General features: G+C 43.5%; 2 protein-coding genes and 1 pseudogene across 11 annotated transcripts; 1 reads left to right on the top strand and 2 right to left on the bottom strand.

Moving 5' to 3' along the window:
• Positions 1 to 46,442: 46,442 nt before the first annotated feature.
• LOC147203361 (uncharacterized) lies at positions 46,443 to 47,485 on the bottom strand (annotated as a pseudogene).
• Positions 47,486 to 66,598: 19,113 nt separating this feature from the next.
• tshz1 (teashirt zinc finger homeobox 1) lies at positions 66,599 to 109,770 on the bottom strand. The gene is made up of 3 exons (XM_086112869.1): positions 109,024 to 109,770; positions 108,291 to 108,830; positions 66,599 to 71,367 (listed from the first exon to the last, which is right to left on the bottom strand). The coding sequence occupies exons 2-3, from the start codon at positions 108,328 to 108,330 to the stop codon at positions 67,799 to 67,801; spliced, it is 3,609 nt and encodes a 1,202-aa protein (XP_085968995.1). The 5' UTR covers positions 108,331 to 108,830; positions 109,024 to 109,770; the 3' UTR covers positions 66,599 to 67,798.
• Positions 109,771 to 109,939: 169 nt separating this feature from the next.
• Positions 109,940 to 137,997, top strand: LOC147203359 (prostaglandin reductase 3-like). Of its 10 annotated transcripts, none has more exons than XR_015101116.1 (6): positions 110,467 to 110,611; positions 126,640 to 126,670; positions 126,756 to 126,841; positions 135,678 to 135,991; positions 136,083 to 136,652; positions 137,552 to 137,997. XR_015101116.1 is itself a non-coding variant. In XM_086112870.1 (2 exons), the coding sequence occupies exons 1-2, from the start codon at positions 110,322 to 110,324 to the stop codon at positions 113,352 to 113,354; spliced, it is 1,221 nt and encodes a 406-aa protein (XP_085968996.1). In that variant the 5' UTR covers positions 109,940 to 110,321; the 3' UTR covers positions 113,355 to 113,474. The 10 variants fall into 10 exon arrangements, 1 of the variants encoding a protein (XP_085968996.1); XR_015101115.1 differs by having other exon boundaries at positions 126,640 to 126,841; positions 135,678 to 135,744; positions 135,837 to 135,991; XR_015101114.1 differs by having other exon boundaries at positions 126,640 to 126,841.
• Positions 137,998 to 144,179: the final 6,182 nt, after the last annotated feature.

The following is a 144,179-nucleotide window of genomic DNA, read 5'->3' as shown; positions in this document are numbered from 1 at the left end:
TTAACACAGTGCTGCATTTTTGCCTGCCTACTAATGGCAAGTTAAAAAAAAAAAGTGGGTGGGGGGTGGTGATACAGAATATAGTGGGTGTCATCTACACAACACCCTGACAAATGCCACACTGAGGCTTTCACACATTAACTTTTATTGCATATACTTTTAGTTTTTGACTAAGTGTTGAGAAACACATCCACAGATGGTGAGTATCTCTCACTCATCACTGTGTGGGATTGATGGTGTTGAAACAGACCTTTCTCTTTGTCTCGCACATGGCGCAAGTACTGCTGCTATTCCCACAGTGCACTATATGCAGGCCATTGAGATAAATGGCATGCATACAAGAAAGGAGAGAAAAAGAATAATAGGACGCAAAATGTGTCTTTGCCCTGAAAAAGACTTTGCCAGTTTTCTTTGTCCACACATTTACAATGCTTCAAGCTTGTCAGAAGTGTTCAGTCACTCCCACTCATTACCTTGAAATCCTTTCTGTCACCACCCCCCCCAAAAAAAAAAACCAAACCTTTTTTTAATCATTTGCTAATCATAGAAACACCGAAGAGCATATTTCATAGCTTCACTTTGAATTCCAAAGCATTGATACTGAATTGCATATATTATTGTCTCCATTCTTGGCTTTCTGTTTCCCGATCACCTAATTAGGAGCCATTTTGATGGCAAGCGGCTGGTTGCTGGAGTGATGCGAAAGGAAAGTAGCTTTTGCATACATTAGTGGTGGAACAAGGCCAAAATGCTAGATTTCTCCTGGTGACACCAACAGGGTGACTTCATTATCATGACAACAAACAAGCAAAATGAGCAAAAATAAGTGTCACAGCAGCAAAAATGTGCTGGTAGCTGGTTAAATCCGCCCCCATAATGCCAGTACCTTTTTCAATGTGTTAATAAAGACAGCTGGTAGTTTCAAATTGCGATTTAATGGTTTTGCTTCTTTTTACAGAGAAGAACGAGGATCAGCAAGCAAATTTCACCCCCACAAACACACGTGCATGCTGATCATGGAGTTAGCCAATATGTACTGCCAGAAGAAATCGTTTCTTTTCCACCCATCACCATGACTCCCATCAGTCATCATGATGTGGCGGCTGAAGCTCCTTCATAGCCCTAAGAGAGACGATGAGGAAGAGGATGATGCAGAGGGATGAGGGCCAAAGCCAGAGCTCTTTGTCAGGTGACAAAAGCTTTCCAACACTACAATAGCTATCAATCATTCTCCAAGACTGTCGGATTATCTGGATCGCGATACGGCAGCATTGGTTTGTGGAGCAAAGATGTGTTTTGGGGGAGTAGTGTAGGTTTGAGTGGGTGTACATGGTTACAACCAGCTCTGCTTGCAGCAGCAGATTACAATCATTCTGCTTACATGCGAAACAATTCTGATAGGAAGACAAGAGTTTTCACTTATAGGTCAGAGTCATGCTTCTCTATGTGTACACGACTTGTGGACTGTCATTCAGGATTGATGGGCAATCTTCATAATCTCGTTTTTCACTGCAGAACAGTTCTGCTAATCCATGACTTCATATGAGGAGCAATTTTCAAATTTTAAGGAGCAATTTTTTTGCAGGTTAGTCCATTCAGCTTTGCCCTGCCTTCTCTCTCATTAGGGGTCCGTTAGCGGAAGGTTTCTAGCAGGACAAAGGGTAAAGCATTTCAGGAAACGTTCGTTTACTCGACTGTCCGTCGAGCCACAAGCAATTCATTCTGAGCAGCTAATCGGATGCATTCCACTCTGTCTTCCACACCTTTCCCCTTTGTTTGGATGCCACAATCTACAGGACGTAAATGTAAATGCATGAAATAGAAAATCGCTAGCGATTCCAGTAAAACTCATGCCAATAAAGGCATTTACATGTCACCATTTTGGATCCAATGAGAGTAAATAGTGGTGCGGACACAGTTATTCCGTAGTGTCGAGTAAGACTTGCTTGAGTTTGCACTACTGTGGGTGTCCGTATGGCTTCCAGGTTCAGGGTACCGGAACTTCCGTTGTTCTGAATCGATCGCTAATGTAATATTGTAGTTGAAATTTTAATGCATAGGTTTTTATTCCGACAAAAGTCCGTAGGTGGGAATACTACAGTCTTTTTCCATCCCTCATTTTCCTCTCTCTCTCTCTCTCTTTCCATCCGTCATTTTCCCCTCTCTCTCTGTCTCTCTCTCTCTCATATATATAGGTATATATATATATTTTTTTCTTATATACACACTGAATAAGGGCGGCATGGATGGTAGGTTAATGGAACACTCTAAATTGTCCCTACGACTGTGGGTGGTTGAGTGGTTGTTTGTCATTGTTTACCCAGCGATTGGCTAGCAACCAGTTCAGGGTCTACCCCGCCTACTGCCCAAAGACAGCTGGAATAGGCTCCAGCACACCCACAACCCTCGTAAGGATAAGTGGCTCAGATAATGGATGGATGGATGGATTATTCGACTACCCAATTATTTGGTAGAATTTTCAGTAGGATCTGAATATCAAAATATTTGATAGCTGCAGTCCTATTTTCGACTAGTGAGGATTGTATTGAACATATGATTGCAAAGACAGTTTTTGACTTGACTTCCCCCTTAATGACTTCATCATTGAATGACTTCATTCAGCAAATTAAGAGTAACTGTGCAAAAAAGTAACTTGCCAAAGTTCGCTGCTGGCTTACTGGTGTGGCGTAATTGGCGTAAAACCACTGATACACACGTATAGGTGATGAGAGCGACTTGCACCATGTTAACACATGTGCACCCAGCACAGAAAAAACTTTCTGGGTAAGTCTCTGTGGTTCAATTAGCAGAAAAAAAATCTCAATGTTGCGATTAAATGTGTTTTGATGCGGCGCAAAATGCCCGTGACCCTTGTGAGGAGAAGTAGCTCAATCTATCTATCTATCTATGCATACAATCATTCATTTTCCGATCCGCTTTATCCTCACAAGGGATGCGGGAGTGCTGGAGCCTATCCCAGCTGTTTTAGGGCAGTGGGTGGGGGACACCCTGAACCGGTTGCCAGCCAATCGCAGGGCACACAGAGACGAACAACCATTCGCACTCACACTCACACCTAGGCACAATTTAGAGTGTTCAATCAGCCTGCCGTGCATGTTTTTGGAATGTGGGAGGAAACCGGAGTCCCCGGAGAAAACGCACACAGGCCCGGAGAGATCATGCAAACTCCACACAGGAAAGCCGGAGCCGGGATCGAACCCACGATCTCTGCACTGTGAGGTTGACGCGCTAACCACTGGACCACTAGGCCGCCTCTATCCATCCATCCATCTATAAATTCACGGCACGGTGACCGACTGGTTAACACATCCCTCTCATAGTTATGAGATCATGATTCAAATATAGGGGTACAGCCTTCCTGAGTGGAATTTGCATGTTTTTCCCATGTCTTTCTTCGGTGATTCCTGTTTTCCTCCAATATTCCAAAAATATGCAGTGTAGGTTAGTTGAAGACTTGGAGACTCTAAATTGTCCGTCGGTGTGAATCGGACTGTGAATAGTCACCCTTTGATTGGCTGGTGACCAGTTCAGGGTGTACTCTGCCTCTCACCTAAAATCACTTGAGTAGCCTCCATCATACATGTGACCCCATGCAGTGAGGATAAGTGGTCCAGAAAATATATGAATGGGTGGGTATAGTGTTCACTTTAAACTTCAGTTTCTCTGGGCTGAGGCCTGGTTACACACTTGAGCTCAATAGGTTTTCTTAAACACATCAGCTTAGATAGAGCAGGATTCAAATGTTGAGGACAGGTCAAGCAGGCAGCCAGTTATCCTTTTTTTGATTTGTTATTTCCCAAATGGTTTTGTGCATAGAGGGAACATTGGTGTTTTTTTGTGAGCCAGTTCAGTTAATAGGCAAGAAAGCACATTGGCAATGACCTCTAGATACATCTCATTGAGGTCAAGGTTCAGGGTGAGCACAATGTAAAATGATGCAACTGGATGGAGACTAAGAGGAGGGGAGGGCTCCTGGCAAAAATCAATGTTTGGCCGGTGGTTGTTCTCCTTCTCAATCAGCCACCATGACAGCTGCTCCAGATGGCCACTGGGCAAGATGGCTGTCAGGCCATCAGTATCATCATTACCCATAAGGCTCTGCCCAGTCAAAAGTTCAAGTTGTAGACCTCGCAGATTTGTCAGCCTGAAAAACCCGGGAAGCAACACATATTCTCTAATATTGTCATTATATGTGACATCTACATAATATAAATTTTGTGCTGGGTAAAAAAAAAAAAGTCGACCAACTTGACGGTCGAACACAAAAACTGGTCGACATTGAAAAGGGTTCGATTCCAGGCCCCGGCCCCCTTGCGTGGAGGTTTTATGTTCCCCTGTGCCTGTGTGGGTTTTCTCTGGGTAATCCGATTTTCAACCCCACATTTAAAAAAATATCGTTGTCCCGAGGTGTGATTGTGAGCGCGAATGGTTGTTTGTCTAGATGGGTGCCTACTGCCCAAAGTTAGCAGGGGACAATGTAAAATCCACGTTTATTCAAAATAACCAGAAAACAGACAAACGTCAGCAAATCTAAGAGATTAGGTAACAAAGGTTGCAGATTGAACAATTGCACAGCAATCAACGAAACGTGTATGTGTTCTTTGAAAAATAATCTTTCAAACTAGATCTATAGTTCGTGATACACAAATGAACAAATGCCCATACAATTAATAGTCGTTCCTAAATATCATCTTTATGTATTTTTAATGCTTTAAAAGCTTAGTGAAAACACAAATGACCTTTATCCTGTAGAACAGTGAGTGATATTAAGCCGATTACGTCATAACAATGAACAGACTCCTAAAATACATTTTGGTAAAATGCAATTTAACAGCCTTTTAATGATACTTAATTTCAACAAAATGGTCGGAACGCACTTTAGTGTATTTCATTTTATTTTCCTCCCACTCTGTCCCTTGGTTCAGTCACAATTGTATGTCTGATGACGGGTGTTCCCAAGAATCTTCTTTTCACGTCCTTGTTCGCCCTGTTATTGCACCAGTGAATAGTGCATACTGTTTACCATTATGAAGCGGTTGGAGAAACGAAGGAATAAATCAATAGATGAATGAAAATAGCTCTCTACAAACACACGATCTCCTCAGAGTTCGCTTTTGCTCACCGGCCCGGAAGTGTTTGTTTGCCCTAAATTATGGCCATCGTCATCGATTGGTGACGTTTTATGACGTCACGTGAATACTATCTAAAAGTAATGCACATGCAATTACTCGAGTAATCAATTTAATGTCTGATAGGTTAATAGATTCTAATCGGATTAGTTTCGCGATAGACGTACTGTATGTTAATTACGGTTTACGGCAACATTGAATAGTAAAAGCCTGCCAGCACATACAAGAGGTAGAGAAATGCTTACGTCATCACTAAAATACATTTTCTTTCATGTTGGTGTTACAAAGGCAGAAGCAGGTGTTTTGTTTGAACTTCTCTTAGTCATCTATCACTGGGGGAGCTCGGACACAAAAAACTCAGGCAGCAGGACAAGCCTTCAAGGAACAATCATCTGATGGTGTGCATGGCCGGCGGCATCTTTCTGACCCTTTGAAGAGTAGGGCACCCCTGTGACCTCTGCAGATACATCGCTTATCAATCTGAGGCTGCTGGGTCACCACAGGGGCAGGGGGTCATACAGGAGACTTTTGAATGACATGTATGTGGTTTTCTGATAATGTTGCTGTGGAATGAGGTGAGAAAGTACGATTAAAACACTTAATTCCCATGCCTCCATTCCTCAGTTTAGTGATGATCTGGATGCACATTTTAAGTATACATTGTATTTCAACCAGTCCTCATTTATGGGGAAGTAACATGAAAATAGTTTTAATTGGCGGTACATGATAAAAGTCTCTTTGGAGTCCGACATGACCTTAAATGGAATCAAGGTACATTTCTACTATTCAATAAAGTTTAGATAATTGTCACTTATTTTTTCATGTCACAAGACAAACAAAAAAAAAAACAGACGCTGAAGCAAGCTTTTGGAAAGTCTTCACCTTGGAGTTTTCCAAACGCAAGACTTTGAAAGATAAAACCGTTTACATGTGAACGAAAGAACAAAGGACCCAAATGCTTAGAAATAATTGTGAAAACGAGTTGTGAAAATATTTGTGTACGTTTGGAAAGCCTTATATTCAAATGAAATAGCCATGTTCTTACAATGTGCTTAGATGTTCCTCTTGTCCAGATGACAATGTTGCGCGTGTAATAAATACTGATGCAAACATAGGGAACGGGAGCACTGTGTTAATGCATTTCCGCCCATCCATTTCCGATACAACTTATCTGTTTCAGAGTCAGAAAGCTCGAACCTATTCCAGTTGGCTTTGGGGAAAATGCAGTTGCCACTCTGGAATGGTCAGCAGTCAATCTCAAGACACATATTAAGACAGACAACCTCGCAGACATTCACACAGTTTCTGATTTGAAACTGAGACAAAGAAGAATGCACAGAAGTCAGGCAAGTATAAACTGTTGCACCATCAGTGACTTCCATGCATTTCCTAATGTGTTACCTGACTGTTAAAAGTGATAAACTCCCATCAAAAGATGAAGAACAAAAATTCTGCAGCAATTACTAAGGCCTCTAATTTTGTGTAGCACAAACCTGTGCGGAGGCGCGTTAAGACCAGATGTTGGTCATTTCACAGCGGCACACAAACTGGAGTATTTAAACAAAAAGGTGGTTTGTGCCATTGTGACCGTGGACAGCCGACTTCCTTCACCGCCTATCAAAGCTGCTTTATCAGGACAGGACGTAGTGAGCCATGCATGACCGGAGCATTGTCACTGCTCTTGGCCAGTGTGACAACAGACAACATATGCAGGTAACCTCTGGTGACTTACACATGTCCACAGACATCATGTAGCTACCACCACCCCCAATTGCTTGTGTGGGAATAGCTGCAGTGGTATAAACTACAACAACAACAATAAGAGCAACAATAACAGCAACAATAATGATAATAATAATAATAATAATAATAATGTGCTCAATGAATTGATCTTTACAGTGATTCAGAGGATTTGACGCTAATGATGACATCCACGCATATGTCCGCAGATGCTCAGAGTTTATCTTCCTGTGCGGCAATTAAATTGACCAAAATCGTACTACACCAGCTGCACTAGGATTTAGACATGGTCTGAGCAGGCATAACTTTACGCTGATGTTCTGCCAAATAAATTGCCGTTGTATCTTGAAAGACACACTCTAGCGACGCTGGCACAGACCGGTCTGTCAAATCGGCAAACAGGTGCACTAAAAGCCTTACACCTGCATGAAAATCAGCATTTCTGTATGCACCAGAAATACAGCCCAAAGTTGCAAGTGAGAACTTCCTATTGAGCCCAAATAGTGGAGACAGGTTTTACCTGCGTCACAACCATGACTGATTGTTAGCACAGTTCAGCCATGAAGCAATATAGATGATTGTCAGTGGCAGCATCTGTTTTCCCATTTGCAAGCTTGACTTCCCCCAAAAAAAATAATGGTTAACATGTCAGCCAAGCTGTTCTGATGTTTCCGGTTCAAATCTCAGATCCGGCCATCCATTTGTGGGTTTTTTTTTTCATATTCTCTCCCCGTGAGAGTGGTTTTTCCTCTATTTCCTCACACGTCCCAAAATATGCATGTGAGGTTGACTTGAAATGTCCGTAGGTGTGAATGTCACAAGCCGTGTATTCATTGACACTATTTTGTCATTCCGATTGAAATCAATCTGATTGAAGATCTCTGGTCCACTGTTTACATGTGACATGATCTGTTCCAATGCGGCGGTTTACATGTGCCACTCCATTTAATCAGAAAAGCCATTTTGCTGCCACATGGCATGATCAAACATCATGTGATTCATCGAGATGGAAGTCAGTCTGTTTAGCACAGTAACTGCAACTGTTTTTACCCCTTTATAGAAGCCAGGGTATGATAAAAACCATTTTTGAGTGTTTTAAAACTTCTCCTGTCGCAGACCATCTCTGGTTGGAAGCTGCCATTTTAATGTGCGTAAACAACGACGTCACTCCGCATTTACAGTTGGTCAAGACAGAGCACGCTCAGACCGGATGCAGACTGGCTATTCTAATTGAACAATTGAACCGTGTACAGAACATCTGTTGGGACTGGCAAAAGGAATAAACAACGCGTGCAAATACAAATGAAATGTCATTTGGTTTCTGCCCGTTTATTCCAAATGAAGTGTTAATATGGACAATTTTCACTCGATCATTCGGTTTCATTCTAATCCAAGTGTAAGGCTCCATTTATATTCAGCCAGCGTGATTGCTTTTTTGTCAACATGTGACCTGCAAATGGCTGATGACTAGTCCGGAGTCTGGCTTAAAGTCATCGGGGATAGATTTCGTCTCACCCGAGACATTAATAGGATGAGCATTCTAGAAGGTAGAAAATTCATCCAAATTTAAATTCAGAGGTTTCTTTGTTGTGCCGCAATGGATGATGTTATGATTGCTGTCTGTTTCCTGAACTGCATGGTTGAACAGACATGTCAAAGATGGTATAGACCCACACATTGAAATGCCAAAACACTTGTCGTAAAGGAGGGAATGTAGTTGGACCATACAATATTTTGTGAAGGCCACACAAGGCCTGAGCAACAGATGCATTCATCCAAGCTTTTGAAAATACAAAATGGATATACATAATCATTCTGACCACAAGATACACTCAGAAACACGACACTGGATATACAGTAAGTGGTAAAATCCAGTGGCATCCAGAGAATTTGAATAAATGTATTGCGATTTAGCTTATACTATGACCATACCACTAAAAATTACAGCCACTATAATAATATTTGTGAAATTATATAACTGACAGTTCAGATCCAAACAAAAAAAATATTTTTGTGAAGAATACCAACCGAAATTTTATAGGGGTGCCGAGTTAACTGTGCAATATTCAATTTTATGTACTGCTTGTCCTCATGAAAAAGCCTATCCTAGATGGCTTTGGACTCGACGGCTAGTCGTCAGCGAATCACAAATTATCTGTGATTATTATCATTGATTTTCAAATGCCTGATGTGAAATTGACACCAACCCACATTGTGTACGACAATGTGGAAACTTACATGCCACATGACTAAAATTCCTCAGACATCACATTGAATTGATGACAGGATTTAATTGAATACCATTGGAGACGCAAGCTGTTTAACAATAAAACAAAATCATTTTACAATAGAATCCAGCTCAAATGAGCGTTGATACTCAGTATTGAAAAAATAAAAGAGGCCACGATAAAACAAAAAAACCCTAAAGGCTATTGAACATGCTTCTCTTCGACAGCTGAGAGAATCTGCCTAGCCAGCTAGGAAAACAAGCAAGGGGCAAGCAGATGGAGGGGCTGTGGTATTATTGTCCTCTTTGCGATGTTGGAATGGTGGGAGGGAGCATGTGCTGCGTTATTGAAATTGCAGTCCTGAAGCACTCTGCTGTACTTCTCATTAACCAGCACAACGTTTGCCGCTTTTCCTCTTTATTAGTAAAACAACATTCCCCTTATTTGCCTCTTTTCTGCAGACTTAAAGAATGTCCTAATTTAATCAACACGGGCAAACACAATAACAAAAAAATATCATTAACAATAGCACCAAGGCGATATATTTCATGGCAAAGAGAACACAGCTGAAAAGAGAATGTGGCTTTAATGTGTGTGTGTGTGTGTGTGTGCGTGTGTGTGTGTGTGTGTGTGTGTGTGTGTGTGTGTGTGTGTGTGTGTGTGTGTGTGCGCGCGCATGCCTGATAAAGAATATGTTAAGATTAATTCATCATGTTTAATGATTTTGAAGTATCGACTACCGGTAATAGCTGATGAACAAGCAATAATGTTGATTGTACTCAAAGCAAACACAGTGAGTATCACATGACCCTGAAAGAACAAGAACAGGCAAGCTCAGTGCATGTTGTAAAACTGACCTGACTCACCCCAAATATCATGACAACACTTATGCCTACACACACATACGCTTGCAGACATCAGTTTCTTTTCTTTTTTTTTGGGAGAGGGGGGGGGGGGGTGATTGACCTCAAGCTCACCCCATCATAGTCCATCTGACCTCTTTTTCCCCCATGACCTCTGGATAACCCTGCAGACAACCCATGACAGAAGCCTCTTTTGCACACAGACAACCCAACATTCTGTAAATATTCCATGTGACCAATATCTCGCACTATATCCCTCAAAGTGAACTCTTGCCAGACATTGTCAAGTTAGATAATGTGGTATGTTCTAATGTTAAAACATGAAAATTTACATTACTTTAGGTAGGTGTAAGACTGTTAAATAGGAGGTTGTAATATTGACTGAAGGGGTGAAAAGATGTCATTGTTTTGACTAAATCAAATTCATTAGTTGAGGATTTGTTTGTATGGGTAACAGATGCCAGGCTACAAAAATAAATGCAGTAACGTATTGTTTTGGCATTATCATCTCTTCCTTTGTGTATTGGAATCCAAACAAATTGTGCATAATAACATATGTATATGTGCTGAATATAATGTATATCAGGGCATAAAACAATTTAAAAATGTATCACACTTTGATAGTTAGACTGAGGGGGAGGGGGGGCGGGAACGTGTGAAATTTCTTATATGCCCCTCCGTGACCTTACCGTAGTGGAGGGGTTTGTGTGTGGGTTGCCAATGATCCTAGGAGCTAAGTTGCCTGGGGCTGCATGCCCCTGGCAGGGTCACCAATGGCAAACAGGTCCGAGGTGAGAGACCAGACAAAGAGCGGGTTAAAGGACCCCTTATGATGTCTAAAATATATGGCCCTTGGTTTCCCTTGCCCAGACGTGGGTCAGCCAGACTTAGCCTTAAGAAGCAACGTGGGTCTCCCCACCTATGGGAGGGGCCAAAGGGGTTGGGTGCAAAGTGACCTGGGTGGTGGCCAAAGGTGGAGAACTCGGCGGTCCGATCCTCAGCGACAGGATAAAGCTAGCTTTAAGGATGTGGAATGTCACCTCTCTTGCAGGGAAGGAGGCTGAGGTGGTGTGCGAGGCAGAGAATTTCCAACTAGATATAGTTGGACTTGGCTCCACATATGCGGGAGACACCATGCCTCCCAGCTGGCCTGGGAACGCCTTGGGATCACTCCAGAAAAGTTGGAAGATGTGGCTGGGGAGAGGGAAGTCTGGGGTTCCCTGCTAAAGCTGTTGTCCCCGCAGCTCCGGATAAGCGAGAGAACATTTTTCTTGCATGGAAATGTGAATTGAATACAACAAAGTATAGCTTTTGAAGATTTTCTCACCCCAATAATAATAATAATAATCCATCCATCCATCCATCCATCTTCTACCGCTTATTCGGGGCCGGGTCGCGGGGGCAACAGCTTTAGCAGGGAAGCCCAGACTTCCCTCTCCCCAGCTACTTCTTCCAGCTCTCCCCGGGGGATCCCGAGGCGTTCCCAGGCCAGCTGGGTGACATAGTCACTCCAGCGTGTCCTGGGTCTTCCTCGGGGTCTCCTCCCGGTGGGACATGCCTCACCAGGGAGGCGTTCAGGAGGCATCCGAATCAGATGCCCAAGCCACCTCATCTGGCTCCTCTCGATGTGGAGGAGAAGCGGCTCGACTCTGAGCCCCTCCCGGATGACCGAGATTCTCACCTTATCTCTAAGGGAGAGCCCGGACACCCTGCGGAGAAAACTCATTTCGGCCGCTTGTATCCGGGATCTCGTTCTTTCGGTCACGACCCATAGCTCGTGACCATAGATGAGGGTTGGAACGTAGATCGACCGGTAAATTGAGAGCTTCGCCCTTTGGCTCAGCTCCTTCTTCACCACGACAGACCGATACAACATCCGCATCACAGCAGACGCTGCACCGATCCGCCTGTCGATCTCTCGCTCCCTCCTGCCCTCACTCGTGAACAAGACCCCAAGATACTTAAACTCCTCCACTTGGGGCAAGATCTCTCCCCCGACCCGGAGGGGGCACTCCACCCTTTTCCGACTGAGGACCATGGTTTCAGATTTGGAGGTGCTGATTTTCATCCCAACCGCTTCACACTCGGCTGCGAAACGCTCCAGTGAGAGTTGGAGAGCCCTGTTTGAAGGGGCCAACAGCACCACATCATCTGCAAAAAGCAGGGATGCAATACTGGGGCCACCAAAACGGACGCCCTCAACGCTTCGGCTGCGCCTAGAAATTCTGTCCATAAAGATTATGAACAGAATCGGCGACAAAGGGCAGCCTTGGCGGAGTCCTACCCCCACTGGAAACGATTCCGACTTACTGCCGGCAATGCGAACCAAACTCTGACATCGGTGGTATAGTGACCGAATAGCCCGTATCAGGGGGTTCGGTACCCCATACCCACGAAGCACCCCCCACAGAACTCCCCGAGGGACACGGTCAAACGCCTTCTCCAAGTCCACAAAACACATGTAGACTGGTTGGGCGAATTCCCACATACCCTCGAGGACCCTGCTAAGGGTGTAGAGGTGGTCCACTGTTCCACGGCCGGGACGAAAACCACACTGCTCCTCCTCAATCTGAGGCTCGACTTCCTGACGGACCCTCCTCTCCAGCACCCCTGAATAGACCTTACCAGGGAGGCTGAGGAGTGTGATCCCTCTGTAGTTGGAACACACCCTCCGGTCCCCCTTTTTAAAAAGAGGGACTACCACCCCGGTCTGCCAATCCAGAGGCACTCTCCCCGCTGACCACGCGATGTTGCAGAGGCGTGTCAACCAGGACAGCCCCACAACATCCAGAGCCTTGAGGAACTCCGGGCGGATCTCATCCACCCCTGGGGCCTTGCCACCGAGGAGCTTTTTAACCACATCGGTGACTTCAACCACAGAGATAGGAGAGCCCACCTCAGGGTCCTCAGACTCTGCTTCCTCCAAGGAAGACGTGTTGGTGGAGTTGAGGAGGTCTTCGAAGTACTCTGCCCACCGGTTCACAACGTCCCGAGTCGAAGTCAGCAGTGCCCCATCCCCACTGTACACAGTGTTAGTGGTGCACTGCTCCCCCTCCTGAGACGTCGGATGGTGGACCAGAATTTCCTCGAAGCCGTCCGGAAGTCGGCTTCCATGGCCTCACCGAACTCTTCCCACGCTCGGGTTTTTGCCTCGGCGACCACCGAAGCTGCGTTCCGCTTGGCCAGTCGATACCCGTCAGCTGCCTCTGGGGTCCCACAGGCCATAAAGGCTCGATAGGACTCCTTCTTCAGCTTGACGGCATCCCTTACTGCTGGTGTCCACCAGCGAGTACGAGGGTTGCCGCCACGACAGGCACCAACCACCTTACGGCCACAACTCAGATTGGCCGCCTCAACAATAGAGGCACGGAACATGGTCCACTCGGACTCAATGTCCCCCGTCTCCCCCGGAACATGAGAAAAGCTCTGTCGGAGGTGGGAGTTGAAACTCCTTCTGACAGGGGATTCCGCCAGACGCTCCCAACAAACCCTCACATTACGTTTGGGTCTGCCAGGACGGACCGGCATCTTCCCCCACCATCGGAGCCTACTCACCACCAGGTGGTGATCAGTTGACAGCTCCGCCCCTCTCTTCACCCGAGTGTCCAAAACATGCGGCCGCAAATCCGATGATACAACCACAAGGTCGATCATCGAACTACGGCCCAGGGTGTCCTGGTGCCAAGTGCACACATGGACACCCTTATGTTTGAACAAGGTGTTCGTTATGGACAGTCCGTGGCGAGCACAGACGTCCAATAACAAAACACCACTCGAGTTCTGATCGGGGGGGCCGTTCCTCCCAATCACGCCCCTCCAGGTCTCACTGTCATTGCCCACGTGAGCATTGAAGTCCCCCAGCAGAACAAGGGAGTCCCCAGCAGGAGTACTCTCCAGCACACCCTCCAAGGACTCCAAAAAGGGTGGGTATGCTGAGCTGCTGTTTGGTGCATATGCACAAACAACAGTCAGGACCCGTCCTCCCACCCGAAGGCGGAGGGAAGCAACCCTCTCGTCTACCGGTGTGAACCCCAATGTACAGGCACTGAGCCGGGGGGCAATGAGCATGCCCACACCTGCTCTGCGCCTCTCACCATGAGCAACTCCAGAGGGGAAGAGAGTCCAACCCCTCTCGAGAGAACTAGTACCAGAACCCAGGCTGTGTGTGGAGGCAAGTCCGACTATATCCAGTCGGAACTTCTCTACCTCACACACCAGCTCGGGCTCCTTCCCTGCCAGAGAGGTGACATTCCATGTCCCAAGAGCTAGCTTCTGCAGCCGAGGATCGGACCGCCAGGGTCCCCGCCTTTGGCTGCCGCCCAGCTCGCATTGCACCCGACCCCTTTGACCCCTCCCACGGGTGGTGAGACCATGAGAAGGGGGACCCACGGTGCCTCTTCGGGCTGAGCCCGGCCGGGCCCCATGGGTGTAGGCCCGGCCACCAGGCGCTCGCCAACGAGCCCCACCTCCAGGCCTGGCTCCAGAGGGGGGCCCCGGTGACCCGCGTCCGGGCAAGGGAAACTGAGTGCCATCGATTTTATCTATCATAAGGGGCTTTGTGAGCCGTGCTTTGTCTGGTCCCTCACCTAGGACCTGTTTGCCATGGGTGACCCTGCCAGGGGCATAAAGCCCCAGACAACTTAGCTCCTAGGATCATTGGGACACACAAACCCCTCCACCACGGTAAGGTGACGGCTCACGGAGAGGAATAATAATAATAAATATTATAATTCATGGTCAAGGTGTCGTCTGCCTTCCGCCCAAAGTCAGCTGGGATAGGTTCCAGCAACTCCCCACGACGCTGTTCGGGATAAGTGGTGGTGAAAATGGATGGATGGATGGATGCTATTATTATTTCATTGTCCTTAAACAGAGAATACAGTAGCTGTGGCCTTGTTCCTCAAGAATATTGCACATAAACCAACGAATGTCAAGTCGTAGCGAAAAGACAACATGCATAATTCAAGACTTTATTAAAAATCTTGTTTGCCAGTCAGGTGTAACATGCTCGTTAATAATCAGAAGGCGGGGAAACATTGCAAAATTTGTGCACAATGCAACAGCTCCATCATATTTGAAATGCAAACTGGCTCTTGTGGTGGGAGACTGGTGGGAGCTGGAGGTGCACTGCAATGGCTTCTGGGAGTAGAAAACAAACAGTGCTGTCAAAACAAATGCTTTAATGCCTGCGGAGGCTGTCCTGCACTCTGCAGTTAGCGAGGCTGGTCCATATACCACCCTGCCTAATGGGCTAATATGGATGAGGGCTTTTTCTTCCTGGTGGTTTTGTGAGCCCAACTTTACATCAAAGACCCTTGAGTAATTGCTGATAAGGGGTTAATAAAACATTAATGCTTTTGGTAATTAACTACAACTCGGAGATACAGTACACCCCCTTTGCCAACACCTCTCTCTCTCACCCCGAGCCATATCTTGTCTTCATCTTTTCATGTCACATTGTGCTGCTTCGTGCCATCTCGCCTTTTTTTTCTGAGGTTGAAGAGAAATCATTAAACGAGAGCATAGGATGGGCCAGAAGGGAACAAACACAGGCCTAGCTTTGTTTATCCTGCTCTAGAGAAAGACGGGGTAGCGGGTTTTTAATTAAAGGCCTCTGAATATTAATTTGGAAGGGTGATGGAGGCTCCAGCAAGGTCAAGATAAAGAAACAAGAGCTTCATCACACTGACTTTTACAAGAACTGAGCCTGCAGAAAACAAAACATACTCATTAATTGTCGCGCGCAGGCCAGAAGGAGGTTCAGGCGAAAGTAATGTTGCATCATCAAAATGGGAATTATTGTTGTTTTCTTTTACCTGAGACAAGTAGAAGAAAAACATTTCCCGGCTTCAGTGCCTTATGTGTTGTTGCTTGGGCTCTTTCATGTTATGTAACTGCCCAAAAAACTGAAACTAATTAATATTTGAATGGAGCAAGTGGCAAAACAAAACACACAGATACAATCTGTCAAGATTTATTGTCAAGTCCCTACCTATTGAAAGTATCACTAAACTGCAAAAAAAAAAAAAAAAAACTAACATTCCTCAAAACTTCAAAGATCGAAAACACTGTAAAATTGATTGGAATCAAAGGTACACCACCTTTGTGTTGGTATTTAACATGAATATAGGTCATGTGAAATGTTATATGTACGTACAGTATTATATACAAACTTCTAAAGGTGCCAGATTGGCCACACAGTCGGTACGTGCGCACCAATTTATACCTAATCTGTCATCATCAAATCAATAATTCTATAATCATATTCAAATAATCACATTTAAAAAGTATAGCAGCTGATGTCAGGAGGTGATCATGATTTTTCCCCCCTTTTCCTGATTATTTTGTAAACAAAATCATCAAAATGACATCAAATAACCAAATGGCTGTCATATTTAAAGCAAAAAACTAAAGGAAATACCTCACAGAAAAAAAAAATCATATTTTTGAATGAAGGAAGAAGGCGTAAAAATTGATTGAACCTCATGTTTTGTATAGAATAGCCAACAAACACTTACTGAAATATTTTTTCCCTTTAAGTGGATAAAAATAGGAAATGAGAAACTATTACAAGTTCCTTCACGGGATTCTCAGCAATGTCCAACATCTTGGAAAACGAACTGTTGACTGTGCCATTGCTAGATGATGGGATTTAGTGGCTATGTAGCTGTTAATATCGTTTGATATCCTTGAAAGGATGTGGAAAAGGACACAGTAAGGCACATCGCACAAAGACACAAATCAAAACCCACAAGAAAGAGCTTGTTCTATTGGCAAGACACACAGAGACACGCAGCCATGCAACTCCACACAGTGACTTAGACAGTGGGAATGTGTGGTTAATATTTAACAAACAGGAACAGAAATAGATGGTTTGTGTGTTCAGTTTCAGCAGAGCGGCCTCTGTGGTGCATGAAACATTTAACACACCGCAAAGAGTAAATCATTGGAAATCGGAAGCAAAATTTTCGGAGGAAAGGCTGAAAAAAAAAAAAGATGCATAAATGCAATCGGCTATATATATATATATATGTATATATTTGGTTCGTTTTGACACACACTAATACATGGCACTGTTTTGAAACTGAAAAAGAAGTTGCTCCCTTTCTTATGAGAAAAAAAAAACTGTTGTTTTCAAAATGTAAAATCACGATTTTCATTCCAAAGACTGTGTTAACTTTAAGGGAGAAGGATCAAAACGTGAGGGAAGCAATGTTGTGCTGTTTTTCGCTTTTCTCTGCCTTCTCGACCCGGCACATGTGCTACCTGTGCCGATGATAAATCTCTTCTTTTTCATAATCTATGTGATTCAAAATGTGATATATGTGAGCATGAACTTTGAATTATGGTCGCAACAGAGCATCGTAAATCTCTCCTCCCAAACTCCAACTGAGTATACAATCTTACACTCTTTGGTTCGGTCCACTCATAAATCTCTCCAAACTGGAGCAGAGGTGCACACTGTTTCTTTCCAAGACGCTTTCTCACAAAAGTTGCAGACTGCAGGTTAGACTGAACAACGCTTGGAAGGCCTGCCAACATTGGGAAGCAAGCGCGCACGTGAAAGCAACAAAGTAATGGGATCTGAAGAGGATATTTTTCTTTCGATCAGCCGGAAGCAACCAGTAGAGAGAAATATGTGTACCTTCAGAATAAATTCAGTAACTAGGAATGTTTCATTTTGTCTCCCAAAAAGAAGAAATCATTGAATGTAAAATAAATTACATGTAAATATGAACTATAAAATGAACCCATTTTGTGTAAAAACAATCAAATGCCCCTAACAGAGGTTCACGATAAAGCATGTCGTGGCTTTTTCAGGTGACTGAAAGCAGAATTGAGAGGAATCACAGTGTCAGCACAAATAACCAAAATGGTGAGAGGACAAAGCCTCATGTGCTAATGTGACCCTGCCAATACCACTGCCGCGACCCGCAATAATTTGCAAGTTAGCATGAGGTACATCAGCAACACTCTCAAAGACAAATATTATTTGGCAACGAGTGACATCTATGAGGCAGGTGACTGTGACAGAAACACTTCGCGGTAAACTGTGGTCATGGATTCAGTTCAGACAAACCAAATTGTAAGAATTTAGCATTTCGCAATAGGCATGTTCTTTTCTTGGTATGCATCATTTTTGCATCAGTAAATAGAACTGATGTGACGTGTCAAAAAGCTCCAGTTTTGTCATATCTATCAATACATGATTTAATTGATCACGCTTTTTTTTTTGTCCATCTTCCTTTTAACGGCAGTGTACCAACAATGTTGCATACAGTATGTAATTGTGATAATGGCCAAGTCAGCAAGAGACTGAACGTCTGCCTCACTGTTCTGAAGGTGAAGGGTTCAAATTGTGGCTCTGGGCCTTCTTCTCTGGAGTTTTCATGTTCTCACCTTGCTTGCGTGGGTTTTCTCTGCTTACTTCGGCTTCCTCTCAAATTCTAAAGACATATGCATGTTGGCGTAATTCAAGTCTCAATATTGTCCATCGAAAATTAAATGTAAGATTTCATGTTCTGTATGTGCCCTGCAATAGGCTGGCAACCTCTAGTCCGAAGCCATCTGGGAAAGGCTCCGGCTACAGACACACGGTGTAAGAAAATGGATGGCTTATACGGTGCTGCACGTTAACATAACTGTACCTGTAAAGAAGAACAAAAAACAAGACGAGTCCCGTGGAGTTGAGTAAAACACAAACACACATCTGCATTTGAGAATCCCTCATTTCTTGAATGACAACAAATGTGATGCGTGTCTTCCTGTGACTTCCAAGTCATGGCTGTGACCTGAGAAAGCAGCCATATGTTAGCGAAAACCAATGACAGAAAAAAAGGTGCAATCATCATCTATAAACAAATCATGCTTCAACTATTCCATTTTTAAAATTTCATTCTGTCATTTATGTACTCATTCATATTCCATCATGTGAGGTATACTGTGTAGTCATTGCCACATCAATGTAATGTCCCAGAAAGTAAATCAGCCCCGCTCTTTTCTACTTTGTTCCCCCAAATTGCAAATGGTGATTTTTTTTTTTTCATATCAGACAGAGCCACAGCTTGCGATCATTGAACTGATGCACCTGACATGGTTCATTATGATTGTCATTTCCACTTCTGTTCCTAGTGGTGCCACTGCAGCCATTTGCTGTGGCACTGCATAGAGTAATTAGTGTGAGTGTGTTGCTGTGGATATACGGGATGCAGCCTTGTCGCCTCCATTTCGACTGACATTCATCGCTCATCAGTCCACTCACAAATGATGATGATCAACATACGGCGCATCATCGCCGCTAATGAGATGCGCGTTGAAATTCAAGCGTAAAAAATAGAGGAACACAGCCAAAAAGAACTCGGGTAAAAAAAAGGAAAAAAAAAACTAAACAGGAAGGTACCTTCAGACAGCGCTCATTTTTCAATCTAATAGCATTAACTAAGATTCATTAACCACCGGCCATCTTTGTCTTGCACAAATGTTCAATGGGTGTGTTCTCTGGTTATTTTCCATATCTTGTGTAGAAATTGATAATACATTCAATAAATGTACTTGATTTGTTTTACTGAGCATTATTTTTTGTTTAAAAAAAAACCCATCTCTAATGTTATACCATGCTACAAATACAGTCACCAATGACTTGCTCCTGGAAATGTGGCCAAGCGTGTGTGCGCGTGTGTGTGTGTGTGTGTGTGGGTGTGGGTGTTGCCTGTGCAGACGGGGTGCTCATCATCTCCTGGAAGGATTGATATGAACATTCTGTCACTCATGGACGGCACAGATGGCTAATTTCCGGAAAATAGCAGATTTGAGCCAGGTTTTAAAGAGAAAAAAATAGAAATGGCTTTTTGAGGTGTGTGTGTGTGTGTGTGTGTGTGTGTGTGTGTGTGTGTGTGTGTGTGTGTGTGTGTGTGTGTGTGTGTGTGTGTGTGTGTGTGTGTGTGTGTGTGTGTGCATGAGTGTGTGTTTTAAGTCTGCGTGTTTGAGAGTGCCCATAATGTAGCCAGGGTTCAGTCAGGCTTGACCACTGACAGATAAAAGCTTTGTGTTGTTCAGCTGCCAGCCCAACATGGCTGCCTGTCAGAGTGGGGGAGCATTGCGAGTGGATGCGAATGCGTGTGTATGTGTATGATTATGCAGTGAAACCTCCAATGTGATCTACGTGCCCACAGTTGTGGAGCTCTTCCAGAGTACTAACATTTTGACAAAAAAAAAAAAAATGGCAGTACACAGCAAATCTCACTTCACTAACTGTTTAACTTGAGGTTTTTAACCAACAAACATTGGCCAAGGTTGTGGAAAACAGATTCTGGAGGATCTAATGACCACCTCTAAGCACCAGGCTATAGGCCAGAAGCTTGGGAAGACAGAAGCCTCCCATTTGAGTCATCTGGTATAACTCAATTGAAATTTGGAGGTATGCTTCTGTGATGACCAACAGTAGGGGACCCTATTTTCATGGAGAGCGCAAGTCTAGTGCAATGTGCACTCTAATTGCACACATGGGTCGAGTTTTCTTTCTTTTAGCATTTTGCTAGACTTTGCACAGGTTGAATTGGGCATGCATGACTTTCGCGCTGTTATGCGGCATTGTGGGATGGAACGAGCTGACTCCCGGCCAATCGAAGCGTACTCCCTTCATTCCCACTACAATCAGGGCGGTGGAAGCACACCAGTGCTCGATATTGCGGGAGCAGAAACTCACTCGCTGGGTCAGAGAGATGAGATTGGCGCGCTCAGAGTGTGTTTTGACAGATAAAGTGCAAGAGCTCCTTTGCGGATTGTCGTCGTCCACATATGTGACATGGGCAATTGAAGACACAGCCTTGCACCCCGGATCGTGAATTTGAAGACTTCTCTCACAGCCATTTGCTGAGCGCCGAAACTGTCTGCCTGCACCTCCAAGAAATACACCAAAATCATTGCGTACGGACTTGTTGTTTTAGGTAGATGTTGTTTTTAGGTAGTCTAAAATCTAGTCTACTTTTTGTCACCCAAGTGATGATGAGGTGCACCATGGGGGGTCGGAAGTAATGCCCAGTGAGGCGTAGCGCGTCGACCTAATTCGCAAACAAACCGAACTAGATCATTGCCTTGGTACGAAAATTAAGATGCAACCGTTTTTAGGCAGAGCACAGACCACTTTCTGTTACCAAATTGTCAGATGAGTCGGGGGCAAGGCAACTCCGTGTGCTGGAACGCCCAGAGAGGCGTGACACGGCCTCAACCACAGTAGACTAAACTTGGGTTGGCACAAAAATGAAGGTAAGCCCGTTTTTAGGCCGAGCGCATGGGTACAAGTCAAATAAAATATGTGTGAGGCTACGTGGGCTTAAAGATGAAAATGTGTTCACATGTCACATGAAGGACCTGTTGAACGACACGAAAAACATATAGCGTCTTGTCCTTGCCTTTGTCAACATGGAACCTCACCGAGCAGACAAAGGCACTTCTTCGAGGACGGCTCATCAGTCGCCTTTGCAACTCGGCAGATTCACTCCATAAATCCTAATTATACCCCGCCAAGGCCCCCACCCTTTCCTGCGCATGCAAATAAATGGTCAGAAAGTGTAAAACATCTGCTGCCCGTATCATCTCAGTGACTCTGAAGGAAAATCATCCTTGTCAGGTTTGTGTTATAAAGTCAAGCGAGTCAAGAGACTTCAACTCTTCTGAAAGTTAAGCTCTTCATCCCACGTTTGTACTAACAGGTCAGTGATGCTGAAGATAATTTTTTTTTGTTTGTTTATGTTCTTGTTTGTTTGTTTTTTGCCATACTTGACCACACAAATTGGGAGCACAAAATTATAAAAGTTAAAAATAATAATACAGCAAGCTGTATAATAGTCCACATTGGAGTGGTCATGATTTGAAAAGTCATTATTTGAAAAACTAGCTGTTGCACTCCTCATTTCAAGGAGACATATTACCGGTAGCGTCCTGGTAGTCCAGTGGTTAGCACGTCGACTTCACAGTGCAGAGGTACCAGGTTCAATTCCAGCTCTGGCCTCCCTGTGTGGAGTTTGCATGTTCTCCCGGGGCCTGCGTGGGTTTTCTCCGGGTACTCCGGTTTCCTCCCACATTCCAAAAACATGCATGGCAGGCTGATTGAACGCTCCAAATTAACCCTAGGTGTGAGTGTGAGCGCAGATGGGTGTTTGTCTCTGTGTGCCCTGCGATTGGCTGGCAACCGATTCAGGGTGTCCCCCGCCTACTACCCGAAGACAGCTGGGATAGGCGCCAGCACCCCACGCGACCCTAGTGAGGATGAAGCGGTTCGGAAAATGAATGAATGAATATTCCCGGTATGCATTTTTTCAGAATTTTTAAAACAGCTCCCACATGTCATAATAACATTTCTGTGACATGCTTTAAATCAAAAGACACGAACGCTAAAGAATTAAGTACGATTTTTGCTTTCTTTTTTAGCTTTGCTGAAATCAGTCTCTGTGGAGGGCACCGTCTTGTCTCATGCACAGAGCCAATGTTCAGCTCTCATCCGTGGGTGTGCCAACACGTGTGGCCTTGCATTACAATATCGACCAGGGGTGGAGCTCGGGGCCTGGGACACGACAATTACTTGGCTACTTCCGCAGAAGTGGTCACGGGAGTTTAGAAAAAAAGCAAGCACCCATTAGGATAGTAAAAGCATCGATTTTCACGGATGGAGGTGGCACTTCATCACCAAGTTGGCAAATTACACTTGCCAATTAGTGCAGTGGAACTCCACATGTAGCGCATGCAGCAGACATCGCCCGACACAAATACCCGTGCTCCACAATACATGATGCTGACAACCCATGCTAGTGTGTGATGCATTGAAATTACAGACCGATGGATGAGTGACATGCTCCAATCTGCTCCACTCACAAAGTGATCTCAAGTAATCACAGAGCATTTTCCGACAAACAAAGAATCTCCAGTACGGCGAGTTTTTCAAATCTGCTACCGTAAACATCTTGTCTCAGATGCTATAAAATGAACAGTGTGCTTGTCCTGATCTATCATCATTGAACATTTGAACAGTTGAATCAACCGATAGAATTGTGACCATCTTGTAAAGATTTACATCCAAAATCAACATGGTTGAATATGGAAAATTAACAGTTGTTTGAAGGTTGCCGGTTTATATTCGGGGGCCAACTTTTCAGACATGCGTACAAGGCATGTCATAGATCTTCAACACCTTTTCGTGTCAAAATGGGATTGGAGTGAGAGGAGGGTGGTGTTTTGCAAAGTGTGATGAGTTGTTGAAAATAACAGATGGTGTAAGACATAAAAGGTGGATGGAAAATGCTTCAGCAGAATGTTTGCTCTTATAAGTGGCACCAAAAATCCAATGGTGTGAAAAGAGAACAAGCCAGAACACAAGGTTAAAAAAAGAAAATAGTGCTGTTAAATGGATGTTTTTTCCTCTGGTAAAATGACACAAGAAAGAGGTGAGAACATGTATTTAGACTCGATTAAAATGAAACAAGCGTACTAACCAGACCCTGTTGGTATTGATAGCGCATTGTTGTTTACTCGTGTTAAAATCCAGATGGCCCTTCAGTATGTGATGTGGGGGTAAGGGCAGTTTGGCAGCAGGTTCACGCTAGTTTACTTTTGTGTGTGTTTGTCCACGCAAGCGTCTGGTATTTTCTTCACCCTCGTCCTTTTCTGCCTGTCTCCTCGCCTCGTTCTCCCTCTCGCTCCTCAGCAGCAAGCCCGTCTCGCTGCAGACAGGAGGTCAGGTCACGCCACTCCGTCCTGCGTGCTGTGAGTGCTGGGTCACCAGCCAGATAACACCACCAACTGTTCAATATTTGAAGAAATCAAGCATTCCGTTGGTTTGGAATTTCATTATTTGTTTGTATGCGGTCCACCTCCTCTGAGAGGTCTTTTGTGAGCAAAACCAGTGCAGCTCCAGGGGAGAAGGTAAAAATGAATAAATAAATAAACTAGATAACAAAAGAGTAAAAGCTCTTTTGTTTTGCCGTCTGCTTGGTATGAGAACTGTGTAGAACACACTTCACAGTTTGCATCAGGAATATGCACGTTATACCGTAATGCCCGGGTATTTTATCCCAACTTCAAAATCTTTTTTTTTTCCACTGCAATCATGTATTATATGCTTCCCAATTCACTCAATCATTTATCTGCATGTTAATTTCACAGATCGCTTGTGATTTCTTATGATCAGACAGATACAGTGTGTGTGTGTGTGTATATATATATATATATATATATATATATATATATATATCCAGTATATATATATATATATATATATATATATATATATATGTATATGTATTTATTTGTTTATTTTTGACCTTGCAAACAGATTCGCCGGTCACCATTTGAGCCTTTGCCAGAACAGTAACAGTCATCGCTTCCTGTTGTGAGACAGAGCAATCTCGTGTGATCTCACAAAACATCAGAATATCCCAGATATGCGCCGATGTTTAGTAAGTGGTGACATCATTGTAAAATGGTGACAAGGAGATCAAGATTTGCTTTGGAAAATACTTCTTGCTGTCTGGCGAACCCAGTCTAATGCAAAGCACGTTATCGATTACGGCCATTTCCTTACTCCTCACCTCAACTTGCTTTTTCTGACAAATCCATTGGGAAGACCGTCATGATTCTTGGTGAGCAGCAAAGATTATCTATCCATCCTTTTTTGATCCGCCTTATCCTCACAAGGGTCGCGGGGCGTCCTGGAGCCTATCCCAGCTGTCTTCGGGCAGTCGGCGGGGGACACCCTGAACCAGCCAATCGCAGGGCACACAGAGACGAACAACCATTCACGCTGACACCCACACCAAGGTACAATTTAGAGTGTTCCATTAACCTGCCATGCATGTTTTTGGAATGTGGGAGGAAGCCGGAGTACCCACGCAGGCACGGGGAGAACATGCAAACTCCACACAGGGAGGCCGGAGCTGGAATTGAATCCTGTACCTCTGCACTGCGAGGTCGACGCGTTAACCACTCGACCACCGGGCTGCCCAGGAAAGATTATATTCCCATTAATAAATTTGTAACATTAGACATTAAATATCATATTGGAATGATGGTCCAAAGTTCAGTGGGAAGCTTGGATGATGAAAAGCATTTTCCAAAACTGTTTTCATGCGACAATTGTAGCATAAGACTACAACAAAAGCAACCATTGCTGAGGTTTGCCAGTGGAACCTGACAGCAGGGGTGTCAAAAATCTGCACCGCTTGGTGATGAAGAGCACACACAGCTCAAACTCATCAACGAATTTTCCTCATTATGGAAGTGAGACTGACAGCAACAATGATAAACGGGGCTGAAAGAGATAGCGATCAATGAATGACATTCCTGAGGGTGTAGGTAGCCACGTTTCGCATTGTTTAAAAAATATGCAGTATATATATATATATATATATATATATACAGGTATATATATTTACGGACACCTATGGTAAAAAATATATGTGTGCCCGATCTCTTTAAAAATATTTGATGTTATAATGTGGAGACCTGTGTCGGTTAAAGCAAAGTGGGCAATATATATCTGTCAGCTGTTGTCGCTTCTAATCAGTTGCGTTTTTTTAGCCAAGAAATTACGGTACTCCTTTTTCACAACAGTGAGGAGACTGGTAAAGTTCTATATAATGCGTGTGTGTAATACTCCCCTTTTTTTAAATATCTTTTTTGGAATTTGTTCATAATTAATATTTACAACTACATTCTAAACACAATCTCTAGTCAAGTCAAGTCAACTGTATTTATAGAGCACTTTCAAACAGCCATCGCTGCATACAAAGTGCTGCACATGGAGCAATTTAACATGCACAATAAACAGTAAGACAAATCGGTAATAAAGGCGGTAGAAAGCACCAAACAGTAAAACCAAGAACAAATCTAAGTCATGCTGAGTCGAATGCCAAAGAATACAAGTGAGTTTTGAGGAGGGTTTTGAAGATGGGCAGCGAGGAGGCTTGCCGAATGTTCATTCCAGAGAGAGGGACCAGCAACAGAAAAGGCTCGAGCCCCTCTGAGCCTCAGTTTAGTTCTTGGTACTTCTAATAATATCTGGTCCACAGACCTGAGGCGTCGGGCAGGTGTGTAGGGGCGGATCTACAATCATATGCACCACAAACACAGTGTTTATAGATTAATTCAATTTAAAAATATGTCTGCATTCATAATATTGACTCATTGGCGACACAGCCAACGAAGGTAAAGATACCGTGGTAAAAATGCTTTAACCACTCAAGCAACGCAATGACAATGATTTTTGCAAGTAAATAATGAAATGTAAATTTAAAAAAAAATCACACAAAAATGAGAAAAAAGACTTCAAAATAATTTAAATTGTACAGTACTCCTTTTGCCTTTTTGAGGGGCTTTTTCTTTCAAAAGAAAGAAGGAGGAGAGTATGAGAAGGCAAGATAAAAGAAGATCAGAAGTTGTGGGAAAATATTCCCATTCAAAACACGAAGGGCATTGCATAAAGGCACACCATCAAGTCACATAGATGATTGGGCTGATTTTGAGTAGGATTTCTTCCTTCTCAGTAAGGTTTCTAACACAATTATCCAAAGCCTGTTTAAGTTGTATTGCAACAACTAATGGGGCAAAATATCCCAAATACAAGGTGAAACAAAAATGTTCGCTTAAATCCAAGTAGTTGCTCATTAAAACATCCATCCATCCATTATTTGAACCACTTTATCCTCACAAGGGTCGGTGGCGTGCTGGAGCCTCTCCCGGCTGACTTCAGGCAGTAGGCGGTATGCTCTGAAGTGCTTTCCAGCACACATAGACAACCAACCATCCACACTCCCAATCAAACGTAAGGACAATTTATTGTTATCACCATGCATGTTTTTGCAACATGGGAGGAAAACGAAGTACCCAGAGAAAACCCACACATGCATGGGGAAAACATGCAAACTTCAAACAGGAAGGCCGGAGTCGTAATCGAACCCTGCACCTCTGCACTGTGAGGCCGACATGCTAATGTGTCAACCACCGTGCCGCCTCATTATAACATGGTAAAGATAAATTCTACATGTGCATTCTATGGCCCCTCTTCATAGAGAGGCACCAGTGCACTCAGTGTAAACTCAGGGCCAAGTCTACTCTGTCATGTTTGGGATGCATTGCGCCTCTCTGGGCATTCCGAGGCACAGAGCTGCCGTGCCCCTGACGCATCAGACAATTTGGTCACCGAAAGTTGACTGTGCTCGGTTTGAAAATTGGTCCAGTTTCATTTTCCTGCCGCGGCATATTTTGGAATTTGGTAGACCGTGCTGTGCATCGCTTGCCATCAGTCTGGCAGACTGCTGGCATTTTCTATTATGTGCCCCCAGCGCATCTGACATTTTGGAAAAAAAAAAGTTGACTAAATTTCAAGCAACCTAAAAGCAGGTCTCAATGGCGGCTTTGGAGGTGCAATATGATTTTGGTGTATTTGATCAAGGTGCAGGCAGACAGATTTGGTGCTCAGTGGATGTGTCCGGTGGATGTCATCGTATTTCACTCATAAGTATGACACTCCCTCTGACTCATTGTAGAAAACAAATCGTTGCATGAATTATAATCATTGTTATCTTAAAATAATTCATTAATATCACCCCCTGACTGCACAGCACAATTACCGGGCAAGGCAGGGGTCGTCTCACACATGAACCCATCTCATGCACAGACCACAGAAAGTCTATTTCAGCAATGTCAAGCATGTGTGCACTTCGACTGCCCTGAATTTAATCCCACAATGGGCAGAAAAGTGCAAATGCCCCCTTTTGCCCAATTCCACCAGTGCAAAGTCTACGAAAATAGCAAAACAAAGAAAAGTCCACCCATGCGCACAGTTCAACTGCATTTTACACTAAACCTGCGCTCGGCACAAAAATAGTGCCCTACATGTTTGTCACAGTGTGTTTCATTTCCCATTCATCTTTGCACAACACGTTTAACATTTTGTGGCAAAGCTGATTTCCGTTGCATTACTTGGAATCAGTGTGCAGTGTTGTTTTATGTTTATGGGAAGGGCTTACAGCTCATTTGGGATGATCTCACATCACCTGCACAGGTTCTCTGCCAATCTTACTAAATCTTCCTCCCTCTAATGTTCTCTCAAGACACCAGTATACTTGAGGGGTTTAAGGTAATTGCACTCAGGGCTTCATTTTAGCGCCACTCTTTTCACATGTGGAATCATTATCAAGCCTAACAATTACAGACTGCTCGAGTAATTGATCGGAAACTGTCTCTGTGAGGTTAAAAGGTATTAAATATCACCACTTTCTTAATTTACAGCGCCTGTCAAAAAAAAAAAAGTCAGAGATAGAGGAGTGAAAATAAGTCTTCAGCCCACTCCCTCTCCTGCCTTCAATAATGACCCCCAATTAGAGTTCTTCTCTGTTACTCGGCACTGCTCTAATGCAGGTCCATTGGCCTTGTGTCTTATTTTGTGGACACAGAATCATTGAGATTTTAATTTCGTGCGTGTGTTTGTCCCTAAATGCTTTTAAGTGCTTCTTTTTGTGGCATGTGTTTGTGCAGCACGTCAATCTTCATGCAGTTATTTGTGTGCCAAATTTATTTTTCCACATTTGCCAAACCACCAGTTCTAATGACTTGCCACTGGTAATTATTGCCCACTTGAGCACTGACCCCAAAAGATAGGGATGGGGTCAGAGTACGTTACTTTGTGCCTTTCTATGAGGAACAGAAATGATCACAAAGTATAAAACAAACACAAGATGTTCGTTGTGGTCTAAGTGGTCCATCATGTACACTCATCTCTTTCTGTGTGCTTTTTTTTTTAAACACTATTTGGATTTGGATGTTATTTGAAGATAAAGCAATTAAATAATCTGAGATTCTGTGTTGTGAATATTTACTCAAATGGAAACAACTAGGAACCATATTTGGTGGCTCACATTTAAATGTAAATCTGCAGCACATGCCTCACCTGCTATGTGCTATTATGAATTTTTTGGGGAGAAAAATATTTTGAAAAAGTTAAAATAATCCACTATTTTAAGAGTATCAACTTCTAGTAAAACATCCACAGTTTTGTTTACTTACATTCTGCAATAATATTTTGTCACTCTGTATTTTTTCACATTTACAGAAAATATGTCAAATTTAAAAGGATTTTGAGGGAAAAAGATGCAAACCTCTACAGTACAGTTATTCAAACCCCTACATTGCTACCCAATACTGTAGACAAAAGCAAGTTACCATGTACATGAAGGTGACGATATCAATATCAATTGACTTCAAACACCTTTTAGGACAGACAATTGCAATTGTCCTTTTCTTGCTGAGGGGTAGGCAACACTGGAAGGTACTTTGAATGCTTGGTGCTCTATTTTCGTATCCTGATTCTTATGCAGTCAAAAGCCTCGCAGTGCCAGGTTGGGAATTTGGCAGACCGTTTTGCGCCACGGTGGGCTTTCTGGCCGAGCGAGGGTGTGACCTTTGGCATGGAGCCTGCATAGCAGACAATTGGCTGGTAGAAAGTCATCAAGCTATACACCTGCTGGGACTGTGTTGAAGTCAGTGGGTAGACTGGGCTAATGGGATTTTGGTGAATTAAATTGGGGCACAAGCAGACAGATTCTGACCCTGGCGGACATGTGGAGGCATATCATCATATTTCATTCAAAAAATATGACAAACCCTCTGAATCACTGTAGATGATCGCAGATCATCATTGTAGCTTTTAAATCATACCACTGGCTGGGACAGGAGTTGGAGGGTGGCGAGGTAGGGGGGGGGGGGGGGGGTCACGAATAATCAGTGGTGGGGATAGATACATGAAGTCTGAGATCACTTTTAAGTCACCGGCGGTGATCAGCAACAGAGGGAAGAAATTTCATCTGTGCTGTATGTGTACAGCACAGATGAATGTATGTTACACATACAGCACATTTGACAATATAGTTGTATCCAATCCAATCCAACTCCTTTAATGTGGCTGCCCACTTACGTTGTTTGTTTCCACACCGGCCAAGCACAGTGACAATGATTAGGTCACGCAAAGGATCGCTGTTAATCTTTTTAACCCACAGAGATGATCCATGTGATATTTTAATTATATTTGAAGGGAATGAAAGGAGCCACTTTAATTATCTAGGAACGGAGTGACTTTAAAATAAATAAATAGAATGCCTCTGCCCCTCCACACAGATTTAGACCGCTCACCGTTCTGGAATTGCACTGGCTACAAAAATAGAGCCCTTGGAGGTCAACTACAAGTAGCGCCTTTGTATGTTTTTTTGGCAATAATGCTCAACAACAATGATAGGCAGACGAGGTGAGGTTGAGCGGGGGTGATGCAAGGGAGACAACGCAGAGATACTCGGATAGAGGCTAACAGCAGGGGACAGCAGGGCTAGCAGGGTGAGCGACGCTCGGTGCTTCTCAAATCAGGTCCATTTTTTTCATTAGCTCATATCCTTGCCAGGCTTTACAGCTGGCTGATCAGCAATCAGCAGCCGTTTGTTTCAATCAGGCCGCACCTTCACGACTACGACAGGGCCAGATTACAGAGAGCGAGAACAAGGAAGGGATGAAGAGAGGAGGAGAATTGGTGTCGACGATGTGATTGGGGGAGGTTGTCGTTATCTCACCGTCACCAAGATTAAGGGGGTGAAACAGGGGACATTCAAATAGAAAATTTACAACATGGATGGAAAACAGAAGGGTTTGGAAAAGAGTGTGAAGTGTTGTGAAAATAAGAAAACGCTCTCTGTGATCGGAGAAACAATGCACTGAGAGTCATTTTATGTTTCCTCGAGTGCAGGGGTGGCCAACCAGTCAGACACGAAGAGCAATTTTTTTTACTGTGTTACTGCAAAGAGCTGCATCATACACTTCCTCACGTGCGTGTGTATGCGCACGTGTGCGCGCACACACACACACACACACTTTTTTGGCCAAAGATCGACTTTTGAAGCGACCAACTTCCCACGAACGACCCGATCGCGCATGTGCAAGCTCACACACACACACACACACACACACACACACACGCACGCACGCACACACACACACGTGCTGACACGCACGCGGGTGCCCACCAGGGCACTCGCGCATATATGCACGCACACCACGATGAGCAACAGTCGGAACGGGCCGAAAATGAACGAAAGCTCAAGATACAAACAAACAAATCTTTTTTTTCACACCCATTTCCTCCTCCCACCCCTTGCGGTCGACTTGGGACCAGTTCGCTGGCTCCCGGTCAATTCTGATCGACGTATTGGGCCCCCCTGCCTTAAAATCAGAGCTAATTCGCTGACTAGCTTAGCGCCGTTGTTTGCGCATGAGCAGTGATTCACTCATTTGGTTGCCCTCTCTGTCAATCAAGTAACGGGACTGATGATAGGCTGATGTAGTACGTTCTATGTAGTTAGCGCCTTCGTTTGAATGCCATCGCAACTGCAGAGGCGTTTTCAATGCTTGTCGTGTGAAAGCCCGGGAGCTGCATTGAACCAGCCAACGAGCCGCATGCGGCTCGCGAGCCGTGGGTTGGCCACCACTGCTCTAGTGTGCCGAAAGAAGGACAAAGTGAATAACGGCTCATCTGCGAAATATCTTTTGATGATAACAAAACATGTACATTGGTTGCACATGATTGAAATGTGGTAAACGCAAGTCATTTTCCTGTGGATTCCTAAAAAAATAAATAAATAAATAAATGGGAAAAAAAATACGTTTAGAGAGGAGCTTTGACTATGTGAATAATGTCTCCTTCGTATGCCGCATGACCAAGTGACATACAGAAAATTTTGATTTCTATCTCTCGTCCAGTCAGTGCTGAAAGAATGGAGTGAAAAAAAAATGAGCGTGAGGGATGATTTAGAAGAGGGGGGGGGGGGGGGGGGGCGGTGCAAGTACCATGCCCAGGGAGGCCTTGTGCCTACTGAGCGTGCCCAAAGAGTATCGGAGGCGGAGGCGTGTTGGATATATAAGCAAAGCATTTATCCTGCCACGGCTCCTGAAAGATTAGCTGCTGCAATGGTGATTTATACGGACACATGGCTATCCTTTACCAACTATTCTCTCTGTTCTATCTACCTCACACTGCCGCCTTCCCTTCCATTTCTGTCCCTTGCCTTTGGTCCCTGTGGACTGTGTCTGTCGGGGGGACATGATGCCCAGTTAGCCTGGAGCTATGATCTTTGATCATAGTAACTACTGACTCTGTCAGCTCCATTTCTTTTCTGTTCAGATGCATTATAAATAAGGCTGCTGTGGCTTAGATGTGTGGCGGTAAGAGGAACAATATGGAGATGGATTAAAAACAGTTCTAATGAATGAATGAATAAATAAATATATATATATATTAACCTCTGACACTTAGTTTGGACGTATTTACCTATTTGACAAACTGGTGGTCGCAATAAAAATATGTCACTATGAGCGATGTATGTACCCCCCCCCCCACCCTCCCGCTTCAATGCTAGTTAATAGTTCTCATAGTTCGCTTGCCTGACTCCTGTCTAGATAACATGGGTTCAGTTCCCACTCTCAGACAGTGTGAATCAGTCAATGCAAATATAAGTCCGAACATTTACAGGTATATACGTTTCTATATGTAGCCTGTGATTGACAGGAGACCAGTACAGGGTGCAGTCTACATTTCTCCCGATGTCAGCTTGGCATAAACAGCAGCTCGCTACAACCCTGAACAGCATAAGTGTCATTCAATATGGATGGTTGGTTGATAAAATCAACTAAAAGTAAAATGTTTAGACAACTGAAGCGAAATAAAATCAATCAACTTTTTACCTGGAGCTGTCTGTCATTCAACTGAGGTGCATTCAAATAAAAAATTCAAACTCAGTGGTGTGTAACACTTGTTAAATATTTTTCCTGTTAAATGTTCAAAATGTATTTTTTAATCTTATCAACAGCATTGTCATTAGTGCCCTTACAATAATATTAATTTAACGTTGTTTGGCTGTCAATAATTATTTCACTGCTTTTTACTAATATTTTAAGTTTTTACCGTGGTTTCCTTTTTGGGGGTTTTGTTTTAAAGTTACATGAAATAATTGTCCTGTTTTGTCAGCTGCAACTGGTTGAAAACACATTTCTTATGACAGCTAAATATTTTGCAAACATATCGTGAGTTACTGTCCATCTTTAAATCATACAAAACTACGGTACGCCAATTGCGACAACTATACTCTACATCAGCAAATCTGGTCACTCTATTTTGCACCAAAAAAGGGTGCCACCAAATCTTGTGCTGATGACAGTTTTTTAAAAGTCATTACAAAAATGAGTGTACAGTGATCCCTCGCTACTTCGCGGTTCGTTTATCGCGGGTTGAGTGCATCGTGGATTTTTTCAAACATATTAACAATAAACATACATATATAAATATACAAACAAATATATTAATAATAAACATTTTTTTACATATACATGGAGTACAGTACTGTATATGTTGCTCTATGTGACTTGCTGTTGTTTTGCAGCTTCTCGCGGACCGTTTGCGGACGTGATAAAAAAACTTTTTTTTTTACCTGTTTATGTTAATTGGACGCTACTTCGCGGATTTTCGTTTATCGCGGGTGGTTTTGGTCCTGCATTAACCGCGATAAATGAGGGATTACTGTAGAGCCCTGCAGTATGAATACGTCAATGCCACTTTATTTATTTATATTTATTTATTTAGATGGAGGGCGGCCCAGTGGCCTAGTGGTGAGCAACCTCACAGTGCAGGGGTCGTGGGTTCGATCCCGGCTCCGGCCTTCCTGTGTGGAGTTTGCATGTTCTCCCCGTGCCTGTGTGTGTTTTCTCCGGGTACTCCGGTTTCCTCCCACATTCCAAAAACATGCATGGCGGGCTGATTGAACACTCCAAATTGTCCCTGGGTGTGAGTGGGAGATGGTTATTCGTCTCTGTAGCCCTGCGATTGGCCGGCAACCGGTTCAGGGTGTCCCCCGCCTACTGCCCGAAGACAGATGGGATAGGCTCCAGCACCTCCCGCGACACTTGTGGGGATAAAGTGGATGGGAAAATGGATGGATATTTAGATGCAGCTGACCTCCAAAATGACAGCGGTACCCAATCTGAATGAGATGGGTGTTATGTTTATTTTTGGTTACATTCGAGCCTTGCCCACGTTGAGCCGAGCCACGCCCACTCTGTCAAGGACGTGGTGGTGGAGGACCCCAAAAATGCAGGCAAGAGGGAGGAGCAGGGTGAACTTGTATTCAACAAAAATACAAACAGGAGCTGCGATTGGCTGGCGACTGATTCAGGGTGTCCCCCGCCTACTGCCCGGAGGTGGCTGGGATGGGCTCCAGCACCCCCCGCGACCCTAGTGAGGATCAAGCGGTTCGGAAAATGGATGGATGGATGGATGGATACAAACAGGAGTACACTGGAAAATTACTAACTCTCAGTGCTCAAACAAAGTCCTGGAAATCACAAGAAGCCAAAGTAACAAATGAAACCTGTGGCAAAACGTGACAGGAACAGGGCACACACACACTCACATACTCACAACTCACAATGACCCAACCAAGACTGACAGAACTCACGGAACTAAATACAAGCAAAGTGACGAGACAAGGAGAAACACCTGGACAAGACAAAGGGTTGAAGGAGCTGATTGGTGAAACACAAGGGACACTGATGACGAGAACAGGTGGCGACAAAAAGGGCACATGAGGAAACAAAACCAAATGTAACCAGACAGAAACATAACAATGGGAGTCGTTTCCACTGAGACATGACATGCATTTATTTATTTTCACTCTGGGCCAGGACTGGGATGGGACTTTGTCTATGGGAGTTGGTTGGGACAGGAGTGAAACTCCACTCCTGTGTCACCCTCGAGCACAAACATGGATTGACCGAAAGATTAAACCTTAAAAGTGGCACAATTGCCACAAAGAAACCGCTAGCTAAATGAGGGCATATTAGCATGAATTCAAGCTCAATATGTCAGACGCATTTTGTTGTATAAAAAATAAACTGATTTGTCACACACACACAATACCATGTGCATGGATGAATAGTACTTCAATCCTGGATAAAGCTTGCCACTTGATTCTGGATGGAGGACATCAGGCTCAAACTATACACTGTATTCTCCCATCATTATTACTGTTTACTGTCTGGTTTGATGGGTGGGGCGCATTTGCCGGCTTTAGGATGACATCATGAAAGGGGCGCCACACAGGGAGAGGCGGGGTTTTAGTGAGCCAGGTGTCTTAAAATAAAAATGGCCTACAAAGTAATTCATATTTCATCAGAAATTAGATTGCCATTGTGCCAAAGATAATTTATAATCAAATGTATACTTATAGTTAACTGTGGAAGGCTTAAAAATGGTGTGACACAGACCCTCGGAGGCTAATGCTAACACAATGTTAAAGACGGGCTAATAATGTGCATGATTTCATCCTTAAAAATGCAGGGGGGTTTTCACCACTTTTAAATGTCAGGCTGCTAATTTAATCGAAAATACACCACACTGCCTGGCTCATCATTTTTTAAAATCGGACTCTAATTTCGGTGCCTAACTAGCCATTAACCTTACGTCACTGCAATTGATGCATCTTCAAGCAAATATCAGATGTTGACAATCACTTCCATCACAAAGTCATGGGTAGTGACTCTTGACAGTGAACTTTCTACCCTGGTGCTGGCTTCTTTGTACTCACAGGTAACATTCCAGGATCTATTTTTGTAGACAGCGCTTACGCATAAAAAGTTGTGCACCCTGACGCTTGTGCCGGCGCAAGCCTCCTTGTTTGGGCAGATAGATTCTGCGCTCCCCGGACATGTGTGGTGAATGTCATTGTGTTTCATTGATTAATACGACAACAGTGTGCACCGAACCATCTGAATCAATTCATTGAATGCGTTCTTGTTTTATCATCTATATTGCAATTCTTAAAATCATCCCAATGGCCGCGGATGCGGTGAGTAGGGCTTTTCACATACAAACACCAACGATCCGGGTGGAAGGCGGTCTCCAAGTGCTCATTTCACAATTCTGTGATCTCCCTTGCTAACTTCAACATAAATCACCCGCCAGATCTCTGTTTGCGGGTTCTAAACCATGTGCAGTTTCTCTTTCAACCATGTCAGGGATGAACAACATGAGAGTAGTTGGTTCGATTGGCAGCGTATTAAGTCAGTTGTGTTCACGCCCCCAATCACTTAAAATGCACTTTTTTTTTCAATCGGCCACACTGCTATGTCTGCGAAAATTGCAAAAAGGTCTTTGTCACCTCAATGCACATTTAGACCGGTCCTAGTGCTAGACATGCTTTGGGGCAAGTACATTTGATAATTAGCTTTCATGAAGGACAGAGACCCAGGAAAATACAGCTTTGATGTGAAAGTTGATAATGACCAGTGATGCGAATGAAATCTTCCTAAATACTGTGTTACTCCAATATGACTTTTTGGGGTCATAGGTTATCTAACACACTACTATTTGCAGACCAGTAGGTTACTCATCCATTTTTTAAAATCTAAATATGACCGTTTTTAAAACTAATGACATGAATATTCATATTAAGAAAAGCTTCTTCTTCAATGAAAGTTCATTTATAAGATTGCAAAAGAAAATCGGATACCAAGAGCAAAAACATCCACAACAAAACGGGTTCATTTCACTAGACTTGGGAGCTAAAACGTGACTCAATAGTAGTGTTAGAGGTACACTGGGCTGCGAGGAGAGACAGAAGCGGGAAAGAAATCTAAAATTAGGCAGCCAAATGGTTACTAAGTTTGTTGAATGATTGATGACAACACCATGGCATCAATCAGAGGTCTCAAGTTTCATTAAAGTCCAGTGTGAGTGTGTGTGACAGCTAACGTTAGCCTCTGTTGCTGTCTGTCACTTCAAGTGTGTTCCAAGCAGGAATACAGTACGGCTTTTATGCTATGTGTGACGCAGAGACAGTCGACAATGGGACAGAAACTGTCCACTTTTAATACTGTTAGAGCAATAAACTTCCACAGTCATAAGTCGTAAGTAAAACTTTGAATTTAATTCACCTCCCAAAACATGCGGTTACATGTATTTGAATTGAATGGGTACAAATTAAATAAATGAAAAAAGAATTAAAAAATATAATCATTACAAACAGGACACAGACTACATGAGAAAAACAAAACAGAAATGAGAAAATAGTATTATTATATTACTATTGACAAAACCGTTTGTCGTTTTTATGTTGAGGCAGTTTTTGCAACTGCTGAATGTAACGGATAAAGTAACTTGTAACCTAACTCCGTTATTTTCAATATCTAGTAAAACGGTAACGTAACTAAGTAACTTTTTCAAGTGAACTGTCGCAACACTGCTGATGACTCATGCCAAATGAACCAAAAAAAAAAACCCAGATAAAAATGTGAACTCGCCCAACAAGAGCTAAAAGTATGATCCAATTGGAAGTCTGCTGTGAGACTTGAAGTACAAGGTGAGACATTCTTGAAGCAGTTTTGCAGAGGAGACAAATCTGACATGCTCATAAAATCCATCCAAAAATGGATGCTTTCAGAACTTTGTAATTTTTTACAACCCACTGTAAAAAAAGCTCATTATTTGGAAGGAATCTTTTTTTTTTTTTAAGTCAGGTTCCCACAGGGTTACCACTTGTACAGTACTCTATAAGCCATTTTTGGCACTCAACAGAGCATCCTATCTTGTGTTTTAAACACACATGGTTACAAACACCTTATTATATTTGAATACATTAAGGTATGTCTTTCGATTACAACAAACAAAAAGAAACGTCGGTACACCCAGGCAATGTGAACACGTCCATTGAATCAGTGACAGGGAGGCAGGAAGCGCATGTAATGAAAATGTGAAGTGGCATAATTAATGAGACGATTCAATGTGTGTCGATGTCCCGTTGATAATCCACGAGTACAATCACCAATACAGATTTATGCTCCGGTGCTAAATTGTCTCATGTTGTACACGGCGCTTTAACCTCCTTTTGCTGGTTGAAGATAGTGAGATGTGAACTCCCCCCCCCCCCCCCCCCCCCCGAAACACACTCATTTACACATATCACGTCTGTAATTGGAAATAGTCAAACAAATACAGTGTGACAGCCAAAATCAGCAGACAAGTTGGGACATTATGCTAATTATGATGTGTCATTAAATCTTTAAAGGAACGGCTGGCGGCTCAGAGTGCGGACGGCTGTCGGTGAAAGCTATATCAGCGCTAGACCAATTCATTAGATACCCTGCGACATAGGCGCAAACCCCTCCCCCGACGTGGTTTCCCTCTTTAACATCTCACCCTTTGACACCAGCCCCCTTAAGCCCCGTAATTGTCTAGTCTGACCCAGTTAGGCGAGCACACCATTGCTTTGACATATCATCAAAGGGCTCACCTCAACACGCCATGACAGAGAAAGACTGCCGAGTGCTACTAATGACGACAAACATACCACCGGCAGATAAACTGGCTTGCTATTCTATCATTACTGTCTCAGTCAACGAAAAACTGTATAACATACATAACATATAAAAGCGTGTTTTAATGTTCATAAAATCAGGGAGTTCTTTTTTTGGCTTGCACCCTTCTCATCATGGTCAGTTTGGGTTGCTCAGGTCCTTCATAAAAAACTCTGGTTTACATGATAGCAGTGTAAGTAGATGTGACCCTTTTTTTCCAGTTAAACAGTTAAATAATAATCAAAACATGAAATTCCATTCACAGTCTGCAATGTAAATGGTTTGTAATGACATTTCTTTTTTCTATTGCAAGATTTTTTTTTCATCTAACTCAGACTGCATTCTCGTAAGAACAGGACGCATGTGGATGTTGATGTTTTTGTTTGTAGTTATGGAATATTTGTCTGAATGTGAGCAGAGTCCCGTACAACTTAGAACTAATCTTGTTCTCTCAACTCAACTCAACTCAAATGTATTTATGGAGCACTTTCAAACAGCCATCGCTGCACACAAAGTGCTGTACATGGAGCAACGAACATATACAACAGTAGGTCAAGTATTGTCAAGAAACATCAGCGAGGCCCCAATTGCAACCTCATATGTCACTGCATTTACACTGCCTCTGCCATATTTCACACAGGTTGTGGTATGCTTTGGATCATAAGTATCCCGTACATGTTCTAAACCTTTCATCTCCCTTTAGTCTGCCGAAAGTATTTATTTCTTTTCCATGTTCGTCAATGTACATGTATACATTGTATGCATTTACATTCATGAAGGCAAGCCATTTTAAGGTGTAAATTTTGACAGTATAAGCCAAGTTTCTCCAGAATATTCCTCATGTCTGTTCATGATGTATGGTTGTGTTTTTTTCCTCCTCACCTTTGGCAGAGCTAATATTGTGATTTGAATTCTCTTCCGTCTTTTAGGTCTTTTGATGTTGTTGATCTTATCGTGGGGCATTTGGGGGGGGGGGGGTTCAAAAATGTACCAAACTTTGCCACATGAAAGATTTTGAGATTCATTGACAGTAGTTTTCCCAGCCGCGTGATGGCCTCCTTCAGTTCCACTGAGATCCTCTTGGAGTTTATATTCGTCCAGTCAAACAGCTGCCAAATGCCAATTCAATACCTTTTTTTCTGCTGAGCTTGATTTCATTTGAATTTTTGTCTTGTGTTGCCCATCAACCAGAACAATTGGGGCATTTTTTTAATGTAATTCTAAAATGGTAGTTATTGTATTTTTAGTCAAGCCTATTAAACCGGTATACCCTTCAATTTCTGAGTTAAAAAGGACCAAACAAAAAAAAAAGACCCACTACAGTTTATTTGGCTTATTTTTAACCCACTCGTCTTAAAAGGATGATGCACACTCACTGTATATTCCTCATCTGTATGTATACAATTAATACACAACTTCACTTTATTGAACATGAAAATCACAAGGGCAAAAGTATCTGTCTGCAGGTTACACCTCTTTCTAAGGTTTTGAAGACATAAATGTTTAGTGTGCGGATGTGTGTTTGCGCGTGCGTGTGTGCAGATACATCGATCAATCTGTAAATCATGTCAATTTCGCACAAATATGAAAAAGCTCTAAAAGTCACAACTGAATGAGATTGGACTGAAGTCAAATCCAAAAAGATGATCCATCAAGCTGATAATAGGAAGACTGTTTGCTGTTTGTTTGGTGTGGATGGCGGATGAAGCCCAAAACTAGGGTTAAATGCGCAGGCCGCGTGGTTATCGCTGTAGTTAGCAACAGCCACAGACTGAGCTCATTTGCATGAGGAGATAATGCTGGCATTGTTGTACGAGTGTTGCTGCTAATTAGAGGTTGTGCAAAAACTGTTATGATGAATTAAACCCTTCGTCATTAACACCGGGAAAACTCACAAATGATTGGATGCCAGTGGGGGTTGGGGAGAGGGGGAGCAAAAACAGGAGCTTGAAAGATTTATTTACAGGGTGTCATGTTGACTGACAACCTCGCCGCCAAAAGGGTGTTGAAGGGAGGGGCAGCTTTCGCTTACAAATGCTATCGACGCCGAAAAAGCCCCACAATGACAAGACTCGGGTGCGTGGTTGTGCGTATGCATTGAGTCAACCCGGATGCTAAACGTGCACACTTCTGAGCGATGTGTACCGTAAATGTGTTTCTTCCGCATCGGCACATACGTGTGTTTGCGTTATCTAAAGTGGCTAATTAAACAGCAGCGTAGAATTGTCATTTAGTTTTAATTATGTGCCATCAAAGACGAGAACAGCCGCCTCGCTCCCTCGCTCTCTGTGAACTGGTCCTTCAAAAATATCAATGACGAAAACCCTAATGTGTTATATGGTTGAGTTTGGAATTACGCAATCTGATGAGGCAAGGGGAGGGTGTTGAGCGGGGGTACAAAGGGAGCCGGTGCTAATTAAAGTCAGCTCTCTGTCAGTTCTAGTGGATAAACACTTGAAGAAGCTTTGCAGATAGACGAGAGATGCCTTTGTGTCAGAGAAAGCTCTCTTACGTGGAAACACACTCTGCAAAGGGTGACAGTCCCTGGGGAAAAGCGTCTGATGAGGACCTTGTCTCCATTTTGAAAAAAGACAGAATGGGCCTCATTAAGATCCAAAGTCATATAGATATGCCCTTTGTCTAGTTTTATACAGTAGCTGGCAACAAAACAAAACAAAACAAAAAAGAAATGACAGTGGTAAGAAGAAAAATCGATCGCATTCGAAGCTAACTCTGTATCATTTGGATTTTTGGAGTGAAGCAAAAAGGATTGCTTTCATTAGTCGGAGTGTGTCGCAGCCAAATGACTTCAAGAATTAGAACTCATTTTATCACCTAAAATGAATGTGTTGAACGTGGACTCTTCAAAGCAAAACAACCTCTTTCACGTCACTCGGTTCTGTTCCCAGACGTCTGCCTTACTTTGAAGATGATAACCGTGGAACTTCCTGGTCATGAGAAGCAGTCCATGCTTACGTTCTAGTCCATGTTAAAAGTTCAAATGAGCGGCTGCTGTGGCTACAAGGGTGCAGTGCCTGTAGGCAAAGTTGACCCTGTTGTCCTCCTGCAACTGTCTGCTATGACTCGGCAATCCTTGCTTCAGGCTATGAACATACAATGGGGGAGGATGGGTGTTTGCCTGGGGGGTATGTGGAGGTGGCAGGCCGCACGCGGTAAATAGTTTCTTTGCTATTTTTATATGAGTCGATTCTCTGAAGTGTAACATTTTACAGGGTGTTTAATCCCAGTCAAACAAGGGGTTAATAGGGAAGGTGGAACAGGGTGAAAGATTAGGGTGCGGGGGGGGGGGGGGGGTGCAATTGTTTTCACGGTTTTCCCTGAAGCACTGAGGGTTCTGTGAGTGAATGATTTCTTAAAAAAATGATCATCCATTTTGTGTACGTTCTTTCCTTGGAGGGGGGACCATTGGGATAGCATAGGCTGATCATCACCACCAAAAAAAGAAAACCCAACAAAAATGTTATTTTGGCCATTCGCTGCTATGACACGATGATTATGGTGTTTTAAAGACTTAAAATACAACCTTCTGCAAGTAACGGCAAAATCATTGTTGTCTTCACACAAAAGTGATCGTCGTCAAAAGTGGAGGACGAGCAGCACGTGCACTGGGAGCGTGTCGCCCTCAAACAATGACAGAACAAAGGACCGTTCAAGATAACTTAATAAAGTGTACATATTAAGTGTGGTGTACATGTAACTTTTACATTTCAAAACCGCCGAGAGTTCTCCTCTAAACGTGTCCATCGACAGCGTTAAGTGTTCAATCTAACTAACCCACGTGTTTTTGAACCTTCTTATGACACTGCAAAAATGGTGTAGACCAGGGGTGCCCAAACTTTTTGGACCGAAGATCGACTTTTCGATCAACCGACCTCCTGCGATCAGCCCGTTACCAAGCACGCACATACACACGCACGCCATGATGAGCAACAGCCTGACACGGAGGCATGCGATGCACTTTTGCAGCCTGTTAACTATTGTAGCTCACACGTACCGTTTTAAAGTGCTTCCCTGGGCCCTCCTAGATTCCTATTCTTTGCCCGTGCCCTCGGTGAATTGTACACGAAACAAACTCTGAATGAGAATAACGATAAAAGATATCGTGCAACAGCTCTGATCACAAGATGCAATTGCAGACTGCTGAGCGCTAACAACTTCCGGTGACGCAGGTCACGCGCCACCATAAATTCAAGATTTACCTGCTTCATTTTATTTTTTAAATACTTTTTGTGAAAATGAGACTGATAGGATGATGAGGGTGCAGTGTACATTAACACAAAAATATATTACGAACATGCACAAAGACACACAAATGATTGTTTGTTTGTTTTTTTCTTCTCTATACATCTCGCGATCGACTTGGGACCAGTCTGCGATCTACAGGTTGATCGCGATCGACGTAATGGGCACCCCTGGTGTAGACTCTCAGTGGTACAGCAGGTCATTCACAGCGACCCATTTCCAATGCACACTTGATCTAAACATGTAGTCCTTGCCTAATCCGGTAATGACCATGTAGTTCTTGCCATCAGGTAAGACTTTGCACTGTTCCCTCCCAAATATATCAGGCGAGTACAATGACATGGGATCTTGTGGTCCGATGTAACACTCATCGTGAATCTACTCTCGGCTGTACAATGCAGCCTGTTCAAGATTAAAGAAGTTTTTGTCATTTCAGCCTGATACAAATACAAGTGTGCAACACATTTCTAGCGAGGGCTGCCCCAATTATATGTTCGTAAAACTTCACTCCCCCATGTTATCAGATACTGCTGGCCTTTTACTAGCTTTGAGCTCAGCAACTGGCACGCTGAGCGCTTCCCGGCTAACGGTGAGGTGCAACACGGGTTTGAACCTCGAGTTGGTGGACGGGTGCATGAACACGTGCCCCTTTTTTTACTTGGAGCACCTGCCCCTCCAAAGGTCACTGCACGCCCCTGCATAGAAGAATATTAATTAATGACCAAAAATTACGGTAGACTTTTAATGCATTGTTTTTATTTGTTTCCGTGCTGGTCTGTTGAAATATGTCCCACGTACCACCAATCTGTGGGGGGAAAAAAAGCTTGACGATCATTGCACTCAACTGAAAAAACATCAAAAATGTCATCAATTATCTGTCTTTGACTCAAATTTTTTATCACATTCTAGTCAACGAAAAAGACTTTTGAGTCGGTGGACCCCAACTGTACACCGATTGCTGTCCCAGTGTCGATTTCATACAAAAGAGTCTCCGGATGGGATGCGCTATTTGCTGGATGAACTGAGAGTTGAGCCTCAGCTAACTAAAAGTGCTGAAATTAGGTCTATAAGAATGATATGAGACATTTGTGTTTGAAATGCTTTACAGGTCTTAACACAGTGAATACATGAAACAAATCTTCCAATTACCCACTTGCATCAAAACTCTTCCTACTTGCCGCACTGTGAATTCATGACATGTTTCATAATCACGCTGCACCAATTTATTCAGTAGCGTTTCCATGTTGTGCAGTCTGTGTCCAGTGCCCAGGGCTACATGATGTTTCCCGTAGGCTACTTGACTTCAGTTTACTGTGGTTTGTTATTGAAACGTGCATTGACACCACAAACGCTACAGTTTGCCTCCCTCATACGTACATCTGATCCTGATTGGCTCAGGTGTTGACATATTTCAAGAAGATAAGTGCATAAAGAAGCCTTTGTGTTTCTCCTCAAGAATTTCTCCAAAAAAAAGCTCTAAAATACATTTATTAATTCATCTTGTTAAAAAACAAAGACCTGAAACAACATTACCCTTGGGGTGGCCCGGTAGTCGAGTGGTTAGCACATTGACTTCACAGTGCAGCAGTACCGGGTTCAATTCCAGCTCCGGCCTTCCTGTGTGGAGTTTGCATGTTCTCCCCGTACTTGCGTGGGTTTTCTCCGGGTCCTCTGGTTTCCTCCCACATTTCAAAAACATGCATGACATGCTGATTGAACACTCCAAATTGTCCCTGGGTGTGAGTCTCTGTGTGCCCTGCGGTTGGCTGGCAACCGGTTCAGGGTATCCCCCGCCTACTGCCCGGAGACAGTTGGAATAGGCTCCAGCAGCCACCGCGACCCTAGTGAGGATAAAGCAGTTCGGAAAACGAATGAATGAATGAACATTAGCCTTGATTCTCTGCATTCTCATGTTATTTTGTATCATAAAAAGGACAATCATTCAAATTCTGACATGTTGGTAAGAACTACAGATATGAACTATCAGTGTCAGGTCATATACAGTAAATATTCTCTAGGACGGACTCGTGTTTGCGCTGTCCAATTTGTCCTGATAACAGAAATTCCTCATTTGGGAAATGAGCATGGTACATGTCCTTTATGAACCTGCAAGTATGTTGACAAAATGCACGTGTAACAACACAATCAATAAATTACAAAAATATATTGTCCAAAAACTGTTTATATAACAAAAACTGCAATACAGGTGTATCCCAAAAAAAATCACAACAGTAAAATACGTACAGTATTTTAATGTTTATTTTTTGTCTGTCTTGGGAAAAAAATGTGTATTTTGGATTGTTTTGTTGGATGCATTCTTTGGTTTATGACAATGTTTGCCTGCGTGTCATACAGTTTTCTTGCTAGTTGCAAGTAACTGTCCCGTTGATCACCGATGTCTGGTAATTCTTGTGCATACTGAAGGATTTTTGTTGCCATTTGCATTGCTTCCTTGCTGGATGGTGGCTTGTCATCAGGAGTTGAATCGATGCCTTGTTGTTGAAAGTTTCGTAGATTTGCGTCTTTCCGACTCCAAGTGTCTGTTGGATCTTTTTAACTTTGTGTCCAGCCTCGCTCAAACGGATGCATTTCACTCGCTCCGCTCCAGTCGTTACAGTTCTTCTACGTTTCGATGCGGTGATCTACACGACGTAAGTGAATAAAGTTAAAATCTTTCGCAATTACAGTAAAATGCACGCCAATAAAAAGTCGCTTACACGTCTTCGTTTCGAATCTGATGAATGAAAACGGCGAAGCGAACACGTTTCTTCGGTCATGTCGAGTGGGTGCTGCTTTCAAGCTTGTGCCGCGTTCTCCAGGACGTAAGGGAATAAAGTTAAAATCATTCACAATTACAGTAAAATGCACGGCAATAAAAACTCACTTACACGTCGTCGTTTAGAATCTGATGATCGAAAAACGCGAAGTGAAAACTTGTTTCAGCGTTGTGTCTTTTCCGTCGCATCGGGTGGGCGTTGCGTGTATTTAAGCTCCCGCGGCATTATACCTCCATCCGGGTTACGGGTAGTGGAATTTCCGCTTACGCAAGTTCCGGTAACACGTAATATCGTAGTCAAAATGTTAATGCATAGGTTTTTATTCCGGGTGAAGGATATTCCTTTCCATAGAATTCCGGGGATGGGACTATTTACTGTATTCAGATTCTGAACCGAACCGAATAATGTTTTAGGATTCCAGAAATGCAGGCTCATACAAAGTGTGCTAACAACAATATTGATTTACAGCAAAGCACACTGACAAAGTACAAAGAGAAATTGGTGGTCACAAGGAGCCAGGAAACAATGCATAAACAAAAGCGCTTGCAAAAAGCCAAGGCACTCGGGAACACCAAGAATAAACAAACAAAATGTCAAGAAGCCAATAACGCAAAGCCAAAGATCATGAGCAATAAGATAAAATAAAAATACTTACAAACTACAATCTATGACAAAACAAGAGCGACAATTGAGAAGGTCTAGAAAACATCACTTGAAGCACTACAGAGAGCAAGGTCAATAATCAGACAAGAGACTCGGCAGCTTGGCAGTCCTGAAATACTTAGCAAGGTTTGATTGGGAAACACAAAACATGTGTGCCTGCTGGAGGGAAACCCCCTTCAGTCCAGCTGGGGCTGAAAACAAAACAAACAGAAAGACATGACAAGGATAAGCGGCTCGATTAATGGATGGATGGATAATGTTAGGGTTTGGTTGTGACCCCAATAGCACGACAACAGGCAGGTATCGTTGAAGCCAACACTTGGCATAGTTTATTGAAGAGTCTTCACAAAGTCACTCAGGGAGAAGCACGAAGAGTCCACAAGGAAATATCCACACAAGAAACAAGAAGCTGCGAGATGGCAACAGAGTCCACTGGCGTGGTGACGGCACGAACTTGAACTGAGGAATGGTCTGTGAGTCAATTTGTACCAGTCTAAACGAGCATATAGGCAACAGGTGGGTGATGAGCTGACGAGTCTCAGGTGTGAGGTGCAGAGCACCCTGGCTGAGGAGGCTGCCTGGCTGGCCCCTCCCTAACAGTACCCCCTCCCCTACGGGAGCCACCCGGCGACCTGCCAGGCCTGCCGGGATGGGCGCGATGAAACTCAGTGATCAGGGCAGGGTCCATAATGAGCCGGGAAGAGACCCAGCTCCGATCCTCCACGCCGTAGCCCTCCCAGTCAACCAGATACTGGAATCCGCGCCCCCGGCGCCGGACATCCAGCAGTTCACGGACCTTCCACTGGGGGTGCCCGTCCACAAACTCGGGGGGAGGGGGGGTCGGAGGCAACAGGGGGCCGACAGAGAGGTTTAACCTGAGACACATGAAAAACAGGATGGATCTTCATAGAGGGAGGGAGCTTCAGACGCACTGCTGCAGGACCGAGCACCTTCTGGATCACATAGGGCCCAACAAACCGGGGAGTGAGTTTCTTGTAACCCGACTGAAGAGGAAAATCCTTGGATGACAGCCACACCTTCTGCCCAGGTCAGTAAGCCGGTGCTGAACGACGACGACGGTTGGCTCCACGACTGGCACGTTCCGTCGCACGGAGCAGAGCGGATTGGGTGACCTCCCAGACACGGTGACAGCGATCCAGGTGGTTCTGCACCGAAGGAACTGCCACTTCAGACTCCTGTGCAGAGAAGATGGGTGGCTGGTACCCCTGAGATACCTCGAAGGGTGAGAAGCCGATGGTGGAGCAGACCAGGGAGATGATAGCATATTCAACCCAGGGAAGAAACCGGCTCCAGGAGGCAGGCTTCTTCGCGGCCACACAACGAAGGGCGGACTGCACGCTCTGGTTCATCCTCTCAGTCTGTCCGTTAGTCTGGGGATGATATCCTGAGGAGAGACCAACAGAAGCGCCTAACCCCTTGCAAAATGCCTGCCATATACGGGAGACGAATTGGGGTCCTCGATCCAAGACAACATCCTTGGGAAGACCATGCAGGCGGAACACATGGGCCATGAGGAGCTCAGCAGTCTCGGAGGCCGACGGTAGTTTAGGCAGGGCCACCAGGTGAACTCCCTTGCTGAAACGGTCCACCACCGTTAGGATCACAGTGTTACCTTCAGAAGGGGGAAGTCCAGACAAAGTCCACTGCCACATGGGACCAGGGCCGACTGGGCGTAGGAAGTGGCTGCAGCAGACCTGCAGGTGCCTGGTGGGAAGCCTTGCTGCGAGCGCAGACAGTGCAGGCCGTGACAAATCCCTGCACGTCTCTCCTCATGGTGGGCCACCAGAACCTCCGAGCCAGGAAGGTGTAGGTACGATGGACACCTGGGTGGCAAGCAAACCGGCTAGCATGGCCCCACTGGAGTACCCGAGAGCGAACAATGTTCGGAACAAACAGACGGCAAGGAGGGGCGTTACTTGGAGCAGGATGAGAGGGTAAAGCACGCTTGACAGCAGCCTCCAGGTGCATAGTTACCATGCCTATCACCCTTGTCTCAGGGAGGATGGAGAGGGGTTCCTCTGTAGCAGGCTCCTGTGGGTGTTGTTGCGAAAGGGCGTCTGCCTTAGAGTTGCGAGAACCAGGACGATAGGTAAGTGTAAAGTCGAACCGACTGAGGAAGTTGGCCCACCGCGCTTGTCGACCGTTGAGGCGCTTGGTAGCCCGGATAAATGTCAGGTTCTTATGGTCCGTCCAGATGGTAAATGGCTGCTCTGCTCCCTCCAGCCAGTGGCGCCACTCCCCCAAAGCAGCCACCACCGCCAGCAGCTCACGGTCCCCAATGTCGTAGTTCACCTCAGCAGGAAGGAACCGGCGGGAGTAGAACGCACAGGGGTGAACCTTTGGTATGTCTCCGACCGTTGAGAGAGCACAGCGACTACCCCGGTGTCGGAGACATCCACAATGAACTGTCTCTTGGGGACAGGATGGAGAAGAACGGGGGCACTGGTGAACCTCTCCTTGAGCAACTGGAAGGCGGAGCGAGCTGTAGGGGACCAAACAAACGGTTGGGACCGGGAGGTTAAACTGGTGAGGGGTTCGGCCAAGCTGCTGTAGTGACTGATAAACCTCCTGTAGAAATTAGCAAACCCTAGGAAGCTCTGTAGTTCCTTCCGAGATGTGGGATCAGGCCAGTCCACTACCGCCTGGATCTTACGAGGATCTGCTCGCGTCTTGCCACCTTCCAGGATGAAACCAAGGTACTCAATAGAGTCTGAATGGAACTGGCATTTCTCAGCCTTGACAAAGAGCCGGTTACAAAGGAGTCGCTTGAGAACCTGCCGCACGTGTTGCACATGCTCCTCTAGAGACCTGGAGAAGATGAGAATGTCATCAAGGTAGACCACAACAAACCGAACAGATGAGAGATCGGGAGGGGGGGACACAGGGGGTCTGGTGGAGCAAGGTACTATTCGCGGCTCGTAGGCAATGGGCATGACAGGAGGGGCTCCATTCCAGAATAGTCCCGGAGGACCAAGCAATGTGTGGCTCATGTTGTATGAACCAGGAGCGGCCCAAAATCACAGGGACTAAGGGAGATTCAATTATGAAAAACCACCGTGTCTCCACATGGTTACCGGCTATGGAGAGAGAAACTGGGCAGGTGCGTTGAGTGACGCTGGAGAGACGATGTTCATCGAGCGCGAAAGCCTCCAGGGGTCTCTCCAATGTTTCTACCGGAATGGAGGCCTGAGCAACAAATTCAGAGTCCAGAAAACATTCATCAGCACCTGAATCAAGGAGAGCCCCTACCGTGAGTTGCTGGTCAGCCCAGGCCAGAGTGATTCGGTGAGGCAGGACGACGGGAACAAGATAGACGGCTCACCAGGATCTCCCGGGGTCCTAGTGAGCCTGATCTTTGGGCCGGTTGGGGCAGCCTCTGATTAGATGTCCCCTTTGACCACAGTAGAGGCAGAGGCCGGCTTGGAACCGGGCCTCACGTTCAGTTGGGGTGAGACGCGTGCGTCCGAGCTGCATGGGTTCCTCCGCTGCTGTGGCCTGGGATGTAGCGGGGTATGTCAGAGTGGTAGTGGAGAGGAGAGGGGTGGCTGTCATGTGGTTTCTTGGTGTCTGAGGAATGACCAGAGATCTACTCCATGCTCGATCACGCCTTCTCTCTCGGAGCCGTCTATCGATACGGATTGAGAGGTCGATCAGTTCATCGAGGGAGGCAGGCTCCTCCCGGGTGGCCAGCTGGTCCTTAACGGCGTCGCTGAGGCCATTCCGGAAGGTTATACGTAGTGACTGGTCGTTCCAGCCCCGCTCCGCAGCAGCCAGCCTAAACTCCACTGAGTAGTCAGCGACACTGCCACTGCCCTGCTGGATACTACTCAGCCGAGTGCCAGGCTCCTGACCGCGGATGGGGTGGTGGAACACCTTCCTTAATTCTGTTACAAAGTCTTTGTAGGCATGACAGAAGCTGGCCCCCATGGACCAGGAAGCGGTGACCCACTGTGCTGCTCGACCCTTGAGCAGATTTATCATGTAAGCAATGCGTGTAGAGTCAGTTGCGAACATGCTGGGTTGGTGGGCAAAAACCAGCTCACACTGCATGATGAATGTGGCAGGTCTCGAAGTTGCCATCAAATGGCCGTGGAGCGGAGAGAGAGGGCTCAGGGGGAACCGGGTTGGTTTTTATGGCGTTAATAGGGGCTTGGACCACTGGAGTTATTGCGGCTGAAACATGGGGAGTAGGCGAGGCCTGCAGTCGGTTGGTGAGTGCTGATGTCAAGGCCTGTAATTGCAGCAGAACCTCCGCCTGTTGTCTCGCCAACGCCGTCTGCTGGTCAGCCAAGGGCTGCACCACAGGCTGAAGGGGCTGGATCTGAGCGACGGAAGTGTCCCGTAATTGCTGGGTGTGGGTAGCGGTCAGGTGAACCTGGTTGGCGAATTGATCTGGTCTCGATCAATTCGAGACCAGACTTGTCTGTGTCGGCTGGGGTCGTCATGGCAAGTTCGTACTGGTAGGGTTTGGATGTGACCCCAATAGCACGACAACAGGCAGGTATCGTTGAAGCCAACACTTGGCATAGTTTATTGAAGAGTCTTCACAAAGTCACTCAGGGAGAAGCACGAAGAGTCCACAAGGAAATGTCCACACAAGGAACAAGAAGCTGCAGGAGATGGCAACAGAGTCCACTGGCGTGGTGACGGAGGAATGGTCTGTGAGTCAATTTGTACCAGTCTAAACGAGCAGATCGGCAACAGGTGGGTGATGAGCTGACGAGTCTCAGGTGTGAGGTGCAGAGTACCCTGGCTGAGGAGGCTGCCTGGCTGGCCCCTCCCTAACAGATAATTTGTTAAAGTGAGTTGTGGTTCTGTCTTGTCAGTCCTGTTTATTGTGACTGCATTTATGAATAAAATGATACAAAGGAAATGTACACTTGGACACATTTTCATCTCTGAATTCATTAAAGAGCAGTACTTGTCATGTGTAAAGTCAACAGGTATTGTTCTGGTTACTGGTTTTGTTTGTTTGTTTTTTTGTAGTTACAAGATTATGGAAGCAATCCAAAACAGATATACATGGTGTTATGTTCCGAGTGGGGTTTTTTGGTTTTTATTTATTTAATTTTTTTTGCAGTTTTCCAGATGTGGGCAATTTACAAAGTCTGTCATTTGTCATCCATCAGCGGCCTGGGCACCCTTCTGTCATCGTCAGTCCGTCATTTTTTCCAAGCCGAACTAAACTGTAATCATCAGTCCGTCATGATATTTTAGATACGCTTTAGTCATTGCTTCCGTCAGTGAATTTAAACAGTCCGCGGTCTGTCTAACTTGAGTCCACTACCACCCCCCAAAAAACCCATCATAAGATAAAATAAGATAAGAAAACCTTTATTTGTCTCACAAAGGAGAAATTCCCAATTTACAGCAGCAAAATGATGAAAGGGAGAAAGTACAAGAACAAAACGTATATCAATAAATATAAAATATAAATACACACATATTAAAAATGGGTGAGTGGGGTTGAGTCCAGGTTTTCAGGTATGTCTATTCAATAGCCTGACAGCAGTCGCCAGGAACAAGCGGCGGTATCTCTCCTTCTTGCGGCGCGGGTGTATCAGTCTCTGGCTGTCATAGTCATAGTCCAACAGATGAAAATTCCAATGAGATTAAAATGGTAAATGGAGTTCACTCTATGTCAGAGCTTTACTCGCACATGAACTCGCAGACATTTATTTGCCAATTTTTTTTAACTGTTGGTACAAGCCGGAGCAGGCTGATGTCTTGCCATTTTAATTTCCCCAAACATCTAATTGTTTTCTTTTAAAGTTTCAAACGGCTCTGCATATTGGCCAAGTATCTCGCAGGCCTACTGCTATCAATAAATACTCATCACCGTTATGTGCTTCTCCTACACCTTTTCTACAAGGCATTATTGCAAAGCATTCCCTCATCCTGTAATTTAAAAATATGATGTACATTGATTACGTACTACAGCGAGGAGCAACCCTGTAGTTGGGTTATGTTCATTAGTATTGGGGTTATAGAAGTTTCAACATTCTGAGAGGCTATGAAGGTGATTGGATGAACAAGTTGGGGCTGTGGTGCCTGTGGAACTGAGAAGTGAGGGAACAAGCTCATGTATGGAAGCCTGCGCAGTGAGTTGACGACTGAAAAAATATCTACTAAGAATGATATGATCGATTAACTGCTGTCGACTTGACTATCATGACCTCAGTGTCAACAATGAAAATATCGGAACTCGTTCAACCCCTGGTACAACTTAGCCTGCTGGCCAATGAATGGGAAACCCATACATATATGGTGCTTCCATATGCTGCCAACCCATTTTATAAATACTGTATTCGGTAGTGGTTCTTCACAATGACTATTATAAGAGCCATTTACAGTATGTTTTAATTACGGTGGTGGACCTTTCTCATATTCTGGTTGATATCACTGATTAAGAATGATATAAAGTCATTAATTTTCTGATCATCACAAAGAGCAGAATGTACATCATTTTTATTTCACTCTCAAACTCGGTATGTAACATAGTAGTGGCTTTGAAAAGGTAGCAAACGTAGAAACAAAAGGTAGTTTGTGATGGGTTTTTGGAACGACAACACATTTCTCTTTGAGTGACAGCCAGCAGTATTTTCAAGGCTTTGCTTACTCGTGGAGCCTGGGCGACAAACCGCACATCACAAGGCGGCCAAGATGGCATCCATCGCACAGCCCCGCGATTGATCTCACCACCATCGGCCGCCAATCAGACTCATCAAATAGCCGCCTTCTGCTGGGTGACAGCAGTCACGGCCAAAAAAGTTAACTGTCCCTGCTCCGGCCTGGATTAAAATAGTACAATGGCTTTTTCACAGTAACTCATCTTTGTTTATGGTCAGACAGTTTGCAACGAAAAGGACTCTCTTCAGGATCCGCCTAAGCCACTGTCAGCATGATACAGATGCAATGTTTCTTTTTCTTTCTTTTAAACTAGAGTTAGTTTCCATCCACCATACTGCAGTAAATTATTGTGTGCAAGTGTTAAGAAAACATTTCTTACTTAATTGGGAATATTGAATAGCAGATAATTAGATATTTGATGTGACGCGTGGCGTCTAATGGGCTTGATGCAGTGGTCTCATATTGTTCCCGTAGCGAGAGGGATTTTTGATATGTTGTCAGGTCCCAGTGTAAAAATAACTGAAGTGACAGCAGTGACTCGGTTGTCAGTGTTGCCGAGGCTGTTGCGGATTTTCACAGCCGTGGGTCCTGCGTACCCATGTGAATGTGTGTGTTCCCGCATACGTGTGTGTTAGCTTGGCGAGTGTGATTGTGCATTAGTGTGCTTTTGCGAATGTGTGTTTGTGTACTGCAATGGTGCGGGTGACAGTGCTGATCGCTGTGTGATGACAGCCTATCATTGTCGCTGTGCAAGAGTGAGAGTGGCAGGGGGGCCTTTTTGGCATGTGTTTTTTACACGCCTTCCTCTGTGTCTATGGAACTCGAGCTTGGCTTAACAAAGGATAGGCAGGGTAGTGGTGCGGGGTGTGTGTGTGTGTGTGTGAGCGTGCAATTTCATTTCAGGGGACCACTGCTCTTCTATAGGAACAGCGAATTGCTGCAAATGAATGCACTGGTCTGCATTAAAATGTTGCATAAACAAAGTGGTGAACATTTTCAGGGACAAATATCTCATTAATTTTTGTCTTTACACTACCGTTTTTTTGGACTTTTTTTTGTAAGTGCAAGACAAATGTTTTTCTGGGACGAAAATTAGATTTTTGTACAGTTTTAAGACATTTTATTTTCTGCACTATAAGGCACTTCGGAGTATAAGGACCACCTTCAATGAATGGCCTATTTTAAAAAAATTTTCATATATAAAGCGCACCGCATCATAAGGCGCATTGAATAGAATCAACAATTGTGGCTGAGGTCACTTAAGGGAATGCAACATAAGTCATGAATGCATGAAGTGTGAGAATTGAGCCAATCAAAAAAGCGAAAAAATGAAAAACAAACGTATCTGAAGTTGTTTTATGTCTCAAAGTAGGTTTTCCTGATGCCAAGAAGAATTTGCTAAGGCAAGTATTTATATGGACAGTGTGACCATTTTACAACACTGAAACATTCGTCTAACATTGGAGCATATCCATTTTATTTTTATTTTTTTAAATTTCGTCTGCATGTCTCTTCTTTGTTGTGGAGCGATCACATGTGATCATCTTTATGTGTCTGGTGCTCCGGGTTGAGATCATTATCAGAGCACATCGTAGCTTGACAATAACACCTAAAAACCTGCCAAATGTACGTGAGGTGAATTTCATCAGTGGCGTATAAATCCGTCATTCTCACAAGCTACTAATTTTAGAATTCATTGTAGTTTTTCTCAGCAGCATCTTTAAAACCAAACCGTTTGCACTGTGAGACACCAACTCCCATGAAGACTGTCTGCATGCAGTATTTGCTCATGGGTCCATTCTGCAATTCTTTCGCTGGTGTCGCCGCTGAGACAAACTTATCAGCGCAAAAAGACATCGTGTCGCTTTGCTGGTTGGGACAAGCCATTCAAAAGAAACGGGTTAGGACTGTGACATGTCCCTTGATCAACAACTGTGCACTCGATGGTCAGATGATGGGTTCTCATCAATGTGTGCCCGTCTAATGTTGCAGTGAAGCCAGCAGAGCTGATCCCTGAATATGGTTGTGTGTGTGTGTGTGTGTGTGTGTGTGTGTGTGTGTGTGTGTGTGTGTGTGTGTGTGTGTGTGTGTGGATGTGGATGTGGATGTGCAAGTAATTAACATGTTAGGTGTAATAAAAGCGAATAGTGTGTGTTTTGATTCAGGTAAAGTCTGGAGGTATTTGGTGATAAAATCATAATAATAAACGCTAACTAATCCAAAAGAAATGCTAGCTAATAAACAAACCTCCAGGCTCTAAGTTTGCCAGAAAACTTGATTAGTCTTGACATGAGTCCATTTGTGTTTTGTCCATGTAGGATGAGGTAAAACATGTAAAAAGTGGTTCAAGTGCTTGTGAAAACTCAAGCAGGCCTGATATTTTACTTTATATTGAGGTCGGAAGATAAAAAAGTTGTTTAAAGAAGCATACTTGAAATAAAAGAATACTTGAAAATGACTTGTAGTGTTAAATTTTTATTTAGTCGTGATTTGAGTGTGCAAAAGAGTAATTTACATTTAAAAAGGTTGCAGATCCATCCATTTTATGATCTGCTTATCCTCACAAGGATCGCAGGGCATGCTGCAGACTATCCCAGCTGTCTTCGGACAGGCAGGGGACACCCTGAACCGGTGGCCAGCCAATCACAGGGCACACACAGATGAACAATAATCCACGCTCACACTCACACCTAGGGAGTATTTAGAGTGTTCCATTCACCTGCCATGCATGTTTTTGGAATGTGGGAGGAAACCAAAATACCCGGAGAAACCCCATGCAGGCCCGGGGAGAACATTATAAATATGTCAACCGCGTGTAACAATCGCTCTGAATCACTGTTGGGAAAAATAATTATAATCATTATTATCTTTGAAATTGTTTTAATGGCAGCGTCCGAACCCCGCAGCACAACTATGGGTGGTGGGTCACCCACAGATGCACGATCAGGGATGAAATGTGGTCTCCAAGTGCCAATTCACAGCAGGCAATTTCACATCGTCTGCAAGAAGAGATCTTCTTGTAGTTTCTTTTACAGTTCATGCACTTTGCATGCGTCAATCTTCTGCATGACCCCCGATCTGCGTCTTTCTGCGCCAAATTTCAATGGAATGAGCTGCAAGACACATTGACTGGATGAGAGTGCCTTCCCTCCCGCAGTGGTAGACAACGGCACAACCACCCTCTTCTATCAGCACTCGGCAAGCGAAACACTAAAAGAAAGAAAACTCCACCCATGTGCACCGCTAGACTGCGCTTTGTGCTAGACTTGTGCCGGCACCAAAATAGGGCCCCTTTTGCTGAATTTAAAAGCAATGAGCCGTTTTGATTGGCCAGGAGTTGTCTGCATTCCCTCTCACAATGGAGCACGACCCTCTTCTATCTGTGCTTCAGCATTTGCTTTGTCACGGTTTTCTGCCATCGGGCTCCATCGTCGTCGGAAGGAAGTGTTTTGACCTGTTTTACTACTTTCTTAATTCCAGTAACATGATAACAAGGGGGAATGAGCCACTTTTGATCTACAAAGTTTTGTTCATGCAAAAATAATGACCACTGAACAAGGGACACAGTGAATATCAAATTTGCAAATAGAAGATCACAGAAAAATAACAGAAGTTGATGTTAACTCGAGATTACCATATCAATTGAAATAAACCAGGAGACTCATTTTTTTCGTCTTTAAAACACATTTTCCGAACCACGCTCGATATTATAGATTTTGAGTGTTTTCTGACTGTATCTGGTTTATTTGATTAATTGACTGAATTTATCCGAATATGGTGAACAGCTTCAAAAGACTTTAAAAAAATCACTTGATCAATCACAACATAAACATTTGTCATCCCTGCGTGTTTATTCAGGAGATGAACGGCAACATGCAATTCCCAAAAACCTCATAACGCATTCTTTCTCATTGTCCTTTTCAATCACCATTTGATAGCAAAAGATGGAGTGGAAATGAACATCATATTTCCATCAACCACCGAGTCCCATAATAATAGTGGACAAGTGAGCTCCAGGCCTGTAGGACCTCCGTATCTTTACCCATGCCTGCCCTGGATGCGGTCTGCCTTGAAAAAAGGCCTGAGGGCCCTCACTCTACCTCAGAGTGATGTCTAATCTGGTTACCTCGGCAACAGTAGGGATTAGGAGAATGATGAGGGAGGGGCTTTTCTAACGAGCCTGGTCATATGCATAATTCATGTAAACGAGCAAAGGAAGGAGGGGCGCAGAAGTCGCTGACGGTTGATGAGCTTTTCTCCAATAGATGAGAGAGCCACGCAAACATGTGCATGATTCACAACTATCACTAAAACCGAACCATAGCCACTTCTCATTCCAATGTTAATTACTTATCCAGACACACCCACATCCATTTTACCATTTCCAATTAATCGTTGACTTTATGGCCATGCATTTCCGCACAGGTTTTATCCCTTAAAGGTGCATTCAAAGAAAACATTACAGACACGTGCTTGCATTTATTGCAAAATGTTTTGTTGAATCAGTGGAGCAAAAATACCGCGAAGCTGATGAGAGGTGGTGGCAGCGACGTGTTAATGCAGCATGGGAGAACAATCGTGCAATAAAAAGACAGTGGGTCAACTCAATCGTATTAGGCACTCGCTCATGAGCAGATGTCTTCAATCCCAAGATTAGAGCGGCAATTTTCACCGTGACTCAACTTGGATTTCACAAAAGCGTGAATAAACTGACTGTCTGTTATAGTGTATTTGGAGTCACTTGCTTTTGTAGCTTCTCAGCGGACATGACAAACGTGTCGCCTCTTCAGTGTCTGCAACACCAAGACGCTGCGAGCGACCCGGCTAAACATCCACATACTCGCATATCCTGCCACCTCTTCAGCCTCACCCTCCTCCTCCTCATTCCCCCCACCCCGCACCCCACGCATAATCACCCCCACCCTGCCTCCCCTGCCAGAGCACCCATGTCCAAACCCAACACAACAGATCAACAACTCGGCATGCAGATCATGTCACGGATAAATTATGCGCAGTGTGTCAGCCTCATACGTGGGCTCTCGGCTGGCTGTCCGTGACATGTGTCAGGGTGCCCCTGCGTCTCTGTCGCGCGACGCTAATGACGTGATGCTGGGTTAGCCTCCACTACACCCCGCCCCGTCTCCCCGCCTGCCCCAGCAACCCCATCGCCCACTCCTCTAACACCCTCTACCCATCAGCAGGCGACAAGACAGCGTGTCACCTCCAGAGAGGTCGGAATGGAAAAAAAATAGATATTTTATAGGAGTCAAGATGGACAGCAATAATAGTTAGTCCGGTAAGCTTCTGGTGTGTAGTACCACTGAGTTTTTTGGGGTTTTTTTATTACACACATACACCAACCATTTTCTAACGTCTTAAATATTTGTCACATAAAGCATCCCATTTTAGACCTTTTAAAAACAATTTACTTGGCTCTCCTCCTTCCATCGCTATCCCCTGCCCTTAAAATAAAAATCGCCCCGTCCACACCCCCCAAAAGATGGTGCGTTTTTTTTATTTTTATTTTTTTTCATGTAGTCTTTGTATGCAAATCCTGTCTGACTTGTCTGAATTATGTGTGTCTGTCCGGGAGCCTCTGTGATTCGGAGTGACTGAGGATTGCACACACGGTGATTGCATCCACTGGGCCTACTCTGAGCCTTGCATAAGTAATTGAGATGTCAGTATGTGTTCTCATATTCCCGCAACAAAACTGTAGGAAAACATGCACTGTTGAAGGTCATTTGAATAATTCCTTAATGGAAGGCAGGCTTTGTTTTTCTGAATGCATGAAAAAGCAAATGTCAATGATCAAAATCAAGCTGTGTCATATCTCATAGAGGCAGCACTGATTCCTGGAGCACTTCACCCTCCATCTCCTTCTCTTTTGCTCTGAAAAGATAGATAAGGGAGAAGTGTCTTTGTGCATATCAAGCACAAACACAAGCCACTATTTCTCTAGGGCCTTTTTGAAACACAAATTGGTTTGGAGACATTTTCCATGTTGACCTCTTTGATTTGAAATAGGAAATGACAGGGAAATGGTAGCTCTCATCCTCAAATATAATCCTGAGAGGTCACTGAAGGAATAGCACATACGGTATACGTGCTGAATAATACAAAAGCTTGTAAATCTTAAAAAAAAAAAGATGATCGTCATGATAGACGTCTCATCGTTATGGATTTATTTTGCGCCAAATGTCGCGAACGCGGCACACTCGACTTAACACCATGTTTGTCCACACTTGGATGGCAATACGCAGATAAATTCTCACCCACAACCTGATCAGAAGTAACACCTCTTAAATGATCTCCGACATCCACGGCCTCATTCCGTTAAACACATTAGTCTCCTTGGACAAGTCTGTCAAAACAACCCTCCCACTCAAATAACACACCATCATGAAAAACTGCAGCCTGTCCATCAAAGAAAATAAAACTTATTTTTCATCACACAGGCTGCTGTTATTGTTACATCAGCCTTAGCATCCCATGATTAGGTGATGGTTATTATTATTCAAATAAACTGTCCAACATGAATCCAATTGCTTAGCTCTTGCGGTTGTATTAATTGCTGTACATTGTATGTAAGCAAATTCACTGGACATTTTGTTCTGGAACATTTTGTTCTGGAACAAAATGTGATGCATTATTATTCTTATTGGAATTGCTGAATGTCAGCAGAACATTAGTGACCTAGAGAAAGACAGAAGAGCAGAGGTGTAGAGTAAACCAATATGGGATCCGGGTAGCATTACTGTAAAAGATACTCCTACAAAGAATTATTTCAGAAGAGTAAGCACGTTTTCAGCGGGGAAAAAAGAAAAACAACAACAACCCCCCCCCCCCACCCTCCCATAATTGTGAGTAACTTCTGATTGATCTATGTTTACTTCCATATGTCAGATGCAGATGAACTGTGACGCTAAGCTAGCTCGGTGAGCTCGACAGTTCGGTTCACCAGTAGCTGGTCAAATATGAACTAACGTGAATTTAATTGGGAAAACTATAATTACAATAATCTAGACGTCATAGAGAGTGTAATCTTTAAAATATGCCATTATCAAAGAGACCAACATTTAAGCATAGACATCTAGACCTACTCAACTTTGAGTATTTTTCTGGTAGTGATCATGTCGGCCATATTTGTCAACTTCACTCAACTTCAAAAAATGACAACCTACAAAGTGCACAGAGTGAATGCCTTTCATTCACCATTTCAAGATTTGGTTAAACAGGCCCCAAAATATATGCATGTAGTTTGGAGTTATGATGTGGTTAAATCTGATGACAATACATGTTTGTGCCAACATTCAGCATATATCATCACAATCACAGTGTGAGATGCATACATTTGTTAATAAACAAAACATAATATGCATTCTTCGAAATAATTTAAAGGTATTCATTGAATGTTGTTAATTGTCTTTCATAAAGTATTGTTGAATTTTGTATTTATTAAACCGTTACTTTATTTTATTCTATTTTATTTTTACGAAATGCACTAAGGAGTGGCACCCAAATTTCGTTGTATTCCATACAATAACAATAAAGGCGATTCTGATTCTGATAAATGTTTATTTTATTTTTTGATATCATGTACTTTGTTGCGTTGTGTCTGTGGATTTTTTAAAATTATTATTATTCCAATACATGACTGAGCAAGATTATTTGACTTGATTTATGATTTACTCGAACCAAGTAATGACGTGACTTGACTTGCTTGAAATTTGGTCGTGACTCGAGTTGCTTGAATTTATTTTTATTTTTTTCACAGTCATTTGGGACTTCCTAGCGACTTGATGGTTATGACTTGAGATTGGCTGGCAACCAGTTCAGAGTGTACCCCGCCTACTGGCCGAAGACAGCTGGAATAAACTCCAGCACGGCCCGCGACCCTGGAGAAAATAAGCGGATCTGAAAATGGATGGATGAATGGACTTGAGACTTACTTGTCACTTGCACATATGTGATTTACTCTCACCTTTGCTTTTAAGCCAGACGTTTTAAGAGTGTACAATGATGGCATAATTACATACAATTCAAAAGAATGAAACCATTTTTGTCACACTTTCCCATTCACTGGATATAGTGCTGCTCATTTTGGTGTGTGCATCTTGGCCACCTGGGGGCAGTATAAAATATACAGAGGGATATACTGTACTGCAGACTCAGCTCCTCTCTTAACTTCTCAATACGGCATGAACATTTGTTGTTCTTTGCACACTAAAAACAATATACACCTGTGAGTATTAGTTACAATATTTGTCGACATGTGTTGCTACACTGTTTGTGTTCATGTATCTGTTGCTTAAAGCAGTGGTCCCCAACCCCCGGCCCGCCACCTGGTACGGGTCCGTGGGCCACTTGGTACCAGGCCCCAAAGCTGGTGATGGAAGTCCTTTTTTTTTTTTTTTTAATTAATGTCAACATTATTGTAAAGACAGAGACATTTGACAAGGTTTTCATCATCGTAAGCTCCATTATCAGCTTTGCGATAATATCCATATTTTTACTTTTTCCATCACTATTAATTTCTATGGTGACAAAGGGAGTTCATCTTTCAGGGGCTCAATGAGCTTGTGTCCATCAAGATTTGCTGTAGTCTTGCATGTCATGACACATAACTTCCTTTTGAGAAGAATTAAAACACTGTTAAAAAAAGCGTGGTAGATCCAAAGACAATTTTGGGGTTTTTTTTGCCTCAAAACATAGAAACGATCCTCTCTTGTGTGCACAGATTCTGCACATTCTACAGAGTGAGGCTTGGCAGCATAATTGAATCAAGTCCACAAGCGGACTTAAATCAACATAAAAATAGACAGAGGCAGGTAGAACATGTGAATACCGATAACTTCTCCCTGAATGCAATTTCCACAGTGAAGCATATCACGAGCCAAACAGATTTCCCAGACTTTAGTTTCCGATCCAGAACAAAGTCTCTTAGCCGTTGTTGCTCTCTTTGTTGATTCTCTGTCAGACATTGTTTGCTTGGTTTGAAGCATTTTGGAAGGGTATTAAAAACCGCGCCGGGTTCTGTGCAAAGTTGGAGCTTTTATAGACTGCACATACGCAGCGCGATGCTCAGCGGAAGCTTTGTCTTTGTTTCCTCGTGACAATGATCATCGTGCCGCTATCATATACAAGCCAGAAGCAAGAGAATATGAAACCAAAGGACTGAAAAACAGAAGGGTGCACACCCGTTTCTCGGAGCAAACGCAAATTGACAATAATGCACACCTCAAAGCTTCAGAGCTTCTGAGAAAAGACTCAACACGGATTAACCGGAGTGACACTTCTTGTACATTTATCTTGACCAGATCACGTGGCTCTTTGGCTCCAAGAATACACTGAATAGTAGCATTGTATCTTGCTGAGTATACCTGGGTTCTTTCTAGGTTGAGTCAGACCTGAGTGAAGGGACTACGACTCCCACCAGACTGAGTAGTTTGCTTATTGTGTTGGTGCCCTCTGTCCCCGCCCTGTGCCGTCTGCTGTTCATAATGCTTGCAGCCCTGCGAGGAGGAAGGCGTTTACTTAAACAAAACCTTGAGGAAAGCCCTCGCAATCCTCAGGGCTCACTTTCAGCAGCGCCCGAAACACAAAGGCTATGCAAATCTTCTCTGGCTACGTTATCTACTCTCCGTTTCCGCTAGCACCACGGGAACCTCCATTGTGCCATGCACGGCGATTATCGCATGTAATTTACATAGAATACGCACAGGAAACACTGCGCTGATCTCTAACATAGCGGAGGAGAGTATCGGCTCAGCAGCTATCTGACGCTAGCGCAAAATTATAGCTTTAGCTGCGGTGCAATAAACCTACAGCGGTTTTGCGGTGAACACCATCTCCTACAAAGGTTGCTTGTTTATCTGTCTTATTTGTTTGAGAACCCAACTCAAGCGGCACTGTTTTTAGGAAGAGGAATCGTTTATCCAGGCTAATCTGCCCTCTGCCTGTTTTCTTTGTCGCTGAATCCCTGTACTGTATCGACAAAGTGAGGTGAAGCTTGATCGCGGATGTGTGTAATTGCACAAAAACGGCCACAGTAGTTTGAGTGCATGTGTGTGACTGAGCCAACGTGAGACAACTTGTGAATGTGAGAAATAGAAGTCATAACACTGCAGGTCGCTTTCAGTCAGTGGCGGATGCTGGTCTGTCAAGGAGGGGAAGCTTAATTTCGGCCTACATCATAAAATGTGTCCGTTTATTTGTACGTGAATTCTACTCTCCGTTCCTTTTCAAGAAAATGATCTGTGACCCTGTCATACCAACAAGGCATTTCTTCCAGGGACTTAACTGTGTTGATATAAGTCAATCTGCGAACACAAACAACTACAATAAAACCCACCAGAAATAAAAGATTAATTTGTCGCTGGTCGTTTTCAACAAAGAGCGTGTCGCTCAGATGATTAGAAGAAGTCTCCGATTCAATTCAGAACAGAATGAGAATTGAAAAATGCTCCCGCGATGCCAACACCAAACGATCGGTGATTCGCTCATTTCGCTGTCAATCAAAAAGAGATTCAGCCTCAGACAGATCATCCAATCATCATGCAGAAAAGCTCAGCATCCGAGCCAGCCCATAAACGCCCACTGTCCGTAGACTCCCAGAGATGCTGAGCGTCCGATGGGCGGGACAAAACCAGCATTTAACCAATGACTCGTCTCGTTTCAATGTATTGGGACAACCTAATCAGAACCTTCTCGACGCCCAGCGTCCGCGCTGTAGACGCTCAGCGTCCACATAGTTTAAAGCGCAGTGACGCTACGGGAATGAATGAGAAGAGAGTCGCGTCGTAACCAGTAATAAGAACTTGATTCGGAACAAAAGTTGAGCGCGTTGTTGCGCATATTTAATCAATGACATGTACACACAATTGTACGTACACACATATATTTGATCACTTATTTTTTGACATTTTAGGGGAAGCTGAGCTTCCCTTGCAGTCTTAGAGCAATCGCCTCTGCTTTCAGTCATACAAAGTCCACCATGTAAGTACTCTAGTAGAAACTTGAGACAGGGGTGTGATGAGGGATCAAATTTCTGATCCTGATGCTTTACCTACGAGCACGCAGCGAGAAAAAAACCTCCAAACTGAGGGGGAGGGGGGGGGGAATTATAGGGAGGCCAGTGTTCCTAATTCCCTTTTTCTCTCTCTCTAAACCTCAACGATAAAGTCACTGCTATATATTGAATTGAGTGTTTAAAAAAAAAAGACTTTTAACAATCAAAAAAATAACCACCTACTGGTGTTTTTTTCCCCAGTGCAAAGGGCTCGCATGTATTTAAAAAAAGTCCATTCAAGAATGAAGAAATGTTAACATGATTCAGGAATTATGTTTGTCCTGCGTGATGTTCAAAATCTGCAAACGATTATAAGGCTTACTTACGTTTTTATTGAAAACTCAAGAGTGTGGGCGGGCGGCCAGTCGCCCATTTCTGCTGTAAATAACACCAATACTTTAGATATCTGATTAATGATAAAGGTGAATGATTTGAGGGACGCCCAGGGGAAATCTCTCCTGACGTGAGAAACTTGGACAGATGTGCAAATTTTAGACTTTGTCTTCAAACTCATTGATTTAAACTGACTCATTCACTTGTTTATTCTGCACCGTTTCTGTATGTTTACTCACTTTGTCCAAGACGTCAGATGGACTGGAAAAAAATAAATAAATCTGTTGAATTAACTCAATTGCATTTTGTCAAGTATCTGCAGCCAACACAATCATCTGGATTTAGACACATTTTTCAGTAGATTTTAAAAAAAGAAAATATCAGTATTTCTGTATCCAGATTATTTTATTTTTTGCAAACACTTGATGAAAGGAAATTGAGTAATTTCAACACACCATTTTTTTTCAGCGTGTTGAGTTTTAGAGTACTTCAGGATTGTTTGAATTTTGATCTGACAGAACCTTGTCCTCATTAGGCTGCTGACGATGTGTTAGAACTGGTCTGCCGTCAATCACTGGGCACATTCATATACAATTCACAACTATGGACTATTTAGACGAGAGTCTTTAACATGAAGGTTTTTGTACTGCGGGAGGAAGCCAGAGTACCCGGAGAAAACCGACGCAAGCACTGAAGAAGACCATGTAGACCTCAGAGTCACTGCCTAAACCTCAGAACTGTGAGGCAGACGTGCTAATTGATATGCCACAGTGCTTTACACAGTTAAGAAAAGCAATTAGACATATTATGTATTACTTGTCCTATTTTGCTGTGACTGTTAGCAGCGATGGAATAGTAGCGCTCAAACAAAGATGGAGCCAGTTTCAAAGAGAGCACTCAGAGAGCAGAGGCTTAAATATGACACCTGAAAAGTAAACAACTTTGACTGTGACAATGTTTTGTTCAGGAGGGTTGGGAATTTATCGTCTGTAAGATCTTCTTGCATAAACACAACAAAAGCCAACCTGACCAGAAATGCATGGGAAGAGACAGCCATCCATCTTGGCAGATTTATGATACGACACTGTATGTATATGCTCCATAAAAGTTGCCCTGCAAACCAATGATGGTGCAACAATTGATTTCCATGTGTGTGTGTGTGTATATGACACTTTTAGTGAAATAAAAGTACTCCGTTTGAATGCTGACACTTTGAGGGAGTTATTCATCTAATATTTATCCATGTTTTAATATATCCATTTTCCGATCCGCTTGATCCTCACAAGGGTCGCGGGGGGTGTTGGAGCCTATCCCAACCGTTTTCGGGCAGTAGGCGGGGGACACCCTGAACCGGTTGACAGCCAATCGCGGCGCACACAGAGACGAACAACCATCCACGCTCACACCTAGGGACAATTTCGAGTGCACAATCAGTCTGTCATGCACGTTTTTGGAATGTGAGAAGAAACGGAGTACCCGGAGAAAACCCACACAGGCACAGGGAGACCATGCAAACTCCACACAAGAAGGTAGAAACTGGAATCGAACCCTGCACCTCTGCAATGTGAGGCTCACCAGTCGACCATCGTGCCGCCCGCATCATATTAAATAAAAACATGTTACATAGAATTTTAATTGACATGAATTGTAAATTTGCTGCCAAATACACAATTTTACTTCATTTGATCTCAGGTTGATATCCCCAAAAATATATGCATTGCACCAAAACAATCGAATGAACAGAGCCACAGTAAGTTCATCAGTATTTACCAATGACTTTTGGGTTCTGTTTTGAATATCAAAAGTTTATTCACGACAGTTCTCAAGTACACGTAAAGTATCATAATCATAATCACTCAAACCACATTAAAGTGAGCAAAGCAAATTTGGAGAGAGAAAAAAAAATCTGTTTTCTGAGTATCATAAAAGACAAACAAACAAAAAACTTTTGTCATTGGTTTCGTGTCATTAGTCAAGATGTTGACAAAGACACCCATCTGATCAGATCACAGGCTACAGTACACTGCTGTCATTAATAAATATAACAATGGCTCTTCAGAGCAGGCCCTCCGAAGGCCAGTCACAAGTCGAGCATGAGTTTCTGAAGCACAATCACCACTCTCATTGGCTTATCATTCCTGTGATCTTCATCATTACTATAACATTGGTGGTATCCTGCAGCTCGGTAATCAGTTATTTTTCTCTTAAATGTTGCAAAGCGCAAAGTCGATGTGTTGCACAAGAAAGCAAGAGCATTTAAGAATAATTGAAAATGTAGGGGGTGAAAAAAAATGTACTACACTGGGCTAGGACTGGAATTTGCTGTGATTGCTTTAATGTGCAGCAAACGGGATGCTACAGAGCATTTGAACATACATTTGGAGCTTGATGCACCGTTATGACAAATGAACACACAACCACAAATGTATGACTGTTAACAACTGCTTTGGGGTTTATTTTACAACTGAGAAAGAAAAGAAACAACCTTAGCGGTGCTAAAAACGTTTCTTTGTTGTTGTTGTTGTTGTTTTTTTACAATATTGTTGATAAAACATTGAAATGTATAGTCATTGTGCATCGCTTATTTATTTTCCACACCATATCATGCATCAAATCGGATGCAAGTATAATTAAAATCATTTCTGTAAACCAAGCCAAAGAAGCTGACATTTGTATTTTCATTAAAAAAACAAAAAAAAAGGGTGTAACTCTACAGCATATATCTATGTACACAATATTTTTTTGTTGCTTGTTTTTAATCATTTTAGTACATAAAATGACAATATAAAAGTTAGAGAATGCACACGCCTTAAGATACAAAGACTGCAGTCATTTCAAATGATGAGATATGTCTTATGGGAGTACTGACATTTCACTGGTAATCATTTACAAATGTTCTTTTTACAGCTGAAAGCAACACCGGTAAAAAGAGGAAAATTGAAATGAAAACAATTAAAGTAAATTTAACAATAGGTGATACTTCACTTTTTTTTCTTTTTTTTTTTAAGGAAACTTGCATAAAATGGCCACTTTTGACTCACTGGAAGCAGCATTTCAGTTGTTCCAAATGTTCATATAACCTTTTTTTTAATACAATAAAGCAGTCTATTCTTTTTCAAAACATTTCAATAACAGGAACCAATAATTATTATTCTTTTAGAAATGCAAAATTCAAAAGTCTAAGGTGCTACTTCAGTCTTTCGGGGTATCTTTAATTGTTTTTGGTGTGTACATTTAATTTTCTTCTTCATATCAAGTATAGTACAGATTTCCATTCTTCCAATGCATTTTTAATTTTATCATTGACACAGCAGTTGTATTTTTGTCATGACAATATTGAAATCATTTTTGTTTAACCTTGATTCACTAAAATACATGCACAGATCAGACAAACAGCATATAAATATCTTAGGAAATAAGTGTGAAAAAATGGCAAAATGAAAACAAATCAACATGGTCCAGTCAGGCAATCATTACAACAGAAAATAAGACTTTGTATTTTTTTTATTTTTTCTGTTGGCTCAGTTCGGCCCAGTGCAGTAACTGTGAACAATGTTGTTTTAGTGCAATGAAATTCTAGTCAGTTCCATACCGTAAGTGTTAACGTCTCTTCTCCTCGACACCCTCCTTAAACCGATTCCATTTTGTCTAGTTTCTCGAGTTTCTCCAAAGCTGTAACAAACACCAGGTGGTCCTCGGGAGACTTGCCATGGGTTTTACTGAGGTGTAACTTGACTGCGTGTTTGCTGACGAATGTCCGATTGCAAAGTCTGCACTGGTACACCGAGCCAATGTCGTCCTCTGGCGTAGTCAAGGCTGACAGGGAACTGCCGAATGTCATTTTGTCCGTGATCACCTTTGAGGCAGCCTGCTGCTCCCGTAGGTGTTCAGCTGACAGTTTGGACAGGTCCTTCAAGCTGAATCCCAAGTGAGACTCCAGGTGGCTGATATAGGAGGAGGGAGTCCTGAACTGGGAGGCACAGTCACCACAGAGGAACACAGGCTGGCACGAGTCCATGTTTTTGAGAAACTTGGTGCCACCAGTCCGTCTCAGCTGGTACTTGACATTAGCCAGCCAGTGGGATATGGTGGTCATGGAGAGGCCAGTGAACTTACAGATGTGGACCCTTTCCTGAGGGCCCAGGTCAGTCATGGCGTAGCGGCCTTCTGGGGTCTCCCGCAAGCTGGAGGCAAACTGTGCCTGCAGAATAAGGAGGTGCTGGGGATTCCAGTTGGATTGTCTCCCCTTTCTCTTCTGCACTGGGGAGAGATCCTCGAGAGCATCCTCAAATGCACTGCCATCAGCGTCTGATTTCTCCGAGATGGAGGAGGGCGTTGAGGATTTGGGAGTCAGTCGCCCGGTGAGGTTTTTGACCATATCGGAGATGTCCATGAGAGCATTCTCTCTGAAAGGAGAGGATACCCTCTCCGGCATGCTCACGATAGGCTTGTTACCATTTACAATATTGTTGACCACACTACTGCTGTTGTTGTTGTTGTTGTTGTTGTTGTTGTTGTTAGCATTACTGTTACTGTGAGTGCTCGACTTGTTTTTACTCAGGTCTATGGGTTGGTCATTGTTTTCATACAAAGCAAAGTGGTTGATGGCCTCAGCGGTTTTGCCCTGAGGTGTTGGGTTGAAGGCTGGCTTTTTATCCATCATGCTGTTACTGATTTTGTAAAGCATGGAGAGCGGGTCTGCAGCTGGGCTTACCGTTTTGGAGGCCTTTCCCAGGTGTGTGTTCATGATTGACTGGAGTGCACTGAGAGGATTGATAAAAGGACTTTCTGGGGAGTGATCAGTAATGACGCCGAGACTGTTGCCGTTAGTCACCGGAGATTGGCAGGCCTCTGGGTCGTTCTTTGAATTGTTGTGATAGACATTCACAAGACTTTCTTTCGGCTCCTTCTTGCAGATAAGTTCGGCTTCGACACTGCCCGGGCTGGTACTTCTCATAGCAGATGCCTTACCAGCAATTAGGTCATTTGGAGAGGCCAGTTGCTCTCTCTGCTCCCTCAGTACAGGAGAGGGGGATTTGACCAGCGAAGGGGGCCGGGCCCGCTCCACGCTCACCATTTTCTCCTCCTTTTCTTTCTTTACAGCGGCAGCTTTGCCCGTCACTTTCTCCACCAGCTCCTCCATGGCAGTGACATTGCTCCTGAGCGGAGTAGGCGAAGAAGGGCTCCGAGGCGAGTGGATGACTGAACTGGGATCACTCACAAGCCCCCGAAGCCCACTGTTAAACATTGGCTGCATCTGGACACTCTGGATGCTGGGGGGCAGAACAGTAGTCGAGCTCTTTATTGCACCTTGCAGCTGATAAGCTGCATGAATGCTCGGGTATCCACCCCAAGTGGGAGTGCCTGTCTGAGCCTTGCTAATGGCGCTTGACACCGTGTTTTCCAGGGATTTAAGAATATCGAGACCTTCTTTCGGAGTCTCCTCCAGATCTTCTTCTCTAAGATATTTATATGATGTGGCGTCAGTCTCGACTTTCTCACCCGAGTCATCTCTCTCCTCCTTGATTTTTTTCTCCGCTGGCTCCCCACTTTCAACTTTCTCATCCTCACTCGCTTCCCTCTTTTCCTCTGAGCCTGAGGAGAGGGCAGGGGACACTGGCTGAGACTTAATACTTCCAGGTACAGGGAGTCTGGCGGTTGTAGGCGGCAGTGGGATAGATTGAATCTTCTCTTCCACCACAGGATCAAACACCAGTTGCTTCCCTTTCTTAGATGCCGAATTTGTGACCTTCAAAAAGTGACCTGTGACCATCATGTGAGCGGTAAGCTGTTGCAGCGTATCATGAGAGCTACCACACTCCATGCATTTCAGGATCTGAGCTTTTCGTGCTTCAAACTGCCATGTATAGCTGGCACCGTTCTGGTAGCCATAGCGGTTGTTTGCCGTGACATAGGGATTAGCTGCTGATTTGGCATCTTTGCCAATATCGGCAAGTGATAAATTGCCTCCCGCACCACCGGTATGGACAGACTCCGGAGAGCAAGGGGATATTATCGGATCTTGCGTTATTCGTTTTTTAGTGGATGCGGGCACCAGTTTAGTGGCCAAGGCTGGCACTGGTTCTTTGAGAGGCACTTTCTGGTAATGCTTGGTCTTGATCATATGAACGCTGAGATCCTGCAGAGATTCAAACGAGTGGCCACAGTACATGCACTTTAGCACCTTCTGAGCATCCTCTTTGCCTTCCATCTCCATCAGGGAGCGTTTGCGGGGCTTGGACCAGCGCTTTCCCTGATCCTCCTCTTTGTCCTTGTTGTCATCTCGATAGTGGCCAGTCTCATTCATGTGGACTGTCAAACCAACCAGGGTGTCATAGGCAGCGCTACAATCTTTACAGCGGAATTTGCTTGCACCGGTGAAGACGGAGCCATACAGTTTGTTGTTTTGACGGTAGAGCTGCACTGTGCTGAAAAGGCTAGGCTCTGGTAAAAGATGGTAGGGGGTCTGCTGAAGAGTCTTTGCAAGTGCTGCTTGGTGCCAGTCATAGGCCACACCACTACCGTTGTTAGTCCCGCCACTGTTGCTCCCGCCGCTGCCAGTTGCGTTCTGGATGCTAACAGCGCCAGCTGCAGTGCCATTCGTGTTAACGGTTGTGGTGCCAGTGTGGCTGGCAGTGGTGCTGGAGCCCCTGCCATTGTGATGACTGCTGACTATGTTGACCCCGTTGCTCTTGTTTGTGGTCGTCGTCGTCGTTGCTGTCGAAACTGGGGCAGAAGAGGCGGCTTCTGAGGTGATGAGGGTACTCTTTACACTGCCAGCTGCAGCAGACTTGGATTTCATGATATCCATTGTAATGCTGGACCAAGAGGCATCTGAAATGAGGTTTGCATAGACGGCTTTCATCTGAGCCAAGCTATCTTGGAAAGATAGGCCGTTGTTGGGTGAGAAGGGCAAGGTTGCACCTTCCTTCTCGTGACCATCCCGAGAGGAAGTACTTTTGAAGTCCGGAAGTCTGTCACTGGCGTCGCTAAGCGGGGACCCATAGCCAGCATCGGGGTTGGTGCCATTGCTGAGGGGAGAGTCTCTGTAACTAGGCGGTTGGCCTCCTTCCACATCATCCTCTTCCTCGTTGCACAGAAATTCAGTGTCCTGGCCATCTAATGAGAGGCCGTCATCCTGGAGGTGCTCTTCCTCCTCTTGAGTGGGCGCCTTAAGTTCATCTTCGGGCATGTACGCTGTAGGACAGACAGGAGACAAAAATTGGAGAGAAGAAATTCTATTAGCAAAGTGAAATCGAAGATTCACAGTACATTAACACTGAAGGTAACAAAAATGACACAGACCTACGACTCAGTGGAAAATGTTGCCCTTTTATTCTGAACCACTGCAACTGTACGTCTGTCTCCATGTATGCATGCATGCATGACTTTATATTTTACACACATGTGGTTCTGAACGCGTGCGGTGAAAAAAGCCTCCAAGGGAAATATAAATCACTGCGCTTCTGACAGTTGTCCTTTTCCTACCCAACTCCCTATTCCTTCGCACATGCCTCATGTTTCCTGGGAAATGACTGGCTGTTTGGCCTTCTTAGTCAGTTGCATGCTTGCATGTCCAACTCCCTTTTTTACACTTTGTTTTTCTATTCTCTAAGCTTCATTGCCTCTCAATCCTCCAGTCCGCAAAGTTCAACTCCTCAAATGTTAAGAATTGATGTGGTGATGGGGGGGGGAAAAAGCCCTAATTGGAAGGTACTGCAGCTTAACTCCCTTTTTTACACTTTGTTTTTCTATTCTCTAAGCTTCATTGCCTCTCAATCCTCCAGTCCGCGAAGTTCAACTCCTCAAATGTTAAGAATTGATGTGGTGATTGGGGGGGTGGGGGGGGGCACTAATTGGAAGGTACTGCAGCTTTTCCTAACCCAGTCAACCAAGCTAAAGGTCACTCCCATTTGAGATAATAAGCACAGAAACTGACAAAACAGTGTCATTCGGACCATGCTGCTCATGATTGTTAAGACGACTATGGAGGAGACAACCAATGCATTGTAAAAATGAACAAATATTGAAGAACATGAGCTCGGGGCAGCGGCAAGATGTGTGTGTGTGTGTGTGTGTGTGTGTATGCACATACACTGGGTAGGGAACCCACCGCAAGCAACCATAAGCAAGAAAAACATTAAGGAGGTTTGGGGGAAAACGTGGATGAAAAGTAGACACGGGGAACGAAGAACAAGTGTGCATGAGGTGTTGGTTTTTCTAGGCGAGAAGGGGGGAGTAAGTCGAAATGGGAGAAAGAAAAAAAGAGAGAGGCAGGGAGACAGGAAAGACAGCCCCCTAGCTTCTTCCTTTATCTCCTTCCTGCATGGTGAGATGTGTGTCCTAGATGCCAGTATCAATCTTTCCTGATGAAACAGATGTGCTGTCAGCTTCAAACGGCACGCTAACCTGTCATATCATAATCTAAGTGGACATAATACCTGATATATATACACTGGCACCATTTACTGCTGCCTGAGAGGAGATGGGTGGATGAGGTGGGGGATGTGAGCAGCTGCACCATGCACTGTGACGATGTGATGATGTGCGTTTGAGCGCGTCGGTTTGGGAATGCACGTTAGCCTGCACGCTCACCTTCACAATGCAGCGCATACTTAGCTCCTCTTATAGGGCAAAGGAGACTCCGACCACAATATTGTCTATAAATCGAGAGTGTGCTGCTGATACACCCTTCTCCAAATGAGCAACTTACCTCCCCCTCTCCGAACCCCAGTGCTTGACAGGATTTCAGTGAAATGAGAGCACTACAGGAGAACCTGGCTGCGCTTCAATCCCACTGACAGACTGAGACCGAGACAGTTTCTAAAACTCCTGAAAATCCCTAACACAGCAGATTAGCATTATGTGATGTATTCTCTACAACACATCTGCAGAGTGTCTCCTGTTAGGGTGCCTTCCCGCACCAACCTGCTTCCAGAGCATGAGGATGTCAATCCATATCAGCCATTTAATATACAATGCAATCTGCAGACTGGCTGGCCATTCATCACGAGTCCCATTGTACTGGTGGGACAACCTAGCTGAGTCACTCACGTCAGGTGCAGAACAAAAATAGCCAAAACCCCAGTAGTTGGAAATATAGAAATCACATTGTCGGAAAGAGAAAGCGAAAAATATGTGGATGAGTGACAAAATACAGACTGCAATAAGGAGGGGCTTCGAGCGATGAGCAGGTCGCCAGGGAACCCTTTGACGATGGCTGTCAATCAATTTCTGTCCTACCATGTTGTCATGGAAACGACAAAGAGGGAGCTATCAAAAGCACAGAGACAAAAGACAGGCAGAGAGACATCTGTAAAAATCATAGGCAGTATCCAGATTGTTTTGCAAACCATAAATGTACATTAGTGATGAAACACAGTTAAAGTTAGCCTGAAATAAATGATCTCTGCCTCGCCTTTGAAATGCTCGTCTGACAGGATGCTGAAATCTGAATTGGCAATGAGGAGGTAAAAATATTAAGAGCTACCCATCAAACGTGGACGCCTCAATCACTGCTGCTCGAAGATGTTTGACTTTCACTCGCTGTCATCTGAACCCCCAACACCACCCCCCGTGGATTTGTGTGCTGGACGCACGTATGCAACGTCACCGCAGTCGGAAGGGGCAGGCTACGGGTGGGCTAGGGCTGGTGTCCCTGGCGGTTTGGCTTGCAGAGAGGGTGATGGCTGTGAGCAGGGCCATCTGCACGGGCACCAACGCGCTTGTCACTTTTGCTTGGTAACGTGCCGCCATCAAGGAGACAGGCGGCAGCGTGGCCAAGAGAGTGCCACGACTCACTGTCACAAACTGCAGCGATCAAGCCCCGCCACCAGCCACTCTCACAACAACGGCAAGCAAGATATTAGCAGCTCACTGCATCGCTCAGCTATGGTGTTCTATGCATATGGGTGATACGCTTTGAATAAAGGGAGGCATCAAATATGTGAAGGACTAAAAAAGGTTTAGTAGCCCCTGTGGATGTCATAAAGGAGCCCTTGAAAAAAAACACAACGCATTATAAAAGCGATAAAGGAGGTTCTCCTTTCTCACGCTACAAAACACTGGACCAAAGGCTAAATGGCTATACGAGGCTAAAAATGTTACTTTTTTCAACTGAAAGGGAAGAAAATACTTCCCTTATGAATACTACAGTGTGAAGTATCGTCACAAATTTGTCCTTACAGTCTGCTCTGCGGCTTTGTAAAAACCTTCTTTAAAGAGCAGACCGGGGAGAAAGCAGGCAGTCTGGCCGTTCAGACTGGACGGAGACAAAGTCTAGTATTATATTTGGCAGAGAACGTCCTTCAACCTGTGTCAATACAGTATAAAATTGGGCTTCACAGTGTGACAACATGGTAGCGCTCTGTAGAGAGCATCTTCCAAACATTCTCCCCCATACGTAGTGACTTTTTTTGATAACTTGATTTCTGTAAGCGCTACCAGATTGAATCCAACCAGAGTACGCGTCTGCAATTTGGCAAGGAGGCAAGCGGCAACACATCACTCCTTTTCAAAACTTTGCTATCTCTTTCCCACCCATCCGTGTTTTTTCCTGCTTTCGCCCTTCTTTGCAGCGAGTCTGCTTGGTTGTTAAATCAATAACACTCTCTGTCAGGCTCGCAGAGCTTCACCATTTGGCCGCTGTCAAAGCCAAACAAACCAGATAAGAAAGGCAGAAAGGAGATGAAACAAGAGTGAAAAGAAAGAGATGAAACCAGTCAGCCTCTCTTCACCAGCCCCTTTTCTCCAACGCCCGTTCTCCTATTTATTTGCACACATTTCTTTATTTATTTGATGTGCGTTTGCGAGGAGGGGGCAATCACAGCAGTCATTTGCAGCACTAATGTCCAATCACAGGTCCCTTCACTCATGTGATTTAGGCAGTGCAAGAGTGGGTTTGCGGAGCAGAAGGCTGGTGGAGGTGGTTGCCGTGCGGCGGGATGGGGAGGGTTGCAGGCCGGGGCCGTTTAGGCTGGCCCCTAATAGGAAACTGGCAGTCTTATTCCTTTCCCCAGATTCTGTTTGTCACCCTGCTCTCCATTACATGCCTCTCAACACTGATGGCTTTGGACAGGAGCTGATCAAAAAGCCATCGCTTGACCTACACGCTGTGGCAGAATGAGCCGCACGCCTCACGGAGAGAATAGTGGGGGAGAGGGAGATGAGATTAAAAAAAAAAAAACTTTAAAAAAAAAGACGAGGAGTTTTGTATGGCAGATAGAAGAGAGAGTGTGGCGGCGAGAAGGGCTGGAGGGGAGGGGTGACTGCTCTCGGACCGGGACAAGAGGGCTGTAAATAAAATGACATTATTATTTCCTCTGTCCCGTCATGTAGAAAAGCCAATTATGGTAATGCTGCTGCCGGCGTGTCAGGGGGAATGTTGGGATGTGCTTCCTGTGAAGCGGCTAACATGAGAGCCATGGCCTGCTGAGGAACCCGGGCCTAATTTTGACAGGAGGTTGCATAGAAAAGACAGAGGACAAGAGAGACAAGGGGACAAGGATACGGAAAACATCACAAAGCTGTACCTGAGCCTTGTTATGTTCTGTACGATAAGAGAAGATCAGGTGTGCCATGGGAAATTATCCAATTTCACCACATCGGTCCGAAAACTTTTTCTTCATACAAATAATGTTTGTGGAAATATTGAGCCTTTTTTTAAAATGATTATCAGTATTATTTTGGTTTGTCGTGTGCATGAGATTCTTTGAATGCAAACTATACAACTTGACTCAAATGGTGGGGAAACACTGCCCTAAAGTGACCAATATTTGCAAAGCAAATACCCGACAGGAGAACTTACACTATTCTTTTTCTCTTTGAGGCATATGGCAATAAATTTGTCGAATGAAAAGATTCAATGAGGCGCAACTGTGAAAAAGACTCCAACAGGATGCACTTTGATGATATGGATATGATTGAGCTACGCCAACTTCGGAGAAGCTTTCAAGGTAAAAGTTCAGCAGTTGAGGATTTATATGCTGGTACTCTGTCACACCTGAACATTTGATGAGTTGAATTATGCAAAGATGAAAGTTACAAAGCCGGATATTGAGCGTGAAGGCGATGATTTACTTCTTGGCTCTCATCTGATCGTAGTCTTCTCCTTGTTGTGCCATAGGGGGCTCACCTTCACGTAAGACCTATGGTACATTTCCCCTTTGACTCCCAACACCGCCCTCCTCTCTCTTGTTTGATACCATCAACCTCTTGCGCTTCCCCAGACGTGCTCACATGAACCTCTCCCCAAGTGGAATAATGGGAGCATATGGGCTAGGCAGCACCTACAGCGCCCTAAATAACTGCTGCGCCATTCCAACTTCATGTACCAATTTATCTCTCGCCCCTCTCTCCGGCCCATTTGAAAACACCTCTAGCCTGAGTTGAGCTCAGCAGATAGCAGCAGATGGGACATGTTATTCTGCAGATCCATCGGGCTGCATCACGGACCTAAGCAGAAAGTGGTGAGCGAATGTGAATCAGCACTGTGCAAATAGGATTATTGCTGAAATTCTGCATTACTTGCAGATATTTAGTCAAGCACCGGTAACAACCGTTTGCTACTAGAAGTGCATAAAAGACTGTTTCAGGAAGCAAAGAAGGGAAATAAAAAATCTCCCCGGGTGGCTCAGGGTTAATGTCTTCACCAGCTGCCATAATCGTACTATGGGAAAGTCCTCCATCAGCTACTTGCTCACCTTGAATAAGAGCATCATGCTTAAATGTATCCATTGGGGCTTAATGTTGGGAATACATGACTGTAGGTCAAGCAGAAAGGGTCAGAGGTCAGACAGGTAGTCAGTGCTAAGCTTGTAGAGGTCACGCTCTCATGTAAATACATCAATGTGTCCCACAGACACCCTTCCGCCTGACCTCTAAAAAGTGAGCTATGGATTAACGGAAGCTCTGTCTTTGTTCCTATGATTGCGTGTATATACAGGTGTGGAGTCCGTGTGTGTGTTTGTTTGTGCGCGCGCGGGCGCGTGCGCGTGTGTGCGCGCGCGAGGGAGAGAGAGGGCGAGTTAAGAGAAAGGTACTGCTGTTTTATTTATGGCGTTAGCACTATTTATACTCGACTCAAAGATCAGTTCAGAGAAGCATCTTGTGGGCCATTGCCAAGATCGCTCTCAATTACAGAGGGCGCATCCACACCAGCACACAAGCATGCACACGAGGAGTTGAATGACTAAATATTTTTTGTAGTCAACGATAATGTGAATAAAGTTTCTTTACAAATGTCATTGATATCCAAACCACAATGGTTTTTTTTTTTTGTTTTGTTTTAGCCACGGAACAGTTTCACGTAAAGACACATTTTGACGGACTGGCATAGAAATAATTAAAAATACAACCAATGAGCCAGCCGGTCTAATCGTGTGTTCCAGAGCATAGCGCGTGAGACACATATTTGTAACACCCCCAAGCCCAAAAGGAAGCATGTCTCTAATTCACTCTGTGTATTTCATTCAAGCTTTGGTTGGACTGAAGGTCAAACTTGCATATTTTGCAAGATTTCATGGTACAAGTTTTGTTTTAGATAAAATATTTCCACACGTTTGTACCATATGGCCCATATTGTGTAGTGCACGTTGTGAATCTGACATGAATAAAGTTGTCGTAAACACACATATGCTGTTGGCATATTATTTAACGTGACTCACGGTGATCGGAATGACCAAAGCAAGCATGGCTAACCACTACTATATTCTCATTGACAAGCATCTTATTTTTGTACTCTTGACCTTTGTAGACAATTGCAGACTGTTGCCTTTTTGACGGGACATTTTTTTTGCTCCAGAAAGCGTTACAGTTCACTGACAACAGCAGCCGGGAAACTCAAAAGTCCACTGTAAATGACTGGGAACATGCCTGGTATGTTCATGTAACATGTCAAGAGTTAATCAGATAACTATAGCATAGAGAACATGCTAACAAGTTTACCAAACCATCAGTGTCGCTCCAAATCACTAAATCCAATGAAATCTTCATCCTCTGTGTCACTTTTAAAGAACTCCGCCAACTCCGGAGGTACAAGATGCGGCGCTTCCTCTTCTACGTCGCTTACTGTACGTCAGAGTCATCAACAGTCGTTTTTATCAGTTACAGCCGATGTGGAAAGTATTAACACAGGCCTAGAGCAGCCTCTCGTGGTTTAATGTGAAAATAACGTGAAATGATATAATGTGTTAATCAGTTCACACATAAGTTGCTCCAGAGTATAAGTCACACCCCCAGCCAAACTATGAAAAAAAAAAAGACTTATAGTCTGGAAAATATGGTGTGTGTGTGTGTGTGTGTGTGTATATATAAACCATATTTTCCAGACTATAAGTCTTTTATATACACACACACACACACACACACACACACGCACACACACACACACACACACACACACACACACACAGAGCGAGAGAGAGAGAGATTTCGATATCCGTGTGTGTGTGAGAAGATGAGATGATTCAAACGAAATGAAAATTATGGTTGTCTGTCCGCGAACAGCATGTACTTGTCTCAACTGGTCCATGACACAAAAAAGGTTGGGGAGCACTGGACTTGGAAGACAAGATACAAAAAACACATGATTGTGGATTAGTCAACTTCAAGCATTAAACATAATAATGCGGATTAGTAATGTCGAGTCGTTGACTCAATCGGTTAAACCATTTACACGTGTAAACCTACACTCACACACTCACAGGTGATGCTACAAGCAAAGGGTCTTATTTTTTCACAAGCCTACAGTTTTTTTGTTGTTGTTTTTAGCCCACACTGACTGAGTGCTCTTCACGGAGTACAGGAGGGTTTAACATGCTGGGGATCAATACTGTGAACCAGCAGCAATTGATAGGAATTCATCTGGCTTTTTTTTTTCTTAAATACATGTTCATTCTCACTCACTCTCAGCATGTACAAAACCACAGCAGTGCAATACATACATAAACAGGCAGACGTACCCATAACCACATAAATGCAGTTACACACACCTGAATATCTGCAACGTCTCAATGCGAACGCGGGTTCAATCAACCCGGGAGGATTTTTTTTTTTTTTTATTGAGCATATCAGCCCATCCTGGTCTTCTCTGCATAACAAGGCTTGTATAATTAAACGATAAATTTAAGGCCGCGCCTTTAATTACCACAGACAATGTCAGGAGGCAGCAGAGTAAACAAACGGCTATGAAGTGAACTAAGAAAAACACAATATGACAGACCAATGGAGATATTCGATTTGGTGGGCTTGCTGTTGCACTAAGAATTAAAAAAAAAAAGTAAACTCCAAGTGTAAAGTGAGTATAATACGTACAGGTATGTCGTCCATCCTTTTCCAATAAAGGTTTCGAGTAATGCAGGCTTTCTGCAAAACGGGAGGAGGAATAACTAGTGTAAGATTATCACTGGGAGCATGACTGTGCACAAATCTATATATCTGCATGCAAGGGGTGGGAGGATGTTTAAATGTGTGTTTAAGAAATGTTCTCTCTTATGGGTTAGACAGTAAGCATACTATATTTGGGTGTAGGTGTGTGAATGGCTGAATCTGCGTGTGTGCGTGCACACTGGTACGTTTCAGGTCAATGTCAACATGCAGGCCTGCTTCCCAGAAGCTCAGCTAATTACACAAGAGCCCCGAAGGCCACTTTGAACAGGTTAGCTAATTAACAAACAGACTGATTGCAGATTAATTGAGAGGTGTTTCTAATCTCCCCCCTAAACACAATGACAAATGCTAACTGGTGCTAATTAGGTCGCTATGAAAGAGTGGATGTTGTATGTACAGTTGTAGTGGCTCATGTGACTTGGAGCTGTAATACAACAGATGCCTTTCACATCCACCCATCCATTCTCTGTACTCCTTATTCTCACGAGGATCACGGGTGTGCTGCAGCCTATAGCAGCATATAAACAGTATACATCCAAAATTGGTTGGCAGCAAATCGCAAATCAACAACCATTCATACTGACATTCAGACCTACGGACCATTTGGAGTCATCACTTAACCTACCGGGCATGTTTGTGGAATCTTGGAGGAAATCGGAGTACCTGGAGAAAATCCACACAGACACAGGGAAGAACATCCAAACGCCCCATACCTTCAGGTCATAGCCCGGATTGTGTGAGACGGATGCGCTAACAGTCAGCAGCCATCTAATAAATTATGACCATTAGAATAAAACATATATATCATTTAATAGAGTAAAATAACTTCAATTAGGCCATATGGAATAGCACAACCCCAAAACTTCCTGGCTCACGAGGATGTTGCAGTATGTGTGCCTGTGACCTTTTGGTTCATGTCTGCTTCCTTGTACTAGTATAGGTCATGAAACCTGAAACAGCTTCAACACAATGGGCTCTGGCGGATTACCGCGGCAAACGCAGGCAAGAGGTCCCTCAGGGGTCTGATCCAGCACCCATCTGTGTGATGGCTGTCTGTGGGAAATGCACAATGCCCCCCTCGCCCCCTCTCTCGCTCTCTCATTTATGACAAAAACAGCTCGCTGTTCCTGAGATACTATATTGACTGCATTGATTTGGGGTTGGAGAAATGTAGACCTCATGTCATTAAATTAAGTAAACAAAAGATTACATATTATGCACACCACAGCAGACGATCCATCTATCCATGGGAGGAAACGCAATCACCAGGCGGACAGGGAAACAAGGCAAACTCCACACAGAAAGGTTCAAGCCGAGATTCCAAGTCAGAAGCGACTGACTGTGAGGCAGGCAGGCTAACTGCATACTCCACATTAATGGGTCTGAACAGCGTAATTGACAGCTCATAGTCGAGGTTCAAGAGATTGCACAGCTTTGCCTAACAAAATGGCCAATGATTGTGAAACTCTTATTTCTTTGCTGGTAGCTTCAACGAACAGTCTCAGATTTTTCTTGATGCCAGTTGCTCCTGCCCTCACGTGTAGCACATTTCTTGGCACACTGACCTTGTAAATCTTCCTCATGGCGTTGTCATATGCTGGACTGCTGTTGTTGTGCTGCTGCTCTCCGTTTTGGTCGGATGGCAATCCAACAACATTTTTTGGTTCAACAAAGATTTTGATTGATTGATTTGTTGATATCGCTCTCCTGTACGCCATGCACGCACACGAACACACAAACACAACAATCACACACTTCCGCATTTTAAACTGCCCTTTGCTAAGTACACACACTCATATTTCACCTTTCAACCTCTGACCTCCATCATCACCTCCTTTTAACAAGCTTCCCCGCTTTGTCAATGCATTCCTTTCTTCACTACCACCTGCACCTTTTTAAATCCCGCATCACCTGATTACACACACCAACAACAAATACACCCTCAAGCACACCCAAATCTCAGGGCACTAACACATTCATTAAGTACACACACACACACACACCATCCATGACAAGACAACAGCCAGCAGCAGCTGCTTCCATCTCCTAGCAACGGCCAGCCTGATACATGACCCAACGATGGATAATTACCGTAAATCACCACAGCTCACACACTAAAAGGGAGCTAGAGGTAGTAGAACTGAGGAAAGAATGGAAAACAAGGACATAGGGAGGGAGGGAGGAGAGCAAAGGGGCACGGGGAGATCAGAAATAGTGGGCCTGGGCTGGTCATGTGTGCACTCATGCACCTTGAAGAGCTAAAATTCATTTGCCTTTTGAAACACTCATTTCTGTCACTGGTGTGCAAAAGGGCTCTGTCACATTCAGTGTTAACACACAAAATAAATCCATGCATGACCGCTATTGAAAATCCATCACTGTGTTTGAATGGTGTGCTGCTACATGCAGGAAGAAGAAGAAAGAAAAAAAAAGGTCCACCTGCAGCTGCACTGGGGGTATTATCACTGTAATCTGAAACTGAAGGCTAGCCTCCAACTGAAGCTGTGTCCGACCATTCGGCTCTTTCATAAGCAGGTGCCAATCAAAGGGCAGAGGGTGCTGACAGGTGAGAGAAACAGCTGCACTGCTAAAAAATAACCATGAACATCGGTATGGTTTCATTTATCAGTGTAATTGATCTACATTTTACAAGGTGTTGATTTGATACGCTTCAAATTTCCTCTGTTCCAACTGTATTTATTTGATCTGAACTGGATCCTGCCTTTTTCTTTTCCAAAGAATGGGGTTCTAAATTGAAAACTTGAATTGAGAAAAATGTAACATGTCGTTGACTCGTTTTTCCTCTGTCTTTCCTTCAGTCCTTCGTCGCCGTCTCTCCCTTTTCTTTTCCTTCGCCGTGCGAGTCCTGGCTTCGGCAGACATTTGATCTGGCTGCCTCATGATAGATTGACAGGTAATGAGGAGGTTGAAGGGGCGACAGAGACAGGAGCAGGTGTTCAGCACAGTCTTTTTGGCCAGCGCTAAGCTTCCATGTCCTTCACTGCCGCACCTCACCGCGCCACCCTTCTTCCTGGCTCACTTACTGAATTCTTCCTCTCCTTGCCTACCTTCTCATTCTTTTCACCATCCCCCTTTCTCTTCCTGAGTGAAGAGGACGATGCAATCCATCACACAATGACACGCTCGGACATGGACTGTCTTTATACGAAGAGAAAAAAGAACAGCGCTGCAGAAATAAATAGATAAATGAACACAGAGTCCCATGGCAGTGGGAAACTAGGACTTCAACTGGTTCATTCAGACTTTCAAGGAGGGGTGGATGCATAGCATCCAGTGAAGATGAAACTTTTTGAATCCGGTTAAACACATAATTACATATGCCTGATCATGCAGAACAATAAGCTTCACTCAATATCTAAATCCCAAAACATACAAATGTACAACAAAATCAGCAACGTTACATCTGTTTTCACCCTTTCATATCATGTAGTTAGTATAAATAGTAGTGGTACTCCAATTGTCATCACTGATTGTGATCGGCCAATTTCTATGGAAATGTACGTTATCGGCATATTGCACGTAGGTCTATCAGTGCCATTCATTGCCGATCACACGCAACTCGTACTTTGCAGCTTGCAGCGAACTTGAGACCGGCATGTGTGCAGTATCGCATCCCTTGCTGCCCACTCCCTTTAACGCTGCACATGTTCCAGACCAAACCAGTCACTAAATCATATATTTAGGGCATCTTCTGTACTGTCAATTGAAATGTCCTGTTTTTGTAAAATAAAGGGATGGAAATCAATGAATCCCAAAAATAATTGGCAGATTAATCAATAATCAGTGTGGAGCGCTGAGCTCACTCAAGGATAATCGGAATTGCCAGCATAAAACCATGACAGGAACACCTAATAACATATAGAGATCCATAATTTGACAATAAAGCTGTACTTGATACTTGATAATATCAAAATACAGTCTTACCTCGGTTTTCGACCAAAATCCGTTCCAGAAGGCTGTTCGAAAAGAGATTTGTTCGAAATCCGAAACTATTTTATTAGCCCATAATTAGGGGCTAATACACTATGCAGAAAAACAAACAAAAAAAGAAAAAGTCTGATTTGCGTAAATCACAACAAACATGTCTGCTAACAATCAACATTACACAAGGAAGCGTCACTTCCTCGTGTCAGGAAGCCAAGAGGAGTCACGTGGCGTACAGTTTGGTCGAAAAACGGTTTTCGGTCATAATCCGAGGCGTAAAAATCTCAAATTTTCTGGTCGAAATCCGATTTGGTTGAGAACAGAGATGTTGGAAAACCGAGGTTTGACTGTATAGGTCAATTTCCGCACACAATATATGGGGCCCTTACAGTGCGAACTATAAGTCAAATAATACATACACAGTATTTTCTTTAAATATACTGTATTTCTGACGGCATGATTAAAAAATGAGCGTTAATAACTTTCTATTTATCTCGACGATTTGGAATACAGAACCGATTGTGTGTTGTCTCAGTTGGAACGCTGACCTGTTTCAGTCCTGCTGACTCTGCACTGCTGAGTGTCATAGCTCACCAACTAAGCACGCAGGTGGAGTGCAGAAGACGATTTAGTGAGAGCAGATTTCCGACAAGAACGAAAAGGAAGGATAGATGGCATCAAAAAGATCAAGCGAGGGAAAAAAGTGTTTTCCATGAGTGATGTCATTCAAGTTTGCTGCTCTGAATTTAAGCTTGCTTTATTTACAAGAGGAATGCGGAGGTAGCCAACCACTGTAGCATGAATATATCTTGAAAGCAGGAAAACAGCTTGATCTGTTGTCAAAAATGCAGAGACAGAAGTGCCAACCCCCCCCCCCAAAAAAAATCAAGATTTAGGCTTATAACTCCATCTCTCTGGTTTATAACCAACACTCAAGGGCAAGTCACCCTCCTAAATCAGCAGGCCAGAGGAGACACACGGGCTCAAATGGGAAGCATTTGCATGTTTCTTCAAGCATTCCTGAGAGGTGAACAACGTAAGCAGTTATATCAACATAATAGTTCAAACACTTCAGATTGATGAAGAATGTTGATTACACTCCACATGATGGATGCCATGGACTCACTGCCGTAAAGGACTTTTATGACGCAAAGTGGGAATTTGTATACAAATACAGATTTTATCAACGTTTGCCGTTTAATCTGCACACCAACAAATGGATTTCATATTGAAATCCAGCACCTGGGCAGCTTTTCTTTCTTATTCATAGTTGTATAAATGTTGCATCACCTAGCTCGTCTAACAGGCACTTTAATTATTACAAAGAAAGCCAGATAAGAGTGTGTCGAATTAAAGAGGAAGCCAGCCATCTTAAAATGAGCCTTCCCCGATTGTCAGTGTTCTCAAAGAGAACCTGCCATGTGGAAAAAAAAAGCAAAAAATGTCACTGATGCACAATCATATTCAGACACACGTTGCCATCATTTAGGAACTCTAATAGCCACACATATGCGCACAAACTTGCACACGAGCACACACACGCACACACACGCGCACGCACGCGCACACACATACACCTACCTATACGCACTTTTTAAGCCCTCGCTTGGCATCAGCTGTCACGCAACCTGTCTTGGAAAACTAAGCAGAGACAGACGCTGTCAACTTAGAGTGCCTCAAATGCCCACAGTGAGAAAGGCAGAGGAGAAATCAGGCCTGTCTCCCGGTATAATTTGCACTAATCCTTCATGGGAGATAGTAAAGTCTATGGCATATCTGCCTAATAGCATCAGTCACCGGCAGGTTCTAATCTCATATTTAGACCCGTTTCCATCACCGACTGACGACAAAAGCACCAGCGCACAGTGTGATTACCTTCCTCTTTTTCTTCTTCTTCTTCTTCTTTTACATTTCTGCATGACTTGACTTCTGATGGTGGTGGAGTTTTGGAAAAAAAATGTACGAAGCAAAACTTCATCTCTTAGTGCGTGTGGAAAGAAAGTCATTGCAGGTGAGTATAAAACAGGTGGATTGAGGGACAAGGAATAAAGTAGCTGGCTATGCACTCAAAGTGGAAAGCTGCTGAGGCCTGCACACACAATCATACATGTGCACATTCACTTTCACAAAAACACAGGATTTGCGTGCAACCGCCAACACACACACACACACACGCACGCACGCACACACACACACACACACACACACACACACACACACACACACACACACACACACACACACACACACACACACACACACACACACACACACACACACACACACACACACACACACACACACACGCCTTTTCAGAGCATTTACAACCTGTGGTGTTTGTCCTGCTCTGCTGGCTGCCTTACCACGTGCATTTGAATGTGGACTGGAGTGTATCCCTCTCTTTCAGACAGCACCATAAAAGAAGACACACACAATGAGGGCTCTTTTCAGTCGAGTGGGCCTGCCTGGGGGTAGGGAAGCACCTCCAAAACTGCCACAGTGCTTTAACTTGCGTCACAATGAGGTGCTAAGCCTTTCTGAATAAAAAGAGATTACTCATAAAGATGACAAACAGAATAGAAACAAACTACACAACTGCCCCTTAGGAGCAGGTTTTTCCTACAACTGCGTGTGGGTGTGCGTTTGTGTCTGACGAAAAAAGGGAGACAAAAAGTGGGGGCAGTCGTGCAAGGATCCTAATGAATCCGTAAATCAGAGTCCGATGAGAACAGACTCCGAAGGGAGATCACATCACTGGAGATCAATGCAGACAGCGCGCGCACACACACACACACACACACACACACACACACACACACACACACACACACACACACACACACACACACACACACACACACACACACACACACAGCAGGATAAAGATGCCAGACGCAAACACATGCCAGAATTCCCAAGCGAGGCCGACTTACGGATGTACAAGCGAGTACATGCGCATACACGCAAGGAGACCAAGCACCCGCTGTCATCTCCAAGCTATTAAACTGTGTCCATGCTGTCCCACTCGAACCCACCCATAGGTTCAGGAGTCCCACCTTTTTTGTTCAATTCAGCTCGTCGGAATCACATCGGCGGTGATGTATGGTGCCATAACTCTGATAGCCACAATCAATCTCTGCTTTGAAGACACATCCATCTTCTGAAATGCTGATGGTGGGCAGAGGGGGTAGGAGAAGGAGAAGCAGGAGGAGAGGGGTGATGGTCTGACCTTATTGGGTGTGTGTGTGTGGGGGGGGGGTTCTTATAGGTCATGTGGGATCCACTGAGTGACGCCTGTCAGCTCACATTTACCTTCAAGAATGGGTAAGTCTCATTGAAGATAAATGGTGTCTTCCAAAACCCAAAGAGTTACACTGACACACGCAAATGAATGCATAATTGTTCGGCCCAAACACAATCCCAATATCTTGTAAAACGCTTCAGAGAAGTCGTTACAATTGCAAATGCTGTCAGCTCCTTTGAAAAAGCTATAGTTCAGTATAGTACAGAGAGTTTGGCATCCCGCTGTCACCGGGCGGAATCATTGCACCTCCCAAATCATCCCGTGTCGGGAGACCCCACAACAGCATATCTGCTCAAACAGTAACACTGTATCCTCAAAGAGAATAAGCCATTCTCCACACGTTCGATTTGTCATTCATTTGTACAATCTCATGTGTGGACTGACCAAAAGTATAGATTGTGCATTTACCAAAGTGTGACATATAGCGTGAAAATACTTTCAGTCTAAAGTTTCACGATCAAACGCAACACTTTACTCCGCTCTGGACAGAAAGCTTTTCTTGGCCATTGTACGAGTGAAACACTCACTTTTGGAACTCCCACTCGACACACTACCTTGGGCTGTGTGTACAGAGGAGGGGGCGGTAAGGATTTAGTAGACTGAGACGGAGAGAGTTTAAAGGAATGAACTATTCATGACCTCTAGGAAGGGTCAGGACTCGGTGATACTGCCACTGAATATTCGCCTCGGTGACATATAACGGCGTTTAACCCCTGTAGACAAAAAAGGGAAACATTTAGACAGTCGGGAAGGCTCCCTCTTCAATTAGGGTTTTGCCCCCCTTTCCTGTCTGCACCTCATGCTGCCCAAAGTTGGATTTTTAATTCCTGAACAAAGGCTCTCAGAGTTTCCGCAGAAGCTTTTTGGGATTTCTGTCCTGTCAGCCAGGTGTCAACTGTGAGAAGAGTAACTATTGCACTCGACTAGTATAGTATGTTTCGAAGTTGGTTTTAAATTTCTATGAAAGATTGGGGGGGTGTAACATACATGAGTACAAGCAGAACTTTTTTTTTCTCCTTAAAAACAAAATGTGTGATTTTCCACAATTTCTGTAATCCTTCAGGAATGCCAACGGTTTATCTTTTGTGATTAAAAAAAATAAGTAAATTTGCAAACATCTGCTTTTACTTTGGAAAACAATGACTGAAAGAGTAACTGAATCAGTTTAATAAACATTGGTTTTGAAATCAATACACAATACCAAAACACCAGTAATTGGTTAATAAGTGGTAATCTCAGAAAAAAAGGTTTTGTAATACATTTTTATGCTAATTAAAATGTTAGCTGATTATTCAATTAATTGAGAGAATAATCAATTGAATAATCAATTCTAGGCGGCTAAAACATCCATGGCAGGTTAATGGAACACTCTGAATCAGAGGTGCCCAGCCAGGCGATCGCGATCGACCGGTAGCCCGCTAACTGGTCCCAAGTCAATAGAAAAAAAGAGAGTGTGTGTGTGTGTGTGTGTGTATAAATATATTCTATATTTTTGTGTTAGTGCCCACTGTAGCGGGTCGATGGCGGGTGGTCGGTTGCTTGAAGTCGATCTTCGGTCAAAAACGGTTGAGCACCCCTGCTCTAAATTGTCCCCCGGTGCGAGCGTTAGGGCGGATGGTTGTTCATCTTTTTGTGCCCTGCGATTGACTGGCAACCAGTTCAAGGTGTCCCCTGCCTCCTGCCCAATGACAGCTGGGATAGGCTCCAGCACCCCCCCCCCCCCAAACCATTGTAAGGATGACGCGGATCGTAAATAATGGATGGATGGATGGATAATCAATTCTAAAAACGTTTCACGGTGACAGCCCTAGTGTACTTGCATTAAAATATATCTAATGGCTAATGTTATAAATGTAAGTAGAAGCACAGATCATTACAGGCACCACCATTTGATATCCGTTATCGTATACTGTATCTATTGCCACCACATCCGGTTTATGTACCACCGCATTAGATTTAGCATTTTACATTAGTAGACAGCAGAAATACACAAGGAGCACAGAGAAGTTAACAACCTACAAATTGTTGGAGTGTATTATTTTTGTGTGCATCAGGAAAAATGCTTACCGTATTGTCCGCTCTTATAAGCTCACAGCGCGCCTTAAAATCCGATGCGCCTTGTGTCGGGTCATTAAAGTAATATTTCAACCCCAAAATGGCTCCTTGCAAGAGACATGTTTGCAACGCAGAGTTCAAACTTAAGGCGATCGGTTACGCAGTTGAACACGGAAATAGAGCAGCGGCGAGAGAGTTCAACGTTAATGAGTCAATGGTGCTGAAGTGGCGGAAGCAACTAGACGCTCTGCGCCAGGTAAAGAAGACTAAACAGAGCTTCCGAGGAAACACGATGGCCACAGTTGGAGGACCAACTCGAACAGTGGGTTGTTGAGCAGAGACCAGCAAGTATTAGTGTCTGTACAGTCACGATTCGAATAAAGGCACTGGAACTTAAAATAAATGAATTTAGTGGCAGTCCTATTTGGTGCTTTCGGTTTATGAAAAGACGTCATCTCTCTATCCACAGCAACTGCCTCAAGACTACAAAGAAAAGCTTGCCACTTTCCGCGCGTACTGCAAAAATTAGTGAGAAAAGTTCCGACCAGGGCATGGTGTGAATATGGATATTAACGTTTGAACAACATTGAGTTATTGTTATTTCTTTGCACTATTTTGATCGATATTGTGCTTGCACTTTGATTTACCGTCACAGTATCAGACTGTTTCCATTACGTGATAAAATGTTGCACCAACTGTTATAACTTGCTGTTGGTTAAGTGAACTATGTTGCTGATTTATTTAATACTTTTTATTGACATCTGATCGTTCTGTTGACATTTCCTTTAGCATAGCCCCATCTAGTAGATGCATTGTAGATTGCATCTTATAATGCAGTGCGCTCAATATCTGAAAAAAAAACAAAAACAAAATGGGTCATTCATTGAAGGTGTGCCTCATAATCCAGTGCGCCTTTTAGTGTAGAAAATACGGTATGAAGGGTGAATTTGGGGTGGCGTAACACAGGGGTCTCCAACCTTTTTTGCCCCACGGACCGGTTTATGTCAGACAATATTTTCAGGGACCGGCATTTAAGGTGTGGCGGAAATAATACAACAAATTAATATGCTTTGAGCTGCATGAAAACTGTGGCGTTTTCAAAATATAATAACAATAAACACAAGGAGCGTATAATCTGGCCGCAACACTGATCGCGATGGTAATGTTTAATGCATTCAAAATACGATACAATGCAAATTCAAAGTGCATGAAAATGACGACTCACCACAGCCCCGAGCTTGATTTTCTGCAACCAGACGGTCCCATCTCGTGGTAATAGGAGACAATGACACCTCAAGTGTGTGTTTTATGTCCAGTCTACTTTGTAATTTTGTTTTAGTCGCCGTTGCTGCAGAAAACCCCCGCCTCACACAGGTAGCATGTCGGAAATAGCAACAGTGCTATTGTGGCGATCTCAGAATATTCAGCCATAACTTTAATCCAGTTGTCTCGAACGTCCTTTTAAGGCCGCCGTCATTTGTGATCTCCAGCAGTTTTTTACTAACTTTTTTGCGTCTTTTTTTTTTTTTGCGTAATCGGTCACGTGACGCAGAATCGTGGTTTGACGCGTGTCAAGCATGACACAGACGGATGTAACAGAGAATCCGGTAATTTTTCAAAATAAAACATCTTTCATATTCCGAAATAAATAAAACAGAATTAAGGCAAGTTCTTTCTGTGCGGCTTGATACCAAATGCCCTGCGGACCGGTACCGGTCCGCGGACCGGCGGTTGGGGACCCCTGGCATAACATACATGGTTGCATGCTATAACGGATAAACGACGGTAAAGCCACCTTATACAGTGGATGTAAAAAGGCTAATACCCATCTTGTCATGCCAGATTTTTGTGATATAAAAGAATGAGGCTAATATAATGCTTTCAAACTTTTCCGACTAGGTAGTATGATCTATAACCTGTACAACTTAAAAAAAATTAAAAATTAAATCTTTTGAACAGGGGAAAGTAAAAATGAATAACCTGATGATAGGACAAGTGTGCACATCCTCTTATTACTGGGGATGTGGCTGCCTTCAAATTCAACAAATGATATTCAAACTGATGTGGAAGTCAGCTGTCACCATTAAGATTAACTCTGATTAACTCCAAATAAAGTTGTTTGTAGTCACATCTTACATTACAGGCCATGGTCCCCAGAAAACACTGTCCATTTGAAATGTCCTAATTTTGAAAAAAAAAGGGATGGAAATTAAAATTAATTTATATGATTCGATTCATGGAAAAAGAAAATAATAGACTGATTAATTGATTATTAAAATAATCGTTTGTTGCTGCTTATAGCCCATCAGAAATTATTTTGGCTGGACAAGTGCAGTGACTGATTGATATTCAGTGACGCTGCTTTGAAGACACATTTTCTGCACTCAGTGCAAATAATGGGTGCATTTGGCTTAGGTCTGGTAGACTGAGGGGATTAGAAAATCCCGGGAGTTATCGCGTTTAAATGCCTCTGACTAAACCTGAATCAAATTCTACTGTTTCAGGTAGCTTTTCCAGGCAATGTTTTATTTTTGTTTTAGCAGCAGCCTGAAGGCTGTGCTCACACTGACTGGTAGTTGGAACTAGTAGTAATTTCCTCCAGCGTCACGAAGGCACCCAGTTCCAGCGGAAGAAAAAAATGCTGCCACTAACATACCTCACTCTTTGTATGGTGTTCTTTTGCTGAGTATTCTTGTGTTTCATTCAAAAGAACCTTTTGGGAGGAACAGTTTCAGACCATAACTCATTTTCCCACTTGAGCTTTCAAGTGTATGTTTTTTTTTTTTTTTTAAATAAAGTCTTGCCACCCTACCACCTAACTCGGATGAAGACTGAAGATTTTCGTCACATTAACAGTACTAAACAGCGTGTGTTTTTCATCAATTATGATGGGACGTCCACTTCTTGATTATATCACTCTTGTGCCATATTTTCTCAATTTGATAAGCATTATCCTCATTGTGTTCCATGGCATTTTGTACACTTCTGCTGTCTGACTGATCCCTTCAAACAATGAGATCTCTCTGATGCTGTGGAAGTTCTCTACGGAACATGGCTTGAGCCGTAAGAAGTGACCACACCTGAACTTTGTTTGGGGTTAATGGTGGCAGCTGTGTGCTGACTGATTAATTCCGAACACAGCCACAAGCCCACATGTATGAGGATGTGCAGACTTGAGCAATGCTTTTACTTCCCCTTGTGAAATGCCCCCCCCCCCCCTTGAGATGTACAGATTATCAAGCATGTTATTCTTGGAAAGTGCTAATCGTATTTTAAATATAACAACATCTGGCATTTAAACAGGGCTGTATTGACTTTTTGTATCCACTCCACACTTGCATAATCTGATGAGATCAAAACAACTGATGTATCAATCCAAACACATAACATAATGTTCTGGTTTGATATTGTTCAATACGTATTGAATCACAATAATACTGATGATTGTGGTTCAATACGTATTGAATCACAATAATACTGATGATTGTTGCTGCAGTTTAACTCATTCAGTACCAGCCAATTCTGGACCAAGTCTGAAAAAAAACATCTTTGGGAGTGAATGAGTGAAAGTGGTCGAGAAATGTATTGCATTACAATATATATACAATGTCATGTATTGTGATAAGATTGGTTAGTGTCATTCATTCCTTTATCACTGGAGGTGTTTGCTCAAGTTAAAACGGCCCTGTCCGTTCAAAACTCACACCAGTTTTGGGATTTGCTATTCTTTATAAGAATTAACCGATGTGAGCCATACCTCGCACAAGAAAGGTCTCAGAAGACCTACAGTTAACAAGTGTTCATTTGCATGAAGCACGGAAATGCTTACTAAAGTACAGCATCTCTAAGAGCCTTGATGTTCATCAGCCCATGTTCATCAGCCCTGTTGCCTGTCGTGTGAAGATGACTGCAGGAGTACGTATAGAATTTTCAACAGGGTGAAAAGGAATTCCTCTGCATAAGACTAACAGAAATCTCACACACACACAAACAAACAAATGCAAAAATCTCTGTTGACCACACGACGAGGGGTAAAACATTAAACAAGATTAGATGTCATGGCAGGAAACTAAGGAAGAAGCTGTTGCTATCCAAAAAACTGCTCGAGGTTTGAAGTGTGCAAAACAGCAATGCGGTACTGGCAAACTACTCTGTGAAGGGATGACACCAAAGTTGATTGGAAGGAACTTGACAGGTTGTCTGTGGAGAAATAAATGGTCTAGTACACCACCAGTTATGGTCATTGACATTGCTGTGCCTGATAGGTCACTTAAATATTGGTCAAAAGTATAGAAACATCCATCCATCCATTTTTTAATCCATTAATCCTCACATGGGTCGTGGACATGCTGAAGCCTATCCCAGCTGTCTTCAGGCAGTAAGCGTGGTACACCCTCAACTGGTTGCCAGCCAATCAGAGAGGATAGAAACAGCCCACGAAATTAAGACTGTGCCTTTTAATATGAAGCGCCTACATTATGGAAAATACGGATATTTATAAAGTGTTCAGATTCTGTATGTATGCAAGTGGGAAACAAACGGCATCAGAGCCAGCATTTCCAGAAGAGTAAACAAAGAAAGGACATCTACCTGAGATGCTTAAATGACTCTGAAACTGGTTCGGATGAAGTTAACCCTGACAAGGATTGACAATGTGGATGGATGAAAGGCGCAGATGAAAGGTGAGCATGTGATGGATGAGAGGAAGCAGGACGAAGTACAAATGCACGGTGCTAAGACATTAAGGCCAAATGTTGCACAAAGCATGCCATGGCTGGACTGACATAACTTGCTTTTGGTAACAGTTGTTTACAAGGGGTGTTTCTGTATGCAACGTTTTGCAATGTAATGTGTCCTTTAACGGGCCATTGAGTCCTCGCTTTCATGCCCCTTCAGACCTCCAACGGAGGCTCAACCAACCAGGAAAGCAGTAATCTCCTTATCAAACAACACTTTTGTGGCAGATATGCAGAATATCAATGTAAACTAAGAATGTTATGGAGGGCGTGTGACCAGACAACAGCCAATAAAAATGTCTTCCAGCAAATGTTTAACTCCAACAATAAAGCGGTGTGTGTCATTTGGAGAAAATTATCGAATGGTTTTTGAAAAATATAAACTGGTTTTCCAAAGTTAAAGTATTCTCAATATTCTTTGGATTGGACTGACACGCAATTTCGTCTATAAGTATGGGCTCACACTGTAGTCACTCACTAAGCATACACAGGTACAAACAGTTGCAGGGAATACAGAGCAGGGCCTTTTTTTGGGGGCACCAGGCAAAGTGAACAGGGAGGGTCGAGGTAGTCGGTGGGAGGGGGCAGGGGGTGTAGCGAGAGAAAATGAGGAGCGTGAACGGCGGGGGCGGTGTGAGGGTGTAGAGATGAGGGAGGAAGGGAACAAGGGAGAGAGGGAGGGTTCAGTGTTGGAATGAACTCTCTCAGGCTTTGTGGTGTGCGTTTCCCAAGGCCCCCGCCTGGCCCCTTTGATAAATGACACATGTCATTCTGTCAGCTTGTGACACTGCAGCTGGGAGGCCCTGTGATGTATGGCTCTGCTGAAAAAGGAAATCAACTTTTTTCCCCCCCTCTCTCTCCTTATCCCAATGTGTGTCTGCCTCTCTCGTCCCTTCTCCCTCTGCTCTCTCTCCCTCCTCCCCTCAGGCCGGGCTGAGTGCATGGCCTTTTTATATGAGGATTTAGGTTTCCCCTGGTCAAGTGAGCTCCCACCTCTCTCTTCGTACAGCAAAAGAGAGGAACGCACAAAGCCAGGTTGAGGCTAGTTCATTCTCACAGGCAGCCATGCACACACATTGCTATTATCATCCTGTACAAGGCTGAAACGTCAGGAAAGGAGTCAACACTGCATTGGAGATGAACTCGGGATTTATGACTGAAACGGGAGATGTAAACAAAGTACACAGTTTCTTGTTCAGCCAAGAGGTGAATAGGAAAGAGGACGCTCGCGCAGGGGGGGGTCAAAATTCCAGTTAAGCAGGATGACTGGTGTCTCCCACTGGGTCATCTGTCATCCATGTGTTTGACTGGAGGATGAACACATGCAGCTTAACTGTACTTGCACACACACATGCACACGCACACACAGTCCCCCAGGAACTGAGAATGAACTTTGAAAAGTAAGCCATGCACACACACGTACAAGTATAAACATTAGCGCTCCAAAAGCAAGAAATAGCAAGAAGCCTGCACCATCATTCTTCAAATGGAGAAAACACTGAGATGTTAGTGCAAAATGATCCAGCCAATGAACCGTTCCCAAGAGGCCAACCCTCGGCCGCCCTACTGGCAGACAGCCTATCACAGCAACCAACTGCCCCCTCCTCTGCAAGCACCGCCCACGCAATGGGTGGGCTTAAGTATAGTAAGAGCAATCTCTGTCTTTCCTCTTCTTGTGTAAATACTTTCTGATTCATTCTCTGATCAGACCCTCCCTTGCCCGACACACACACACACACACACATGCACGCACACACACACACACACGAACATGCGGGCACACACACACGCACACACACACAGAAAATCACCATTTCTCTCAATGGCTGACCTGTGGTTGGTGCTGTGGAGATTTAGTTGCCAAAAAAGGAAATAGAAAATATACATAACAGGGGTATGTTTTGCAGTCAATTTACACAAGACAACCATTTGGCAATGGACATGACATTCTCTTCGGCCCATCATCAATACAGCGGTTCCTCTACTTACAAAATTAATTGGTTCTAGAAGACATTTCTTTACTAGAAAATGTTATAAGTAGAGACGGGTTTTCCATGTAAATGCCCTAGGAAGATGGCGCCCGAGTAGGCAGCCGTCAGCAAGTGCTCTCATGAGCCTTGCTTTTTTTGTTGTTTTTGTGTGTTGTTGTTACGTCGTGTGGACCTGATGTGGACTTTTTTCAGCATTTTTTGGCCACGACATTCATCAAGGAGGAGACTCTGTGCTTGGTGGTTGCGCCTTCTCGGCAGCATGGGTATACCAGCACTGTTTTTGACTGGGAGGAATGTCGGCACCATTTGACTGTCGTTGATGGACAGTCCCGGGGCGCTTGTGTCTTGCGCCTGTAATGGGCAGCATTTTTCACAGCCCCGCTTTGTTCAGCGGAGAGATCGGTGCTGTTGAACGGTCTGCGGCTGGATGAATGTAAGTCTTGAGGAGCCGACGATGAGAAGAAAGGAGCGCTAGCGCGGAGCACCGATGCGGATTTGGAACTGGGAGTCGCGGCTTGGAGTTTGAAGCGGATTACGTGGGACAGGAGAAGTGAACTAATCTCTTTTCGTCAATGGACGCTACAGCTTCATGTTTGCTTTCAAAATTTAGCTTGTAGCAGACGTGCACATTTTCAGCATGACGTCTCTGACCCACTGGTGAAAGGATACTTTGATCCTCTCCTCTTTCATCTATAACTGCTTCAACAACAAAGTGTATGCAGAAAAGTGGTGAAGATTGCACGACTGTCTGTGTCCAATGTGTTGTGTTGTGTATTTTTGTTATTTTGACTTCAAAATGGCGCCGCGACTGTGGCTGCCTTTCCAGCAGCTCCTATATTTTGTTATTCTACTTCTTCCTTTCATAACTTTGCTGCTGTGAATTGGGAATTTCTCCATTGCGAGACTAATAAAGGTTTTCTTATCTTAATCCATTCCAAGCCCCCCCGACCCCCCCCAAGTAACAAGTACATGTTACAATTAGATTATTGCACAATAAATGAGAGTTGAGCATAATGTAAAAAATATAAAGAATAAAAATTATGGTTATTGCTTTTAACACCTGTTAATCTCTTTTACCCATTAATGCATTGTTTTTCTTCTTCTAAATGTGTTTGTGTTAAATAATGTATGCTTGGCTTTGAAGTGTACATTTTATCCCGTGTTTTAAACTCTTGTAAAGTGTCTTTGAGTACGATGAAAAGTGCTTTCAAAATTAAATGTATTATTATTATTATTATTTAACTTTTAGCTGCGTCCTCGTCATTTTTTGCTCTCTTTAGTTCATGTTCTATCTCAGAAGTGTTTTTTGCCAGGCGTTTTGTAAAGAAGTGATCCAAGGGCTTTCAAGAATCCTTCGAAAATGTCCACGGCAAACATCAGCATAGTAAGCGATCGCCGGACTGGTGAACACTTTTCTGGGTGATTCACATTTCCGTAAATCTATCGGAACGCCTCATGGTACGAGGGGCGAATGAAGAGGACGCTGCATTGATACATATCTATCTATCTACATACACAGACGCAAACGGTAGAGGTCCCTCTTAGCCAATGGGATGCCAGGAAGATGCTAGATAATATCCAATGGCAGAGCAGCTATAATCATGTTGCGTTCAAGAAATTCGGAGCTGCGAGTTGCAGGCCATACTGTATTTTTACCTTTCGTATCTTGAAATTCCTTTCTTAACAAGAGGCAATATTTTCCTCGAGACGTTTTGTAACTTGAACATTTCGTATGAAGAGACGTTCCTAAGTAGAGGTACCACTGTACTTTACAAAATCCTGTTAAAATACGAGAGATTAAAAAAAAAAAGTCTGTAACAAGCCTCACTATTCAGAGGTCTAACCTGTTCTACTTAATCTACAGCATTGTCCTCCTAACTATACTGAACAAAAGTCTATTATATATTTTGTTTTCATCCACATTAATTTACTAAACTACTAACCTAGTCTCCATGTGACCATTCAAAAAGGTAAGCACTGCACAAATGGGTGGATGGACTTTTTGTGACAAATTATACAGCATTATTGTTGGGAATAGCTGAGATTTAAGACGACAAAATAAAACAACAACAAAAAAGGTAAATCACCTCACAGTTATGTGTCACTATTAAAACAAACGTATAAAGTGAGCTGAGGAGGGAGATGAAATGAAGCCAAAATGAGAAGGAGCAAACAAAACACAACAAGGAATTCACAGACTGTCCGGACTGCGGCCACCTGGAGGTCATGACCTGCTCATGACCCCATCAGATGTCTTCCCTGGCCTGGATAGGGATGTGTGCAGGTGGGGGGGCGGGAAAACAAGCCATCGTTAGGACTGAGTGATGAGTGGTGCCGATGTCAGACGACTGTAGGCTAGAGCAGTACCAACGCTGTCTTTATACATGCCAGAAGGCCCTCACAATGCTGTCGACAGCCGTGTGTTTGTGTGTGTGTGTGTGTGTGTGTGTGTGTGTGTGTGTGTGTGTGTGTGTGTGTGTGTGTGTGCTGAGCAGAGAGGGTGTTTCATGACCATTGGTATGAACCCCGTTAACAAACTGCCTCTGTGATCCACGGATAGTCCCCTATGCATGACGACAATAAACAGACAACTAGAAGTGTAATCCGCCTATATCCATCTCCAAACAGTACATAGTGAAACAACTGTGTTGTTTTTTATTTTATTTTGTGGAGTGGTTTGTTTTTACCCTGTAATCACAGCTGGAGAAAGAAAAAAGTGCTATGTAAATGAGGGAAGCGACTTGGACAAGGAGGGCCAATGTGTGGTTGTTTGCGAGGCCAAAGGCAGCCGTGTAGGACCTCAAGGTCAGCTGATAAACAACACAGTCACAAGCAAAGTGCGGAGAAGGCAGAGAACTTGCTACATTGAGGCTCCCCCATTCCTACGCGCCCAGTTGCGCGCATGCACCTCAATTAATCACCGCAATCGTTACACCAAGGTAACACCAAAAACAATCTTGATGATCACAGGCACAAACAAAATTTCAAATTGCTATCATCCATCTCACCTGCCCCTACAGGATGAGGAGCGGGGTTCGAGGTGGATGAGTGATCCGCTCATTGCTCTCCCTTTCTGTTTTCTAAAGGCCTAGCTAGCACCATGATCGTGAAACATTAACAGCAGGCAGCCAAATGTGTAAAGGCGCTGAGGAGATGGAATCAATGCTCGGCATCTGCGGCAAGAGCAGCTATGTAAAACACTCGCCTTAAGTCAGCCGCATCCGGTTAATATTTAATCCCTCCATCCATCTCCACAAAGAGCATTTCCCTTTTAGCTTTAGCTGCCGTTTACTTTGATTACACACAAGCGTTTAGGGTGAGCGGGCGCAAAGCAAGAATGATAAGAGAGTATGCATGCTCAGTGATTTGCATAGGGATGGGAATATTTTCAGGTCTGATAATCACTCCGAACAGGCCATTGCCAGTTTCAGACAGAAGAGACGATATAGGCCGGAAGGGGTCGGGGTGGTTTGTGTTGAAATGGAAAAAAAGTAACACATAATAATGTAACTAAAAAAGGCCTGGCTTTCGCTCAGAGGGTTTCTCTTATTATTAAACACGGTATGCAATTAGAGTGGGAGTAGCAAAATAAAGCAAAATTATCTTCTGTGTGGAAAATTGTTTCTAGGGAGTAAATCCAAACTCACAACATGTACATGCAAATCCATGTGTGCATTTCCAGAGAACCTTCTGTACTGGCGTCGTTTTAGTGCTGCCGTTTTTTTTTTTTAATTATGTACTGGAACTGGAAAGTGCATTAATTACAGAACCCAACAGTGTGAGCAGTGTGCCAAAAAGTCAATAAATTTGTAAAATACACCAAACACATGTCATTTGCTCTATAATTAGAAACTCGGAGTTTGACGGAAAGAGTTACTTCAACTATTTTGTATCCGTTACACACATATATACACAAACACACACACACACACACGCGCGCGCGCGCCCATACAGAAACCACTACGGCCAACCGTCTGCCGGTCTTACTCACTGCACGTTGATGGAGCAAAACATCATAAAACCCTATGCCACAGCCGAAACCAGTTAGAGAATGTAGAATGGCATATGGAGAATGGAGAATGATGGGGGCCATGTGTTAAACCAAACATGATGGGCAACTGGATGGAGGCGAGAAACATCCCAGTTATTCTCTGAAGCTGCAATTCTGAACTATTTAACACGTGACAATAGGACTACCGCTGATGGAAATTAAGCTCTCGGTATGCTGCAGCACTGTTCTATAGCTACTAAAACCTACAACCAGATGAGAATAGATACATGAATTCCTCTCTCAGACATTAACTCATTCAGTACCAGCCAATTCTGGACCAAGTCTGAAAAGACGTTTAAAAACGTCTTTGGGAGTGAATGAGTTAAGTGAGGGGAGGCAGATTTTTGAAATGTATTGCTCTTGTGTTGGATCTCATTAGATAGTCAGAGCTGCCAACCCATAAAAACGTATATACCGTATTCCCCGCACTATAGGGGCGCACCAAAAAGTCTTCCATTTTCTTAAAAGCTCACCGAGCGCCTTAAAATCCGGTGCGGCTTGTGTATGGTCATTACGGTAATACGTCGACTCCAAGATGGCTCCTTCCTGGAGACATGCTTCCAATGTTATAACTTGCTGTTGCTTCAGTGAACTCTGTCGCTGCTTTATTAAATAAGTTTGTGTTGCAGCTCCGAAAAAAAGGAGAGCTGTGGTGTTCATTTTTTAAAACAGTCTCAACATATACAGGTACGTCTTTGTCTGTCTCCGTGCCTTCTTCCGTTCGACTCGAGAGGCGTTCAAGACCGCCTCCGAAAAACTAAACTAAACCGAAAAATTACTTCAATGAAACTACAAAAATTGAAAATAATACATCAAAACTGAAAAGCAAGCGAGGATATCACAAAATAAATTCTATAGCCCCCCCCCCTACAGAATTTATAGTGTGATTTCATCATTTGTGAATACACAACAACGAATAAATAACGACGACCGACATCTGATCGTACTGTCGGAGCTACGATCAAGGAAATGCCAATGCGTTTTTCGGAGGCGGTCATGAACGCCTCTCGAGTTGACCGGAAGAAAAGACGCACCTGTATTTGTTGAAAAAAGGAGAGCTGTGGTTGTGGTTTTATTTTTATTTTTTAAACACGGACTTTATTAATGGTTTTCACAGTCTCAACAAATACAGGTACTGTACGTCTTTGCCCGTCTCCGTGCCTTCTCTTCCGTTGCACTCGAGAGGCGTTCATGGCCGCCTCTGAAAAACGTAAATTAATTATTAGTTCAATGAAACCACGAAGAAAATCAAGCGAGGAAATCACAAAATAAATTCTGTAGGGGGGACATATCATTTATTTTGTGATTTCCTCGCTTGATTTTCTGTTTTGATGCATTATTTTCAATTTTCGTAGTTTCATTTAAGTACGGGAATAGTTAATTTACATTTTTCAGATGCGGTCATGAACGCGTCTCAAGTTGAACGGACGCCTCTCGAGTTGAATGGAAGGAGCGTAGCACCATCTAGTGGAGGCATTGTAGATTGCGCCTTATAATGCGAAGCGTCCAATGTATGAAAGAAATTTACAAAATAGCCATTCATTGAAGGTGCGCCTCATAAGCCAGTGCATCTTTTAGTGCGGAAAATACAGTACTAAAATCAAGGGATGGTAATTGCACAGATTACTATTGATGTTTCAAAAAATTAAATAGTTTTAAGTGGAAGTGATTTGTCTGTCTTGGTCTATTGTCTTGCAACTGAGTACTGCAACTGCTTGTATTGTCTGTTTTATGATGGCTTACCTATTTGGCTCTTATTTCTGTAATTGTGGTTTTAAAGTTGTATGTGTCTCAATGTGCTGTATTAAAAACCTGCCTTGGGACTACGGCTGAAAACTAGCATTTATGTTAGGTCCGGCGCATTTACACTGTGTTGATTAATGTGCACCGTCCCAATGAAATAAATGTATTTTATAAAAATAAATAAAATATTCAAAGAATAGTTTCAAGGACTGACATAGAAACAAATAAAAACAAACGATTAAAAACATCACTCACCATTAGCGACGCTTCAATGAGCCATGGCCGTATTATGACAGTAACGACAGTGCAGTGTGGCGTTTGTTAATCTACGATGGATAAAGTTGTCATTAGCACACAGTTGTTGTCTGTGCATTAATGGGCATAATCTGGCGATGCTTTTTTACCACGAATATTGAGAACAATCAGTATTAGAGGCGTAACAGGCTAACGTTCAAGGAACAAAGTATGGTAAATCTATAAGAGTTGGCAGCTCTGGATAGAGCATGGGATACAGGTCATAATTTTGTGGTGTCCGTCTTATGTCACTCCATGCTAGTTTTGGTTGAAGGAGAGGGCACATGGTCAAAAAAAGGCCACTCTTATACCTTTGGAGAAAGACAACGACTTTCATGAACACAACCATGCTGAGTTATTGATCAGCAAGCGTCTGCTGCTGGCTGCTGCTTCAAAGAGGAAGAGGAAGAGGAGGGAGGCTGCAGGGTCTCTGACAAGAATGACAAGGGTAAAATGTTACTTTTCTTGCACCTAGGACGACAGCTGGATGTGTATGTATGTGTGTCAGCGAAGGAGCTGGGATGAATGGAAGTGTATGCGTGTGCGTGTGTGTGTGTGTGTGTGTGGGTGAAGAAAATAGTGTGAGTGGGGGCATTTGGCCTTCAATAATTCTTAATTGACACCTGTCAGGATAATGGCGGCAGTCGCAGCTGTTGGGGGAGAATTTGTCCACCGTCTCATTCATCTGTCAGCTCTAATACCCATCCTAAAAGCTGCACCTCCGCCCTTTTCCCTGCCTGCCAACCCGAGAGCCTGATTTGATGCTTCTGGTGCCCACCTAAAATCACACCAATTTTAAAGACTAAAAACAACCAAGCAAAATTAACCATACTGCATGTTGAGAGCAAAGTAAAATACCACGTGTGTGTGTGTGTGTGTGTGTGTGTGTGTGTCACACACACACACGCATTCTCTCTCAACGCTTTTGAGGGTCAGAAAGCAAGCATTTATCCAGCATGGTGATAGGTGTGAGAGGAAAAAAACGCAGCGGAGTGTAAAAGCGTTGGAAATAAAAAAAGGAAGTGGGTAGTGCAAGAGTAAAAGGAGAGATGAGCGTTGCATGAAAGAAGCTGGGGCGAGAGAGATAGAGATAGAGAGAGGTAGATAGAGAGAGAGAGAGAGAGAGAGAGAGAGAGAGAGAGAGAGAGAGAGAGAGAGAGAGAGAGAGAGAGAGAGAGAGAGAGAGAGGGGCCTTAGATGATGCAGAGGCGGAGGAGCATGCAGGCTTTGGGTGTCCCTGGATAGGACTCTTGTGTAGTGGGCCCATCTTGTTTGTCTTGTTTGTTTGTTGGCATCAAAGCTCTGCCGCTCACTCCCCCTGCTTACTGATGTAATGAGTGGGTAAGTTACATGTTTTTTTTTGTTTTTTGTTTTTGCTTACACTGAGGAATTCGAATACTTATTAGACAAAATATTCTGTAATTGCTCATCTTTTATTGATAGAAGCAACATGTTAAATTTGGCTCTCGCAGTCTTACGCATAGCCTCTTGAGGGGCCAAGGCACTGATCAAGAGAGCAAATGTACCCTGGCTACGAAAATGTAATACTTTACTTAAGAAAATTGGAGATGTCAATTTTGCTCCTTAAATCTTGCATGACTACTTCTCTAACGATTCCCCGCTTGCCTTCTTCATTCCTCATTTTAAGTAATGTGTCAAAAGAAAATGTTTTGATCAATTTGCTTGTAAATTTCACATTTCATCGATTAAAACCAATTGTAAGGAATCTCTTAATGAAGCGCTGATTACAGCGAGCGTCCGACATTTATCATAAGTTTCAATCCAATCTTAACTTGGCTAAAGCAAAAAAAAGATGTCAGTTCTGCTGGTACAAGAGTAAACATTAACCACAACAAAATTATTCAGGCGGAAATTGTTTTTCCATGGAAATCAGGAAAAGGCTGCTTGTCAGCAGAAGACAGCTTTCTATCTGTTTTATTAAACTTGATTCTCTCAGCCCGCCCCCGAACCGCTTTCTTTTTTGGATCACTTGACTTGTTGCTGTCTTGGTGCGCCGCAAGGCAGGCAACAAAGCACATCTGGCTTCTTTAATGATATGATTTCGCATAACACTAAGCCACCTCCTTTATGACCTCCCACGAAGCCATGCCGCCTCCACCATTAGGTAGAGGTGTGTGTGAGGGTGTACGTGTAAATGTGTGTGAAGTGCAGCAAGGACAACACAACCACCCGTGCTTGTGGCAGAGTGCCCTGGGGGCATGTCTGGTTAAGGACGGCCTGAAACAAGGGGGTGGGAGGTGTTCTGCATATCATGCATTTTATTTCCTTATCTAAAAGAGAACACAATCTTTGAAATTCACCAATAGCTGTGATTAGTTACTGGAACTCATTCCCAGTTTTGCAACTGTTTTTGAGAGCAATGATTTCTAACGGTGCACAGTCGCAGGTACGGATGAGGTGCACCTCACCAGACCAACAGTCCTCGTGACGTGAAAGTAACTAACTCATTGTTTCACCTTTGAATGGCCTGCGCCTCACATGCAAATTAAACGACTTATTTGTGAGGTGGCCCAAGAGGAAAAATGGCTATCGATGAGGCCAATGAATGCCACCTGCTTACAGGAATGCTGCTCCGACTACGGTAACCTCGAGTTGAGCCCGAATTTGCACATATACACACACACACACACACGCGCGCGCGCGCACACACAGACAATGAGTGAATGCCTCGAACACCAACAGTACAACTGCAGCAAGGAAATCAAGTGGCATCCTGTGGATCAATGCATTTTCCAGCTCCCCCGATTGTGCAGAGTGAACCGATTTGACAGTCATAGGTGATGAATATGTGGAGGTACTCTACTGAGATTTGTTTTTGTGCTCTGGTAGGGGAACGAAAAAAAGAAGAGGTGTGTGTGTGTGGTGGGCGTGGGGGGTGCGGGGGTCTCTGAAAACAGGACCTCCTGCAGAGGATGACTAACACGGTTTGGTTACCATTACACCCGTTCAAGTTATTCATTCCAGGAAAACTAACACCAGTCTGTACAAAGATACACTCTCTCTAACACTGTTACACTCTTGAAATGGATTAGTTTACACTCTCTATTTCACAAACCAACGATTTTAACCTTTGATTTTATCTTTTGAGTTGTGGAGTCGTCATTTCAGCCTTTATGTCACATGTGAATTTTGCTAAAACCAAGTTTTCAATATAACTGAAGCGAAAGCCCACTTTGTCGAAAAGGAACAATCACACACACCTCGGGACGGTGGTGTAGACAGAAAGGTGGGAGGGGGAGCATACTGTTGATTTCAGGGAGAATATCACACAACAACATCATCAAGTAAGAGCACAAAGGTCGCTGTGTAATCTTAGCTACGCCGAGCATGCATAATCATTCATCCCTGGGCACAGCGAGCCTCCTGCTGGGAATAAACTGGAGGCCTTCAGCAAGGCAGCGAAAGAACGGAGGAGCAGCATCGGTTGTTTTTTTGGGGTTTTTTTTTGGGGGGGGGGGTATTTGGTTTTAACTTTCACACAGCCAAAATGCTGTGATGTGGCTGTGATTTAATTCAAGGACCGCGACATGCGCAAAAGTATCAACACGTCTACGGAACGGCTTATTTTAAAAAGGGTTTACAGGAAGCTTTTACATCAAAGCACAAGAAGTGGTCATTAATACTAAAACAAAAACCAACGACAGTTGGAAATGCAACACCCGCTCACTTTTTTTTTCATTCCACTTTTACTCACAAAAAATGTCTTTGAAATGAAATCATGTAAAAGAAAACAAGTCAAAAGAGGATGTGGTGCACCGAAGCCGCTTCGACTTGCTTATTTCAAGGTTATAAGAGGGGTGGCGGTGAGGGTGGCGAGGGCTTACTAAAGGTCATTAACTGGCATTGTCTCCTGACGTGATTAGTCAGGGAGCAAAGTCCATTTGTCACCTGCGCAGGCAAATTGAGTTGGTGCTGCACTAGGGGCTACGGGGACTGTATAATATCAGCTTGATTACATCAAGGCAGCTGCGGACTTGACACCTTACTGAATTTGTCAGCATTAATCGTTAGGGCCTGTCACAAATCCATCAGTTGCACGGATAATTAGGGCTCTCTCTAATGAAGCTGACGGGTATAGCAACCTTACCCCCTTTCCCCCCCTCCTCTGGATGTACACGCACACACACACACACATAAACTTATAATTACCATCCTGAGCCACAGAAATAAAAAATAGAATATGTTTCTCCTACTCATCTTCGTCCTTTTAAAGTGAATATTAACCTCAGTAAAAATCCAGCATCAATCTTTTTTTTCGGCCTGCCTTCATCAATAAAGTCGTACAATGATAAAAGTCTATAAATTTGAAAATGGCAAACAAAGAAGGAAATGAATAGACGCCTTTTTTTTAATTGCCTCCAGACTTATTGATAGACTTTTTGATTTCACAAGGTTTGTGTATTAGTTATTTTGAAACAAAAACAATAATGAGAAAACACCATCATCTAGTTATGTCCATTTTAGTGGCTATACAAAAATGTCCGGCCATTTGGGAGGAGAAAAAAAAAACATCCGCTATTTCAAATCTTAATGAAATTGTTTTCTAAACATATTAAAGGAGGATAATAAAAAAATAATTCACTGTAAAATTAGGTGAACATTAGGGGAGTCCAGAATATACCCGTTTTTACAAGAGTGACATGATGTGCACAATTTGACAACCTTGCAAACGAATGTACACCATAATAAAAACAACTTAATACCGGCAATAAACACATTCAAAACTTTGGACTTCTGAACTTGGAAAAAAAACACCTACTCTTAAGAGTTCATACGTTGCTGAGTATACACTGACATTTCTTTCTTAACGTTTCGTTCGGATTTATGTCTCCATAAAAATGCTCTCCTTGCTGTGGGTAGCCACAGGTCACTACAGTATTTGCTCCTTAACTCTGCTGTGTGTGTGTGTGCACGCGCATGTGTGTGTGTGTATGAATTATTTGGTGCGATTTGGATCATGGCAGAGTGAACGGGTGGTACTTTGTACAACCATAGAGCTGTCGGGAGAATAGAAAGCATCCTGTATGCCAAGTTGTGAAGGACCATTACAACAGATGATGGCACTCAGTGGACAATGTGATGGATCAATGGGGTGTGTGATATGAGAGGGAGGGAGCGTTGGGGATGGAGGGGTCAAAGAGATGTCATGTTTTCATGCAGAGGGCTAATGAGAGTCACTCTGATTCCAACAAGGGTGACCTTTTCCAGAGGGGGTATTTTATTGAAATAACCAAAGCCCCAACACACACGCATACACTCGAGAGGAAAAGTCTACCTGAAAATCTAGATCTGAGCCTTTTCCCTCATAGCCTGCGTCTGGATTCACGTGAACGCGGCTTTGCTCGAAAGGCAGACAGAAATAAGTCGACTGTGAGCACCGGTTGCACGTTTTCTACTCCTCCACATCATCTCATCCTCCTCAACATCACCAGCAGCAGCTCTACGCTTAAAAAGATAAAACCTGCCGAGTTCAAAGTCTTCGGCGGCTGGCCCTCCTCTTCGACCCGCTTTGCACCTCATATTTCAGAATCTCTTTAAAATTCTGTAACTGTCTTTTGTTCACTCCGGTTGTTAATGCCTAACTTCAAAGGGGCCGCCTCATTAGCACAGAGGTAGAAACCCCTGTCACTCATTTACATTTGTTTAAAGGCTGCAGGGAGACGAGAGAGGGAAAATGGGGGGAGTCCAGATCCAAACCACTAGAAGTCAACGGTGTCAGCCCTCTGCCAACACTTGGGTTGATCAGCTGGCCACACAGTAAATATTAGACTCCCCTTCAGCACTGGATATCGATTCCGATACTACACTGAGTCTTGGGAAGGATGTAAGGTGAATTTTGGATGGGAGTATCAAAAGAAAGCCCCAACATTTCTTACTAAAGAAAATTACTATATCAGATGTGACATGTTTTTTTTAGGTGCATTTTTTATTTTTTTTTACAATTAACCACACAGCATGCACGCCATTCTTTCTTTTAAATTTTACTTTGCTCCCTCAAAATCAATTTTCCGGTCGTATCTTTTTCTGATACTTGACAACAGAAATGTTGAGTGTTAAACCTGACAAAGCATGCCTGACATTACAGAGAGATTTATTGAAGTTCATCAGGAATGAACAGATCAGAGAGAACCATGTGACAGGCGATCAATCACTCGTCAAATCAAGGATGGCACCTCTCTAATAAAATAACAACAACAAAAAAAAAGAATAAAAAACGTCTCTCACCAGTTTACTACCCCTTTCATTCTCACTCATCATGACTCACTTTTGGGCCTCAAAAGCTTCCTCTTATCCCCCCCAAAACGGAAACATTCTGTTAAGTTTTTCATCCCTATAACACAGCCAATGGATTACGATCAAAATGGATCAATGTACACAAACTGTATTTCTGCAATTGTAAACATATAACACAAGTCGGGGTGACATAAAATGAATGTTATTTAAGAGTTAAAGTGTGTGATTTTAGCATGCAGCAATACCAAAAAAAAATGATGCAATGTTAAATAAAGAGACTGCATGAGTGAATTTAAAAGAATTAGTGTTTGGTGTGAGAGGTTTGAAATGGTGGTGAAGAAGAGGCGGGCGGGTTATACCTGCTGATCGGCGCGGCTCTTGCTGCTTTCTCCTCGGCATAGTGACCGTCAGCCTCCACGGCGTTTCTCATGCAGAAATGACAAAGAACTCAAGATTGTCACTGGTGAAGAATCATCCCTTTTGGGTGGGACAGCGTTTTGATCTCGGAGCTGAAAATGTCAGTCTTCTTTTTCACACTGGCAGATATGTTTAGGCGTAATAGTTGGATCGGCTCCAGCGGCGTGGAGCTCAAAAATTACGAACGGAGTGGAGCAAGCTCGGGAGACCTTCATGTCCATCAAATATCATCGTCCTTCATCGTCCTTCGTGGCCGGGTTGTAACGTGGAGCAAAAAGCTCGAAACCCAAAGTTTCACTTCGGCTTGATGAAAAAAAAAAATCCCCAATCTTCAATGTCTGAATGGAGTGATAGTTTGCTGCACTTTTCGCACACTACAAAACTAAAACAATAAATAAACAACACAAATAAGTCCGAAGTGAACGCCACGGACACTTCTTGATTAGACGCGAGCCCTTTCGGTTTCTTCCGAAACCAGTACCCTAAAAGAGAAGGAGATAAAAGACATGCAGGCATTAGATGGGTTAATGTCAGTTCCGTCACCACTACGCCACCTCAGCCCGCCCGGATCCAGCCTCACTAGTCCGGCGGAGACTTTTCCCCTCCCTCCCGTTCAACACTTTTCTTTCGGTGTGAACAAAACAGATAAACACGCCGTTTGTCTTGCTCTCTTACCTACGCTCTAGGAGTGGCGCAAAGGATCATCTCGTTGCATCTCGAGGACAGAGTCGCATTTTGGGGGGTTGGCTGTTTGATGCGATGAGAAGGAAGGAATCACTTGAGAGGCGAGCAAGACGCATCCAAAGCTTTCGCCAACAACACATCAGATCGACATGGACTACTAACACGTTTTGTCTCTTAAAAGAACGAGGGGACAAACGAGGGAGGGGGCAACTCCGGCGACAGATCCGAGCTCTTTTCCCCTCCTAAAAAAAAAAGTCCAAATTGAAACACGACGGATCCAGAAGCTGTTTCAGACAGTCTCAACTGATAGACAGACGCATCGAGTGGCTTTTCCTGCTGCATTTTTACTCCTCCCCTTCTCCACGAGCGTCACCCCTGACAGAGGAGGCTACCTGTCAATCTTTTTAATTGTCTTGTCCCCTTACCCAACCAACTCTCTCTCGCTCCTCTCCTTTGCTCTCTCGCTCTCCCTCCCTCTCCCCGGCTTTGCTGTAAAAAAGAAACCCGACAATAGCAGCCCAGCAGATTCTCATGTAGCCATTACAAGCACACAAACAAGAACATTGAGGCACATTGAAATATTACCGCTACGTCCACGTCATACTTATCAAAAACAAAAGTACGGCAGCGACCAAGCTTGAGTTGGCGGGTCAGTCCGTGAAATGTGTTCCACGACTGCCATTAAAACGGGGTTGAATTGCAGACCCTGTTAAAATGCTAACATCTGCCTATCCAATTAGATCTGTAAACCGGGGTTACAGGTGTACACCCGTGAATGCAACACAGCTCTTTTTTTTAAACACGTCGATTGACGTGTAACGCGGTGCGTTCTCTTTCGTGTGTTTGATATTATTCGGCTGCTGAATGAGAACACGTGAGTCACGCTGTTGTTATTTTTTTGTGAGGAAACGGAGGTGTGGACGTGTTGGGAACCGAGGATTGATTTGTTTCACCTTACAAGGAAGTGAGTGTCGTGTCCGGGAAGAAGAGGAAAGGGGAGGGACTCCAGCGACGCCGACTAGCGTGTGTGGGTCGCTGCTGTGCTTCTCTTCTCCGAGGCTTCGCCGCAGCCAAACGTTTTGTGTTTAACATTCCGCGTATGGACGGATCCGCTTTGCGTATGCAAACAAGAGTCGAGCTACGCGGCGCCGTCTTGTTTGTGCTCGTTTCGAAGACATAATGGCCTCGTTTGAACGGGGCCGGGCCTGTGTAGTACGCGCCGGGGACGAGCCTCTTGCTGGCTAACGTCACCTCAAGTTGCCCGTGAACTTTGTCGCATTTCGGGGGCAATGTCCGGTCCGATGTGGGCGAAAAGTGCTCCGAAGGCGTTTTTGTTTTCACTCGTCAGTTCGAGACTGAGAGGCACCGACTCACTTTCTGGACTTTTTCCGGTTCCGAGGCGCCCCATCATCGACATGTCCTACTCGGCGCACTTCATTGATTTTAAAGGATCCTCCATAGCGAGCCGCATGAAAAAGGTGGTCGTAAACAAGCTGAGCCCCAAATTTAGAGAAGCCGCCTCGGTGCAAACTGTTCCGGTTCCGACACCCGCAGACGCGGACTTGCTCGTCAGAAATCGGTAAGTTCTTAATTTCTGCACGCATTAAATACAGACCACAATGGTGTTATCTCACTACGTGCGTATTATTATGACGCGTTTACAAGTTGTAAATAAAAGAAAAGGGGTTAGCCTTACTTGCCTCGTTTCAGCCATGTCCACCAGAAGCAGCAATCATCCACATCACAAGATGGCAAAATACGTGAGGAATAAGAGCTGTACTGTAATTCCAAGTTCCGCCCTCTCTGCATTTGTCTATCAATCCATCTCGGCATGTCCCTCTCTCTCTCCCTCCTCTCTCTCTCTCGGTCTTCATGTCTGTATACGTCACCAACCTGCAAACACAAAGTCATGGGGGGGCCACTGGTTCCAACAGATGTGATGATGGAGGAGACGCAGCACTGTCTTTTTACCTATTCAAAGGAGCAGAGTGCTGGTCACTGTGCCTCCAGGCAATGGAAACGCATTTCCTCACAATCCAGTTCCAAAGACACATAAGAGACTTTTAAGATTTAAATCCAACAGAAAACAAAAAAATTCCCTATGTTTTTATAAGATCTGCATGCTTGACCTGAGGTATTGTGCTAAATACACCTTTCACAGTCTGCTTAGGTTTTATGTTGTGGCATTTACGGCTCAATAAAATGTAGTTTTGCACTGGTCTGAGTGAAGATCACATTATAGCCTACAGTATTGTGATTATTTGCTGGTAAACGAAGACCTTTGACCGTCGGGTACTTTGCGATGGTTGGTCATGGCAGTATCACAGTTGTGGATCTCGGATGTTTTTATTTCAGCAAAAGGAGCGAGGAGGAGTCAAAAGCACATTCAGACTTTTTCAGCAATTGTTTGTCCACTGGTTATCATCTTTCATGAGTTAGAATCCAGTATTATCATCATCACAGAAATATTGATACTGTAAGTCCATGACTTGTCTGATAATTATGCACGCACACATTAAAAAACATTTGCACATAAAACGTGAGACAATCAATGGAAGTGTATCATTTCTCCATTTAAAAAAAAAATACATTTTCACCTTTGTCAGAATTCTTGCCCACAATTCTGCGTTGGATTAAATCTTGCAGTTCACCCCCAAATTGAACTGATAGCGTGATAGTGATGCCAACTTTAGCTTTTTACTTCAAAAGGAGCGGATTAATTTTACTTTTAAATGTAGTGTTTTCACGTGTAGTCTGTGTTTAAGAAAAGAGTATCAAATTATAGTTGACGACGTAGCCACGAGAGCATGATTAAAGACGTATCATTAAGCTTGTCTTTAAATAGACTGAAATGTCAATGTCACATCTGACTGCGTATTTGACCCCATGTCACCTGTGCATTTTCAGTTTTATCTGCCGCAACAATTTTATTTTTAATTTGCAATCAAGTTACTCAATCACTTTGACCCCTCGCGAGCGTACAGAAGCATTACACGCGCTGCGATGAGACCCAAATGTTGATCGGTAAGACAGGAAAGACAGTTTATTTATTCACTTCCTCCATCTTACATGTTTCTTTCCATCATGTTGCCGATGATGAAAACAGTCACCCTTGTGCTGAAGCACCGACTGTACGTATGGTTTTCAAAGTACAGTCTGTTATGGGTGTCTGAAGGCAATGAATCATGATATCATGCATTGTGTTGTGTGATATAAGCACTTGCTGTCAGTGGAGCTTGCTGCTCTTTTCAAGAGGAAAAGCAGATCATTTCCAGAACAAATCCACGCGTCGATATATCTTGAGATGGATCATCGTGTTAACCGTTTCATGTCTCATATTTCATTTCAAATGTGTGTGTGTGTGTGTGTGTGTGTTTCCACTCTCTTTCAGTTTTGTGGGGATCAACGCCTCTGATATTAATTATTCAGCAGGCCGTTACGACCCGACGGTGAAACCTCCCTTCGACGCTGGTTTTGAGGGTATCGGTGAGGTTGTTGGCCTCGGCCTCAGCGCCAGCTCCCGCTTCACCGTCGGGGACACTGTGGCTTACTTCAACAGCGGCGCCTTTGCTGAGTACAGCGTGGTTCCCGCCAAGGAAAGTGTGCCCGTCCCTTCGGCGAAGCCCGAGTTCCTCACCCTGCTGGTCAGCGGCGCAACCGCCTACATCGCCTTGAAGCGTCTGGGCGACCTGGCCAAAGGCGAGACTGTTCTGGTCACCGCGGCTGCGGGAGGAACGGGACAGTTTGCGGTGCAGTTTGCCAAACAGGCGGGCTGTCACGTGATCGGGACCTGTTCGTCCAATGAGAAAGCGGGTTTCCTGAAGTCGATTGGCTGCGACAGGCCAATTAACTACAAAGCGGAGGATTTGGCCAAGACCCTGAAGACAGAGTACCCAGAAGGCATTGACGTGGTTTATGAATCAGTCGGGGGCAGCACTTTAGAATTGGCAGTGAACTGTTTGGCTAAAAAAGGCAGACTAATAGTCATTGGCTTCATCTCAGGTTACCAGTCGGCGTCAGGAATCCCACAGTTCAGAGGGGCAACTTTACCTGTCAAGCTTCTGCAGAAGTCAGCAAGCATTCGAGGTTTCTTCCTTCCTCACTTCATCAGCGACTACAAGGAGGCTCTGACTCAGATGATGCAGATGTTTGCCACGGGCAAGCTTATGTGCAAGGTGGATTATGGGGATTTGGCTCAAGAAGGGAGGTTTGTTGGCTTGGAGTCCGTCTTCCGAGCCGTGGACTACATGTATGCAGGAAAGAACCTCGGCAAGGTTGTGGTCGAAGTGCTACCTCCCTCTAATTCCAGCAGTAAACTGTAAATGATTTGCGCCAAAGAAATTCTGCTTTCCCTTGGAAATCATCAACGATGCAAATATGGCATGAATCGAGAACGACTGGCAATGGCTATTTTGCTAAATAAACAGATCAGCTATGCAAAATGTTTGTGATGCATAGTCAACTTTGTAACTACAAAAAGCAAGAACAGTTTGATTCGTTTACTTTCACTTTGCACAATCATAATTTCATATCAGGAAAAAGAATTTAGGATGGATTTCGAAATCTTCCCCGCGTATGTAAATTGAACCTCGATTACAGGTGCCGCTGCAAAATGAACACGGTGTTTAATGTTCTTCCCCATTTTCACTCATTGCAGACCAGATGCCTCACTCTGCTTGCTTTTAGCGCTCTCCGGCACTTCGTCTACCATAAATGTTTTATAGACTTCATTGTTTGTCTTTTAGGGGCTTACGTGGATATGTCAAAAGTGAATACTGCTCCAGGTGCGCCTGATATCTTATTGCCTGTGTGTTAGCTGACAGAAACACAATCCGAACAATCAATCTTTGCCTTCATATGCCCCAAAGCTGCACATAATAAAAAATGTGTCCAGTTAACTAGCAGTCAGATGTAAAATTGCTGTTCGTACTGCGAAAAGAAAAACAAACATTTTTTTCGTGAGTTACTGTGCCCTACTTGCCCCTTGACATTTATTGTCATTCCAGTGCTTTGTAGCAGTCAGCCATTCAAACATTCCTGAGGGGAATTAATTGTGCATAAAAGTTTCATATTTTCAAATGTAATGAGGTTACACCCGGAGAGTTTTAAAAAGCCTCCAAAAAGTTTCCCAGCATTAAAAAAGAGAGAGAGTGTTTAAAATAAAAGGAAATAAATACTGGCAGAGATGGCTGTTGCCTTAATATACTGTGGGCACGTTATTTCCTCATCCGGGTGGCCACTCACAGTACAACCACCCAGTGTGATATACTTTTCAGTTGTGACCCAGCATGCGCGGTGGCAAACTTCACCAGATGGGACAGGAAGCCACGGCCACGGCCAGCCACATTTGCTTCAGCTCTGTGGCGCAAATTGGGGGGAAACTGGTCAATTCGAATTCGTCATTGCTGTTGCTCTTTGCTGCCGGTCTAAGAGCATTTACGCAGGTATGTGTGTTATCAATTCACAGTTGTCCTTTACTAACTGGGGTAAAGGCTGTAATTAAGTCGGACATGAAACCGGATAAGTTGATCAAAAGCGCAAACGGGTGATCATTTAATTATCACAATCACCTCTGTAACACCCCTGTTGCTTCAGCATTATGGAATGGGGAAAAAAACAGCGACACAAAAGGTGAGAGGTGAGATGATGCACATGGATGTTGAGATAAATTTAGCATGCTTGACTGCTGTTTGCATCTATGTTGCATGGCAATGAGGAGGCCAAGTTTAGCATCTCTTCAATTAACAGGAGAAGCCTTGTCTCTGCGTCCTCCAGGGCCCACCTGTACCTCGGCTGATTAGTGAGCAGTCACAGCCCCAATTAGAGAACACAGGAACTTGGAGAGACAACACTCTTTATTTAATTGGATTGTGTTGCAGACAAAGGCTTCTTTACCGGCTACATAGGGAAGCAACCTGGAACTGTTGGGAGCAAACAAGACATTAAAGACTGCAAAAGTCCTTTTTGTGGGACTTTTTTGTACAATGGTTCAACTGTGTTTATTAATTCCAGGAGCGAACTGCTTCTCTCGCTTTTAAATGCAGTGCTACTGCCCATAAAAGAGTTCATTCGCACCGAGCTTAAGAACTCATACAAAAATTGACAAAACATTTTTAAGAAAATAAAAACGTTCGCTACAGTTCTAGTGAAAAACCTTTGTTGATAAACATGAGAGTGGGTGATTTTAAATGTATTTATTTCAGTATCAAAGGACAACGGCCCTACAGAAGGAAGAAAGTTGAACAATCCAATGGGAATTATGGTTCACTTTATTTCACAATAATTAGTGACCCTAACTATTTTTTATCATGTACTTGACAGATTCTCTCTCTCTCTCTCTATATGTATATATATATATATATATATATATATATATATATATACTGTATATATGAAATTGTTGAAAGTGGCTTGCTCTCTTCAACGATCCAACGTTAATAGTTGAACAAAGATGCCTTTTGACCTCCTAAAAAGTAATGATTTTGGAGGTATGACGATTCTGCCCTAAAACAGCGGTATGAATGGTTGACTCGCAGTGTCCCTGTGACTAATTGGTGACCATTCCAGGATGTAGTCCACCTTTACCCCAACGTGAGCTGGGATCGGCTCCAGCTCCCCATGACTGTGAAGCAGGCTAAGCAGTATAGAAAATGGAGGGATAGATGAATAGTTTCCAGTAATTTACAACTTGCATCGTCCCTGCAGGACTGCATGTTTTATAATTTGGGTAACAGTTGGAGAAGAACACGGGAACACGATCGGAAACACTTGTGTAATCTACACCAACATAAATGTAAGATGAACTCAATCATGGGGTTTATCAAAACAGAAAATGTTTGAAGCATTTATTTTATATCGAAGCAATTTGCTGGTATCTAAAATGTCGTCTTACACCTAGACAAGACGGATTAATAAATTCTTGTAAAATGTACCATTCCAGGTGTTATTGCCTAATCCTAAAACAAGATGGTCTTTCTCTTTCTCATTAGGATTATTATTCTTTTTTTTTTTTTACCTCCGGTTTCTGCTGGCTGAGACATGTGGCACGAAACAAAGACATCATCGCTGTTGTGCGGACCGCCAGATGCCTAAGGGACGCTGCCAGACAGTCCAGTTTCTTTCCCTGCAAGTCAGTCAGACACCCTTAACTCCCCAACTCCCAGAGCCCCCGTCAGTCGTGCCTCTGTCTAATTACCAAACCTAAAACCCCACTCAACTAATTAGCCACAGCAGACCCAGGAACTGTGAGTAAAGGTAAAGAGATGGCTTCATTCAGGGGTGTGCATGCACGTGTGTGACAGAGACAGGAAGGGAGACAAAATGGAATATGTGAGCCTCCTTTCTCCTCTTCAGCCAATTAAAATCATTTATTAAACTCTGCAAAAGCTGTTGAGTTGTGCATGACAGAGTGATTGGGAATATGTTTATTGGGGCCATGCATGTTCTCCACATGCACACGCTCTCATACCCACTCCTTTTTTTTCCCTTCCATGCACTCCCACATGTCTGTGAGCAAATGGCAATATGTCTGTTCCTCTGTCCATCATCAGCGCCAGAATGCAGTGGGATATAAATTATAATATGTGGCAGCACCACTTGTGTAAGTCTTAATGAAGGGGCGAAATAACGTTATTAATCAAGTCCCTCTGATTAATTCCAATGAAGGTGTCATCCATAAACCTGTCTCGCTGATGGAGTAGTTCAGGGCCAGAGACTTTGTCAGTGATTGGGGTGGTTGATAGGAGGAGGCGGAGGCAGACGGGGCTCGCTTGGAGTTGGGGCGCATTTGCTGCCATACAGAGAAGAAACAAAAAGCAAAACGTCAACCCCAAAATAAATAAATAACATAAAAAGACACACATCGTTCCTGGACAAATGGCAGCCTTCACACAAGTGGCATTTATGAGACATAATTATCAATGTAATATGTTTAAGAATTCATCTGTGGCCAGTGAAGATGTTCACAGAGCATGTCGCTGATGAACTAAGATGATGTGAAGACTTCCACGTTTCGAAAGGCCTCTTAATGTGGAAAGTTCATCCTTATCATAAGAATGGTTACATTTGCCAAGCATTGACTGAGTTTAGAGGTTACAGTCTTTTTTTTTCATTCCCACCTCCCATGGGACTAGAGTTAGTTGGTTAGTTAAGAGGACAACACAAAAACTGGTAAGTGATTACAGAGAGCGTTTGTGGACAGGATGGTACATGGAAATGAAAAATCCGCAACATTTTGCTTGCAGACCCAGATGAACTACTGAATTTATTGACTGTGCATTCGATTTTTACACTGGGCAGCCCGGTGGTACAGTGGTAAGCGCGTCAAACTCACACTGCAGAGGTGCAGGGTTCGATTCTGGCTCTGGCTTCCCGGTGTGGAGTTTGCATGTTTTTTTTCTGCGTGGGTTCTCTCCCACATTCCAAAATTAATAGAACACTCGTCTAAATTATTCCTTGGTGTGCGAATTGTTGTTTGTCTGTGTGTGCCCTGCGATTTGGCTAGCAACCGGTTCAGGGAGTCCCCCGCCTACTGCCTGAAGACAGCTGGGAAAGGCTCCAGCACCCCCCATGACCCTTGTGAGGATAAAGTGGATTGGAAAATGGATGGATGGATTATTATTGTCACGTTGCAAGGTGGTGGAGGACCCCAAAAAGCAGGCAGGAGGGAGGAGCAGGGTGTACTTGACAAATTGTATTAAAACAGAGAAAACTAAAACCAAAACAAAGTCCTAAGAATAAAACGAATCCAAAGTAACAAAACCATTGCAGAAACTAAAAACTCTCAATAACAAAAAACATGACAGTAGCCAACAGCAACAATGAGGGCGGGAGTCCTTTTATACAACTCATCATTACATAACGACCAACAGGTGTGCAGTTGCAGGGGGAGCCCTACAGTGCCACCTGTTGGTCCCAAACCAAATCATGACAATTATCACTATGGCCAAAATTACAAAGTTCACCCCACCACAGTGCAGCTCTTCATAAACACAGAAAGAACTTGTGATATTACGATAAGAAACCCTTTATTATCTCACAATGGAGAAATTTGCAATGTACAGCAGCAAAGTTTGGAGGGAAGAAGTAAAAATGTAGAAATCAAGTATTTACATGCGCAAAATAATAAGAATAAAAGAATATATATATAATCATTAGGCTGGATGACATGGTGTACAAGTGGTTAGCACATCTGCCTCACTTCTGGGGTTGGGCTTCGAACCTGGGCTGTGGCTTCCTGTCTGGAGCTTGCTTGTTCTCCCCGTGCTTACGTAGGTTTTCTTTGGCTTCCTCGCACATTCCAAAAACACATTTCTTCAGCGAATTGATGACTCTAAATCACTTGCCCCCAATAGGCGGCCCCCAGGCCACATCCGGTCCACCAGCTGGCTCTTTGTGGCCCCCCCCAACTTGTTAAGGCCTTTTCACACTACACTTCATCGTCGACCAACCCTTTAATTGTGTGGCTGTTGCTCCATGGCACAATGGTGCAATGCCAAAGGGCTGAGTCAGGCTGCACACGAAGTAAGCGCAGTAAAAACCAAGGGTAGAGTGGAAGCGCCTTTTTTCCTTCGCTATGTGATTTGGATGGGTCAGCACGTGTGTACCGGGACTAGCATCCATGCAACTCTACACAGATAACAGGTTAGTGTGTGACTCCCAGTGTACTGCTGTGTTTGCAGTTCTTAACCTTAACCTTTCGTGTAATTGGCATATTGTTGACACTTTGCCATCTGTATGAGTCGACATTGCATGAAAATGGCATATACTGTATTCCAAGTCAGTTGCTAAAATAAAAGTAGACGGTTAAAATAAGGCAACTCAAAGAAAAATAGACCGAAAAATGTGCATTCATTTTACCTACGGCAAGCACCAGAGCAATGTGTTTTATGTGCTATTCGACTAAAAAAACGCAGTGATGAAGATAAATGCACTGAAATCATCTGACACTGCAAATCAAATGCCATAGGATGTTAATTTTTTTGTGGACTGGCGAGTAGCGCAGCTGACTCCATACAGTCTAAAGCAGGGGTGCCCATTAAGTCGATCCTGATCTACCGGTAGATCTAAGACAGGTCCCAAGTAGATCCGAGGAGTGTCGAGGAGAAAAAAAACAAACAACCATTTGTGTGTCTTTGTACATGTGAGTAATACATTTTTTTGTGTTAATGTACGCTGCACCCTAATCATCCTATCAGTCTCATTTTCACAAATAAATATTTAAAAAATAAAGCAGGTAAATCTTGAATTTACGGTGGCGCATGATTACGTCACCGGAAGTTGTTCGCGCTCAACGGTCTGCAATTGCAGCTTGTGATCAGAGCTGTTGCGCTCTATCTTTTATCGTCATTATTCTCATTCAGTTTGCTTCGTGTACAATTCACCGAGGGCACGGCCAAAGAATAGGAATCTAGGAGGGCCCAGGGAAGCACTTTAAAACGGTCCGTGTGAGCTACGATAGTTAACAGGCTGTAAAAGTGCATCACATGCATCAGTTTCAGGCTGTTTCTCATCATGGCGTGCGTGTGCGTGTGCGTGTGTGCGCGCGCGTGCCGGTAAGGGTAGATCCCGGGAGGTTAGTTGATCGAAAAGTAGATCTTCGGTCCAAAAAGTTTGGGCACCCCTGGTCTAAAGAGTGTCATTTGTCAGCTGCTTGGCAATCAATATGCCTGTTCTCCAAAATGCAACATGTAAATAAGATGAATTAAAAAGCTAAGTGTCCTTGAAGGTGCAGTATTTGATTGTATCAAAGTGTATGAAAAGCTAATGTCCGCATTACTTATGGCCATGGAATTGTCACACTCTTTCCTCAATCCGGAAGACAAGAGCGCACAAACTTATGTGAGTACTGAGTGGGCACGAACATCTCGGGTTTCCTCATTTGGCTATGTAGGCCTTCGGGAAATGGACATGAGGTTGGGATATTAATTAGCCCGACTGGCTGTGTAGCCAATGTGGCCACGTAACGTCACACAAAATACAGTAACTTGTAACGCTATCGGCCAATCTGTTTTAAACTAATAGAAACCGAAAACTCATGTGGGAACCAAGTTATGAGGCTTTGTGAGTGTGTTGCATACCCTAGGATAGTTTGATTCCATCTTGCAAGTGACAAGGAACATAATGCTGAAGAAAATTGTCTTGACTCTAACCAGTCAACTTCAATCATTACTTAAGGACGTGGTTTCAATTTCAAATAGACACCAAGCAGGGTCAAAGCCAGGTGACCACCGCATTTTTACAACAAATCAGTAATTACATCCGAGACTACACATGATAAAATAGTTCAGGGTGTGCCCTGCCTACTGCCCGAAAACAGCTGGGATAGGTTCCAGCACGCCCGCAACCCTCGTGAGGATAAGCGGATTAGAAAATGGATGGATGGACTGACTACACAGGTTATTTTATCACTGAGTGGTGTTCCATCCATCCATCCATCTTCTAATCCGCTTATCCTCTCAAGGGTTGCGGGCGTGCTGGAGCCTATCCCAGCTATCTTCGGGCAGTAGGCGGGGTATACCTTGAACTGGTTGCCAGCCAATCGCAGTACGTGGTGTTCCAACACCAGCATTCTGTTTTTAACGCTGTCCCTGAACTTTTAACACTGGCTGATTTGCAGTGTATCAACCCGCAAGCAAGATTCTTGTCACATCTGTGACACAACAACAAAAAGCATTAGCGGCACAGAGTGGCGTGGATTTTGGGTAAGCACAAGAAGCTCTTCACAGATTCATGAATAGAGGGATGAATGATTGAAGTGATAAACACTTTTGTTTGAATGCAAAGAAAAGCAGGAAATGACAGGTAAAATTAGGCAAACTTCAGCTACTCAGTATAATATATCAAAACTGAAATTGCGTCTTATTTTATGGCCCATTTTTCTTATAGTTCTCAATGAAAAGGACTTTTGAATTTGAATTTTACAGTATTACTGCATCATTGAAAAAAAATCTTTGTGGCCCTTTAAAAATTGGTATGTGAGTACCCCTGTCCCTAAATCGTCCATAGGTGAGAATGCGAGTGTGAATGCTTGTTTTCTCTATGTGCCCTGTGATGAGAGGGCTAACAGTTCAGGGTGTAGCCATTTACTCACTAAACGTTTGCTGCGCTCCAGATCAACCACACCTCTAACGAGGACAAGTGGAATAGAAAATAGATAGATGGATAATTGTACTGTGCAGACAACACCTCGCTGTGGCTGAGCAACAGCAGAAAACAATCAACCAATCAATCAAACCAATGTACTTATATATAGCTTTAACGAAGGGGCGGCACGGTGGGTGACATCCATCTCACAGTGCAGATGTTCAGGGTTCGATTTTGGCTCCGGCCTTTCCTTTGGAGTTCGCATGTTCTTCCCGTGCCTGCGTGGGTTTTCTCCGGGTACTCTGGTTTCCTTCCACATTCCAAAAACATGCATGGTACCCTGCGACTGGCTGGTCACCACCTATTGTCCAAAGTCAGCTTGGATTGGCTCCTACACATCCGACCCTGGTGAGGATAAGTAGATCAGATAATGGATGGATGGATGAATAGCTTTAACAATATACAAAGTATTTAATAGCGAGCGAGACAGAGGTAATTTAATACTATATAGTCAATTCAATGTGATAAAAGTTTTCAAATAAAACATGCACATTGTGTGTCTCAACCTATTAATTTCAAAAATAGAAGACCAAGGATGCTTGGGTGGTCGCTGCCAAGTGCGCTTGGTTTAAACACTGGTTTAATAATATCATACAACTGCATGTTGAATGAATCATAACACCCATGCAGTGTGATTAAAACTTGCTTTTAGTGGCTGTGTAGCCTGCATAAAGATACAGTACACACAAACAATTCAATTTGACAGATGAAATCGCACACCACATTCATCATTGTCATACCTACAGTATGTTAACCCTTGTAGTAGCCTCTGGAGGGGGTCTCCGTCCCTAACTGCATCTGTGGAGATGTAGATATGTATTAAGGTGAGCTGTAAGGGCACCATACAACACCTTTACGATTAATGACGGCATTGTCATTGTTGTCTTGATGACCGGCCCGAGAGTTCCATTGGCCGGATGAGGAGGAAATGAGAAACGGTTCTGGGAAGAAGAGAGAAATATGAGCATCCTGTTGACAGGATAACGGACAGGTCCTCAGTCGTTCCCCTAGGTGCCCCTGTCCTCATTCTTTACTGGCCAAAAAGACTAGACAGACGGCGTTCTCTGCGGCCAAGGACACAGGGGTGTCAGCTACGTGTCTGGGTAACATCGTTCATCAGGCCGCATCGGTAATGGGTATCTCTCTGTGACAGTGGTCATCAAGACACAAAAGCAAAAGGGCTCATAAACATTACATGACAGATGGCTGGGTGGACAGCGTTGGACACAGGAGGTGGGGGGATGAATGGAGAGTGAGAGATAAAAGTGTGATCGTGACACAGAGGCAGAAGGACAGAGGTGCAAGAGAGATCTCAGTCTTATGAAAAGTCTCAACTACTGGATGCTTTATGAATGCTCTTGTCTAGTGTCAGCTGTGAATGGATGAACTCAAAGTCAAAAAGGAAAAGCTTCGTGTCTGTTGTCCGGCAAAGGAGCTGAGTGCAGTTTCCAGCCATAAATAAGTATTGTCCTGTGGGCTTAGGAAGACCTCAGAGAACCATTGTCAGATCACACAGAGTTCGCTGCTACGTCTTACAAATATAAAAAGTTAAAACTCTACCATACAAATCCAAAGCCATACGGTAAATCAACAATAACCAGAAACGCAGCTGTCTTCTCTGGGCCTGAGCTCATCTGAGATGGACTGATGCAAAGTGTGCTGTGGTCTGACGAGTCTAGAATGTTCATGGCCATGGCATGGATAACTTGCACTTCTGTGAAGGCACCATGAATACTAAAAGGTACATACGGGTTTTGGAGCTGCCTTTCAAGCAAGGGGTTTTTTTTTTCTTTTTCAGGCATGTCCCTGCTTATTCCAGCAAAATGATTCCAAGCCACATTCTGCCTATGTTACAACAGCGTGACTTAGTAACAAGTAGTAGTAGCAGTAGTGCAAGTAATCGACGGTTCGGCCAGCAGTCCTGACCTGTCTCCCATCGAAAATGTGTGGTGCAAAACTGAAGTTGTATCCATCAAGAAGGAATTCGACAAACAAAGCTTCAACAAGTTCGTGTCCTCACTTCACAAATGTTTGGAAAAAAAAGAAAATCATAACGTTCATCAGTTTCATAATTAAATGTCTTGCCTTTGTTGTATATTTAAGTGAATATAGGTTGAAAAGGATTTGTAAATCTTTGTATTCTGTTTTTTGTTGACGTCTACAGAACGTCCCAGCTTCACTGGAATTGGGGTTTGTAAAAGAGGGAAACAAATATTACAGTCACCTCTCAGTGAATGACACAACGTAGTTGCACACCACTGAAAAGAACGTGCACAATGATAACCATACTGGTCAATAAATAATTTTCTGACAGATGTGATCATAGCTCAGCATTAAATTTGTGATTCTCGTGTCCGCACAAGAGATGAATGTGTCATGACAACACATTTGACCATACAGTGTAGTAGAAATACTGCGTGTACCTTATCCTCAGCGCTGGCAAGAGTTATGATCACCAATATGAAATTGGTATCAAGCAGAGAAAGAAGAAAAAAAAAGTTCAAACTTGTGGGGAGCGAAACAAGCCAGCCCGCAGCGCTGATATGTCAGAGGATTTCATCAAACACATCACTGGCCCGACGTCGTCTTTGAAGAGTTTGACGGATAAAGTGTTGGAGGAGTTGGCCTGAGGAGGATGCTGTTGTAAATAAAGTGTGGTCTATGCAGTTTGAAGCACAGTGAAAGTAAAGAAATAATTATAGCGGTGGTGCCAATGACAAAATGTGAGAAACAGGTTGTGTGAAAATGAGGTGAGGGTGTCAAGGCCCGTCATAGAAGTGACTGTCGAACCTGTCATAGGTCCCCTCGGAACAAAGGCAATTGTTGCGTTAGCAACACCTTTGCCTACTGCTGATGTTTACTTCGTAGGTACTCATTTATTTTGAATCAAGTCCCAAATGTGAGGTGTAATTATCAAAGCTCAGCAAAGTAACTTTCCTTGCTTTGCAGTGATGCTGGAGGCCTCTTCCTTTGTTTAGTTGAAATAACCTTGCCAACCAGTAATCGTCATCCATCCTTTGAACCTGTATAGAAAATGGAAATTAGAATATCCATCACTCGTGCCAAACGTCAGCATGACTGATGGTTTAGTCACAGGATCCCCTTTGCCTCGTACCCGTGTCAGTGTTTCAGAGTGAGAAGTGAACATTATCTAGCGCCATGATCTGATTTAGTCTGCACATTTCCATCGAGGAGAGCATTTGGAGTGGATGATGCACAATGTCTGCAAGGAGGCAGCCAGCGGAAGCTTTATGGAAATCTAATATCATGAGCCTTTTTGCTATGTTGGACTTGTTATTCAAAGAGTGGGTAGGCGACATGTTTGATATAAGACAGGCAGAATCTCATATTTTTGAAGTGTTTCTGTCAAAATGGTCTGAAGGATGATGGGAAAATCTGTGCAAACAGGTTTTGAGTGGGGTGTGCTAAGACTAAAATACCAACTGTTCTCAGCAAAAAAAAAAAAAAAAATCCTTTGGTAAATAACAGGAAACGACCCTTGAGAAGGCGGTATGAATGCCAGAGAGCACAGACGCAAGACTGTCTATTAAAACAAGTATTTAAACACATAAATAAATAAAACGATTCCGTGCAAACAGATGAACTGAATGAAATCGAAGCATCAAGCCAATGTTGGGCTTTTATCACAAACACACTGCCTGGAAAGATATGGCGGTGCAGCTGCGCACTCAAGATGTTAATCTGAGTTGGAAATATTCTCTGCGGATAATGTTATAATTGTCAACCCAAACATAGCAACAACTCAAACCCCACGGTGGTTTAAGAGTGTCCCTCCTTGCTCTTTGTGTGTTTATGTGTGTGTGCGCACACTTTGACGAGGTAGCGACAGGAGCCCTAACGCTGCAGGATGGAGAAAGGTGAACAGGAAACAGAAGGTACCCATGGAGGAGGTATATGACATCTGTCAGGTTCCAGGGCAGGTGGGGGGATGCAGCACAACCCCCACCCATCCCCTCTGTCGGCCGTGGGTCACCCATCGCCTCTGTAGTTGCTGAAGTTGTCACAATACCGTGACACCTCTTTGGCAATGGCAGGACAGAACCATCGGGACAGTCACATGCATATTTTGGAGTCAACGTATCCAAGGGGAGGGGGTGGGAGCCATTTTGTATATGCTGTGTTTGTTTTTTCTTCTCTGTGAAGAAATGTCAGCGTCCCCCTCCTCTCTTCGTGGCCCTGGATGGAGGGAGGTCAGCTGACACTGCAAGGTCGACAAACAAACAAACAGAAGGAATTAAAAGTGAGAAAAAGAGAGCGGAGGAAACATGGCAGTGTGTTGTTATCGGTGTGAGGTTGATGACATGGAGCAGCCATTACTCTCAGTTGTGTCCTCTGCCCCCCATTGGCTGCGACAACACCGCCTGGCGAGGTTGCCAGTGTCACGTCAACTTGTGCATCCACAAGATTTCACCACCGTGATCACCTAATTGTTTTTTTTCCCTGTCAGCCTTGTTGCCTTTGCTCAAGGTGGCCTTAAATCTTGATCTACTATCTTTAGCTCACTCGCCAAAAGTCATTTCCCTTTTTACTGGTAACTGCGAGGAGACCAAAAGAGCAGATCATTATGGTTATTTTACAACAGAATAGTTTGTTATTGCAGGACAGCCTTTTAAGTTGAACACCCATGTGGTCTTGTAATTTGTCCGGCGCAAGACAGCAGCAGGCCTTACAAAACCTCCGTTCAGCCCGTATCAAAGGACTAACTCTGTCTGAACTCAGGGTGAGGTGTTAACGCAAGAGAAAAAAAAATGGGAATCACCTTCTTTGTCGGTAAAATGATGGAACCCAACCATTTGAATTTATGGAGCAAAGGTTTCATTCTCACTAAAATGTTGAAGCAAATTGTGCTCTTCCAAATGAAACCGAATGCTTTCCGTGCGTGTACACTACCTTCATTGATTGTTTTATGTTACCACTGCAGTGATCATTTTTAGAAGTGTGATGCAAATTTTAAAAGGGAAAATGCTTTACTTTTGCACATCATATTAAGCCCTTCTAGCCATCAGAGCAGTGTTTGTGGTGACTTGAATTGATTTGAGCTCCTGCAAGTTTCTGTCTCACACATCTGTATGCGGAGTGTGCCATTTAAAGCAAAACAAACCCCCCAAAAAAGCATGTTTCTTTTGTTTATTCTTTGCATTGTCTTTTCCTTTCCAAGTGGAATTTTGACATTGGAGATGACAGGTGTCTGTGGGGTGGTGGAGGAGCGGGAGGAGGAGGAGGAGGAGATGGTACGAAAACAATCTTTGACTGCCTGTGGGTGAAGGCAGACTCCTCCAGGCAAGGCGGCCTTCAGCGTTTAGCTGGGGGCGCAGTATCAAAATCACAGCCACTGCTGTACCCCTAAGGCACTAATCTCAACCAGTTACCGTCAAGTGCTGCTGCTTCTTCATATAATCCTTCGTTTCCCCCCTTTCCCTCTGCTCTTTCCATCTCCACCAGCCTTCCACTGTTCCAGACACAATCCACAGAGGTGAGAGGATAAATGACAGCTTGAGCAGCCGCAGAGGAAACCAGACATCTTAAAGCTGCTAGCATTATTTCTTTCCTTTGACCAGAGTACAAAGCAACATCCAGCTACTGGACCAAAGGCGCGATCTCAGATGCTTGAGACCGTCACGAGGCCACCTTTTTAGTTGGCAACGTATTGTGTTGGAGATCAACACATGATTGCTGATTTCGAAAACGTTCACTCAGTATCTTTAAATGAGTGGAGAAAATTGTCAAGACGTGCATGTAAAAAGCTTGAAAATGTTACTGATTCAATGTGAGTGCGCATGGAGATTTCATTCGAATAAGCATCCTCTTCACGAGCTTGCAGCACGGTGCTTTAGTGGTGGTCTAGTGGTTTGCACGCCTGCCTAACTGTTCTGAGCTTGGGGTTTTGAATCTCGGTTTGCGGCCTCATTGTGTACAGTTTGCACGTTCTCCCCGTGCATGCATGGCTTATCGCCGGGTATTCTGAACTCCCCCCACAAACCAAAAAACATGCACGTGTTTTTAAACGTGAGTGTCGATGTTTATTTGTCAAGATGTGCCCTGCTATGGGGGGTGCGGGGGGGGGGGGGGGGGCACCAGTTCAGAGTATACCCCGCCTCTCACCCAAAGACAGCTGGGATAGGCTCCAATTTACCCGTGACCCTAAAAAGGATAAGAAAATAGTGTGTAAATTTAAACTGCTTCGATAGGCTCTATTAGAACCATGACGTTTTTCATATTAAGTAAAACAGCATTTGATTTTAAATTAGTAATTAAATGTTCTCTTATAATTAATACATTTTTACAAAACAGAGGTTTTCAATTCACGCAATTGTTTTTATGTTGCATGTATTAAAGTCCCTGTCAAGTGAACATAAACATGTCTTATAAGTGGATTGTTGTTCACAAGCTTGCCAAATTTGAATGAATACAAAAATCGCCAAATGTAGAAAATGATCCATCCATCCATCCATCCATTTTCCGATCCGCTTTACACTCACAAGGGTCGGGGTGGGGGGTCTAGAGCCTATCCCTGCCGTCTTCGGGCAGTCGGCAGGGGACACCCTGAACCGGTTGCCAGCCAATCGCAGGGCAGACGGAGCTGAACAACCATACGCACTCACACTCACACCTAGGGACAATTTCGAGTGTTCCATTAACCTGCCACACATATATTTGGAATGTGGGAGGAAACCGGAGTACCCGGAGAAAACCCACGCAGGCACGGGGAGAACATGCAAACTCCACACAGAGAGGCCGGAGCCGGGATTGAACCCACAACCTCTGCACTGTGAGGTCGACGCGCTAACCACTGGAACACCGGGCCGCATGTAGAAAATGATGTTTCAAAAACATGAAATATCAAGGCATTGACACTGATCCTAGAATTGAAAGCGGCACGTGGCAGAGGAGAAATTGCCTCTTTACATTATGAGCATACCAAGACAGCGGCAACATGGACAATATCAAGGGGCAGCATGTTGAGAGACCAGTTGTGCATCATGCCTGAGCAACAAAGCTGATAAACACCAAAGAAAATGGCTACATTGAAGAAATACGTCCATTTAACCGGTCATCGGTGTAATATTCACAGCCAAAGTCAGGATTATTTGTAATTTGCTTCTCTGGGTCAAGATTATTTTCAGGATCAAAGGTTTTATGTTCAATATATTCAAAAATGTTTAAATGAAAACATAAAAACGAACAGTCTCAGTTTAAAAAAATCATTAAAATTAAAGAATACCCGAATAAAATAAAAACATCCAAATAATAGCCATATTGAAAACCTGTCTCGATAATGAAAAAAATAATCAACATGAAAATGGCAGGACATGAATTGTTCACAATGAATAGGAAGAACAGGACAGGTGGCAGGGGTGCAATTCACGTGGACAAAACTCTGAGATGCAATATAATCGAAGGTTTGACATATTCCATGGACAATAATGGAATGCTTAACTATTGAGATGCATAAGAAAAAAAACATCATCTAATGTAATTATAAGCTGTTTCTACAGAAACCCAGGATCTTGCCCTGCTATTTTTAATGAGAAAGTAGCATCTTTGGATGTGTTATCAGTCAGCGCTCAAATGCTGACTTCATACAATTGTCAGAACTTCATTTGTGGATTAATCCAACAATGTCGTTGGCTGTTATTTAAATATGTGGGCTGGAGGGCAAAAAAACCCCATTAGGACTTGAAGTCCTTTTGAAGAAGTCAGTCTTTAGTTTCATTAAGTCATTGAACGTCCTTAAACTACATGTATTAGGAGCAATATTTCACCCAAATTACCACTTACCTTCATACTTGGAATATAGAAAGAACTGTGAGTCAAAAGTATTGGGCAGCATATTTTTGAAAAGCGTTGAAACATGCTGACAAATAGACTGGGGCTCCAAGCGTTTCCGATTTGGCCTCATAAATGGGATGGCCTGCCTTGACACAATTTATACACAGGCCGACAAACACCCACGACGAGTCTTGACGTGGACTGTAGGTAAAGGCTGGTAGATGTCTGTCTTGTGAGTGAGTGGGCCGGAGATGGAGAGGGGCTGGGGGTCCGAATGGAGGGATACAGGGGAAGAGAGAAAATGGAAGGATTACATGACACCTTTCAGTGCGTGTCATCATCCCTGACATTCTGTAGGGCTTGACCTTAACAGAGCAGCATCGTGTCAGAGACAGGGGCTCATCACCGACTGGGAACACACACGTACACGCGGAGAGCAGGAAAGAGAAAAAGAGAAGTCTTCGGAGAACCCCAACATACACGTACGCGTACGTCGTACGTGCACACCGCATTGCCCCCCCCCCCCCCCCCACATACATGCACAAACAAAAGGAAGAAAACCAAGTATATTAGCTGGTGTTTAATTTAAACTGAAATTTGATATATTAAGCACATAAGAATCACACGGCATACATCCTTTCATTGTTCAAGTATCTGTTACAAAAGATGATTCACAAACTGTGATTGAATGCTAAATTATTTCAAAGGACTCTTCTTTTTAATCATATTTTCTTCCACAGATTAAGACACTGAAATTATGCTCAAAGATGACATACATTAAACTCGAATATAGTTAGGGGAGGGCTGCACGATATTATTATAAAATCATGCAATATGAGTGTTGCATATGGCACTATTGGTATTAATGTGATGTTTAGCATGTACCGAAAGCAATGGCATCTAAGGAAAGAAATATTTAGAATGTGGAAAAATATGAATGTATACTGATCTAATTACGTATGTTCTTTAGGGTTAGTCATGCCCCTAGATACTTTTCTCTTAATGGATGGCGATGCGCATATAAGTTTGCATCTGATTGGTCAAAGTTATCATAGCAGGGGTGTCCAAACTCAGTCCTCAAGGGCCAATGTCCTGCCTGTTTTCGATGTCTCCCTGCTGAAACACACCTGATTCAAAGAATCAGCTCATCAGCAAGCTCTGAGGACGTTACAGATTTTTTGACCCCGTCATGCTATCTTTTCTAATGATGCTCAGGCCTCCATCAAAGTAGGGACCCCTGTGGTTCCTGGGGTCTCCTGGCTCAGCCACTGTTGCTCTGCTTCAGTTTTCTCCCCTCTGTGAGGTCTTGCAGAGTAATGAGAAACAAAATTTCAAGAAAACCAAAATCAAACAAGAAAATGTTAGATTGACATCCAGCCTGTGTTCTGTCAGCCTTGCTCGTTTTCTCCGTCTGTATAGCACCCCCCCCCCCCCAAAAAATAGAGTAGTTCAAACACTGTGGCAACAATGTCTTTCTCTTCTTCTCGTGACACATCATGAAGGTATATTCACACACACGTGCACACACACACACACACACACACATGCGCACACTCTCTCTCTCTCTCTCTCTCTCGCTCGCTCCCTCGCATTCACCTCAAAGGATCTGTACGTGGACATACGTGGACTGATAAATTGCAACTTAAATGGACCCAATGCAACATGTCAAAGTCCAGTCATATGTATTTATTGTCCACAGCACTGAAATAAATCGGTGCGGATTGATGAGTAGGGCCAGTTATCAATATCTCGATTTCATCAGAGAGAAGGAAAGAAAATTGAAAGTCAACAACAACCCACAGTGAAAAGCAACAATTATAACAACACTGGTGAAGTGGCACCGGCTAAGCAACAAAGTGCCATTCAATTTGCAATGTAGAAAAAACAAACAAGGTTACATACAGGTTAATAGTTTGTTCCGTTATTGTTACAGAATTGTCAAAATAATATAGATGTAGACATCAACATACATAGATGACCGTGCTTAGTCGTCTGTGGGGACTGAGCTGCCAGTCGGATATGAAGTCAAACAATGTTACAGCATTAGAATATCGTGTCCAGACTTGGTTCTGCACCTTGTATTGGAATTGGAATCGACTGTCCATGTCAAACTTTTAACAAGAGTCAATGGCTATCATTTCTGCATCCAAGACTGGATATACGTCATTTTATGACATTTATACTGTTTATTCTGCTCATCTAAAATTAAGTATACTGTACTTATATTTCAAAGTATGTGTATTTCAGGGTGAATATTTTTATTTCTTCTTCCATCTTCAAAGAAAGTAATATGCATGCTGGGGCAGGGCCCTCGCGTCCTCTATTGACCAGCTCTATTGGGTTTGGCTCTATACACACACACACACACACACACACACACACACACACACACACACACACACACACACACACACACACACACACACACAAAGCTAGATAGATAGATAGATAGATAGACAAACAGACAGACAGACAGACAGATAGAAAGATAGATAAAATTTACCAGCAATATATCAGGAGAATTTATGGTTTGTGGTTAATTTAGGCCTAAAGTAACACAGGTTAACATACAATACTAACACCTTTGCATTACTAAAACCAAGAAACCTGCAGATTTGCCATATATGAATCGACAAAATGTTCAACATTCTGTAAAAACTGTTGTTTCATGACAAGGAACAGTTAATTGCTAACACCTGTGCCCTGAAAGGAGGGAAATCCTGCCCTCACCCTAAACACAATGCACAGGGGCGGTGCTTCGAACAGACCAACACAAGAGCTTCTGGCCAACTGTGGCTCACTGACTCTCCTCAAGTACTGTATATAATTGGCAGATGATGCAACACTCACCAATTTAATATGCATGCATTTGTGTGTGTGTGTGTTGCAACATACATTAAATCGCACATGCTAACGTCTATTTATACACAAACCCAATGTGTCACTTTACCTCATTACTGACCTCTGTGTTTTGTTTTTCGAAACTATTTTGTGTAGATGACCACATAATGGTGAGCCAAAAAAGAGGGGACATAGTGGCAGTGGGTGGTTCCGATGTGTGGTTAAGTGCAGCAAAGCATTTCACATTTAACTTTATTAAATGCATCATGTATTTCAGTTCCAACAGATTACAAATACTAATAATGTTAACAGGCAAGGCAAGGCAATTTTATTTATTCAATACATAAGGAAACTAACTCAGTGTGCTTCGTAAACCAAAACCACAGCACCTAAAAGCATTTACAAACAGAACAGCTGCAGACATTCAAAGCCAAAAACAAAGACAACAAAACAGCTTATTAAAGTTACTGCAAGAATGCACAAACCCAATTCCAATGAAGTTGGAACGTCGTGTTAAACATAAATAAAACCAGAATAGAATGATTTGCAAATCATGTTCAACCTGTACTTAATTGAATACACTACAAAGGCAAGACACGGTCATGCTCAAACCAATAAACGCCATTGTTTTTAGCCAATAATCATTAACTTTGAATTTTATGGCTGGTAGAGGGTCATGTTTATTGCTGTGTTACATCACTTTTTCTTTCAGTCAATAAAGGTTTGAGGACAATAGCAAAGGCTAATTGTTGAATTGTTGAAGTTTCCCATTTTGCTTGATGTACAGCTTCAGATGTTCAACAGCGCAGAGGCTCTGAGCGTTCCGGTACAGAGTTGCCTCAACCCCGACTCATCTGACAATTTGGTAAACAGAAAGTAGTCTGCACTCGGCTGAACAACGGGTGCATTTTAAGTTTTGTGCCAGGGCTAGTTTAGTGTATTAGGTAGACGCGCTCTACACCTCACAAATTCAGACAGAAAAAATAAGCTTGATTTGAAACTTCTAAAAAGCAGGTCCAACTCGTGTTGGGGGTGGTTTAAAACAATGTATGAACAAACAACAACAACGTTGGTGTTCCGTGGAAAATATTTTAAGAGCACCCCTGTCACGACAGTATTGCACATGGGTCACACACATCTGGAGGTGCAAGGCGGTCTCACCCCATGTCACATGCACGGCTACGACATCGACCAAGATGGGAGATCTTGTAGTTTACCTGACAATCTAATTCACGGACCCCAGCGAGTCTATTTCTCGAACCGCAACATCAAGCCACGCATACTCGAGCGAACTGCGCTCGGAATGCCCTGATTTTTATGTAGATGAAGGATGAGTGAGGATTGGCCGTGAAAGGATTACATCCACACCACACTCCAACACCAACACTTGCGCTCAGCACCAAAATCGGGTACAAAGACTTGTCTTTTCACATGAGCACATAATTCAAACCTCTGTGGCATTTGTCATCCACACTGTAATGCAAACACACACGCCCACACATGCACTACAAAGGTATGTTTGTCCTGTCACATACACACCTTCGGTAATGTAAACATAGGACAAAAACTGCTATGGTCCTGACCTCAGAGACCACATTGCTAACTCGGGGCCAAACCTTGCTGTTTCTTTCAATTCAATTCAATTTCAAGGAAAAAAAGCAAAACAAGGAGTTTCTAAACAGAAACATTTATAACTTTTGTGCATGGTTGATGACTTAACATCATTACCATTTAACAGACAACAAAAGATAAAGCTGCTGCTTCTTTTTATTACTGATGTCAATTCATCGTGTATGTCTTTAAAAAAAAACTGCCAAAGGCCAATGCTAATGTCTTTACTTTTGTTCTGAGTCATTCTGATGGCAAGCATTGGTAAGAAGCAAGCCTTCTTCCTCAGGCTTTGTTCTCTGTTGACTCCCAGTGTGAGTCCCGTGTTAATTGGGTAAATGACGGTGTGTGTAGAAACGGTGCCACCCAGCACTAATGGTGACACCAGCAATCACAACAAAAGGGCTGCACCAACTACGGCTAAGTTTGTGATTAAAGCAAAGCCGCCATGGCGAGGTGTAACAAAATGGCATACAGCGAGCTTTGAAGCTTATTTATGGTGCTTTATCTAATCCCTACCACCCGTGGCTATGAATGAGATATGGATGTATTATTCATGATAATGTATGGCTGTAACTCAAATGCAGATTCAAAACAAAACAAAAAAAATGCATATTTTTTCACGCCTCAAAATGAACAATTATTTTTTTCTTTATCTTATACCACCCCGCAATGGATCAAATAAGAAGTCCGTGTTTGACGTTTGATTGAACGTATAATTTTCCTGTCTGTCTCGGGAGGCTCACCCTCCTCAAGCAAGGGGCTTTCTTACTTGGAAAATATTTTTTTTCTTCACTTAGGGAAGACCAGAGAATCTCAATGGATCTAAAAGCTTTAAACTCAGTTCAAGAAATATACATCTCAATCTAATTGTGTAACTTACACTTCTTGGTACAGGGTATTATTTGGAAGCAACAAGGGCGAGATGGTGATCGAAAGGTTAGCACGTCGGCCTCACAGTGCAGAGGCGAGGGTTCGATTCTGGCCTTCTTCGGTGGATTTTGGTTGTTCTGCCCATGCCTGCATGGGTTTTCTCCGGTACCCGGGTTTTCTCCCACATTCCAAAAACTTGTATGGCGGGTTAATGGAATATTGGAAGTCAGTGGTGTCCAACCTTTCTTGACCGAAGATTTACTTTGCAAGCAACCAACCTCCCGCGATCGAGCCGGACCACACGTGCAGGCATACACACACGCACTTACATACGCATACCATGATGAGCAGCAGCCATAATGGTCCCTAAGCTAAACAAAACAGAAAAATAAAGTAGACACAAGAGTTGGCGGGTTTGTAAAAAGGAAATCACTGCCTACCTTCGTTGAGACCTGACATGGGATGGACTTTTGCAGCATGTTAACTATCATGTGTACTATTTTAAAATGTGTCTCTTGGCCCTCCAATTGCAGACTACTGACCGCTAACAACTGTAGGTGACCTGCTTTTTTAAAAATTTTATTTTAATTTTTAAATACTTTTTGTGAAAGCGAGACTGATATGATTCTTAGAGTGTAATGTGCATATGCACAGAGACAAAAATGTTTTGGGTTGTTCTATTTTTTCCCCCTCGTGATCGACTTGGGACCAGTCCGCAAGCTACCAGTCGATCGCGATCGACGTATTGGGCACTGCTGCTCTAAATTGTCCCTAGGTGTGACTGTGAGTGCGGATGGTTGTTTGTCTATGTGTGCCCTGCAATTGGCTGACAACCAGTTCAAGGTGTTCCCCGCCTACTCCCCGAAGACAGCCTGGATAGGCTCCAACACACTCGCAACCGTTGTGTGGATGTATGGATGGAAGGATGAATGAATGATCAGGTATGTGAAAGTGTTTTCTTGGCCTAAAGTAATTCTAACTCTTAATATGCATTTGTTTTAAAAATAGACAGATCATGAAGATGTTCTTTTTTACACTTGAAGTCCTCTTAAATGATATTGGCAATCACACCCAAATGCAGCTCACATCTGCTTGGAAAACTGTTATATTTACAGGATTGTACTTCATTAATTTCTTGAGTGCATCTTCTCCTTGCACTTCGCTGGATTATTTCATACTTTCGAACGGTTAGATCCAATTCATATACCTGCTTAAAGGGCACTACTGGCATGGAGGCAAAATGGGAGGCATTGAAATAAAATGTAATATTAAATGCACTTAAAACAACAACAAACTAATCAAAAGTTCATATCCGTGGTCAAGGTTGAAGGAAGGCTATTTGAATGACTGCTGTCATGGTTCTCATGGTATTCACTCATTTCTCAAAGATTTTGGTGGCCGGAGCTCAAGACGGACATCAGGACTTCATTGGTCTGTCTGTGCCTGCGATAAAACGTTGGTCCCATCTTGTCACACATTTCCCTGGATTTCATCACTGGTCTTCCACCTTTTTGTGGCAAAACTGTCATACTTATCATAATGGACAGATGTCAAGCTTTGGGAGCAACGGCGAGTCTGTCTTCAGGCTACCATCCACAGACCAATGGCCAGACGGAACGAGTGAACCAGGACCTGCAAGCTCTACTGTGTGTGTGTGTCTCCACCGTCCCACATCTTGGTCCGCCCACCTGCCCTGGTTGGGGTACGCACACAACACACACATCTCGTCAACTACAGGTCAGCCTTGCTTTTTGTCTGCCGACGGTTATTAACAACTGTTGTTCCCATCACAGGACGGGCAAGTGGAGATTCCATCTACGACTGCTCCATCTTCGATGGGCCCACCATGTTTGGAAGGAGACCAGTATTGCCCTGTCATGCACTGCATCACATAACAAGCAGGTTGTGGACTGACACTGACGCCCCACCCCGAGCTACCAACCTGAGCAGAAGGTATGACTGTCGACTCGGGATCTGCATCGAGCCAGTTCATCATGCGAGCTGGGACCTCATTTCATTGTTCCGTCGAAGTGGACTCCATCATCAACCCAGTGCCCGTCAAGCTCCTTCTGACACCAAGCCTCAAGGTACATCCAGTCTTCCACATTTCCCTTCTCAAGCCTGGGGAGACTCAAGCTCCCTGGCGACCTCACCAATGCCGCCTCCACCTCCACCAGTGATTGACGGCAACCCAATGTACATGGGAAAGGACATTTTGGACTGGAGGTGCAGGGGCAAAGGAATACAGTACCTGGTTGACTGGGAGGGCTATGGACCGGAGGCACGTAAGTGGATCCTCTGCTCCTGGTTCTTGGACACATCCCTTCTCTGTGATTTCCACTCATCCCAGCCTTCTAAACCAGGTGGTCCACCAGGAGGCATCCGTGGAAAGGGGGTGTGGGGAGGGGTGGGGGGTTGTCCTGTTGCTCTTCAAGAGCCTTGCTTTTTTTGTTCTTTTTGTCTTTTGTTTTGTCACATGTTGTTTGTTGTTTCATCGTGTGGACCTGATATGGACTGTTTCCAGCGTTTTTTGGCCACGACATTCGTCAAAGGAGAAGTATCTGTGCTTGGTGGTTGCGCCTTCTCGGCAGCCCGCCTGTACCAGCACAGATTTTGATTGAGAGGAATGTCGGCGCCATTGACTGTCGGTGCTGGACAGACCTGGGGCGCTTGTGTTTTTTGCGCCTGTAATGGGCAGCATTTTTCACAACCCCGTTTTGTTCAGTGGAGATGTCGGCGCTGTTGGACAGTCGGCGTTGGTGTGGCTGGATGGATGGCTGCTGTTGAGGATGAGGAGAGAGGAGCGTTGGCGCAGAGCGCCGATGCGTATTTGGAACCGAGAGTCGCCGCTTGGAATTGAAATGGATTTCCATGGGACAGGAGAAGTGAACCAATCTCTTTTTTCGTCAATGGATGCTACAGCTTCATGTTGACTTTGAAACTTAGCTTGTAGCCGACGTGTGCACATTTTGAGCATGACGTCTCTGATCCACTGGTTAAAGGACTCTTTGATTCTCGCCTCTTTCATCTCAAACTGCTTCAAACAACAAAGCGTGTGACGGAAAAGTTTTTAGGACTGCACGACTGTCCGTGTTTTATGTTATGTGTTGTGTTTATTATTTTACTTTATGTTAACTGTTTTGTTAAGCGCTTTGTTGTGGAAGCGCTATATAAATCAGAATGTATTGTATTGCGAGACTAATAAAGGTTTTCTTATCTTATTGTATTGTATTGTAATGGTTCTGTTTTGTTTTGTCTCCAGCAGGTGGCAGAGGAGGACTCTTCCTCCCATTCTGCACCTTTTCCTCAACATGTCATTATCTGTCACCTGTTATGACAGACTGTCAAGTCATCACAAATTGTTGTTGGATAATTCGCCTTCCTCCCTCATGCCTCATGTCCAAGTGCTGATTTTCGACTTTAGCCGTTCTCAATCTTGTTACTAGTCCTGTTTGTATTCTGGTTTGTTTTCTCTTGTTATTTCTACTTTGTTTTGGTACTATTATCCTTGGTTCATTTTTGTTTTATTCATTGATTGGCTTTTTCTTGTCATTTTTTTGTGATTTTTCGTGATCTATTTCTCTTGCCTTTTGCGAGCTCTTTTTGTTAGTAGCGTTACTTAGCCCTGCCTGTGTTGTTCCAGAGATTCATGTTGTACTTTGTCAGTTCCGCGGCTTTATTTTAAAAAATAAACCTTTTTGGACTCGATCTCATCCTTGTCTGCCTTTCTGGGATCTGCTCCTGTTCCGGACTGGTCCAGAACCATAACAACTGCAGAGGCCAGATTACACATTTAAATAAATCTCACACATAACAGGAGGCCGAATGAATTTGGCATTCGTCATGTGTTGATAAAACTCACTTTCTCACAGCTTTGCTGGTAAGTTGGAGTGTTATCATGTGCCTTCAAGTTCTAAAATGAGTTGATCACTGCATCTTTCTTGCAATGGTGCTATAGGGGCCGGGAAGGGGTGCGGGGAGCAGTGGGGTTGAGCATGTCTTAAATCTGTTTTTCCATCTGCATACAAATGGTGAAAGCTACTAGGTTCCAAATATCAAATGATGTGCTCGAGTTCAGCATTCAGTGAAACATGGAATGCCATCTTCCAGGCTCAAACTGGTCTTCATAAAGATTCAAGAAATTGCATCGTAAATTCCCGGTTTTAACAAGGAAAAAAAAATCATCTCCGGGGATACATTTCATATGCTGGATGCTCAATACTCGATGTGAGTGGTTATTGTTTTAAGGCCCATTATTCCGAGCATAGTTAAATGAAGGTTCTGTTTCCATGCTGGATCCATTTCAAATCTGTATTGGCCTTAGAACGCTTAGGATGGGATCTGACAAATGGTCCACCCACCATCTCCGCCTCATAAGAAATGAAGACATTCTTTAGTGATTACTGGTACCTTTTTGAGTTTTGGCCAGTTTTATCAAGTTTTTTTTGCTCCTCATCTTAAAATGTTTGAAATGTTTCTTAAAATACTAAATGGATAAACCTGTTAGATTAAGATGAAAGTTTATTTTGTTCAACGCATCCTGACCTATTTGAATATGTATATTGCAGTAGAAAAAAAATCCTTGCTATTACAGAGTAGTACCATAAATTCAATAGAAATTGTAATAACATTGTATTCTTTTTTTTTTTTGTCGAAAAAAGGTACGTTTGTACATAAATCTGTCACAGACATATTGATCAAAGTCCCACATTAAATTTTAGCCAGCGCTTGCTGGCTGGAAGGAGCCACACTTTTGAGAGGAGGAGAAATTGATCTTACATTACAGCTGTATTAAGCCTTGAGACATCAATTCTGTGTCAGCTATAGACCCCATGATGCTCTGAGCAAAACATTTGCATAGTGCATTGTAAACTAGCTGCTAGTTGCAGGATTAAGTCACGGGCATGTGGAAATCTTTAAAAGAAAAGAAGGCCGGAAATTCCACATATGTTACGATAAGAATGGCTAAAACAGATTCATGAATTAATGATCCGGACCCTTTGCATGCAAATAAGCAAGGTTTACTTAACGAATCTCTAACACAAAGAAGAGTGTGTAAAATATAGAAGTAATGTTGAATAAGGCTGAAATAAATAAAGAAATAAATACATTCTCTTCATGCTTATTTGGGTTAATTCCCCTTTTGAGTGCCACAGACAACACCATTTCTACAACCGTCAATATTTTTAGCAGTTGGCTAGAATTATCAGCAATAGTCCTGTTGCAAAAACATTTGAATTGCTTTTAATCACATGAAAGTTACCGCTATTAATCTGTACATTGGTGGGTCATCCTGTCCATGTATTGTAATATCATCTCTGTATGCTGAAGGAGTCAATGCTTCTAGAGGTGCAAACAACACCATCAGCTTTAATTATAGTACCGTATTGGCCCGAATATAAGACGGCCCTGATTATAAGACGACCCCCTTTTTTTTCAAGACTCAAGTTTGAAAAAAGAATTTTTGAACACCAAATAAATTTTTATACAGAAAATAATTACAGTACATCTGAAACCAATGATTATAACAATATATTTGAGAGAAAAAGCATGTTATTTTGCCTCATTCAAATCTTAAGATCTGAACATTTAAATATGTAAGCTAACGTGCCATCACTTTCATAAATGAATGGCTTCTGGTTTTTGAAATGGAAATGACATCATAACTTCTCCTCAGCTTCCGGTTAACCTGGCCGATCTTAGACCCACATTTCTCCAGATTGTCGCTACGTTTCTCCATTTTCTGTTATCTCTCCTATTATTTTCTTCTCTTTTCTTTCTTACCGCTCTTTTTTAATTTTTCTTTTTCGTGCTACCGCTATTTTTATTTTTATTCTTCGTGACTGGGGTTCGCTTTGGCCTGGGGAGTCAAGTTCAGCATTCGCTTCAATGATATCTGGCGCCATCTAGCGTCGTGAATGGCTATAATGTCTAGACCCCGAATGTAAGACGACCCCAACTTTTTCTGTCTTATTTCAATGCAAAGAACACCACCTTATATTTTGGCCAATACGGTATTTTGTAATACTAACGGTCATGTAAAATTGTAACGTGCCATGACTGCTAATTAGCATTTTTTAAAAACAATTATTGTTACACAAATACATCTTCCCCCTTTGCCTGTTTCTTTCCCACACTGAAGCATTAGTTTCCCTTCATTGTGTCTCTTCTCAACCCATCCGGTCGAGGCAAACAGCTAGCTCCCCCGTAATGAGGGTCCTATTTTCAATCCTAGCGCAAGTCTCATGCAAAGTGTGCATGGGTGGAGTTTTCTTTCTTTTGGTATTTTTCTCGACTTTGCAAAGCTGGATTTGGGCCTAACTGGGTGGTCGGAAGGCAGTGTTCTCCAGTGCGCCATGCTTGACATTGCAGAAACAGAAATAGCCTCTCCGGGGTCCGTACATTATATTTCCAGGCAAACTGCAAAATTTCCCCTTGCAGATGATGAGATCCGCAGTGCATGTGATGTGGGCAATTGGAGATTGCCTTGCACTCATGACCACACCCCAAACCCGCACCCACCCAATAGTTACAGTGGGGCTATTAAAGTCGTTTTAATGATGATAGTTCATTCAATAAATTGATTTCTACAATGATTGTCCAACGCTGATGTCATATGAATGAATGCAATCATATGACATCCACCACACATGTATGCGGAGCCACCATTAAAAAAATAAATAACATTTTAAAAAACGTGTGACACTGCCTGCATGACTGTTTTGATGCTGCTTTTACAAAGTCTAAAATGTAGCCTACTTTTTGTAACAGGAATTCACAAACACGTTGAACGTTGCCCAGCAATAAAATTCAAATGCACCCATATTTTAAACTATTTTCTGTTACTAAATTGTCGGATGAGTCGGGGTGAGGCAACTCCATGCAACACGACCCCAAATATGGTAGACTAGACTTGCACTGGCAACTGCATGAATATTGCGTAACACCCTTTTTCACACCAAGTGCACGGGTGCCAGTCTACCAACAAAGGGCCCCGAGTCTCTGTTGTGCTCAAAAATTCTTTTTTAGAGGTATTTTTCTTTCCTCTGCCACAACTGTCCTTTCTCATGCACTGTTAAGTTGGTTTTCTTTTATGCTGCGGAGTGTGCTTCGAAACCTGTTCCTTATGTAAAGTGGCTTGAGATCATGTTGTTGTGAATTGGAACTAGATAATTGAAATTGATTTGACTTGCCCAAATGGCAAACTGTCTAGAGCGCACTGAAAATGAAAGAGTCTGCATTAAAGTACTTCACAATGCTGGATGGCCGCGGAGACAAATACAGTGGTGGTGGCTATTGTGAATATTTGAAGCACTGGAGGCAAGGCCAGTGAAACACAATCAAGTATGTCAGAAGATGTGCAAAACTTGCATAAATGTACATTCTCGTAGCATTTCGCTGGATTCCAGAAATTTACAGTTGTCCTTTCCTCTAACCCCCACAGCATTATAAAAATACTTACATCTGACAACTCCATTTGAATTTTTTTTTAAAAAGGAATAATCCATATTCGAATATTAAATACATTGCTGCAGCTAAAGTGAATAAACAGTTCATATAAAATGAATTTTGTTTGTGTTTATTGCTTACCGCATTTATTTAAATGTGTGTTTCTGTTTTGCAATTGCAAAGAATCAGCATCTGCACTGGATTCTATCTTCAGTGGTCTATTTGATCAAATGCAGCGGCTCCACATTTGAAGGCTATGGTGCAGCACATAAGGAAAAGGATGCATGTGCGTGACTTATGCGTAAACCACAGCATGTGTGTGTGTATGTGTGTGGGTGCACGTGCGTGTGTTTGTGTGCCACTTTCTCCTTCTGACTGAAGGAGAAAAACAGCCAGGCAGAGTCTATCAGTGTGGCACCCTGCTCCAGAACATTCTTGATGAAGCAAAGGTTGTCTTCATTAGGTGCATTAATATTCATGACAAATGGTAATTTTGACACAGAAAAGGTCTCAGTAACCTTTTCTCGTGCATTTTTTCACTTCTCAAGGAAATTACAGTCCGGCAATGACTTAATTAATGCTTGGTTTCCTCGCCAAGTCGTTTGAGGGCCTGTCACTTTGAGGTGGGTGATCCGTCTCACAGCGACGGCGATTGAGACGGAGAGATAGGAAAAGAGAAGTGGAGGCTTTTTTTTGCAGAGATGGGAAGGGACATGATCAGTTGATATAACCCGTTCTTATTTACCATCAAATCCTCAGTCGCATCCAAGCTCGCCGCATCTGTCCGCCTCCTTCATCCTCTGGTGCACGTTCGTGGCGCGTTGGTATATAGAGGATGTCACTCTCAAGGCCCTGCAGGCCTCGCATTTCAGCCTGCAGATCACGAGATGTGACAGGATGTGACTTTTCACTTTCCTCTCTTCATCATCTCAGGGATGCAACTGCAGCAAAGCTTCACCACGCCACTGAGCAGCAGAGCAACGCAGGCCGCCATGCATTTGCCTTCTCCAAGCCGGCATGGACATAAAAACAATTCATGTCACACAGCATCACTGACGGGGAACAGCGCATGGACATCCGGCTTATTTGCCATATTGCCTCTGTTTGCAGGCATCTGACTCATACGGAACTTGGTTTCACAGCAAAGCGGGCATTCGCTTGAAAAGAACTGAATGAGGCTAATTTCAAATCAATGTATGAATTGGGTGATGAATCTCTGCAAGTTATTGTTGTTTTCAGGAATGTCAACACCTTTTATGATCCAGTGATCGCTACAGTTTATCAGTTCAGTCAGTGTTTTTGCTTGACCACATCATGGCAAATGTTTTACCCATAAGCGTCATTATGTACCTGGATTGACTGAATTACCCTAAAGAGAGGGATCGGGAGAGAGAGCGATTTATGTAGCGCATGTCCTGCCATACATTTGTGTCACAGACACACGTGCATATCTGTGAGTGTACTCAACAAAACGAACTGAAGTTCGACTTAACCGCGGGGTAGCAATTAAGTGCGCTTGCTCTTTGTCTTCCCATCTTCCTCAGAATTGTTACATCATGCGGCAGTGTATTACTTGTTTATTGCATTTAACCCCATAGAAACATACTTTTATGTGACTCAAACCAATCATCACCCTATCTGTCAGCTCCGACGGCACAGACGATATACACACACACCTACGCAGGCACACAGATCAAAACACACATAGCAATCTGCACCACTCAGTCCTTTTCTCTTGCTCTCAGATAGTAAAACATTTGAACATAAGGCAGCATTTCCTTTATCATGTCCCATAAAAAACAGTAATTTGCTGAAGCCCCTTGTAGCACAATATGGAAGGCAGTGTGTTTTCCTGATAATGTAGAGATGACAGATAGCTCTGGACTGGGAGGTTTCACTTCACTCCTGGTACCAGTGCAATAAATTGGAAGGAAGGAAGGAGGAGAGAAGGAAAGAGGCGGTCAGAGGAAAGCAAGAGACAGGGTAACAGATAGCGACTCCTCTGACATCTCTCTTCTCCGGCCAGCGGAAGGCTGCACTGATTTTACGCTATGAAAATATAGGATTAATTAGGCCAGCAAGAGAAGCCAGCCCTGTCTCATTACTGGCAGACTACCCCACCACATCCTACACCCCCCCAACTCCCCCGAAAAAAAATATCACCGCTAACATAGCCGTCGCACTAATGCCAGAAGACACGGTCTTCTTTTTCTCTGTACATCGCCCTTATTATCTTATTTAAAGCCACTTAAGGAGGGTCCCAAAGGTGGACGACACAGTGGATTCTCCTCACTGTGCTGCACTTTAATCAGACTTTCTCCTCTCTTTTCACCTTACTTACACAGAAGAAAATGTCGCTTTCACAGAGTTTCTCCAATGAGCACCACATGTGTGATTGGGTGGGACAGCGGTGGCACGCTCGCTACTTTGTCACAGGAATA

Source organism: Hippocampus guttulatus, chromosome 6 (assembly GCF_054856545.1).
Source record: "Hippocampus guttulatus isolate MCC_2025c chromosome 6, RoL_Hgut_1.0, whole genome shotgun sequence".
In the NCBI taxonomy this organism is placed as follows: domain Eukaryota; kingdom Metazoa; phylum Chordata; class Actinopteri; order Syngnathiformes; family Syngnathidae; genus Hippocampus; species Hippocampus guttulatus.
Note: the sequence above shows the minus strand (reverse complement) of the source record. Positions and strands in the feature narration are given on the sequence as shown.

Coding starts and splice junctions, on each gene's coding strand:
- tshz1 (XM_086112869.1), bottom strand. CDS start 108,330: ATGCCGAGGAGAAAGCAGCAAGAGCCGCGCCGATCAGCAG. Junction 71,368..108,290: donor AGAGCCGCGCCGATCAGCAG/GTATAACCCGCC, acceptor TCTGTCCTACAG/CGTACATGCCCGAAGATGAA.
- LOC147203359 (XM_086112870.1), top strand. CDS start 110,322: ATGTCCGGTCCGATGTGGGCGAAAAGTGCTCCGAAGGCGTTTTTGTTT. Junction 110,612..112,423: donor GACTTGCTCGTCAGAAATCG/GTAAGTTCTTAA, acceptor ACTCTCTTTCAG/TTTTGTGGGGATCAACGCCT.